Here is a 144179-nt window from a genome sequence, read left to right on the forward strand (position 1 = left end):
AGAAATTAAATTAAGTCCAAATTTATTAAAAACCAAACGTGGATCCCATAGAATTAATTTTGTTACAATTACCCTACCTGGATCAGCAGCATTAGCTCTAAAAATTAATTCATCATCATCTGTCAGCTGCAGTGTTATTTGAATTTGACTTGGAGGTAAAATATTAGTTTCTAAACCCTGAAAAAATGAATAATTATTTAATGGAATTTTAGTATTTACCTCAGCACCACCTTGGATTAATCCTTTTCTAAAAGCAAAACCTGAATTATCAGCAGTAGCAGCAGTAGCAATAGTATCTAAATAGATAAATTCATTTGTTCCAGTTGATTTTGCATAATCCTCAGACAATTCAACCAAACTCTTTACATTTACTACCTTATATAAATTATTACAATCATAAACAATTTTTCCATTTTGTTTAACCACTAATTGATCAATTAATGAAGCTGCATTATTTATTAGAGCAATTTGGTCTCCACCAGCATAATTATTACCATTAGCAAGCTTATTTACTTTAAAACTTACTTCAAAATAAGCATTAAACCAATCAAAATATGAGCTTCTATCATTAATTGTAAAGTGATATCCGTTTTTTGTTGCTTAACATTATTTCCCAAGACAGATATTAAGGCTGTATCTAATTGAATAGGAGTTAGTTCGTATCTTTCACAGTATTGTTTTGTTCTAAACATGTATATATTATTTATTTTTTTTTTTATTAAAGTTAAAACTTTTTATAAATTAATCTGTTAATACGTTTACGCTGAGCTGAAGTTCCAGATCCTGACAATAATCTATTTAGTCTTACATTAATATCCTCCTCCTTCTTACTATTTTACTGTTATTCTTTTCTTGTAATTCCTTAACAATTAAATCACCAACTGCCGGAGCAGGTTTCTTTTTAAGTTTTTCAACAATTTTATTTACAGCTAAATTTCCAACTTCTGTTCCAACCTTTTTTGTTCCACTTTCTAGTGCGGCTTTTCCTGCTGGATCTTACGCTTTTTTTCCAGCTGTGCTAATTGAAGATGCAACTCCGCTTGAAAACAATTTCGTTAAAGTGTCAAAGATACCTGTTCCGTGTATAATTTCTTCTTCGGTTTGAGCATCAACATAAATAAATATTCCTTTATTTTTGTCATAAACTTTTTTGTATATTATATAAAACTAAATTTTAATAAAAGTTTTAAAACTTTAGTTTTAATTAATTTCTTTTAAAATTAGTGTAAAACTTGTTTCAACCCCATTAAAATTAATTATTCTACCAAATACATCTGTAATATATATTCTAATTGAATTTATAATATATTTATTAATTCCAGAATATCCAACTCTTTGTGGTTCTTTTGTAAATGGATAAGCTCTTGTTAAAACTGCAGTACTTAAAGCCTAGATAATATCACTGAAATTACTATCAACAAGTGAATTATCAATAAGATCACAATGAATGTAAATTGTATCCACAGAGTTAGTTATATTTGGTGTTGTAGTTCCCCATTCAGTATTGTCTAATTTTTTTTTCTCAAATCCAAGCAATGTATGAAAATTTGATATTTCCAAATCCAACATAAAATTATCTTTAATTGAAATCAAAATCTTAAAACTACTTAAATCAAATTCCAAACTTATTGGAGCAATGTCTGATTTATCAAATTCATAATCATCATTACTTATTAATGTTTCCCTAATATAATTATTAATATCTATGTAACTGTAAGAACCATTTGTAAATATGATATCTTTCCAATCCTTACCATTATTATAACGAATTCTTTTATTATCATATTCATCACTAATATTATGCCAAGAGTAGGTCATAGTGTTAATACTATCCAAACCAACAGCATAAGTTTTATTTTTATCTAAAATTAAAGAACGACTAAATCTGATTGTAAAATCACTCGGAGTATTTTTGTTATTATCTTTAACTGTTTCAGAACTTAATACTATTTTTTGTTCCATTTATATATAACTAAAATCTAAATTAAAGTTTAAATTCAAGAAAAATATTTTTATATAACATTTCATGTTGTTCTGGTAAGAGTGAATTCATTTTTAATAATTGATCTACTACCCTAATACCTTCATTTTTTAATTCTTCATTATTATTTCCTGCATCAATCGAACCACAAATTAACTCCAACTCATTAACCAATTCTTCTGGATTACATGGACAAACGTCATAACCTTGTCCTCTAATTACTTTTTTAAATTTCATAGATCTTTTATTGATAGGTAATCCTGACTTTTCTGTTAATTCTTTGAATATTTTTCTTGAATGAATTGAATGTTTTTTATTATTGTTATATCTTTTATTAATCAAATCAATCAAATCATTATCTACTTCAGTATTAATTACTTCTTTTCCAGTTCTTTGATCCTTAGCAACCAATTTGTTTTGACCATAAAGTTTATTTAAGTTAATAATTAAATTACCATATTGTCCATTTGGTGAAACTTTATATGGGTTATGATATCTTATTCCTTTTCCCATATACTTTTTTCCTTGTTTTAAAATATCAATGATTACGTCTCTATATTTTTTATAATTTTCCGACTTAGCTATAATTGCTTCCTTTTGCTTCAGATCGAAATTTGTTTTGTTTTTCTTTCTAGTTATTGCACCAGATTCATTACTCAATTTTGTTATATCCTTTGATGCCTTTTCTATGATATTTTCTACTTCTTCTCTAGTCATTTTTTCATCTGGATCTTTAGATTTGTTGTGAAAAAAAAATCAAACACTTCTTGCGGTGTATAATATTGTTTTTCATCTAAAAGATCTAAATCAATATCTTTATTAAAATTAACTGTAAATTCTTTTGGTCTTGCTCCCAATTCTTCTTCTAATTCTTCTGATTCTTCAGGAAATTCTCTAGTGTCTTCAAACTCATCATCTTCATCATCCAAACCCATATGATCTTTCGGCGGTAATAATCGTATTGGTTCTTGGAATAGCTCTTCCAACCCTTTTAGATTTTCTGCTTCTTGTATCTTATCAGCAAACTGTTCTGGAATTAATGCCAGTTGTTCTTTAATTCCAGGTAATGCTTTTAACTGACTTGATAATTGTTCTTTTTGACTTTCTATTCCTTCAGTAATTGGCTTATAAATTTCAGTATACATATCCCGATTTGTAGCTTTTTTAATTTTTTCTCTCATTATTTCTTCTCTAAGAGCTCTCATCTTTTGCCCGACTAATATTTTTCTTATTCTTATTTCATTAAGTTTTGATTGCATTTATATAATAACGTAAGATAATGTAAAATAATGCAAGATAATGTAAGATAATGTATTATTATTATATATAAATGGAAATTCCAAATTATGATACAAAAAGTGATATATCCAATAACTTTACACAATTTTATCCTTTTATGCCAGATTCATGTTTTAGAATGTTAATATGTGGATCGTCCGGATCTGGAAAAACAAATACACTAATGCATATACTTCGAAAACCTCTTATATATTATGATAAATTATACTTATATGCTAAAAACCTAGAACAATCTAAATATCAGGATTTGATTAAACTTTTAAATGGAATTGCAGAAAAAAATAAAATAAATCCAAATGAAATACTTGAATATTCAGCTGATCCCAACCAAATTGAACCTTGTGAGAATCTTGAATCAGAACAACAAAAAGTAGTAATATTTGATGATTTTGTATGTGGAGATAAAAATGTTCAAAATGAAATAACAAAATACTTTATTCAAGGACGTCACAAAAACTGTTGTGTTATTTATTTAAGTCAGTCTTACTATAAAACACCAAAAGATATCCGAATTGACTGTTCACATTATATTTTATTTGAAAGTCCAGGTAAACGAGAAAATGATATGATTTGTAATGAACAAAATATTAACCCTAAATCTTTTGCTAATGCAACAAATCAAAAATATGATTTCTTATATATTGACAAACCAAGGAAGTTTTTTAGAAAAAACTTTACTGGTAATATATAATAATTATATAATGGGAGTTTTTAATGATGTAAAACAAATAAGTGAACCTGGCAGTATAAGTAAAGTTAAATTTGATATTGATTTAAGTGATTATGCTACTAAAAACAATTCAAAAAACTTAAAAAGAAAACGGAATCGTATCTTCACAAAAATAAGAAACTTGATAACACAATGAACAGAGCATTAGATATGGGAGGTAATAACCTTATAAACCTAGAAGATCCAGATAAACCCAACGATGCAGTTTCAAGACGATTTATGTTTAAAAAAGTTCAAAGTCTAATAGATAACTATAATCTTGAAGACATCAAATCTATAAAACAAACACTAGAAGCAGAAGTAAAGAATTTTGAAGAATTAACAAAAGACTTAAAAAACATATCATTATTAATAGTTGAATTACAAGATAAAATTGAAAAAGAAATGAAAGCTATGGTTGATTCTATTAAAGAACTTGAAGAGAAATCTGATTTGACATATGACAACATAAAGAAAGTATTAAGAACCAATTTTGAAAAGTTATACAATCAAGTTCAAGAATTAAAAGATAGTATGATTAAACATGAAGAACTAAAAGACAAGATTATTGAAGCTGAGAAAAAGTTACAAAATATGTATCAGTTAGAAATCAGAACAGAAATAAATAAACTAAATACTGAAACTGAAAATAAGCATAAAGATTTATTAGAATTAATTTCAAATAAACTTGCAGAATATAAATCTGAATTGGAAAAGGCAGCTTCACAAAGGGGTGATGATCATGACACAACATTAGATAACCTTAAAAAAGAAATTAATTCTAAAATAGATGAGTTTAAAAAACAAATTCGAGTTTGGATTGGTACTGTTGACAACCGTCATAATTTAAAGTATGCAGACTTAAGTAATATTACAAAAAAATTACAAGAAGATATTAATGAATTTAATGTTAAAGTTGAAAAACATAAAAATGAACTGGACTTTGTAGTTGAAAAATCAGTTAAACAAGGAGAATCAATCACTGCTAATGCTAAAGCAATTAACACAATTAATGATCAGCTAGAAAATTTTAAGAAACAACTTCGGAACTTGATTAGTACTGTTGACACACGCCACAATTTAAAGTACGCGGAATTAAGTACACTTACAGGTTTATTACAAAAAGATATTAATGAATTTAAAGATAAATTTAATGATAAAATTAAAAAAAATAATAAATGATCTGGACTCTGTAGTTGAAATATCAGCTAAACAAGGAGAATCAATCACTGCTAATACCCAAGTAATTACTGCTAATACTAAAGCAATAACCACCAATGTTGAAGAAATTACCACTAATACCCAAGAAATTACAAAAGTAAAAAATGTTTTTCTAAAACAAGAAACACAATTAGCTAGAACAAAGAATACTGTTAACAATTTATCTGCTTCTGAAGTTGCTACAACAAAACGACTTGATGATTTAGCTGAAATAATTCTTCAACTTAAAAAGAAAGATAAAAAAATAAAAGAAGCATTGGAAAAATTAAAACGGAATGAAGTATTTCTTTATGAATACAACAGTGGTTATAACACAGATCCATGGAAATACAGTACTTATGGATACTTAAAAATGAAAAAGTATTTTAACCGTAATGGTGCCTGGATGTATTCAACATATGAAGGTTTAAGTGGTTTTAATGAGGCCAATCTTCATATGATGAATACACTTAATTTGAAACATAGCGATGTCATAAATTACGGAGATTTTATACACATAAACCAACAACATAAAGTGGCTGTACCAGATGTACTTTTAGAAGGTGTGTTTTCAGTCAAAAAAGCTGGAATTTATATAATAGATATCATGTTTTTATTATCGGAGCTCGGGCCTTTAAATCAACTGAGGAAAAGCTCAATATCATATTTTATATTTAGGTGGTGGGATGATAATGATGATGATCCATTTCAATTATTTCCCATTAACAGTATAAATATAGCAGCCGAGGACTATAACATTGGATCAGACGGAGCATCTATGTATAAGAAAAAATTTAAAATTTATCTAACAAAAGGAACAATGTTTGACATTCATCCTTATGACGATTCATCATCTACAGAAATAAATTTTATACCTTTGACGGATAGTTACATCAAATTCTACATATTGGAGGAGTATACACTAAATTATAAAGAGGGCAAACTTTTGAGTTAATCTTTAGTTTTTATTAAAACTTTTATTAATTACTGTGTTTTTATTTAACTGGAATAATTAATATAATGGGAATATTTCATACTACTCTAAAAAGCGTATGTTTAATCATGCATATGCCTATGGCATACTCAAACGGTTGAGTGATTTTCATAACATAAAAGTATTATGATATTCAATCATGCGTATACCTATAGCATACTCAAATGGTTGAGTGATTTCAGTTGTTTGTACTTAAATCTTGTAATACTTGTTTAATAGTTGTTAAAAAATGCAAAAGCCGTGTTGTGTACATTTATTTTAACCCCGACGCCAGGTAGAATTTATTACGTGCACACCCGGCGCCGGGGTGAACCATTAATCTTTCCTAAGAGACCTCATCTGTAGGCTCACCATACAGCTGGTTTTTCCTAAATCATCAAACCTGCCCGGTTTTGCAGCCAGAATCACCTTCAACCCCATTGTTCGTTGCCTCCCGAAATCTTCGAAACTAGAGACAAGAACGAAGTAAGGCAATTCAGTGCTATTAGAGAGTTTGAGATTTCAACCTTCGCCTTCCCCTTCAACGTCTCTTGCGAAGTAAACGTATGAAGTTGAAGTTCGATTAAAATTTCTTGAGATTTCAAACATTAGAATGAACCTTACTTCTTTTAATCCGCCCATTCAATTTATCCGTAATTATGATCGTTTTTTTCGTGCATTTTGATACCAATTGTCCGAACGGGCAGGAATTTTACAGGAGGTTTCAAAAATGAAAAAATGATAATTAAAAAAAAAAAACATTTCAATTAATATAATCATCGCATGGATATTAGAGCTATTAAAAAAAATAAAATAAATAAATAAATAAATAAATAAAACGATAAAACAATGTGAACATTGTAAAAACTCATTAGTGTTGCTCTAAACATTTAGGTTTTATATAAAATTATGTCAGTATAGTCAGTATACAATGCATGATTGTAAATCATACATGAGAGGAAATAAGAATGATTATTACATACCTAAAATTATATTCCCTTGGGTTTCAATGGACCGCGATCGTGCAATATTTTTCCATATCATGACGTTGAACGCTTTCATATCGGACTAGTTCCAGTCCGTGACTCTAGTTACCTCCCCTGACGGTCCGTCCATTGCGGATCTCGTTTCTTTAGATTTTTGTTGCTATTGTCTGTATGTTTAATTTGTAATTAATGCAACATTTTGTTTACTTTTACACTTTGATTAATCTGACCTATTAGATACTGGCACATAGTAATTTAACAGACTGAAATAAAATGAAAGTTATAATTACGTCATGAGTTGGACTAATATAGGACGTGGAATGTTTTCTTAACGTTGTAATGGAAAGAATCGCGTGACGTCCATGGCGTCCGCGCACGACAACAAGTTGACGTCATTTTCGCGGAAAATATTAATGCGCATCAGATTGATTTGTTTATTGCGTTTTCAGGATTTTTTTTTTCGTATTTTTTCCTGTCTTTCGTGACAGAACGAAAATTTAGATATAGATTAATCATTTGATAGTGGATATGTAATAAAAGGTTATGAACTTTGTATGTGGATATATGCACTCGTTCTTTCGTGGACAATATTGCGCTCCTAAAGTCGCGCAATATTACCGCTGCAGAACTCGTGCATATATCCACATACAAAGTTAATAACCTATAATGATCATATCAACGTGATAATGACACTACTGTGTGACATGACTCTGTATAATGCCAAACTCTCAGACAGCACAATATGATTTTAATATACTTTTTTATAAGTAAAGCATCGCGGATTCAGAATTTGGTTAGAGGGACACCAACATTAAAGAGGGGTCACCCATTTCGGGGGGGGGGGGGGGGGGTAGGGGTAGGGTAGGGTCACACCGAGTATCAAGACCGACTTTCTTTGTAAAATGTAAGAATCAAAGGGGGAATTAACCCACAATGTCCCTCTCCCAGGCTCTGGTTCCGTGCATTTAAAAAAATGGAGTTATCCCATACGGCTAACAGGAAACGTCTCTCATAATGATATCATAGATCTGAAATTGTCTGATACTTCAGAAGAATTTTCCGTCTTACTAGTACCATTTTATGTTTATAATTACAACGCAATTGTCGTATTAAATGTACGACAGAAACAGATTGATTTTATTTGGAAGTGAAAATAAAATGTTCCACCAAATGATAATCGCGCGTAATTATTTATTTTTCAAGTAAAATGACTGTCATGCCATGTGCCTACATCCAGTTTTCAGTCTTTGATGCCGAGTATGTGGACACAGTAGATGTAAAAAGAATGAAGTTTCGACATTCGTGATATCACATCTTCGGACGTTCAAAACTTCACTTCATACGACAAAAAGGCCCATCTGGTATAATCGATACCGCCTGGGGACACAAATATGCCGTAGAAGTTAAAGTTTGGACAAAATCACAAAGTTTCTCAAAATCAGTTGATAACTTCATACTTCCAAGTTCAATTCAATGTATTTAGTTCAAATCATTAGCCATACAACACTTCATTATTCTTATACCTATTGATAGTGTTTCGCATCAGATTTAGTCTAATTATATATATGGATAATTAAATAACTTAATAAGCAGAAATCCTGAAACTAAGCTTTTTATTTCGCATAGTAATAAAGAGAAGTCTTAGGCTTACGTGATATTACATGGAAAACTTTAGTAGTAACGTGTGATATAAATAAAATACACGCATATCGGTGACGTTTTACCCAAAATATATATGAGAGACGTTGAAAGGGAAGGCGAAGTTTGAAATCTCAAACTCTCTATTACAATATTGACGGAAGAATTCTTTATGTGCACAACCAGTCAATGTCATAACAGCAGGCTGTAACCGTTAACAGACAAGGCGACCTAGTACACAAACCATACTGCAAGCTACCTTTAAACAGGACAAGGAAGCGTCAGATCGACTTCCGGAAACTAAGCGTAACACAACTCGGCTCAATGATTAAAAGTTGAAACCGGTTTTATATTAGTGTATATTCTTTATATAATAGTGTTATGGTTTTGAAATTATCATAATTTTATTTTTCATGTGTTATAATTTATTCAATTACATTTTGTTTTAAATAATAACAACTCCTAAAGTAATTGTAATTCTTCCAATATTAATTTAAAATAATTTGTATGAATTTCAGTTATCATAGGGAGATATTATTTGTTTTTTTAATTTCAATTATTAAAAAGGGGGATAGATTTGTAAATAACCTGACCTTGTTATATTTGTTATATTTAGCATTTGGTTTCCCGGTCTGTGTTATTTTTAGTTTGAAATTTTCTTGTTTCATGGATAATTATTAATGTATTTATTGGTATTGTGTACATTTTGTGTCATTTCTTATGTCTTTAACAGTTGTTTTATCTATGTAGAAGGATTACAAAACAAGGAAGTAAAAAGAGTGATTAAACAGAAAAATAAATGTGGTCTAAATTCAACCACATTATATTTTACTTCCTTTATGTTATATTAGGCCAAACTTATTCTACATTTTGTCTCTCGGTGTAGTGTTTAAAGATTATTTAAAAGATTTTAAGTGGAAACTATTTTTAAATAAAGACATATGTTTTCTTCATTTTAAATCATCTTTAGTTAAATCAGAGGTTTTTACTGGATTTAAAACCTGTGGATTTTAAATTGTCCGGCATTGACCAGTCCTGACCAAGGGTCAAAAGGTCAAGTGGGGTCAGATGTTTCAAAACCATCATGTTTCTAACTACTAATCAGTAGTAAGGAAAAAAAGTGGAAATTCCTAAGTTTAAACGCACCTTGCTTGTAATTTATCGGAGCAACGGAAGAACATGTTCTCTAATACAACCACCGCTCCGACTACGTAGTCTCCCTACCGTACAGAAGGGATAACTACCCCGGTAGTAACAGCTTATTCGATTAAATTTTGTAATATTCGATCGCTTTAAAAATCGGGCATAACAAAATAGCAGCCCCCTATATCTTTTTTTTTATATCATGCCGAGATGTCGAACGGCAGGTATTTTCAGCAACAGCTGTTGAGATTTCCCCGAGCTGCAGTTTTACAGAGATGTTAGGGCTGCTGCGCTATACAATAAGCTGAATCTTTTCGCAGATACAGTTGTGAAAAACCCGCCTTGGTTATGTGTGTTTCTCAAAAGCAGGTTTTTGTTTTTGTTGATTGTTCTACAATTCTTTATTTGGTTTGAGTGAATTAAAACTGGTGCATGACAATATATCAGGAATTCTAGACATTTGCTTATATGTCACTCAAAAGTGTCGTGATTTGTTTTTGTTTACTTTGTATAGTAAAACTTTCAAAGTGATGTATTTTCATTTGATTTCTGACAGTAAAACCCAGCCTGCAGACTTTGCACCGAATAGTACCACCTCAGATTAACAGGTTCAATAGAGTGCTGTGTGATCTGCATTTGTAATAGATACATGTTGTTCGGCATTTCAAGGATTAAAAGGTCTAATTCCACAAGCAGAGAAAAGTTAAGTGATATGGGATAAATAAGAAATTTCAGAATAATAAAAGCGCTGATATATTTCTTACAAAATTAGTATGACTTTTCCGGTATACCCCGGTAAAGCAATCACTAACGGTTCAGCTATTTATGTCATAAATGATCGTAACCATATCTTAAATAGCAAATAATACTACAATATCACAAATCAAGGCATATATATATATATAATGCCGTTTAGTCGTCATACGATTCGTTTCATCGCGTTTTCACCATCGTACCATCGTGTTATCATCATCGTACCAACGCATTTTCACCATCGTATCATCGCGTTTTAACCATCGTACCATCGCCTTCCGGTTAGAAATGCGTAGTCCCGTCATCATTTTTGTCATCAATAGATGAATGTATCTCAATGTATTTTGTGAGAAGAAATGTACTATTTAGATTCTGCTGTTTTGCAAAATCTTTTACAAAATGTTCAGTGCTCAGTTCATTAAAACTATAAAATCTTCAAGGCCGATGGTGAAAATGCGATGGTAAGATGGTGATAACGCGATGGTAAGATGGTGAAAATGCGATGGTACGATGGTGAAAACACGATGGTAGGATGATGAAATCGCGATGATGGTGGAAACACGATAGTACGATGATGAACACGCGATATTACATTAGCATTTCACCATCGTATCATCGCAACATTGCGATTTCACCATCGTACCATCGTTGTTTCATCATCGTGCTATCGCGCCACCGCGTTTTCGTCATCGTACCAACGTGCATCGCGGTTTAGTATTAAATAAAAAGGCACGATTGTCCAAACGGAACACCGTAAGGTTTACATAAGTTTTCTTCCAGATTAAATTTATTAGAGTCCAGTTTTAGTTTAGCATGGCTTTTTTCTAAATAAGTTATTAAATCTCAACAAGTAATTTAACTATGACTGTTTCCACTTATTTCATACACAGACTGTATAATTTACTGACGTCAATGTGTACCGTTCATCATAACATTAAAATGTTTACATCATCATATATGGCTTGATTCTTGGAAATGATTATAATACACCTGACACTATACTTACTATTTTTGATTTATACCTTAAAGAAGGCATATTTTTATTAAATAGAAACAAAAGCGATAATAATTCTTTGAACAGCGTTAATTTAGTAATTTTATTATCCTTAAATTCTCTGTGACTGTGTATGGAGCTGGTAGTGAAATTTTCGGTAGATTCTATGCGATGTAGTTGAAATGTGAAAGTTAAAATGTTTGGAAATAAAGTATGTTCTAATTATTTCCAGATGATGTTTTCCTTTTTTACACGGGTGAGAGTCTATCTTATTGTTAGTTTTTATAAGAATATCAGAAAGTCAATAAACATTGTCAAAGTTGAATTTGGGACGGCTGCCATATTATTTCCTTCAGATGTTTCAGGCGCGGATGGATTTTCAAATCCGTAAAATATGGGTTTTTTTATCTTCAGAACTCAATTTCACAAAATAAGAGATAAGGACATATGTTGTTCTAGGCAGGTTGTATGATTTTTATGATAAATAGAGTGTCATTCAGCGTTCGTTTGATATCAATGTTATAAGGCTCGGCAGATATGGGCGGTAGATTCCCTCACCCCTTTTAACCCTTATCAGCCTCTACCTGATAAAATCGATATCAAAAGACAGAAGCCTGCTATTCTTTATATCACACAGTTCCGCAAATAATATACGGATCTTTATTTTCATTTGGCATATATCACATTGTTGAGCAAATATATTTGGGCCGCACTATACTTGTACATCACGTTTATAAGCAGCCAAATAGTTATGGATATAAATGACTAATCTGTTTTTGAGATTTTCCAATCTCAAATTGATACGCCCAACGCAAGATGTACCAAAGACATGTCTAACTTGAAGACAAGTTGTTCATACGATTACATATGCATTGGGGTCTTATATGAAAACATCAATGCTCGAAAATGGTCGAATTGTAAAACATATACAAAATCACGAACACTTTCTAACCATTCTCTCAAATGACGTGACAACTTTAAAAAAAAAGAAGTGTGATACTATATGTTAAAACAAGAACATATACAGTTTTATCGGAAAGTTTATATATGTCTTAAATCTGACAAAACAACTCGTCTTTTTATTGGGTGAAACAGAAACAACTGATCTGATTTTCCTCGCATATATGCTGCTGTCTTTCCAAATCCACTCTTTGTCAGTATCAAAATGTCACAAGCAGAAAGAATATACTGTTCTACAACAGCAAACTTAAGTCCTTCACAAGCCTGCTTCTGAAACATTTTATACTTACCCAAACGATCAATGTGAACAAGAGTTATATTCATTTTGATACTGTTTTCAAACATTTTGATAAATTTTTGGCGGACAGAATCTGAATCAGTTGCTAGATAAAGGACATATTGGCTAGACGCAATGTATTTTTTCAGAAAGTTGAATATTATTGTTTCGTCAGGTTTTGTCCTAAATACGTTATCCTCTGGTATACTTGGATTTTTTCCTGTTCGGATGTGACTACATACAAGTGTCTTTCCTTGTACTTTATGTTTATCAAATTGTTTAAGATAATCAAAACTTGTCTGTGCTGGTTTAAACAGTATTTGAAGTACAGTGTTTACGACTTTCCACTTTGACATGTGCAAAAGCCAGTCTATACGGTCTCTAACGTCCTCGCGTTTCCGGAGTTGATCAAACAGATGAAAATTTATTTTGATGAACACGACCTTCCATCCCCATTTGTCAAAATCCTGAGTAGCGTTAAACAGTTCTGCTCTATTAACAAAGTCAAATATTTTGGAGTCATTGTTTCCTATTGTATTAACGAATGATTTGCATACGGACCAGTCATATAAGTGTGGTTTTAAAACGTTTTCAAGGGCACATGGCTTTTCAAAACTGATAACAAAAGCTCTTGATGTTAGTAAAGCTAGTAAAAACAAAGAAACAATACCTCGTTGTCTATCACCCAGTCCACCACAAGACCTTGAGAAATCGCAACTATAGACAATGAATTTGTGACGCTGGCACTCCTTTTTGCTCTTTACATTGATATTATTAAGATAGAAGTTATGAATCATTTCAACGAGGTATGGGATCGAACTATCTGTAGATTTGCTTAAAAAATGTCTTTTGGGAAAGTATGAAGTATTCAGATGTTGTTTAGTAATAAGATTATTAACATAGGTTGCATTTGTGTTTTTTAACAATTCAGACGTTGTATATTCTGCGTTCATTCTTTGGAGAAAGCCTGGCTCTGTGTAAAAGTACGTTATTCCACAGGTTATCGTAATTGATGCAATGGTTACGACCTGTAAATAGAAAAGTGATATAAACAGAAAATGTACAAGAAACACTTTTTCTTCATTTAACACTTCCTTCAACATTATCTACAAGGATGTAATGTTTCAAGTTTTAAATGTTTACAGCTTGCCTTTTCAACAAATACGTAGAGCTGTTGCAAACATCCTTACGCCGTCGTTTCATTGCTCTATTGCGCTTTATTAACAAAATTAAGTCCCTATTTCTAGTTAGATTTTTGTATGAATGCTAATTTCTCATAACAGATTAATTGGATTGGATTGAAACTCCAGACACATGTTCAAGGTAATGATATGACATCCATTGGACAGGTCTTCTTACAAATTGTAATTTTATAAAGTGTTCATTTTCAACTTTCGATTTTCTAAAAATCAACATTTTAAACTACAAGGCTGTTCAACAATCAAGTTGCTGTTCTCAGACAGCTCTCGTTACAGCTTGTCAGCTTATGATTTATTTAGGTTGTGTGATGGAATGGACGATCCGGGGACAAAAACTACTAGAACAACTTAACACCCATTACAATATTTACAAGTTTATTTACAGAAAATGATTATTTACCATGAATGAATGTAAGGAAAAATATCTTATTATAAGAAAGAACGAACAGAAAAAAATAATCTGAGCTCCGTATCTATTTCCAGCAGATGTACTGTTCTAAAATTTAAAAGTCCATATTTATCCTGAAGTGTCACAGATGTTTCCTTGAACTTCGAACTTAAAGTAGCACACACACAAAAAGGTATCTTCAAGTAAAGTCCCTCTAAACCGAGAAAACGTTGACTTCTTTTTGGCTCCCTATGATGGTAGGTGTTTGTATCCCTGAGCTGTCTCACTGGTCTACAAAACACATCGTCTTTGCGGTTAAGGCACAACCATGGGACAAAAGCTCTGCGCTGGGAAAATCACATCCAGGCGAGTGAAGATAGGTTAACCTCGGGTATTGTACTTCCGGGTCGTGACATCATCACCAGGTAAAAGTCGTCTGGTGGAAGAAGCTAGAATATATAACATATGGTAAGCACCATAGCAAAAACAAATAAGAGCATAAAACTGCTCCTTTGGGTAAACAATACCTTCGTAGGCTCCCATAAATAATACGTGCTACCTATGCAAAATACGAGTGCTAATAAGTTCATATGTCACGTGATTACAATACGTCACTTATTGCTTCCATTATTTCTCAAATTATTTACTTACTAGTCTAATGTTAAAGTATGGAAAATATATGAAAAGATTGTAATGAAAAATTAAGATAAGGAAATGATAAACTGTAGATATTATTTACAAGCACAAATTAACACAATGCAATGTAAATTAAACGTTATAAAATTGATGGTATGAATTCAATATCAACTACCATGCAACAAAACGGACATTGTATAGGTATGCTATAGACTGGTACACAATAATTTCAAATTACAATAACATATCAAATGCACGGTACTATACTTGCCAACTTATTCATTTATACATTACAATGCAATGAAGTATCGGCGATCCATAATTTAAAACGAAATATGTTTGATATATATGTTTATGACAAAGTACTTTACAATTATCATGTTGCACAAATTTCAGTACAAATCTTACAGCTTATACAAACGAAACACTTTAGATTCATCTTTCGAAATGAATTACAAAAGTCTGAAAAATTTAATTAATTAGCCTCACATACCGAAACTAGCTAATCTCTTACCGAAAAGTTAACGTTTTACAAATTTCTGTAGAATGAACAAAAATTTACTAAATAAAAGTCGTAATTCAAAAATCATGCAAAAATCTAACAAATAAATTTCTTACCTCGATCAAGCAAAAATGTCTACCAAGAAAAATCAAAGTGACATAATTTCGTCTAATGTCGAAAATGATGTGCACTAAAGCTGTCTAGTCCAGGCTATTTGTAGGGTTCTGTCACGACAAATCTTGGATTTCACGAGACTCACGGCATAGGCGTGAACTCTGTCTATTTACATTTTCACGGGAATCAAGATATAGCCGTGAAATCCGACTACTTTAGCGCGGATACGAATTGGACAGTTTAAGGCCCGTTATAGCGGTTTTGGGGATAAAGACATAAATTACTGAAGTCTGAAAAATATCAACAAGATGATTTAATATGCAGACAGATTAAGGATTTCGTATTACTCACGATTGTAAATCTTAGAACAGTGGTAAAGTGAACATTCAAAAATTTAATGTGCGGAAATTGTAAGAATAAATCTTATTAAAGGCAACGAAAATCTCCTATGTAAGTGACCCCCGTGCCAGACATCTTAGTCCCCAATAAACAAGATCCTGTCTGGTCCAGTCTGATAAGGGTCCATAACACCCCTGTAGCCTTGAATTGTAGTCTAATAATTGTTAGAGAATCATAAATTTCATTGATATGTACAGAAAAAATGTTTATTTCCTGTATTTTGCATTTTATGGATTAAATGCATTTTTTTTTCAGAATGTACACACAATTATTTTAATTGATAATATACTAATTTTGATTGCTTAGTCATGTTGAGATGTCGAGTGATTTCCTGACCAATTAAATTACAACTCTTGCAACAAAGCAATTCTCACCCCTTTAGAAAACTCACACCTTTCTTCTCATAAAAAAGTAATTATTTAAAACTTAATAAGAGATATTACAAGTTTTTTATTAAATTATTATGGTCTATTTATCTATAGTAACAAAATAAAACCAGAAAAATGTTCATTGCTTGATTTTATTAGAAATTAAAGAAGTGTTCAGTTGCATTTTAATAAATAAAAAGGAAATATGGACAGAAGAATTTTATATATTAAAATGCGTTTAGGCCACACCAAAAAAAAATCTTTGTATAAATTACAATCGGTGAAAACTTACAACCAGTATGCAAAGAGAAACTGCAACCAGTATTCTTCTCGTCTCAAATCTTAAGTTTTAAATATTGTTTCTAACTACCAGAACATCCATGAACAGTGCCCACCAACGTCACGGTGTAAAAAGGACCCAAATTCTACATTCAAAGTCGCCAAAATACTAACAGACCCTATCGCAGTTTCTCTGCTAGAAAATTAGTTGGAAGCAACAGATGTGTATTAGCGTCCAGAAAATTACATCTATGATATGGACACATTCTAACGTAGCAATTCTTCTTTGGAATGAAAATGCTGGATCTAACAGACTTACAAATACTATCAGGAATAATGTATGGGCACGGTGGATGAACAAAATGTTTGGCTGAAACATTTTTAATGACACACTATGAAATGTGAAATGTGTTATGGGTCCCGTGTTATGTGAACTGACTAATAAGAAAACTTCATTAATTGCAGATAATTCTGATTATATGATAAGAACTGAGATTTGGAAATTTATTACTTCCCTTGTGTGGCTTAAATCTAGTTTCTTCTAATTATATTAAAGTACAGCAATAAAGAGATATCATTATTCAAAATAAACAGTATTTATTATTTATAAAATCTAGATGCCTGAATGCATTTTCTTCTATTTTTGATAAAAAAATCCAGCAATGATGAGATATTATTGTAAAAATTTTGATTTATCACAAGTATGATACAAACACTGTTCTATCTTATCACTTTGTTTATATTGCCCTTATTCAGTCAAGCTTTCTAAACTCGTTATAAAGGTGAGAACTGGTTTGCTATAAAGGTGAGAAGTATCACCTGCAATTTATGTACTGCAATATAGCTATACTGTAGCTTATTATGGTAAACAGAAGCCAGTCTATCAATGACCCTATCTTGTATTCTGGCCCTTACCGCCAATACGCAGACCTTATCATTCCCATAGGCCACATACTTGGCATACAAAAATCAGTGTCTTTAAGAATTATAAAGAATGATAAACATAAAAAAGAAAAATATTAGTTTTGAAACTTTCATGATCAAAAATTGACACAGGTACTTTCCTACTAAAATGATAAAATGAGGAATATTGAAGAGAAATTCACAAAATTAAAAAAATAAAAAAAAAATACCATATGAAAGATTTATACAGACAGTTTATATCTGGATAGCAGCAAAGGGAAAAGATCAGTGAAAACCAACACACAGTTTGGTGAATCAAATAGAAGCGATTAGCCTAATAAGTAAATATTAACTTAAACAAAACTTCACTGATTGATTTTCCTTCTTCTGAAATAATTACTATATATATACGGGTGTTTAAATTCAGAAAATTACAAACACATTCAAAATGTTCAGTGCTTTTTCTTGGAAATGAGTCACAAACATTGGTATACATGTATTAAGATTCATGGGCGTGATGTTCACGTTATCGCAAAATAGATAAAGATACCTCTGACTTATATAAACGTAATGGAGATGCACTTTATTTTTGTATAACCTTGTGTTATCCTGTTTTGCATCACAAATTAGCTTGAGATTTATGATATCCGAAATGTCATCTTCCTGAAAGCTCGTCATGTTTACATTTTTTTGTTTTCTTTCGTTTGGAAACATCTGCATTTACATTCGAATAAAACATATGATAATTGTCAAATCATAATATTTTTTACCTCGTTGCAAAGTTTAAGCATTTTCTGATTGGCTAAATATTTTGGGACGCCCATTCTGATTACAATTTTTAACCAAACAAACGTTTTTTAACAAGGGGTTGATATAATTGCGTGTTCGACTTACGCTGTATCGTTATTTTCATGCATAAACAAGAGATCCAACTTGGAGCGCTTATCTGTTGTCACGCATTTTCACGGGATTAGGCCTGAATGAGTTAAGGAGGTAACCAACAGATTTATGGCCAAAAAAAAAAAATCTCAAAAATCCATAACCGGTAGCAACTCGTTTGAATCAATGCATAACATTTAAATTTTCCTTGTATTTTTTACCAATAGATAATTTTCATTTTCATCAACTTAATCATTTTTTTCAGTGATATATATATATATATATGTATAATAATAATAATAAAAACATAAATAAATCAACGGTACGGGTGGAAAATAACTCGAAAATGTAGGAAATAACCAACTATCAAATCTCTATAATACTTAATCGACTACTGGTTTCAAAAATATCATCAGGTCGTCAGTTGAAACAGGGGACGTCACTGTATTAATATGACGTTAATATTAACATTAACATTCGTAAATATTTTACACGACGTCATATTAATAGAGAGACGTCCCCTGTTTCTATTGACGACGTCACATTGTTTAAAATCGAATCGATGATATTTCTGAAACCGGTAGTCTATACACAAGTATGTAGGGATGAATATGTCGAAAAGATTCGCCTAAAGTGCGGGTAAATAGCTTTAATATGAGTTTTTTGTTTTAATATCAAAAGTAAGGGGCAGGATCATCATATTTTTTCATCTTTTCTATTTGTTTATCTGTTAAATATACTGTATATGTAGTATATCTCATATATATTGCATTTCTACTTTTAATACAATACATAATTGATTTTCAATTATATTATTAACTACATTTTCTACTTAAAGCATAAAATGTAATTGTTGTATTGTGTCGACGTAATAAGAGCTAGTTGAGATGAACAGTAAGACGTATGTCAAAGAAGCCTTTAACATGGTAAAATTAGAAACAGTAAAGGAGTTGAATGATTCACAATGATCTTTGACCCTTCCTGAATCAGACCTTTCTCAAATATCAAATTCGAATAAAGTTTATACTTCTTCAGCCAGAATTTAACAAGAGTTTAGAAAAAGCTCTGATTCAGCCGAAGTCAATCATCTGCAAATTCTTCTAGATGAACTTCCCTCGGGCATGTTCATCGATCAACTTCATCTGGATTGTGAAAATCCAAAAACGTAATTGGAGCACACACGTCAGATGCTATTTGAAATAATCAGACAATCTGACGATTATAATCAGGATATTGATCTTGATCCTTAACGGCATATCGAACCAGTAGCTACAAAACTAGACCATGATATGCATACATTTTTATCGGTTTTGGAGGAGATGACTATCAAACTCTTGAAGATATAGTCAGTTCACAGGAAAGCATTCGAACCTAATGTTCTCTATCGATGGAAATGAAATCAGAAGTTTAAACTTCCGTTTCGTGTCTATGCAAGAATGATATCGATCTGTTAAAGGACACTATTTCATTACCACAGGCAGATATTTTGCAAACGAACAAAAAAGTTACCGAGGGGTAATAGATCGTATTTCTAAAATCAAAGGGATACATTTTTTCTATCGACGACCTCAAACATGAACTTATTCGAATGGTTGATGTGTAAACAAGGCAGAGTCTTCAACTTCTGATGGACGCATACGTTGCAAATCTGAACCATTGAAACAAAACATTCATGTCCATTCTTTATAGAATTACATACTAGTTATTAGTACAACTGTGAAATTGTGTTTATGACTGTTACAGCAAAATTTATTCAGGTACACAGTACAAGCACATGGAATGTCTCTGTATTCATTATCTGGAAAGAATCATGTTACTCGAACAAAACTAGATGTTTATTTGAAAATACTCCTTTCAAATAACGCCGTATACGAGTTGTGAACAGACACACGTACCGTAAATGGCAAGGCTATTGAACTATCAATACAATCCTTATACAGACATGACACGTAACGCTCCGTTTCTTCAACTAAGGAAGCAGTGTGAACATTATGTGTAGAAAGAACATTCTATCACTACTATTGTCTCGAGGCTAAACCAAAATATTAAAAGGCTCAAAAATGCTCGCACCACAAAGCACGATGTTAAATTTCAAATAATCAAAGAGTTAGCAGCCTCAAAAGAAAAGTAATTTTGTCAACTTTAGATTTATTATAACTTTGGCAGGCAATATGAAGACACTAGTTATCATGGTTATAGTGACGAATCAAACAAGAAGGTTGAGTTTGAAAATTTGTGCGAAACAGAAATAGCAAATTACATTAGAAAAACGTGCCCTTGAATCATCAAAGTGATCATTTTCAGCACGATTTAGATGTGTGCTAATACGGTTGAATGTAGAAGACGACAAACATGTGGACAATATGATAGAGGACGATATTTGGCCGCATTGTGTAACAATTAGACCTATGCTTTTCGAATAGTATGTACCGTTGTCTTTTCAGTAAAAATGAAACAAAAGGTGCAGTGAGAAACCGACTCCTTTAAGGAACTATAAAAATGGAGGGTTAGTTTCAAGGATGGTTCAACAGTGACAACATATATGAAAGGTTAGATATTAACATTAACGATTAAAGGTGAACTTACTTGCTGCAAACGTATAAACATGAAAAACCTATATGTGCCACTTGGAACTCGTCTGGAATTTCGTCATGTTCAAACTATCGTAGTAATTTTCTTGAGCAGAATTGTATGCATATAAGTGGTTTAGTTGAACATTTGTTTTATCCATATGACCATAAAAGACGGGATATGATAAGAACCAAAAAATGCCCTCACTAAATATGCATGTAAAACAACACCATTCCATCGGTAATTAACTATATTCTTTTTTAAAATCCACCAAGATGAAATGACCAGACGTCGATAGTGATCCACAAATAATTGATAATTACATCTATCTAAGACTTGCACTGAAAAGATATTTGATCATTTAGAATGGGGGTATAGAAAACTAGTTTGCAATATATTTTATTCTATTTTAATGAACCCTATAAATTGTATGTCGTCTAAATAAACAGTGATCTAACTTCTTGAAACGAAGTTTTTTATTTTGTATTCTAAGACAGAATGATCGAACAGAAACAAGGAAAACAAGGGAGATAACTCTTTCATGTAAGGACGGCCGAAATCTCTTTAATGAAATAAGATTTATTTGTATTTTATACATCTACATAGGCTTATTCTGTAACTATTATGTCTCTCTCGTTTTATTTCGTATCAAGAACATTTCTAAAACTAAAATCCAAAAATTTCATTTCATATGCGTTTATGCGTTACCATAGCAACTAGAAACAGTATTGCATTGTTTAGATTTATAGTAATATAGCGATTTATTTCACATACTTGATAAAATATTAACTTTTAAAGAAAGATCTTTGCTTCTATATCTCCTTACATATTTAGTAGTGGTTTTTTTTTTCTGTATTTTTTTTTCTTCTCTGTTTTTTTTTTGTTTCGTATACGGAATGTTCTTCTTGCGTGACATTTGTATAAAACAAAACCTTTGTCGAATAAATCAGGAGACAGGACTTTGTCTTACAAGTTTCCATTTTTTCATATTTTCGGTGATTTTTTATTTAAATATGTAATGAAGTATTTTCAACAAGTAAGTTAAAAAACGACAGTGTTCATTTTACTTGAATAAATAATATACGAGTTGAATATTATTAAATCCCTACCACATAATTAAAAAACATACCCGGAACCGAGTTAGATCGTTACTACAACTTTGGAAGCATATCTATGTAGTTTATTAAACTTAATTTCTTGGATTAAACCAGAAAAGTTTCCTTTGACACGAAACTATAATATCAATATGAGAAGCACGAAATATACATTAGCGTATGTAAGATCATTACGGAAGATGTGACATGAAAGGCACGTGCAGTTTCCTGCCAAAATGCCCTTATATATATATAACGTAAAACGTTTCCAGTTTCCTGCAAAAGATTTTGGATTATAGATGAAAAAAAATTATTTGATTTTACTCCATTATTTTAAATTCCAATTACAATTGTTGCATTTATATTATATATTGCGTTTATATTAAAATCAGTTTACAAGACGACCTGGGATATCCCCAAGTAGTAACATTAGTATGCGCGCATGAAGGCATTTGATTTTATTCTAATGGTATTGAACACTAAATTCATTAGAGAGGTAGGTATAAATTGTTTACAAAATAACAATAGGTCATGGTTGCACAGTGAGAAGCAGATGACCCGACTTTCCTCTGGATGACCTCTTTTCTTTTCCTCGAATAGAAAGACAGACAGTTTCGACACGATACGGCTGCAGCGATAAAGAACTGGCATAGTTGCTCAGTACACACGTGTTAGCCTTAGAAACATCTGCACACGTGCCCACGTATAAGTTAATAAGTGATCTCTATAGTAAGTTTTCCATCATGCCGAGTGATATCTGCGCAGAGGTCTTTTTTATCTAATACGTGCGCAGATGTTTAATACTATTACGTGCGCAAGTAACACGTAGCGTTATTCATATTACTTAATAGATATTACGTGAGCACGAAGTAACATATACGTGTGCACGTTGTAGTATGACAAAAACGTCCATGCCCCCCTCTGTTATACCTTAACTACATGTATATACATTCCTCGTTTTTTAAAAATCATTACTGTTATTCTAGAAAAGAAAGAGAAAAACACAGCACCTGTACAGGTGCCTTCATTTCAAAAGCGTATTTTTTAACAGTGCAGAGAGCCTAGCTAGTCCGGGCCCGCTTTGACTATGGGGGTTGGTGGTATTGGGTTTGATATCCGCCCCCGTCATACCAAAGATGTGAGAAATATTACCAGTAGCTCCCTTGCTTGGATGCTTGTCATTAAAAGGGAAACTGGTTTCTCTGCTCCTACCCAGATGATGGATTCATCAGGAATGAAATGTCGAAATTGATTTATATAAGTTGTAGAACTTGCTTCACAAGCTCAATAAGGACACCGCAGACTTGCGGATCGCAGGATCGCGAGTGCGATCCCCGGGCGAGGCTTTTCTTCTCCGTGACGATTTGATAGGAGATATTGTGACTATAATCATTCGTCCTCCATCTCATTATCATGTGGGGAAGTTGACAACTACTTGCGGAGAACAGGTGTTTACTGATACGTGTCAGAATAATTGTATGTTTGATATATTGATAACGTAACCCATTAAGCACAGATAGTGCTTGACTCCCTTTCCATGCTATCATCGCTATAATTATTGTTTAATTGCTGTTAATAATAGAATTTGGGTCACAAGTAAAATCAGTTCCTAAACAAAAAGTAACCTTCCGTAGTTATAAAAACTTTGACGAAACAGCATTTAAAAATGACCTACTTCAAGCTCCATTTCACATAGCACACATTTTTGATGACGTAGATGATATATATATTGGGCACACAACACCATGTTTGTAGACATCCTTAATGAACACGCACCCATAAAAACAAAATACCCTAAAAAAGATCCACCACCATACATGAACTCACAATACAGAAAGATTATTTACAAGACACGCCAAGCACACAATAGATGTTTAAAAACCAAAAGTACAACAGACTGGGAAAATGACAGAAAATTAGGAAACCGCAAAATATATATAAAGCGAGATTCAATAAAAGTATACTTTGAGGAAAGATGTGGCGGTGGACCAAAGTCTAAGGACTTCTGGCCTACAGTCAAACCTTTCCTGTCAAAGAAATCCATAAATAAAAACAGTAATGACATTATCATAAAAGAAAACGACACACTTATATCAGATCAATCGAAAGTATGTGAATTATTCAATTATTTTTATGTAAATATTGCAAAAAATATTGGTATAAATTCAAACTCTAAAATAGATGACAACCATAGAAGTATCCAGGAAATTCACAATAACATCCCAAACCCGTCCAACTTTAATTTCAGTGAAGTAAAACCTGAGAATATCGAAAAACACTTAAAATCTGTCGACCCAAAAAAGGCTACAGGATATGACGCAATACCACTTAAAATACTCAAATGCTCAGCTAATGCAATTTCAAAACCCATCAATAATATAGTTAACACCATGATAAAAACAAATGATTTTCCAAATAATCTTAAGGCAGCCCAGGTTACACCAATTTTCAAAAAAGACGACCCATTTACTCTTAAAAACTACCGTCCTGTAAGTATACTTCCTACTATGTCCAAAATCTTTGAGAAAATTATTAATGAACAACTAAGTGAACATTTTGAACAAATATTTCATGACTTCCTTAGCGCCTTCCGAAGAAAATATGGTTGTCAGACAACTCTATTACGACTTGTGGAAGACTGGAAGGAGGCACTGGATAGAAACGAGTACGTAGCAGCGGTACCGATGGATCTATCCAAGGCCTTCGACTGTCTCCCACATGACCTCATCATAGCAAAACTGGAAGCATATGGCTTATCAAAAGATGCATGCAGTCTAATAAATAGCTATCTTAAAAACAGAAAACAAAGAGTAAAAATTGGTCCAACCCACAGTTCTTGGCTCGAGACCATTAAAGGTGTTCCCCAAGGTTCGATACTCGGACCGCTAATCTTCAACATTTTTATAAATGATATATTTTATTTTGTGGAAAAATCAAACCTTTATAATTATGCCAATGACAATACCCTTTCTTTCAACTATCCGAATCTAGAATTTTAAAAACTACTTTAGAACAAGACAGTGAACAATTAATAAAATGGTTTGAATTTAACCAAATGCAAGCAATTCCAGAGAAATTCCAAGCCATAGCTATAGGTAAAAACACAAATTCTAAACTATCAATTATTACCATTGAAAGCAACAACATTACATGTGAAGAATCTGTAAAACTTCTAGGTATTGATTCAGATTATAGCCTCAATTTTTATCAGCAGATAAAACAATGTGTCAAAAAGCCGCAAACCAACTAAATGTTATACTAAGACTAAGCAAATTCTTAAATTTGAATACAAATCACTTATATACAAATCCTTTGTAAGATCTACTTTCAACTATTGTCCAGTTATCTGGCACTTCTGCAGTAAAACAAATACAGATAAATTAGAAAAATTACAGCATAGAGCCTTAAGGATCGTCTATAATGATTTTTTTGTGTCATCATACAGTGAACTCCTCAATAGAGTGAATATGCCAACACTACACCTTGGCAGATTAAAAACTTTAGCCATTGAAACTTTTAAATGTTTGTACAACCTCTCACCACCATATCTACATGATTTAGTCACTTTCAAAAACTCTAAATACTCTTGTAGGTACAGCAACACAGTCGAAATTCCAAACGTAAGAACAACTACCTACGGTAAGAGATCTTTCCGGTTTGAGGCGACCCAGGTTTGGAACAGTCTGCCAAACAACATACGCCAAGTAGATAACTACAAGGAGTTTGTTAGGCTGATCCGGACATGGGTCGGCCCAAGATGCAAATGTACAATGTGCCACTAGTTATTTATCCCTGTATTTCCCATCCTCAGTTACATTTCATCTTAATGTCCTATTGCATGCTTCCTTTTTGCTTGCTTTTTAGTCCTCTTGTTGCTATTTATTTTATATCTTTCAATTTTCAGTTCCAGTTTTGGTTATCTAGTCAGCATGCCAATAGATTATGTATTTTTAACCTTTTATTTTAATGACTCAGTCTTTAGCTCCAGCTTTTGTCAGCTAGTTAGCATGCCGCTGGACTATACTGTATTTTGACTCTCTGTGAGATAGTTGCTGATCAGTTCTTCACAAATCTAATTTGGGGGGATATTTGATTTCTTAAGACTATTTTTCGTTCCTGTCGCACTTTTGTGCTGATTTCAGTTTCTTATTTACATGTAGTTTTATAGCAGTTTTTAGGCCATTGGTCAGGATCAGCAGCTTTCCCACAGATTTTAAATTTTAAATGTGCTTAAATGTGCTATATTCCATGTGCTTTTAGATTATATGTACGTATATTATATGTGTGGGCAAGTGCATACATGTATGTATGCTCGTAAATATGTATATGTATGTTATGTAATGTATATATGTGTATGTATGTGTATGGATGTACGTGTAGATATGTATATGTAAATAGTGTCTAATATGATTAATTTTAATAATTAATCTTATTCATGGACCCTTACTTGGCTTGTCATTGTTTTTTTAAACCAAATGCAATGTTTTAAATATATATGTATATGTATTTTGTAATCATAACTTAATCTTTTAGTTACAGGCTGTTTGTTATTTTTAATTGCTTCTTATGTCTTTGTTTAATAGTCGGCAAATAGCTTATTACTAATGCTAATGTTATTTTGTTAAAACATTCGACTCAAAATAAAGATTCTTGTATATTGTATCTTGTGGCTGATTTTGGTTTATTATGTGGATAGCTGGGTCCCAGCATCACATATTATGTCATATACAAAAGTTAAAGGGAACCAGATATTTGATAGAGCAAGTACTCGTTGTAAAACGTTATGTTTAAATTTGGACCAATCAGAAACAAGTTCTAAAAATATCACGTCTGCTGGGGTATAAATAGGTAGATGGATGACAGAGAGCTCACTCGGTATCCAGCGGTTGAAGAAGACACATCAAGGATTCAACTAATAATTTATCCCAGTACCTTGATAAGGAGATTATTGCAGTTACCCTGTCAGGGCGGATAAATTATTAAAAAGAAGACGTCTGAAGTTCATAGACTAAAGAAGAGTTGCAGAATTTCAACAAGGTTTCGAGCTGTAAGGCAAGCGCATAGGAGTTTTACCTAAAGGGTAGTTGAATGCTATAGACGATAGCATATATAGGCTGAGCATCGAGAAGCTGCGACAGAGACCCAGGGTTTGGTAATCTACTGAGATATTTAGAGAGTTCCAGCTTATAGACGGTTCAGCATTACTGGCGAAGTACAGCCAATGCATCGGGGATATACCCATATAGTAGTTGAATGCTACATATGATAGCATATAGGCTCTGAGCATCCAGGAGTCAGGGCAATCATATAGAGTTGAGAGGACAGAGGCCGAGCATCTATGCGATAGGACTCTTATGTTGCTGATTCAAAGACATCGTCTGACGGGAACTCCAACAAAAAGACAAGTCAAGTATAGAGTCTCCAGCCTATAGGAGTTTATTATGTCTTTTGAGCTAATTATTTTTAATTGAAGATTGTTAGTTTGAAACATTTAGTGATTTGCCTGATCCCTGAAATTGTCTAGCTCATAATAGAAATCATTTACGAATCATTGGTACACGAATTATTAGGCAAGGTAGCCAGAGGAAAATTCTATATACGAGACATTTGGTCTCAATAGCTCTACGTTTCAAAGGACATTCTACATCGTTTGTCAGCTAGTCTAAGACATAGTCACCTTAGCGATTGGACCCAAACCATTGTTCAAGATACTAAAGGTGTAGGCACTTCCCTGGGTCATATAACCAGTATCCTGACAGTACGGAATCCAGGAATTCTGGTTAAGTTAATTGTCCGTTACTGTTGAAAAAACGGCGTTAAAACGCAAAACAAAAGAAATCACTATCAACCTACATTAAATTATTAAAATCAATATTCTAATATGCTTGTCTCGGTTTAACAACTCTTATGCTAGAATGACGTCACGTTATCGTGCGGTGAAGTCAAAATTTTTGTTGCGACCAAGAAAGAGCGCTTTTATTTTTTATCTTGTGTTTGGGTTTAAGGGCGTATTAGAATCGAAATAATTTTTAGCACAATCGTGCTTTTACACTATTTATACACTCGGGTGATAATACGTCGTTCAAATAATTTAAAGTTATTACGTCCGACGTATAACCACCCATCGTGCTTAAATAGTGTTAAAGCACTCTTTTGCTATAAATTATTTCTTAAATAAGATGACACGTCTTTCGATATTTTAGATATTCTTTAAACACAAATATGGCTTAGCTATTGTGTTTTAAAAATGGTTATATACGGATTTTATTTTTTATTCATCAAATAAAATGTTTCACACTTGAAATGACAAGAGAGTGACATTAACTGACTCAACATACATTTACTTATGAATCTCTGTACGGCGATAAAACGGAGACTTTTAAAATTGATGAAACAATTCTGAGTTGTTGACTTACTATTTTTCATACGTCATAAAAAAAAGAAGCATAAAAACACATGTTTATAACTTAATCACAGACATACAGTAAAAGAATAATTGACTAATTATAGAAATAACGCGGTTAAATGTTTTAAAATACTTTAACTCGCGGCTAAAAATATAAAATCTAAATATGCTTTGCAACTCACCATTAAAGAATGGTACTTTCTGTCTTTTTTGACCGATTGCGTCACAGAGATTTTTTATATAAACTACGTCATATCTTTTACATAAAAGAACTATCTACATGTGTCTACAAGTTGCGGTGTGTATGAGTTATCTTTCTAGTCTCTATAACATTTATGTAAACAATAACAATTTTCTTTTTAAACAACTTTAATTACAAATTTTTTTCTTTTAAAATACCTCTTAAACAAAATCAACTTGAATATAATCCTGAAATACAGTTCATGTAGATCTAAAACATATAACTGACCATTGAAATGCCTAGATCTACTTTCAGTTTCACTTTTGCATTAAACTCGGCTCTTAACATTTAATTTTATTATAAAAACAATACTGCTTATCAGTTTCGTGATTAGAACAAAACTCCCGCGTATCTGTTTGATGCTCAGTTGCTTAGTGATGAACACGTTATCCTCTTTCCTTCAAAGAAAAGTGAGGCTTAAAATTGCGAACAAAGTGGAAATTCAATATGAGCCGGACCGGGTGTCAACCTGATTTTTTTCTGAAAATGTATATTTTAGTAATCATATTTCCTCAGCTCGACACCAGGTCCGGCTCACAATGAAAATCGAGCATGAAGTGTGTAAATCTCGTGTAAAAACGGTACATGTCACGGACCTAGAGTATTTTCAAGGTCTGAGTCGTACAAATAACATGGGTTTGAAGGTTTTTTTTCAAAGTCACAGTTTTAATGATTATGATCTCCTTCTTGTTTCAGACAGTTAAATTTTCAATTTTGGAGTTTTCATATTTAATTATTTAGGGGGCCATTTCGCATATCTTATCATATCTCATCCTTTAGAATTGTATAAACTGTACTTTTGAGAGTTTTACTAAAGCAGACCTTGACCTTAGTATTGTCAGAAATAATAGGATTGAAAAAGGCAGGATTGCCATACAGTGGAATTATGATCTGATTGATAAAATATATTGTTAAGATATATCAAAGTTATTGAAGTCTTTATTTCTCCTGCTTATTACTTGCATACTTTTCAAATTGATCTGCTATGAAAGACTATTCGGTAGACACCTTTATAAATAGTTTAAATGATGTACAAAATGTTATGGGTAGGTTTATCGATAAAGGTACCATCATAGTAAAAGAGGTTACAATAATTAACTCCCTTGCAGACAACATTATTTTCATTTCGATAAACGATTATTGCTATTAAAGGATCTTTATGCTCTGAGGCGGTGTTTAGTAATCAGACTTACAATATCAGCCGAGAGGCGCTAATTAATCTTGGTTTAATCATATTTTATTGCTTCTAATTTAAATACAAATACACAAATCATACAATGAAAAAGGATTGCTTATTTTAACAAATTTATAACAGTATGATTAGAATTCCACTTACATAAAAACAAAAGGGTTGGGCCACAAGTTTTGCCAACATTAGAGGTTGGCCCGTCCCATTTGTCACATTAAATTTAACAAAATGAGCATTACTTTCTTTGTATGTATGTCATAGTAATGTAAATGATTTAGAGAATTTAAATAAATACAAGAGGTAAAGTGTTTTAAAACAAAAAAGAAAAAAACACAAAAAATGAAAAAAGAAGAAAAATCTAAATTAAGAAAAATATCTAATCCATAAATAAATAATAATCTTATGTTTGTACTCTCATATAAATCGTGTTAGTTTGGTTCATTTACTATTTTTGATGTTGCTTTTTTTTAAAAATTTATCCACACAAAATCCGAAAGTTTGAAATTTGAATTACCCGTTGAAGAGGAACATGCAATATACAAAAAAAAAATAAAATAAAACAATATTTAAGTCCTGATCGTCTGTATATTGTCGTTTTATTATATCAAACAATTGGTAAAGGGTAGCTGAGGGTATCGGAATATGCAATGGCGATTTTTTCTCGTGCACCAATGTACCCTGTATGTGTTTTATGTACAGTGAATAAAAAGATCAAAAATGAAGAAAAATAAACAACTCGCTCTATATTCTACATATGATTTGAGTTCAGATTCGAAAAAGATTTGTAGTTAACCCAGATGTACATATAAAATTGGTGTACTCCGATACGAAAGTCACGTTTAAATATCACGGGTTACGTATATAGATATTAAGGTGCTATATAGCGAAATTTCATATGCTTCGCTCGAACGAAAATGCGATATTACAAAAGAAACGTCCGGCCCCTTGGCTGTTCGTAGGATCGCGATTGTACTGTATGTACTGAAAAATGTAGATCAACTAGACAGGAAATATACCACAGAAGTATGGAAGAACATTCACAATTAGTTTCTCTGCTGAATACCAAAATCAAAACAAAGAATAACAGAGACAATTTTATATTTTGCAAATATTGCTATCTGTGTCGGATAAGTGCATACTAAAACCAAAATTTAAACCTTACATGAAATCATATTTAAATAAGGAACCTCTAGACTTCAAAAATATACGGCTGGTAAAAGAAAAACAGGAAAATGTGATAACTGGGTGTGATTTCATATCGGCGGAAATATTTTACTCTAAGTTATTACAAAATATTACCAGGGCATGTCAGACTTTAAGCGTTATTAATACTAAATTGTGACAGGATGGACGTACCGGGGACAACAACTATCAGAACAAATCAACACCCATTAAAATATTTACAAATTTATTTACAGAAAATGATTAATTACAATGAATAAATGATAAATGAAAACAAAATCTGATTATAAGAAAGAAAGAAAGAAAATCTGAACTCAGTATCTCTGGATATAAAGCTCTAACACTGACAGTTCCGTTTTAACGTGACGTGGCACAGTTGTTTCCGTTAATTTCGAACATTAAGTAGCACAAAAATACAACATATCTTCAAGTAAAGTCCCTTTAAACCGTGAATACGCTGACTCCGTTTTGGCTCCCTATGATGGTAGGTGATTGCATCCCTGAGCTGACTTCAGTGGATCACAAAAGACATCGTCCCTGCGGTTTACGGCACAACCATTGGACGAACGCTCTGCGCTTGGAAAATCACATCCAGGCGAGTGAAGACAAACGAACCTCGGGTATTGTACTTCCGGGTCGTGACATCATCACCAGGTAAAAGTCGTCTGGTGGAAGAAGCTAAAATATATAACATATGGTAAGCACCATAGCAAAACAAGTAAGTCAGGGCTTAAAACTGCTCCTTTGGGTATACCATACCTCCGTAGGCTCCCATACATAATACGTGCTACTTATACAAAATATATGTGTTACTAAGTTCATACGTCTTGTGATTAAAATACGTCACTGTTTACCTCCATTATTACTAAAATTAATTACTTAAAAGTCTAAATAAAGGTAGGGAAAAGATATGAACATTTTATGATGAAAACATATAGATACGGAAATGATAAACTGCAGCTATTATTTACAAGCACAGATTAGCACAATTCAATGCGAAATAAACGTTATTCAAAAGCTAGCATGAATATAATATCAAATGCCATACAACAAAACGGACATTGTTTAGATATGCTTTAGACTAACACACAATAATTTCAAATTACAATAACATATTACATACATGATACTAGACTTGCCACATAGATTTATACATTACAATGCAATGCAGTAATGGCGTTCCATAACAACAAAATATTTGACATATTTTTTTTTGAAAAAGAGTACTTTACAATTATCAGGACACACAAATTTCAGTACAAATCTTACAGCTTATAAAAATATTTTAGACTCCTCTTTCGAAATAATTTACAAAAGTCTGAAAAAATTCATGAATTATCCTGACATACCGAAACTAGCCAAAATCACATGCCGAAAAGTAAACGTGTTACAAAATTCTGAAGAAGGAACAAAAATTTACCAAATAAAAATCATAATTCCAAAAATATACAAAAATCTAACAAATAAACTTCTTACCTCGATCCAGCATAAATTTCTACCAAGAAAAATCAATTTGACGTAGATTCGTCTAATGTCGATAGTGGTGTGCTGTAGGCTTATCTAGCCCAGTCTATTTGTAATGTCTCTGTTTGTAGGGTAATGTCCCGCCAAATACTAAATTCCATGGGACTCACGACTAATGCGTGTACTCTTGACTATTTGTATTTCCACGGAAATCACAATATAGCCGGGAAATCTGACTACTTTGGCGCGGATTTAAATTGACAATTTGAGGCCCTTTATAGTGGTTTTGGGGATAAAAACATGAATTACTGAAGTTTATAAAATAACAACTTTCTTATTACTGAACCGAATTTTATCAAATTTAAATGGAAATACAAGTTTTGAAATACAGAAAAACATGAGAGGTATATTTTGCATAAAATCTGAGATTTACCTCAATAACTGAAAAATTTACCAAAAAATGATGCAATACCTGCATTTAAACTACAGATACAATGAGGCCCGTATGTCAGTTTGTGACAAAATAGAAACAATGAATTTAAAATAAGAATAAACGGAAACATGGACAGTTATCGTGCTATATCATTTACGTTCTACTGCAATCAAAATGTATGAAAAATGTATACTTTATATAAAAAGATGACAATACATTGACAGTTTATGCTATTTGACATTACGGAGTAAGACAAAATTTGATAGCCAAATGAATCTGTCTACTGAAAGTTCTACTAATGAACAATATTTGTATAATGCAAAGAAAACATACATTATCATGTAGATAAATACATTTCTATTTCCGTGAATTAAACTACGCTGTACAGAGAACAACTTACATAACTATTGTCAGGGCTTTCAACCGTTAATATTTAAGATGAAAAAAAAATGTATCCATTTTAAAACTGTTTCTAAATCAACCGATCACTTGAATTTTGTAAATCAACGAGCTGAGATAAGTCGTGACAGATTATTAACTAGAAATGTGTCCATGGGACACAGATGCCCCCAGTATATGACAAAGGACACAATTTTTTTCCTAGGTCAGGGGCAATACCTCCTACAATACTGAATGAATCCGGACGCGAAACCCTAGGTGCACAACTGCACATGCTGACAAACATTCCTGTAAACTTTTGTGACTCTAGGTCAAATAATTTTGGAGCTACGCGCGACACAACATTAAAAGCACCAATTTTTACCTAAGTCAGGGGCCATAGCTCCTACATGACTGAATAAATCCAGACGCGAAATCCCAGGTGCACAACTGCACATGCTGACCAACATTCCTGTAAACTTTGGTGATTCTAGGTCAAATACTTTTGGAGCTACGTGCGACACAACATTATAATGACCAATATTTTACCAAGTCAGGGGCCATAACTCCTACTCGACTGAATGAATCCGGACGCGAAACCCCAGGTGCACAACTACACATGCTGACCAACATTCCTGTAAAGTTTTGTGACTCTACGTCAAATACTTTTGGAGCTAGGCACGACATAACACTAAAGTGACCAATTTTTACAAAGTCAGGGCCTATAACTCATACACGACTGAATGAATCCGGACGCGAAACCCCAGGTGCACAACTACACATGCTGACCAACATTCATGTAAATGTTTCTGACTCTACGTTTGGAGCTAGGCGCGACACAACATTAAAATGACCAATTTTTACAAAGTCAGGGCCCATAACTCATACAGGACTGAATGAATCCGGACGCAAAACCCCAGGTGCACAATTACACATGCTGGCCAACATTCCTGTAAAGTTTTGTGACTCTACGTCAAATACTTTTGGAACTAGGCGCCACACAACATTCTCGGAAGGATGGACGGACGGACGGACGGACGGAGGACGGACGGAAGGACGGAAGTACGGACGGACGGACAAGGGCAAATCTATATGCCCCCAACAAGGGGGCATAAAAACATATATAGTCATGTCTACGCCAAAAAAACTCAGAGATGATGCTGAGAAAGTGAAATATCACGAACCGATATTTAAAAGAAAACTGAAGAATGTGCGAGACACGTATTGTGGAAAAACTTCAAACAATCACCTCCAATGAATTACATAAACACTGTTTTGGATTTCAAGTGAATCATCCCAGTCAATTACAGCATAAACTGTGTTTGTTCACATTTACGGACGATTGGGTGGCGTTGTACATTGAAAAAGCTCTTAATCGACTGAATACCTACAATGTCATGGAAATGTTGTTTTCGAAACAAGACCTCATGGAAGTCCATGGCACAAGCTCTACATATATGTGTAGATATAAGGGAGAAGTTAGTCCGTCATCAAACAGATTCACGGGAAAGCTGGATGAGTATATTGGCAGATCAAGTGACAGACGCCTGGAGTCATGAATACCCATAAACTTCAATACATCTATGATAAATCGTTTATATTGAGAACACTCAAAGGAGAAGTGTGTCCCAATGATTATCTACCAAAGCATGCCATGTGAAAGCTTACATAGAAAGAATGAGGCGTTAAGGATCATTCGATCCTTAAAAGATAGAGAACAGTGGAGACGGACAGAAAAGCAGAGAATGGAGGAGAGATACATGGGTCGACGGCACGTCAGGGTTGTAAAGGTCCCATGTACAAAGAGCCCCTGCTGATAGCAACACCGAGTAGAGATGCTCAAAACAAAAGGGGCCTTTTCAGTGCCACTCTATTTCTTTTACGTAAGAAAGTACCTTTTCTTATTGTCGACTTGTAAAAATAATTATGGTACTCTTGATGGTGATATGGTACCCTTGATATTGATATGGTACCTAGCGACGCATGGGATGACGATATGGTACCTAGCAACGTACGGGGTGCAGTTGTATCTATATTGAACTATTATTAACTGACAACATTTAAATAAAGAAAAACTATTTTGCGGTAAGATATTGCTCCATTTTTCATTATTTTCGTTAGTTTGTTCCTTTCTGAGTGCCTTGGATAACCTGAAGAAGCGCGGCTTTGCACAGTCTGAGATGAAAGTAATACCAGACTGAAATAAGAACTAAAACGATAATTAGGTCACAAATTGGACTTTCAGACTGAAATAAAATTACAAGGATAGTGTCCTCACAAAAGTGACTAATTATTCCCTAACTAGCTGAGAAAGACATTATCCAGTTTAGACATAGACTTACCATATTTTAATGTAATTTTAATTTTCACATTAAAAAGATTAGTGTATGAGCAGGTTTCATTAACGGTAGTCATGAACAAATGATCTAACTGATTAAGTGCTCAGTTTTCCATCCATACGCGTATTGGAAATGGGAAAAGCCAATGGACATTTTGCGAATTTCGCACTATGTTGTAGTCTCGTGTGTTCTGTTAACATTTTTATCATGCTACAACTAAGTCGTATAGAATCTAAACGTTTGTAATTGAATTTCTTCTACTTGAACCTAGATCTAGCTCTGCGTTCTTTTTATAGATCTATATCAGAAAAAAACAATTTCCTTTCATAGTTTAGATATATATAATTATCTTCACCATAAGTACGATGAATATTCTGGTACTCGAATATGTCGTGTCTAAATCTAAAATAGATTATTTTGTGGGATGACAAGCACTCTCCAAGCAATTTAACCATGGTTCATATCGGTCTTACGTCCAACCGAGGCATGTCTGAAAACAGGCGTATTCATTAGTGCATTACATCCGAACAGCAGAGTGTGATGTCTTGTTTGTTTGTTCACCCAATTTTATTCCAGGTGTTCATGGCGGGAAAAACATATGGGAATTGATAAGAAGAGATTTCTCCCTAGATCTATTTGCTTTCAAATGTTTGCTTTATATCAATATCATTTAAATGTATAAATAAAACTGTCCGCGTAAATACACACTAGCCTGACATGTTGTGTTTCCCATTATCTGCTATACCGAACCGGTACTTGCCGGTAGATGAAATGCGCCAACAGTGACGTAATAAAGCTGTGACGACACCAATGACAAAAAAATCTATAATACTGGTAAGTGGATGAATAACTTCGGATACTTGATGACGGAACATATCTTGTCTTACATAAACCTTTTTCACTCATAAATATATACCCTTTGAAGCATTTCGTTTTTTCCAAACCCCGGATTCCAGCCTCATACAGTGAAACTGGACTGATAGTAGACGTATGTATGCCTAATGTTTGATCTAAAGCAATTATTCAGGATTAGTCCAAATCATCAGAAGAAATGAGCTTTCGGTTAGTTTTGTTTTAGTATGCCGCAAAAATCACATTTTTCTTAACATACGGCATGGTTTTTTATTTCTATTTTAACAATTGTTACATTAAAAAAAACATAAAAAATATAGTAAAATTTTTAAAAAAATCAAACCATTCCTTATTACCTCCTAAACCCAAATTTTCACTTCGAAATTTAAAGAAAGCTTTATCTGATATTGCACAAAAGACAAACACAATAATAAATTTGCTCTTCGCAATAACATCATCATTATGCTTGCAATCATGATTGAAAAACTAATGTACATCAATTACGACGATTCCTAATAGACGGACCGTAAGGAGAGGTAACCTTAGTCACGGATTAGGAACAGCTCCATGAATACGACATAATTGCAAAGAAGATATTTCGTTTAAGTTAATTTGATTCACCTTTTAAGGGTTATTGTTTCTGGAATGTGTAACTTTTAATTACAATTCAGATCTTTTATAATTAAGATTGAATTCCTAAACAGAAATGCCAAAATCATAGAGGTCTACAAACACTTTTTACTATCGAATTTTTCTACTTGTATCATATTTATACTAAGGCATACGTAATTTCTCTATTCAAAGTAATTAATAAGGTCAACCAAAACATTAATTATTTTTACTTTATTTCTGTGGAAAATCAGGCTTCGAGCTCCCAGTGGTGAGGGACAATTGACTCGAAATCAGCAAACCACTTCTACAAAACTAAATTTATGATCATTAGGTATCACACACGACGTATTTATTATTCATACTGGATGCGATGATTCATTGAATTGTTTAATATGATTTAAAAGTTACGCCAATGCGATTCAATTTCTTTGATGAAAATGATTGATTATTTTACTGGAGTTACAAATATGGCGTTGCACTCAATCTTAATACACAGAAAAGTCTTCGTTACTTTTTTATCAATGTAAATTCAATGTAAAGAGACTAGTAAAAAAATAGGCAACACTTAAATGATGAAAGACACTAAGCACAGTCCTGACGTTCTGGCACTTAAGGTTAAATGTAATGTTTTATAGTTTAAAAGTACAAGACATGCTTAGGAGAAGAAGGCGGGGTATATGTCTAGGACGGAAAGAAAATCTGACAAATATGTATTGTGTCCACATTTCCTGAAGTAAGTAGGAAGGAAAGAGTTTCATAGAAGTGCCGATTACCTTTAATTAATCGCAGTGTCACCATCGAGGGCGGATGCTATGTGTGCCTGATAACAACGATGGTCCTTCACTTCACTCGTGTTATAGCTTATTTCACATAAATTGATTATAAATCATCTTCCATATTTAGATTTATCAGATTTTCAGTTTGTCGTATTTTGAATAAGTAGAAATGACAATAAACTTTTTCTGTGCTTTTCAGTTTCTAAGCATCTACTTAATTTAAATACATTAAATTTTTTCAGCATATTCAACCAACATAGGACAATTTGTTTGGCTCAAACGATTCTCAGGAAAAAATTGTAGACAATTTAATAGGTATATATCTGATGGGTTATCTATGATAATTGCGTTCGTACGAACCCTCTCGCAATTTCGTAAACTTAATTAAAGTGCGAATCAATGTTTTTGCCATGTCTGTAATAATATTTACAGTGAATCAGATAAGAAGCTGCGTTTCTAAAACCTTAACTCATGACCCAGGTGTATTGCCAAACAAATTCAAAAGGTTTTTAATTTTGAGGCGAAGATCATATGAAGGTCAATGTCATCAAGTCGGTTTGTAGGTCTTGCCGGTGTATGAACTGAATTGTGTCATCTTTTTGAGCTGTAAGACCGAAAATGTTTGTTAAGGTTTTAAATTTGAAAGTGAAGGACATAGAAAAGTCATGGTCATCTTTATATTGGTCATTGTGTAGTAGGTCCTGCCACAAGGCTCGTTGAGTAAAAGTATGATCTAAATCGGTTGTTTTCGATATAATTCCTTGTTTAACACTTGCATTTCATAAAAAGTGAGATATTTCAACTACAAAAGGCAAGTTTTAAAAACAGCCTAAAGCTTCATCTATTTCAATTAATCTTGGCTGCGCGACCATAATAGACAAAGGGAGGTAGTATTAATTTTATAAACGCATTTCTAATCAAAGTTGGCAAAATGTGTACCTGTCAATTCAACTTTCAACTTTCAACTTTTATTTCAATACTTAGGCTCATACATTATGAACAACAACTCATCACAGTAAAGAAAAATAGTTCAAACAATATCAATGGCGGTCACATATATATGTTTAGTGCATCGATATATTAGGAAACGGCAGTCTAATTTATTATACACAGTATAATTATTTGTTACAAGGATCATAAATGTATGTGTTGTTTCTGAAGAAAATTTACATTATTTACCATCGCGATATAAAATTAAAATTTATTTATTTACTATTGCAGCTTTCTAAAGGCTTTACGGTTTCCTTTTAGTTGATTGTTATTAATGAACACTAGTTAATATTAGTGAAACACCAGGTTATCTTCTGTATAATGGTTTCTAAGATTATGATTCATTTAACCAAGAACATTAATTCAAAAGATACATCTATACAAATAGTTTTCGGCACGAAACAAATTCAAATATTAGACATCTTTAGTATAGTTATGCTGATATTCATATTATTCTTAAGCACAATAAGTTTATTTAATTCATACATATGCTAAAATAACGCCATTTTTGTTGAGCAACTCAAATTTTAAAAGAACATCCAGTTATGGATCTAATAAGTACTAAGAACTCTGTGAAGACAAATAAATGTACATGATCGCCTGATTAAATCAATTCAACACGTCCGTTAGTCGCCAAAAATATGATTAAGCACCTTTAAAAAAGCTGATTTAGAGTGCTTACAAAGAAAATTTAAAAAAAAGGTTATTAACAAATATAAACTGTCAATCAATTGTAACATAATGTTAATTGGCGGATTAATAACGGTTTTTCTTATTCAAAAACATGGTATATCAACCGCTACATTTCGGAGATGTACATACGTAGAAGAGAGCGATAAAAAGATATCAGGAGTGCGTTTAGCAAACAATGTTGAATATGACCACCCATACGGCTTTTAAGTCAGTTAACTGGTCTGAAGTCCATACATACCACGTAACAACATTTAATGTAGTTCAACATGCACTTCATTCCTTTACCGCCATGTTACAATCTTTGGTAGCAGTTGGCATTGTAATTTTGCATGATGGCTGCTTCCATAAAAAAAGTAGAAATCGCAATCAAACAGAGATCTGAAAAATAAAGCATCAATCCAACATGTAATAATTAGTTACTTTTATTTCATTTCAGAAGATACTGCAGTCTAAATACAGCTCACTGTGTTCACGTCGAGCAGGTACCAGCAGGTTTCTGTTTCGAATTTGAGCCTCAATGTTTGCATGGAAGTAATCAGTCCATTGCAACTCTTTACAACACTTACCCCGTTTTTTGAAACTTTAGAAATAGGTAAGTACTATCCCTTAAATAGACTGAGTAGAAGCGGATTTGAAAATATTTTAAATAATTACTAATCCTATACTAATTCTTAACCAAAGAAATACTGTTTTGTATAGAATTTAGGTATTGGACTGGTGCAGAATTCCATGCTGTACGCAATAGGATACTTTTATGCAAATCAGAATTAGCAAGCCCGCCCGCTTAGCTCAGTAGGTAGAGCGTTGGTCTGAGAATCGCGGGATCGTGAGTTCGATCCTCGGACGGGGCGTATGTTCTCCGTGAGTAGAGAGGTTGAGATTTCAACCTTCGCCTTCCCCTTCATCGTCTCTTGCAAAGTTAACGTATGAAGCTGAAGTTCGATTAAAATTCCTTGAGATTTAAAACTTTAGAATGAACATTAATTCTTTTAATCCGCCCATTCAATTTATCCGTAATTATGATCGTTTTTTACGTGCATTTTAATACCAATTGTCCGAAAGGGCAGGACTATTACAAGAGGTTTTGAAAAAATATATATATATAAAAACATTTCAATTAATATAATCATCACATTGATATTAGTGCGATTACGATAAAAAAAAAGACGAAACATTGTTAAAAACTCGTTGGTGTTGCTCCGAACATTTAGGTTTTATATAAAATGATGTCAGTATAAAATGCACGATTGTAAATCATACATGAGAGGAAATAAAAATGATAATCTTATCAACGTATTCTATTGTTGAAGGTGTTCTTGAAAGATAATACAGTTAATATTTTTTAAACAAAAACATGAGACAACAACTATTACAAATGCATGTCTCGATATACAATTACTTTGAAATTAAGTTAAATATATGCAATAAGTAAGCACAATTTAAAAGGCATGACTATCAAATATAAAGAACAGATTAATCTGTCATGCTGTTGACTAGTTTTTTCATAGTTTTACTTGGAATTGGTACTTTGTACATCGAATTCCTTAAAAGACGCGTTTTACTCGTAGACTGTCATAAACAATGTACCTGATGAAAATCTAACCTTTTAAAAGATCTGTTGATAACATGAGTTGATATACACAATTTATGAATACAAGCGATTTGAAACAAATGTAAGATACTCTCGTGCTATCATACGTTTTGGCATCATGACACTCTGTATGACTCTGTATAATGCCAAAACTCTCAGACAACACAATTTAATCGTGCCAAGTCACCAATTGTCTATCGAAACAGTCAAGAAATGTTAGGTGGAGACGAAAATTGTCGCACAAAATAACATGTGGGCATACACACGTATTTGTTTGAATATACTATTTAATAAGTAAAGCATGTGCAGATCCAGGAATTTTGGTTAAAGGTACACCAACTTTAAAGAGGGGGTCACACCGAAGGAGGGTGGGGGGGGGGTCAAACCGAGTTTCAAGACCGATTTGCTTTGTAAAATGTAAGAATCAAAGAGGGGATTGGCCCACAATGCCCCTAAGCCAGGCTCTGGATCCGTGCATGTAAAGAACGGAGTTATCCAATACGGCTAGCAGGAAACTTTGATATCATAGATCTGAAATTGTCTGATACTTCAGAAGAATTTTCCGTCCTACTAGTACCATTTTATGTTTATAATTAAAACGCAATTGTCTTATTAAGTGTTCGATAGAAACGGATTTATTTTATTTGGAAGTGAAAATAAAATGTTCCACCAAATGATAATCGCGCGTTATTATTCATTTTTCAAGTAAACTGACTGTCATGCCATGTGCCTCCATCCAGATTTCTGTCTTTGATGCCGAGTAAGTGGACAGAGTAGATGAAAAAAACCACTGAAATTTTGACTTTCGTGATATCACATCTTCGGACTTTTCAAAACTTCACTTCATACGACAAAAAGGCCCATCTGGTATAATCGATACCGCCTGGGGACACAAATATTCCGTAAAAAGTTAAAGTTTGAACAAAATCTCAAAGTTTCTCAAAATCAGTTCATAACTTCATACTTCCAGGTTCAATTCAATGTATTTAGTTAAAATCATTAGCCATACAAAACTTCATTATTCTTATACTTTTTGATAGTGTTTCGCATCAAATTTAGTTCAAATATACATATGGATAATCGAATAACTTTGTAAGCAGAAATCCTGAAACTAAGCTTTTTATTTCACATAGTAATAAAGAGAAGTCTTAGGCTTACTTGATATTACACGGAAAACTTTAATAGCTACGTCTGATATAAATAAAATACACGCATATCGGTGACGTGTTACCCAAAATATATATGAGAGACGTTGAAGGGGAAGGCGGAGGTTGAAATCTCAAACTCACTACTACCGGGGTATTTGATAAACGACATTGTGCCTGAAATCAATAGTCCTCCACCTCTGATTCATGTAGGGAAGTTGACAGTTACTCGTGGAGAACAGGTTTGTACTGGTACAGAATCCAGGAACACTGGTTATGTTAACTGCCCGCCGTTACATGACTGAAATACTGTTGAAAAACGGCGTTAAACTCAAAACAAACAAACAAACAAACAAACAGAATTAGTATTCAACTGGTATTCTACTGCACGTTCATTTTCAGAGTATCAGACTGGAGCCGTATTGAAAGCAGTTCTTTAAGAAAAACTTCATTGTTGCACCAATGGACAATATGTGCAGTAGCATATATTTCTCAAATATTTCCTTTAATATCTGCTTTGTTTATTCATGGGCTTCTGTAACTACTGGATACTGGAATTCATTGAATTAGTGCACGCAGGATTTGGAGTACGGGAAAATCTCCATGTCAAAATCATCCACACTTTTCTAATTTGAACAAGGTGTACATGTTCCCGCCTTTCATTGCTTTTTTAAATTATATGTACAATTTAACTTTATATTCCATTTTCGGATCGGTGGGAAATTAAGATTTTTTTTTCATTTCTATTCATTTTTGTTTGATTTAAAATTTTATTAAGCATATTCAAAGGGACCTGTTGATGCTTTATTCAGTACTACATTATCTTATTTACAATTTTGCATTAATTCTACACCAGTTATACATTACAGAATAAATGCCGAAATTTTGAAAAATATAATTTATTCAATTCATTTTGGCTTTTTTCTCCCCGTACAGTATTCACATTATACCTCAAATCACAATGGAATCGTGAGATAGGGTCCATGCGGGAATTTGCGCAGGTTTTTCATATATTTTATCTGAGGATGGATACAAAGTATCTTAACAGTTTACAAGCATTGCAGGTAAGAGTGAGTGAGTGAGTGGGTGAGTGAGTGAGTGAGTGAGTGAGTTGGGTTTTACGGCGAATCGACACAAAATGGTCATATATCGCCGAGAAGAAATCATATTGCAAACGCCAACTGTAAAGCATAAAAATTGATGTAAAAATGTAAAGCATACCCAAAAATATTCATGTAAAAATGTAAAGAACACTATGAGTAATGCAAAACATATCTAAAAACATCCATGTAAAATTGTAAAGCATATTTAAAAATAGTTACGTAAAAATGTATATAAGCGTGTGTTAAAATATCAGCTGCAAACATAATAATATTGCAAGATGTAAACAAAAATGTGGAATGTTAGATTTTTTTGATATATTCCTATCTGCTTTAAAAACGATAAAATATTTCCAACTGAAACGTTTTCAAATAACTCTTTCAAATATTGAACGTCATCATATGTACCGCGCTGTGTAGCAAAGTCTACACAGTCGATTAGTATATGTTTAATAGTTAACGGTGTTTGACATGGTACACATTCGGGGTTGAACTTCTTTATTCAAAAGGTAAGAATGAGTCAAACGGGTATGACCTGTTCGACAGCGAGAAAGAACAACTTCCTCCCTGCGAACAGATCTGTTCCCTTGGTGCCATTCCCCTAGAGTAGGTTTGATATCATAAAGTTTATTGAATTAAACACTGTTCCATGACGATTGCCATTTAGATAAAATGTATTTCTTTATATTTGGCCTAAAATCGATATGTGGTAATTTCAAATTAGATTGTGATAATAAAAGGCGGTAATGTTTCATAAATTTCGCGAAACAGTTAGGACTTGAAATATTGATCGAGCTATAAAATGTTTTGCAAATCTATCTTTGATACTGTTTTCGTGTTTATACACCAACAATGACAAATGAGCAAAATAGAAAGTACATTTTAAATAAGAGCAAATGTGATAGACTGGCATTTTACTAGGAACTATTCAAATTTCATTTCCCTTTTTCGGTTAATGATTATATACTTTTCGTGTGTAGTAGATGTATGAAAAAGTGATTTGCAAATACAATTTTGATTGTGTCTTTATAGCGTAAAAAGGGACTTTAATCTGAAATCATAACAAAAATCAATGAACATTGTGCAGGCCTTGTAAATTAGTCTCATGTTTCCATGGAGAAGGTCTTAGACTCATATGGACAAATATGGCTATATCAGTAACACAATGGAATGAATTATTTCTAATATATACATACTTTCAAGTCATATTGTTTAAGGAACATTTCATACATATAATTCTAATTGTACAAAACAAAATCTTACATTTACATACAGCACAATAAACATTGTACATGTATGTACAAAATAAAATAGGTCGTGTAATACTCTTATACTTTATGGGCCCTTTATCTTAAGCTACTCGTATTTCTTTTATAATGACGTTTCAAACACGTTTCTTGTTCGGCAATGTGACATTTAATCCCTGTATAAATATTAAAATGCCCACTAAGTTCTAAAACAAAATGCATTAGAGTTGTCATAAAATATGCCATAAAATCATTTCTTCTCACTAGAGCATTAGAAGCAGAAAAACGAAATATGGCTGCTCGGAATACTAGATTTGTTTTTAAATAAAAGTCTAAGGCCTTTGCCAGCTTCGTCATTGGACGCCGCGGGTGAGGTTGGGGGGATTTTGAAGGAGGGGTGGGGTTTTCCCCCGAGAAAATTTTCAGATTTGCGATGCCAGTAAGTGCATTTTTTCTTGCATCTTGAATTTATTTTTTCGTAAGGTTTTCAGTCAATTTCGTCATATTTTTCGAGGACAATTATTTAATCTTTACCGAATTTTATCAGGTTGCTATAACTATTGATGTATTTTATAGTTCAAAATAGTTTATTTGCATTAAGACCTCCGGCCCAAACAAATAACATATATACACAATAATAATTCACATCATATACATCATTATGAAACAGTATGTACATTTAAAGCATATTTTAAAATTAGTCATATTACATGTACAATAAGAATTACAATTTAATTCACAAAACTTTGACGTTAATCTACGTAAAAGTGTCAAAAGTTAAATTTAGCAAGCTTTTCATATACATGTCTAAAAGACTAAAAAAAACTAAATTATAAATTATTTTCATAGTTCAAAGGAATTATTATATAAATAAATGCAGTAAAATTCTTCTTTTATTTTTTTATTTTATTTTTTCATTCTTACATCAACCAAAAAAAAAGTATCAATGATTGGGTTATCATATTATTTTTTTTGCAGAATATATCTTTTACAAATATTATCGTACCATGGTAAATTCAACGTAAAGTGACTCATCTTCTGCAACTATATTACAATGTATACAAAAATATAATTATTTGGCTTAACCAGTTTGTCTGCATGTTTCAATCATTAATTAATGAGAAGATGCTCGTAAGGATACGATACCTTTTCGGAATATTTAGACATTTATGTAACCTATTTAAAGTCAGAATTTAAAATCAGGTTTGAAACGCATGTATAGAGTCAGCTTTCTATTTTCAAAACACTCTGTTTGCCCTAATTGCCCACAATTTGGCTTTTTCATATACAACTGAATGTATTTCTATAGAGATTTAATCAAACATACGTTACCCATTTTTGTAACCTAGATTATCAAAACATTTTAGCATAATATAACATTTTACATACATCACTTGGCATATTCAAGATACTAATCCAAAACTTTTTTACAACATTTGTAAACGTTAATGAAAATTGGATATCTGGAGCAATCACCAACGATTACCGTAATGCATGAAATAAAAGGTGCACACGTAAACCTTTAGCATGCATAAATATGTACCCATTTAATGTATTCCATTTTTTTCAGACCCCCGATTTTAGCCCGATATATTAACATTATACAGATAGAAGAGAGTAGTTGAGAAACACGTAGGCCTTAAATGTGATTTAAAGCGATTATTCAGGATAAGTCTAAGTCAACAGAAGAAAATGAGTTCTCGGTTAGTTTTCTTTTATTATGCCGTGAAAGACACAATTTTATTTTAAATACGACAATTCTTTTGTATTTAAACAATTATTATATTTAAACATCTCAAAAACTAGGGTAAAATTTAATAAATCAAACGCTTCCTCAATATCTCTTAAATCCAAGTTTTCACTTCGAAATTTAAAGAAAGATCTATCTGATTTACAATTTAACTCCTGCAGACAAGGCTTTAAATAATATTATTCTACGACGCATTTATTACACAGAAATATTACAAAAAGAACCAAAAGATACGTAAACTTATCAGTTATCGCTACAGCAAGATGAGAAAAATATTGTAGAGAGTCGTGTAGATCAATGTAAAAATTTAAATGTCGCACTTTACGACAATTAGATGACGCCCCCATTCTTTATTGCGTCCCTAAACTATACAAAACTTAATATAAAGCTAGATTCATTTAACCTTATGCACTACAAACATATCTAATTTCTTTTGACCCCTTGTCTTACTGCAATAAAGGTCCACGTGAAAAAGTTTAATAGAACTCGGGGGATAATCTGTTTTCGTCCATCAAGAACTCTGGAAATGTAATCAAAAAGCAAACAATTAAAATTTTAGACTATAAGTACTTATGACTTTTCTACTCTTTATACTAATTTACAAGATGATGTTATAAAAGAAAAAACTTGTAGCTTTAATTGGTGAATCATTTGCAAGAAAAATCGTTAATTATCTGGCATGTCATGACGTCATGCGACAAGAGCATTATTTTCAAACATTAAATTTAAGAAATACACCCTATGAATTTTTTATCAGTTTTGTGAATCTCTGAGGTAACTGTTAGGTAAAATATTCATCAAATTTGGCCAAAAAATAAATACACAGATAAGTAATTGGTATCCCTATGAAAACTAATTGCGCCCCACTCATTGCTGATTTATTTTTATACTGTTATGAGCAATTTTTCATGCTTAGTTTGCCGACTGAGACACACATCTAAATTATTGTAGCTTTAAATTGAACCTCGAGGTACAATTATGATACTTTATATTATGGACAACCTATATTTTTATGAAATGGTGCAATCCATTTTTCCAAAAGAGTTACAGCTAATCAAGGCTAATAATTCAGATTAAGAAACGTCATGTTTGCCTTAAATATAAAATTTGTGAATAATAATCTAGAAACGAAAATAAATGATAGAAGATATTTTAAGCTTGAATTTTTAAATTGTGAACTTCCCCCACCTTGATGGAGATGTCCCCCAAGCAACATCATGCGTAGTCTATATTTCACAACTTATTCGTTTTGCAAGAGCTTGCTCAAAATTAGAGGATTTTCATAATGGAAATTTTCATATCACCAAAACAATTCGATCAGGGTTACCATTTTCATAAGCTACGGAAAGCTTTCACTAAAGTTTACATTAGATCATCCGAATCGTGAAAGAAAATATTACTAGCCTTAAAATACCTTTAAGAATTGATCTTACACACCCGAAATACTATGGAGATGTAGATTATAAAATTCGGAAAATGCAAAATAGTCCTTATTTAATCAGATATTTGCAAAATGTGTTAAAAAGATTATCAAAAGAGGATATAATCCGAAAATCGTGAAGCACAGTGCATGTCTGGGGATTGACCCTTCTACAATCAATCGCTACGTTTTCCTATTGATGATGCGATGACTAGTAAAGTATGAGACTCCGTGATGCTGTTCTCCTAAATCGTAGAAAAACGGACGGAGGGGTGGAATTTTGTCTTGCAGCTTTATTGGCCGTGCCCTTCAGAGTGAGAAAGTGAGAGTCTTGTTGCTCTGACTTCAGGCAAGTTGTTTAGTACAATTCTGTGATAATACATTAGATCTATCATAATTTTATATTTTACTTAGTATGATCTGGTATTTTTCACTAATGTTAAAGCCCTCCTCAGCAGAAAGTCATTTCATTTACATTGTGTTGTCTAACTTGTTACAATAGGGTTAGTTCAAGGTGGTCATGTCCTAAAAGCGTTTAGACCTTAAGTTTCATCTTGACTATTCCAAGGTGTTGCCTTTTCAACTTGTTTTCTGTCTTTCTTGCATTTTGTGTTGCATATTTGTCTTTTGTGTTGTAAGCGTTTCTTTCCTCATTCTTCTCATTCCCCATAGCGCCTCTCCGATCCTTTGACCTTGCATTTACATCCCCTTTTCTGTTATTATATATTTTGAGTAAGTTATCGTGTCCACCTTAATTTTGGCTGCCACAATCGGGAACCAATTTTTGCTTTTTCACCAGTTCAGTCTAACAATACCATGTTAATCCTGACCTTGAAAATCGTTATCTGCTGAAATTTGAGCCTATGATGTGCAATAAAAATTTGTCCCTCGGTTTACAAGTTCCAGTCATACACATATTTCACGGACAATTAAAATTTTACCAGTGTGTATCCTTCGCAATTTACTGCTGTAACGCCCGACGTATATCCGTCCGTCGTGCAAAAATAAGTGTTAAAAGAACCCATTAACACACATATTCAAACAACTAACCAAATTATAAACTTGCAATTCACAAGAGAACTAACAATTTAAACCGCCAACAACCAAAGTATCAACTGGGGAGTTGTATTCTGAATTTTCTGTTTCTGTGACTCCAGCATCTAACATATTCTTAACTTCGTGTTCAACGTATCTTCTCTTTGCGTAAGGTATAGTGTACTGTCTAACATGTATCGGTGTCTCGTCAGTCAATTCAATCTTATGTTCTTCAAGGCCAGTTTGATGTTATTCTGCCGTCGATTTCAGTTTACGGCTTTGCGGATGACTACACTGCTAATAAACGCTTTAAACCATCATCTCCAACAGTAGAATCCCAGGCAATACGAGAACTTGAACAATGTGCTAAAACAATCAACAACTGGATGAATGAAAATAAGCTGAAAATGAACACTTCCAAGACCGAGTTCATCATGTTTGGTAGTAGGCAACAGCTCTCTAAGTGTTCAACTGACAAAATATGTATTGTAGGTGATGAAGTGAAATCAGTGAGCTTTATTCGATATCTAGGTGCATTCCTGGATGAAAACTTGAATCTAAAATAGCATGTAAAACGAAAGTGTAGAACAGCAATGCTCAACTACTTCAGAATAAAATGTATCCGGAAATATCTTACCAAAGAGGCTACCGAAACCCTTGTACTGTCATTGGTGATATCCCATTTAGATTATTGTAATGTCATTCTATATGGTATTGCTCAAAGCGAAGTAAACAAAATGCAACGAATTCAGAACATGTGTGCAAAACTTGTCCTAAATCGAAGAAAATATGACAGTTCCAAGCAAGCGCTGTATGACCTTCACTGGCTACCAATCAAAGCCAGAATCACATTCAAAATGCTCACCTACAGGTATAATTGTTCAGTTGGAAACTCTCCAGAATATCTTTCTGAACTTCTCGTAAAACAAACACAGACAAGGAACTTGCGTTCTTCAAATTCCGTTACTGGGTGTTTCGTTGTTCCTTTCAACAAGCGCAAAACGTTCAGCGACAGAAGTTTTGGTACTGTTGGACCTAAACTCTGGAATGAATTGCCTCTCAAAATAAGGAACTCAGACACAATAGATGTTTTCAAAAAGAAGTTGAAAACTCATTATTTTGGAAATTACTATGCACCCTTTTAGAAACTGTGACTGTATTTTTTTAAGAGATTGAAGTAACGTGAACTGGATGATTTTATTGTGTAAATACATTCGAATTCTTACTTGATAACAAACAGCTGTCTTACCGTATCTTAATGTTCTAATATTCTATTAATCTTATTTTATGTCTGATCTTTTTTTTTTTTTTTTTTTTTTTTTAATGCTTACTAAATAGTTCATTCACAATGATATTTATGCTCATTTATGTTATATGTCATTAAATATCTTATTTTTTTGTCATATTTTTATGTATTTGTAAAACGCCATTGAATATGTTTTCCGTAAAAATAGGCGTTTAATCAAATAAAACAGTTTCAGTTTCAGTTGTACCGGATACATCAGTGAATATATCTTTAAATCCTTCAAGAAAAGCATATACTTCTGCTTTCTGCTCTTCAGACAACTGCTCATTTACACTGACATGTTTATACGTCTTTGTACCACTAGTAATTACGAAATTCAGAAAACGCTTATTGTTGCACTTTCATTCTCTGCTTCTATAACTGCTACACTTGCACAAACATTATCTTCTGTATGCTTATGTGGTAAGTACCTACTCTTTCGCCTATTTTTACTTTATAATCAAATCTTACCCTTCCACTGCAACCTGAGTTTGTTGTGGGATGTAGGCAAGGGAACTAGAACTTTGTCTCCTCGCTCGAGACTTCGTGCTCTTGCCTTTTTGTCATAATGATGCTTGTGTTCTTCTCATGCATTGCTGAAGTTTCCATGGGTTCATCCTCTGACTGTTTTAAAAAAACGGCGTTAAACCCAAAACAAACAAAAAACTGACTGTGCTTGCTTAAGTAACCGTTATCTCATCTTCTTTAACTACAGGTACCTCAAGTGATTACATAGGCTTCTTCTCCATCTCTGCTTGAGCCCTTGTGACTACAGCAGCTACATTTGTGTCCGTTGTTTCTACTTTACTTGCGTTTCCGGAGGAAGTCGCATATACATGCCCGATGTTTTCTAATTACCTGGTCTACCATCACGCTTATTTTTTGTCGGCCCAATGCGCCAATTATTTTGGATCACGCCTAATTCGGTAGCTACCACCATATTGCCCTCTGTACATCATTGCAGCTGCCCCATATCGCTTCTTGCTTTTATTTCGGCAGTCTTTTGCAATATGGCCCTATCTATTGAAAATGAAACATTTGACTTTCTTACGCATCGTCTTATCATAGGACTGGGGCTTTGGGTTTCGGGTCTGAACTGGTCGTGGTGTGAATTTATCCGGGTTATTGTTAGATTTGGGATTCTTATTTACTTTATCGTACCACCATGAGCTTCTATGTACTGCTCCGCCAGAGTAATGACGTCATTACGTATTTTAAATTTCCTTTCTTTAAGGAAAAGAGCCAAGTAAGGTGAACAGATTCTAGTAAACTGCTCCCTAATGATTAAGTCTTTCAGGTCGTCGTATAAATCTGTGACTTCCGCCATTTAGGTTCATCTACTAAAGTAACTATTAAAACGAGCCATGAATTGAAATACCGTTTCCCCTTGTTCTGGCTTACTTTCTCTAAATAAAGCCCAAATACCTTCTTCCGTAAGCTGGTATCTTTTAAGAAAGACTGCTTTTAATGCCTGGTAGTCCGAAGCTTGTTCCGGAGGCATGCTAGTGTACACTTCAAGACCCTGCCCGGTTAAGAAAGAACTCACAATTAAGGCCCCTGTATCTTCTTTCCACTCTTGGCTACGTGCAAATCTTTCAAACCGTTCAAGATAAGCATCCGTGTCGTCTTTATTCTCTTCAAACTTTGGAAGCTTTCGCCTAAGATCTCTGCTATGTGGTGTCTCAACAGAAGGTTTGATATCAGCTGACGTCCCTTCTTCAATTTTCAGCCGCATAAGTTTAATTTCTTGCTTTTTGGTTTAGAGCTCTAAATGCTTCTGCTTCTCGTCCTCTTCAGCCATGTAATTGCATTTGTCAAGCTCGAATATGAGTTTTTTCTCCATTTCCACATGTATGCGCCGATGTTCAGTGTCGCGCCGTTCCCTACGTTTGTCCCTCTCAAGACATTCAGCTTCTTTTTGAACGCCGTATCAACACTTTTTCAGTACTTAAAAACACCGTGAAATAATGCAATATTTCAACATGCACTCAAACAGTATTTTTCTAGTTACTTGCCCATTTGGTAAAGATCCCGGACGAGCACCCAGTTTGTCAGGATTCAATGGTGGTCTGTGCGAGGCGTTACAAACGGTTAGGGAGGTAGTGTGCACTGCCTGACTATGGCTAATCTTAAAGGAGTTGTGTTAATGCCGTGACTGCAAATGTCTGAAATTATGGATCCGTTTAAGAAAGTTTATGTTCTATTAGATGTATTACAATTATTTGTACTAATAATAGTTCATAATTTCTGAATGCAATATAAGTTATTTATGTCTTAGACTGCATTAATATTACATATTTACATCTTAAAACTCGACAAATATTCTAAACAAAAGAAAGTTTGGTATAGATTTTCATCTGCACCAAGAAAACGTATCAAAGTAGAAAAAGTGTTGAAACTCCACAGGTTGCCCAACACAACAAAAACGAAAATTTTGCAGGCTCGGTTTGACTAAGCCTGTTCATAGACGTTAGTGGAAATGAATGCTACCCTCCACGCCCTTTAGCCCCGGGTTCAGCAGAACTCAACATTTACACATGTTAAAAGTACAAAAGAAAGATTTAGAGACATCCACAGATGTGTACATACGGCGGTGCACATGGAACCTTCAATGCTACACTAGTGTGTAATTCCATGAAAAGCGTAGTATGGCCCCCAGCTAAAATAATGGGTTTCCCCTAAACGAGAAAACAATGGGCAGAACTAAACAGACTGGAATTTAGACAGGGGATCTGAGGTTATGAAGCCTGCATATCCATATCACAGGAACTGCCAAAATACAAAACTAAAAAAGCGTGCAAGGGTCGATTATACAATACACAAAGCTATTAAAGCGGGAGTTTTGGAACCACCCAGGTCGAAATGCTTATGCTCAGAAAATAAACAGTACCAATAATACGACATAAAAGTCGTGCTGAACAATCTGAGAAGATCGAAATATAACAGCACTGATTAAATGAATGTACAGGGAGGCTTTTTTAAAACGTACTTCTTCAACAATTTTACATAAATTATTATCATAGAAACCAGTCACAAATGATAACTGCTTCAAATTGAAAAGCTTGGACTGTGAAACTTTTAAACCTAACAGAATCACATTTAGGCCTATAGCCTAAAAAGTTGTGTCTCTTTTCGCTTCGAAATCAACACTTAATGTAAATAGCTGATGTTCCAATTCCAAAGTTTATATAGCTCAGAATTTACGTAATCATGGGATAATAGACACTGACTATTGTAATTCATTATAATGTCATTCAAGTTGGAGCCATTCCTCTTTCCGAAAAGAAACGTAATTTGACAATCATTTTTAAAAGTTAATGATCAGAATTTTACTCAGACAACAACACTGTTTGCCGAAAGTTTCGAAAACCTCTGTTTAATTTACTGAACTGCTAAGTAAACAGTCTATGGCTTTTTAAAGGTTAATCTTTTACTCTATAGAGCAGGGATGGTAGAAGGAATCTATTTGTCGTTAATAGATAATAATCATTACTTTGATTTTGTCAATAGTTGCTTTCCTAGTGCTATGTTCTGGTCAGTATTTTTTAAGATAATGGGTGAAATATATGTGAAAGGGGGAAATAGCAATATGTTCTTTTCAGATTTCAATGCCTGTTAATTTTGATCCCAAAACATTTTTAAAAGTTGTTTCTACTGTACAGACAGTACATTGGAACCTGACATAAAAAAAACGCTTGTCAAATTTTCACATGAATGAGTTGTTTTACAATATTTTCAAAATTCACGATAAATACAATAAAATGCTAGTGAAATCTTCTTGTCGTTCGCGAGTCATAGCAATATTGCTAGTGAAATAAAAAAAAATAGAAATTAAAGAAAAAAATGTCTGGTTCTATTGAGGATCGGACTCCCGATCTCTTGATTGCAAAGCAAATACGTCAACCATTAGGCCAAAGTAGAATTTTTTTACGGGCCCTACTGAAAGGTGACCCCATTTATTTGCCTCGTCAAATGACTAGTTAGGGTCGAGGCACATCCCCTAGCAGTCTTACAAATTACAAGATATTATAACATTAAAACAATAATAGGTACATGTTATGTGCAAATACATTTTTGTAATAGGGGTTTTATTTCTTGCTTGAAAAGCAATATAGCCCAATTAGCTTTTTACCAATGATGATAGAAAAGAAAATTTAAACATTCAAAAACACTAACTTAATTTCTTTCCCTAAAGATATGCTTTTGTTAAAAAGTAATAGAAAACAACTCTCACACTTGCCTGCTTTAACTCTATTTATATACTAACCCATACCCTGAAAAATTTCTGTTACGAACTAGTCCATTCTCCAGTTCGGACAAACCCATTAACTTTTTGAAGGGGTGATTACCCAAAAAAAAGTACTAACTGAATAGAGAAAAAAAGCAGATCTCGATCAGACTGCAAAGATGTGCAGGTTGATCATGATCCACACTGGTCCCATAGGCAGATATAATCGTGTCTAGCATCATAAGGGTTAATCTGGTTCCCTCACGTTCTTACTTTTACAAGGATACATTTCTTTTTTCATTTACATCAATAAATTGGCTACATGGAACAGAAAAAAAATAAGTAAACACCTCTTATATGAATTATTTTGTTATATTGGAGGTTATTTTATCTTTTCTTTCAGTCTTAATCAGCACAGCTCTGGCAAAAGTTTTTTCATTGATTTCCGAGTGTTTTTATTTATTTCTTTTTTTATTTTTATTGGGTGTTGCCGTTTCTTTTTCAATATTAAAATTGAATAATATGTAATTTTTGGATCCTGTTACTGTAGGTGACGAATTAAGCACTTTGCATTGATAAATGTACATTTTGAAAAAGATCAGTACTAGGTTTTTGACTGCTGACGATTCGTCATTTTTGCTGTATCCAGATACCATTATATTTTCATTCAAGGAAGAAAATGGGTGAGTTGTTGGTTTCATGAGCAGACTTATAAGATTTTTGGTTGTGTCACATTTCCGGAATAGGTGTTCGATTGTTTCGTTTTCCTGTTTGCAAAAAGAGCATAACGGACAATCTTTATATTTCATCTTGCACAACAGATCATTTGTTCCTATAATTCTGTGTAGAATTCGAATCTGAAACCATTGTATCTTTGTGTTTTTTGTGATTTTAAAAGGTAATTCGTAGATATATTTCCATTCGTTTACGTCAAAGTCCAAATTTAACTTTTCTATCCATCTTTTTTTTACTCGTTGGCTTTGATGTGTTTGCATTTAAAATGTTATACATTATTTTTGACCCCTTGTTATGTTTTATTATAAATCTAATGTATGGTGGTAACTTTGGTCCATAGCTAGCAATTACGTTATTTACAGTAAAAAAAAACAAAGAAAAATATCAAACAGGGTATGCCACGCACCAAAAGCGCAGCCTCCTCAAAACGAACCCCCCAGCACGCAAACGCGCGCACCACACACACACACACACACACACACACACACACTCAAAGCTTACACATCAGGACAAAACGAGCAACACACACACACACACTCAAAGCCAACACATAAGGACAAGACGAACAATAAGCATACACACACGTGCGCACACAAAGTCAACACACAAGGACAAAACGAACAAACAAAGGAACACAGTGGGGCACCGCCTTGGAAAGCCATATTTTTTTCAAAGAGTGTTTAATTGTATTTTGCATTCCCTACAATCATACAAACAAAAATCCAACTCATACCAAAAGAAGACACTTACTGTTCCGAAAAAATGAAACAATAAACCATATCCGATGCATCCAGCTTTTCATCTAAAGATTTATTTTCTGAAAGCTCTGCTGACGTCATATTTTCCACAAATTCGTCCAAAGTCTTTTGTTTTTTGCTGTTTGGTTTTGTTTTCGTCTTTTTTTTTCTTTTCTTTACTTAGATGTTACTGTCTCTTTGAAAACTGATGTGTCTAGTGCACAGGTACTTGTGTCTCCCTCATTAGCAGTGGACGAATGTACACGCTTACCAGAGCTCATATTCAATAATTGTTACATAGTTATTTTCCGCTGTATTTCACAATAAAATTTTATGCGTTGCAGTCAAGCGTGACGAAATTTTGCTCAGGTGATTTCCACAGGTAGAAAAATTTTACCTGCGGTATCCCACCCACTCCACGTAATACACGAGAAAGTAGATATTTCATATATTTTTTAAATGTCACAATTTATTTCAGCTCATACTTCTGTTAACAGCCGACAAATTTCTTCTTTTCTAATACATTTATCACTCCGTAGATCCTGATCTAAGTGGTTTATTACGTTTTTTCTTCGCATTTTTATAAAGTTTGTTTACCTCTTCAAACGGAAGCGGAAGTACCCTCACAGTAGAACTATAATGTCATACTTTACAAACATATGTATATATAATAAATTTCAGTTACGTCAGCGTGACGAAAATTATTGTATTGTATTTTATTTACGCAGAAAATACATTTAGCACTATTTTCTTATCATCAAACGCTCATTTACATTTGTATTCAATGTTCAAAGCAGTAAGCGAGACGCATTTGTCATCCGTAAACAGCAAGCGTCTACCGACTCCGATAATTACTATGTGCATAGTGTACTGGAAGAAACCCGAACAAAACCGATTGAAAAAAAAAAATTAACAACAACAAAATAAAAAACAGCAACATATTTTCAACCCGATAGTATACTCGGTATGCATTTTATCACAGGTGTAACCGAAATGCGACGCTTTCGCCCCGGTAGCTCTACTACTACTAATAATAATATATACACTGACGAGATAAAGAAACGCCTCATTCAAACTCGGTATACAATTTTTCGTTAACCGTGATTCAAAATTAGAAAAGAACAATTCCATTCACAAATTTGATGCTTTACAAGAATTTGTGGTCAATAAGAAATCATTTCATTGTCGCATTATGTTTAAATCTTGAATTTTAATAGCCCGGTCGGAGAAATTGCATTAGAAAAATCAGTAGCGCTTGTGGCCACCTCTGCTAGCAACCACAGCAGCAAGGCGACGCCTCATAGAGCCGCACCAGTTGCGTAACAGACACCGTGGGGTTCTGGCCCACTCCTGGTGCTGCGCTGCTACCAGTTCCCGGACGTTTGCTGGCTGGGGTTGACGTTGGCGTAACCGCCGTCCGAGATAATCCCACGCGTGTTCAATCAGATTGCAGTCCGGTGAACACGCCTGCCAAGGTAAAACATTAATGTTTCTAGCCTGTAGAAAGTCCCTGGTGACGCGTGCAACGTGACACGGATACGTCCGTCGGCGTTCAACAAGTTGAAACGCGACTCGTCACTGAACACTACGTTCTGCCAACGCTGGCCGCGATGGTTGCGGGCCCAAATAAGACGTTGGTGACGGTGGCGTAACGTTAGAATTAGACCGCGGTAGGGCCTACGACAGTTAATTCCGCGTTCTCTGAGTCAATTTCTCACTGTATGTCGACTAATTGGACGTCCACGGTTACCTACAACTATACGTGACGTAGATTCCACCGTCACAAATCTGTCACGTAAATGACGCCGGCGTATATAATTATCCTGTCGTATTGACGCTACACGCGGTCTACCTGAACGTGGTCTATCGATAGACGTTCCCATGTCTCTAACACGTCGAATAAGACGCACAATTGTCGAACGAGAGACGTTAAAACGTCTAGAAAGTTGTTCCTGCGTTCGCCCACATTCAAGCATAGCCAAAACCTGAACCCTCTCTTCAGAATAAAGCCTCGGCATTACGAAAACTAATATTTTTTTTCAGAGAATAGCTGAAAATATGGTTGTGTGTCGTATTACAGATGTACCTGTGCAAAAATTGTTCAATCAAACCACATGGTTTACATGCACGGACTGCACGAGGAAATCATGACCAGGTACATGAAGTGAACAATTGGCTGAATGAAATCGCGCGAGTTTTTGTTCACTGTGTTTGTCGGTCAGAGTACATGTAGATTTACTACATTTTACAACAATTAAAAGCGTTAGGAAGAAAATAACGCCAAATTTCAATGAGGCGTTTCTTTATCTCGTCAGTATATAAAAAAAATAATATCAAAAAATAGAAGAAGGTTATCATTATAATTATTATATGCATTTTCAGCTTTTGTGATCACATAGTGCATGTGTCCGTTTCGTCTTGCATAAACACTTGACATTGTTTACACTTTAGCCCTTTCATTTTAAAAGCAATCCTTACCAAATTTGAATATGATGTGTTTTGTGAAAACAACTTGGTCAGCTTTGATTGTCAACCATATTATATTAATACTTCCAGGGTAATTGCCTCTGAAGAGGCAAACAAGTCATATTTGACTTTGTTTAAACTCAAGCGTTTTTTTCTAAAGCATTCCGTATCAAACTTGACGATAGTTTGTATGGGCGTAAGAACCTTGCCAAGTTAGATTCTGACCAAGTTTTGACCAGTACATTGAGAGTTTTCGCCCTTGATAATGCAAAAATTGCCAAATTTGACTTTGTTTACACTCTAGCCAATTCATTCCTGAAGCAATCCTGTCCCAACTTGGATGTACTGTTAATGGTGTCAAATTCGAATGCCGCCGAGATCGGATATAACATCTAATGTTATTGTCTCTTATATAGCAAAAATTATCATATTAAACTTTTCAAAGGAATCCCCATCAAGTGTACATATTATTTGACCATATTTATTGGCCCTCGGAATATCAGTCAAGTTCGATTATGAGCCATGTTTCACAAGTTTTATTGTATTTGATGAAGCAAAATGAATGAAAATATATAAAAAAAAACTTAACCACAGGCCAAATTGAAAGAAAATTGCACAGATTATTATCAAGAGACCAGTATCAAATATTGTGAAAGAATGCTAGTCCATGCAAAATTCTGGTTACAGTGATTACAAGTTGAACAGTACTTTTATTATTCATTATAAAATATAACACGACATATTTCAAAGAAAATCGGCACACAGGATCAGCTGGAGATCTTCTATGAAAAATGCTTATAGAATATTTCCATGCAGAGTACTGGCTGTCATGATGTGTGTGTGTGTGTGTGTGTGTGTGTGTGTGTGTGTGTGTGTGCGCGCGCGCGTGTGTGTGTGTGTCTTTTTCAACAATTTTTCAGTCATATAAACGACGGTGTCTACTTGTAGCAGTGAGCACAATGCCCAACTTTATAGTGCTGCCTCACTGGAATATCACGCCGTAGACACGTGACATGATACCCCACCCAGTCACATTATACTGACACCGGTTTGACCAGTTCTAGCACTATCCCCTTAATGCTGAGCGCCAAGCGAGGAAGCTACTAGTATCACTTTTTACGTTTTTGGTATAACGCGGTCGGGGATCGAACCCACGACCTCCCGCACTCGAAGCGGACGCTCTATTATTAGGCTACCGAGGCGGTTGGTAGTCATGATAACTGATTGGAAAAATTCAATACAGTCAAAAAACTCATCATCATATTTCAAAATTATTTGGTACTTACAACCAGAAAGAGACCTAATGTGAGTATTATTGAAAGAATTCTTGTCAGTGCAGAATTAAAGTTGTCATTGTAAACAAAGAATTGAACTCAGGTGAACAATATAGGGCATATACCCTCTTGTTTCATGATCATAGCAATCTATATCATTAATGAAACTTGCTTTCTATAGATATAAATTAGTGGTAAACATTGTCAAATAAACGCTTATTACTAGAGCTTTATTTAATTAAAACATTGTTCATTTACTATGTTGGTAATAAGAAAATCACAAAAATTATAATACCGCTACGTAGCCCATGTGGTATTCGAACCGTATGGCGACTAATTTTCTAAATATTGCAGAAGAAATAAGTGTTGATAAACAAGAAATCCCCCTGGTAAATGTAATTTACAATATCTACATATAACGATTTACATGCTGAAGTTAAAAAAATCTTACACTTTTTTTTCTGACTGGGGGAAGGCAAGACTAATTAATAAATAAAATATCAAACTAACAAATTGATATTATGTTGTGTAAGTCAGTTACTTATCTCTTAGATCGGTGTTCATGAATTGAAAATTCCCGCGGTCCAGCGTTTACACCTCGAGTGCTACGCGCTCTCGTTGTCTAAATGTGCACGAGCGCGAGTATTTTCAATTCAAGAACACGTCCTACTTGGTTAGTAATTACACGTATCAAACATGTTTCAAGTGCGTTGGGTGTAGGGCTATATCCGAAGTAATTGTAGTTTACAACGGTTTTAATGAAAGGATATTGCTGCGTCTGCACGGGTCTATGTCAAGATGTGGAAAATGTGAGATATCAAGTAAACACATGGGAAACCAAAGCAAAACAATATTTAGGATAACATTCTCATGTAAAACTAAATAACCTAAAACAATTAGATAGTGACGTTACGGGCAGATATATACTGTAGAAAAATTGTCACGAGCATCTGCAACATGAAGCACATTATTTTAATACTTCCAGTACTACAGAACTGTCATGTACTGGCTATATTTTAATAAGCGGTTTTCGTTGTAAATTATCCTTTTTAAAATTTTACAAATAATTAAGCTGTAACACAAAAACGAACGTTTCTATCATTGATATATCAAGTCTAATCATTGATGTTCTCGTATATGTGTAGAGTATGAAATCTTCAAATCTCAGTGTGTTACTGGCATATCAAGAGTTATTTTTACCAGATATATGCTCATTTAAACCCTGCTCCGCATCTATTCAAATTTTATTGTGTGTATGCAACCCATGATTACAATAGGTAACAGTTATTGGCCACGCGCAACACTTTAGCATGCAAAACCACAAGTATATGCATGTATGTAGAATTTTATATAAAATAGACTCCATTTTGACAGGCTTCACGGTTCATAGTCAGGATTGTCATGCTTTTTTCAGTGACAATTTATGGTTCAAAGGTAGAACTAGGGCAGGTCTTTAACAAAAAAAAGGAGATTTTTTTCCAGAAACAATAACAGAAATCTACAGATGAGTTCCTAATGTGTCAGAAAATACAATAGGTAATGAAATGAATGAATCCTGATATATTCATAACTTATTACACATGCACTAACCTTTAATGGAAACTTGAACACAGAGAAATTTTGTTGTCGGGGCTTTGACACAATTGCATAAAATACTCTTTTTCTTGAAAACACAAATATAATTTATCATAATCATGATATACATAGGACATCAAAGTTTGGATTAAAACAACAGTGATATGAAATGTATTTTAAATTCTTAAGACAGATTTAATTTTTACTATTCCATGATCAAAATGATTTTTACACCATCATTCATCTACTACATAAAGATTATTTTGAAATAGTTATATACGTCTGCATTCTATAGAAAATACTATTATCTTTCTTCAGTTTTCATTCTCCTACCTATCTATTGTTATACGCTATATACAACTTCGTGCTTGAAATTCGAGATAATATTTTTTTTGCAATTAAATCATGTTCAGTTTCAAAAAGAAAAAGAAAACGTCATATAACTTGGAAAAAATGAGATTCAAACCCATGACCCTAAAGAATTCTATATATTAACAGTGTAAAGTAAGCAATAGTGAAGCCAATAAGATAGAAACAAAACGTTTTATACGAAAATATATTGGTAACAAATTATATATGACTGATAATGCTGTTTGTTTATTGCTTTGTTGATATTGACTGCGATTTTTTCAAGCACTAATAACGATTTTCAGGGACAGCGTATCATTCACTGCGAAAAAAGGGTCAATATACGGGAGTGTACGGTCCCGTATATTTCGAAAATACGGACGTATACGGGATGTATATTACAAATATACGGACCTAATATACGATCCCGTGTTCGGAACATCTAGTATACGGGAAGTCCGTATATTTGTCATGCATATACGGGATCCCGTATACGCCGAATATACATAAATGCTGAGCAATTACTTATTGTTTGTACATGTATGGTCCTGAAAGTAAATGTTTGTTTTAGATGTATAATATGTAACGATTTTAAATATGTTAGATACCATATTCATATTACTAAATATTACTTTTATTTTGACAATAAATAAAGTATTATATACATATTCGACTTGTTCCGCATTTCACTTTAATATTAATTTAAACTTCATTCAAGTACATCGTTAGTAAACCGTTTGCCTGTAAATGCGTCAGATAAAAAAATATAATGACCAAAGCTAATAGTTATCGATTCACCCCACCCCCACCCCCGTGTTACAACAACAACACTGTACGGAAATCGACAAATTGGATTATTTGTTCTCCCGCTTTATCGGTTTTAAAGATGTTACTAAAAATTGGTAATGCAAAAGATCTATAGTATGTATGTATTTTAGGTCACTATAAAATTCTTATAACTTTCAGATTAATAATCAAATTCTACATAATATTAATTGTTATTATTACCAACCTTTTTTTATATAATACTTTGAAAAAAAAATACGCATGACAACCGCTTACATAGACTTACAAAGTCTGTAGAGATAAAATAATCTGTAATAGTATTAATTTCTTCATACTGACACTGATATTTTCGCAGAGAAAAACATTTTCTCTCTAGACAGAGGCAAGAGATGTTGTAATTTTTTGCAAAAGTGCCATCTAGAAAAAAGCGTTATTTTGTCAGATTACCGGTACCAATTTTCTAAAAATAAAAGATTGTAATTATTTATTAATGCTTTTCCGAAATTCCAGTTTTAAATCGAATGAATGAACGTGCGTGCCGCCTTATTTAATCTTAATGAATGAACGTCGCGTGCCTAGCCTACGAAATAAAACTTCTATCTGGAGTTGTTTTTGTCCTTTCAACTTTAATCTCGTTTAACCCCAATGGTATTCATCAAATGATTTTTGCACGATATTTTTTTTATTTCAAACACTTGCAACATCAACATTTGGTGACTGACAACCTTGTAGACTATCGGATGAAAGAATGAATGAAATAATAGTTAAATGATTAGTTGTGAAGAAATGATCAATCGAATGAATGAATGAATGAACTACTTAACGGCTATTCTGAATTTCTTTTTTATATTAAGATTACAAAATTAAACTGACCTTTTTGACGCTTCTGAATTTGTTAAAGCAATAAAAAGCAACCCGTGTTTCCGATTAATTGAAATATAATTCATGGTCTGGTTTGTCACAAAAAAAATCAGTTTATAAAAAATTAAAACATATAAATCAAATAAGTACTTACTCGTGACTTCCTTTCCCTCTGAAATATGCAATACAGATTATCGCGTGCGGTCACTTGAGCCAGATGTTATCGCTTCGGGATATATGAACGCGCGAAGCTTGACGAAGCGTGTTCTCAACTGATTGGATACCTAATATCTGTATGCATTAAAGATCCCAATTAATTTGCGCTAATTTGTGTTAATTGGCATTCATCGAGTTTCTGATATTGTCAATTTGCAGGTAGAAAAATGTTAGAAATTGTCAGACTGGGTTACCAGGCTTAGGGTACATGGGCTATCTATCTGATTTAGTTAATATGCATACAATTATTATCAATTAATGTTGCAGTAAAACTGTTCGGCAGAAATTATATGTACAGTTTATTTTCGTGGAGATGGGTAAATCAGTGTAAATGCTTATATCATTTGATTTAATGAAAGACACTCATTAATCTTTGCCAATATTTTTCGAGCGTTTTCGTTAATATAAGCAATATTTGTATTTTATACAGTCAATCAGTGTCACGCCATCCACGTTACCACGGTTATCATTGCTTTAAAGTAAAGTAATGTGATGTTATCGCTACCTGTTTTATCTTTATAAATTTTATTTTTTCTCTTAAAGTATTTATTTTTAGTACGCTTGCACAAGCGTTGGAAATGTGCAGAAAAACAGTTAATTTATGCTTGCATTAGAATTTTACAATAGCGATGATCAACGGATGTATTTATCACTACAAATAGGGATGAATTGATTAATCCTTTTCTTTTCTCAATCGGCTATTTAGATTAAATGTTAAAATAAATCGGGAACGCGCTAGATGAAATGATGGATTCATTCATGTTTGATTTTAAATTTATACCTGTTTTGGTCCGTGGATGCTTTTTTTAGTTCATGTCATATTAGTATTAAACATTTCTTTCTTTCAATATTAGCATTCATTCTACATACACGTACAAGTTCGAAAACATGCGAAACGTTTGACCTTTGAAATGGCCGGAGAATATAATTTTCACTACACATATTGATTGCATCCCGTATTTTTGAAATATATAAGTTATATAAACCCCGTATTTCCGGCATATACGGGAAATATACGGAGTTGTATACCAAGCATATACGGACATATACGTCCCGTATTTTCGAAATATACAAATTATTTAAATCCCGTATTTCCGGCATATACGGGAAATATACGGAGTTGTATACGAAGAATATACGGGAAATTTAATCCCTGTATTTTCAAAATATACAAACTATACATACCCCGTATATCAAGAATATACGGGAAATATACGGAGTTGTATACAAAGAATATACGGGAAATATAAGTCCCGTATTTTTAAAATATACAAATTATTCAAATCCCGTATTTCTGGCATATACGGGAAATATATGGAGTTGTACACCAAGCATATACGGGACATATACGTGCCGTATTTTTGAAATATACAAATTATTTAAATACCGTATTTCCGGCATATACGGGAAATATACGGAGTTGTATACGAACAATATACGGGAAATTTAATACCTGTATTTTCGAAATATACAAACTATACATATCCCGTATATCCAGAATATACGGGAAATATACGGGGTTGTATATGAAACATATACGGGAAATATACGTCCCGTATTTTCGTAATATACGGATTAATGTATTCCAGTACACCAGACATATACGGGAATATACGGTGTTGTATACGATCAAAATAGCCCTTTTTAGAGTTTCCCGTATTTCAATAATATACGGGGTATCGTATACTAAGAATTCCGTATTTCATAGTATACGGAAATCCGTATTTTATTAGTATACGGACTTTTAAATATACAAGCCCCGTACACGCCCGTATTTTAGTTTTCCCGTATTTCTTCCCGTATATGGGTAATATACGGGATCCCGTACACTCCCGTATATTAACTCTTTTTTCGCAGTGATTGCAGTGGTTGAATGAAGGATTTCTCGATATTTAATTTTTCTTTCTACACATTAAACCTGAATGTTTACTTTGCAAATACGCGCTATTGTCTTTGTTTTTTAGGAAAATCAAGTTTTCGTTAGCCTTCTTATGGAAAGAAAAGCGCAAATAAAAATAAATGATTTGCCACTGTTATTCTTCCTGATTTAGGGTTATGTATTTGCCTCAGTTCTATATATTTCTAATTAATACCTCTATTGATTTCGTCTAAACGTTAAGACATATTTGACTTCACTCTCAGCGAGGGTCAAGTGTTCATATCCTACACTAAGAACGTCGTTTTTCACCATTTTGTAATACCTTATCGTTTTGAAATTTATCATGATTAAATAGCAAACGTTACTTGAGTTTAAATTATAATAATGTACATAATGTGTTAATACATAATATCAAAGAACACAACACATGTAAAATATGCTGAATATCACCTGGATTGGGAGATAATTCCAGTAAGGTGGCTGTTATTTTATTGGATTTTAGAAGCAAACCGCATACACTATTTTTCCGTAACAACTTTTTGTTGTAGACCTACTTCAAGAATGTCGGGCTCTGTGGCTCTGTTTGTGGTGCTTCAAAGAATTTGAAATCTACCCTTACAGTTTTTTTATAGATTGCAGAATATAATGTACCTTAACATTATCCCTGGAAGTGAAGGGTTTCCGAAAGCATGCTTATACCAGTAATGATTGATGTCAGGTAAGAAGGCAAGCGGACAGTCCCTGTGAAACAAATTTTATATCAACAATGAAGTGCACGGTTCGAAATATGGGGTGAGTTGTAGATAAACGTGTGACAATCTGAAAATATTCTCACGGAATATTGTTGCTTAAATTATTGTTTTGACGACGAAGACACGTAAACTTAATCCAAAATGTTGACTTGTCTTCTTTTTCTTAGAGAAACATGTCAAAGAACAATGACACATTTTCAGAAATTGACAGGATATGAATCTATGAATCCTTGTATGTAGCTAGACCTGAAAGTCTAACATCAAAACGAGGGCATTGTGGAATTTGTCTATTGTATAAGGAATGTTTGAAAAAAACGACATTTATATAAGCAAAACCCGATAAAACATTTCTGAGTTTTGACGACGAAATGTATTTATGTTTTACGTACATTCTCCGAGTAATTCTGTGTGTTATATGTCTCTCGGTTTTTATCAGCCATTGGAACAATACATGTAAAAGTGTCTTGAGTAAACAAACGAGTCAGTAATAAAAGACTTGAACGCTAGATGTGTTGATTGGTCCAATTTATTATAAGAAAATTTTGAAAAATACATTTCAACTGTTGATAAATGTGAATCTGAGGATTTTACAAATGATATTCAATATAGATTTTCTAAAGACAAAACAATTTAAACATTCATGTCATCTGTTGGAAATAGCATGATTGATTATGCACTTATGACTCATGATTTTTTCATGTAATCAGTGATTTTATTGTACATGACTTTTACACATATTCTTTCAGTTACCGATACAGCTTAATTTGCGTATAAATAAAAAATCTACCTTTGTTAAATGAAAGCAAAATAAGTATTGATAAGATTATCTGGAATGATGATAAAAATTATTAAAAGCGAAGTTTTATCGAAAATGAACTTTTCAATTTTGAAACAATTGCTGACAGTATTGATAAGTTTCCATCTATAATGCACGATAAAGCTTACATCGTTTCCAGAAGGGCAATCAAGTGCCACAGTCTAACAACAGCCGGGAATTTAAGAGTCTTGGTATACAAAAGAATGAAGAACGGCTAGAGGTGAGCTCTGTTCCATCAATAAAACTTACAATAAGAGCAAACTGACCATTTACAAACACAATAAATGCATGGCTTCTACACAACCTCAGACATTTTGGAAAAAAAGAAGAACTTGAAATCTAATAAGCCTTAAGGTAGTAGTATTATTGCTGAATAATTTCATAATCAAACTAAAAGTGAACTGTTTCTATTGATGATGATATATTTATAGATAATGATACCGACAATTTATCAAGTAGTTATATAAATGTTAGTGTTGAGCAACTTGATACTATGTTTATATCTGACGAAGTTTTAAAATCCTTTCCATGCTGAAAAGTGGTAAAAGTGGAAGAATTAATTGTTTAATCCCAGAGATGTTGATTGAATGTAACGACGTTATAGTGACAGAATATCGTGCTTGATAGCACTGAAATTGTTCACTTTGTGATAAAAGCAGCACACTTTGCACAGTTGTTGTACATTGCATTCATCAAATTATAGGCTGAAATTTTCAAAATGGCCACCATTTTCAAAATGGCCGCCGACATGTAAAAAAAAATAAGAATTATTAATAGTGAGAGAATATCATGTTTGATAGCACTGAAAATGTTCACTTTGTGATAAAAGCAGCAAACTTGGCACTGCATTCATCAAAATATAGGCTATAGAACCTTCGCGAAATTTTCAAAATGGCCGCCATTTTCAAAATGGCCGCCAACATGTCCAAAAATGTAAGAAATTTTAAGTAGATTATTCTTCATGACGTTATTTTGTAATATAAATAAGTCAATTTAGCATAACTGATACGACTTTGCTGTCATTTGATAATTTTAATCAATAAAACAAACAATTTAAATTACGCCTTTTGGTGAACATGCAAATGTGCTTAGATCACACTTCGTAAAGTTGCAGGTACATTATTTCGAAATTGGGACAAACAAGGGAAATCTTGCTTAGGAAAAATTGTTTATAGTACGTATCTCTTTTTAGATGAAATGTTTTCAACACAATAATAAATGCTGATAAATAAAAGAAAATAGTGAAATTCCTTCCCTTTGCTATATATACCCCATTTGTACGTAGCAAAAAGACACTTCTTGTCCAGATTTTTGCTGTTGTTTTCGTGAAAAAAGTGACCAATTTTAGATTTGCTGATATATTTAGGTAAGTGGTCTTTCATATATACCATTCTTTTGTTTAAGAAATAATATCTCATACAGTGATTTGTCGTTGAATAAATCATCGTTTGGAGTTCAGATGCGAAGGAATTATATCACGAGGGCGCAGCCCGAGTGATATAATGATACGCATCTGAACAACAAACAATGATTTATTCAAGAGCAAATCACTAAATGAGATATATTATTTCGATTCTCACACGTTACCAAGGATTTTTTAAGTACATCCTTGACGACATTCATTAAAAAATTGCCCGTTTACAATCGGTTTCTTTTCCAGCGCGCCGCTATGCCGTTTGACGCCATGACGTAATATTTGTGACGTCATAATAATTCACTGTTTTCTGCCTTCTTTGTTTAATAGGAAAATGAACCAGACTGTGTTAGAATTTAAGATATATTTATCAATGAATATACCATAACGGGGTTATGCTTAATGATTTTTAAAACTGTAAATGTATTTGGATATGCACTAATGTTTGGATAGATGGATGGATTAACAGTAACTGCCCAGATGATAAAGTTATTGGTAGGCTTGTTTGTTTGTTCTGGTTTAGATGAATGCTTCGTATCACACTTTCCAATTTTACAGTGATATTGTGAAACACGATGCAGTACTAAATGTCTTACAAAGTTTCATCAAGAAATGTTCAGTTTAAAGAAAGATATGGACAGTTTACTGAGGTCACCCCCTGTCGATTTATATGCCCAGGCTCAGTCCCTGTCGTCGTCAGATTGTAATTTCTTGTGAAAATTTAAGTTATCTGCATTAAATTTGACTTGGAAGCTGAAATACGATTCATTCCGTTTGTTTGTTTGTTTGTTTGTTTTGGGTTTAACGCCGTTTTTCAACAGTATTTCAGTCATGTAACGGCGGGCAGTTAACCTAACCAGTGTTCCTGGATTCTGTACCAGTACAAACCTGTTCTCCGCAAGTAACTGCCAACTTCCCCACATGAATTATCAGAGGTGGAGGACGAATGATGTCAGACACAATGTCTTATATCAAATCGTCACGGAGAACATACGCCCCGCCCGGGGATCGAACCAGCGACCCTGCCATTCGTAGACCAACGCTCTCCCTACTGAGCTAAGCGGGCTGGCTGATTCATTCCGTAAAAAATAGAAATAAAGTCTAATTATTTTGATCATTCTTTAACATTACAGAGATAAAAATGATCCTTTCTGGCCGAAAAGCTCAGATAAAAATGGACACAACTGTTAAACAAAAGAGGCCAACATTTAATAAAAATTCAAATTTCTCGTATACGCTTCGTACACAACTCCGTATATTTCCCGTATATGCCAGAAATACAGGATTCAGAAATGTGTATATTTCGAAAGTACGGGACTTATATTTCCCGTATATACTTCGTATACAACCCCGTATATATTCCTTATATGCCAGAAATACGGGGTTTGAATTTACACGTCTTCCTGGAAAATACAGGAATTATGTTTCTCGTATATTTATCGAAGACGATATCGTATATTTTGCATATATACATAAAATTGTAACTCTGGTTAAAATAAGTGCGTTTTTTGTTTGTGAAACCATAGTTGAGTTTGAAAGTTTGAAAAAAAAATGATTGAAAGAGAAAGGGACATTTTAGGATATAATCGTATTTGTTGATCATGAAGAATAATCTGGTGACATCTTTGTTGATGTGTTTAGAGTTATTACGTTGGTATAGGTTTCCCATTCGACCAACGCCCTCAGATGAGATCAAATTATCTGGTTTCTGTGTAGTTGTTTTTTGAAATGGTTCATATGAGTTAGGTGACAAACTTTCATGTTACATGATAAATGCTTAAAATATAGCTGTGTCAACAACTTTGAGGTGCTTGAAAGTAAAATTCTACTTTCTTTATTTTACTTGGTGTTAATTATCTTCTTTTATCTTAGTAAATTGTTTAACTCATTGTGTTGATTTTGAAGTAAATAGTTTGATCTTTGTATTTTTTCTGTATGATAAAATAAATCGTTCATTCCTGATAGAGCGATATGAAAATAAGATCACTCCTCGAAAAATGAATACAGCAACGTATAAATGCACATGTATACATTGTCAGCGTTACATTAGATAAGACGTTTTCTTTCAAATGTATGTTGTTTATTCTGTTATCATCAAACTGGTAATATTTTAGAAGCTAAGCTTTTGAAAACTTTTTGTTTAAGCGACGAGCCCATACATCTGTTACAATCCGGTTGTGCGTAAATTTGATAGAGAATTTAACAATTTAATTCTTTCAAAGTAAATGCTAGCAGTAGTTAGTAAATGATCAATTGTGATTGTTTCAGTTATGGCTTCTTCTTTAAGACTTACAAAAGATACTACGAAAGGGTAGAATTATCGGAAGCACAGTGCACGACATACACAGCCTCATGCTGTTGCGTATCTGCAGTCAGGTTGGTGAATGCGTGTCTACAGGATTAAAGTAAAAGACGGATATGGTAGTTTCAGACCAAAATCTTGAATTAAGTTAAGTTTCTTTACTAATGAAAAATCGCTTTTTTTGCTGTAACAAAATTGCTGACAACATTCCTCTGAAATTATGCAGCCGATAAAAACAAGAAAAAAGAGAGAAAAGACAACATTATCAAATGCTGGCTTCATGTTCATGAAAATGTAATAAAACATTTTAGTGGGGCGGAAAATAAGGTATCTGCTGTCAAAATAGTGCAAATGATGATACAAGCATGAAACTTTCAGGAATTGTTAACTAGACGATAGTTACTCCAAAAATGAAGTGGGCCCTCAATTATCTCTGCTCATTCAAGATGGTCGCCATTTTCAAAATGGCCGCCATTAAGTGCTTTCAGTATGTTTTATTATATGTAAAAGGAAAGCAGGAACACTCGATATTATGGACAATTATTATTAAAACCAAGTATTTAAAGACACTGAGTGTCTAGGAAAAGCTTGTTTTAATATAATAAAAGTATAAAAATGGTAATCAGTTAAAACATTTGGTTAGTTTTGAAAGAGAGGTATAGGAAATACAGGTGCGACTTCCTAAATGATAATCTTTTTTTCATTAACATTACAAATGTTAACTTACCATTGTTTTTATGTCACAGTATAGAGGTAATGTCCTGTTATATTTCCAAGCTTTCCTACAAGTTTATGTTGAAATAGCAAATGTATGTATGTATTGACTGTGTTAAATTGAAAACGAAATCCCTCTCTTTCTGAGGTAAGTAAATTTATGCAAGTATCAAAAAAAGTATTTATTACCCTTAAAAGTTTTAAAAGTGGTAGCCCTTTTATAATACTACACACTTTGCAAGTTATTTCAGAAAAGTTACTTCCCTTTATATGCCAAATCCATTTGTAATTTAATTTAGCAGACGAAGTTTCTTTTGTGATTGTGCACAGTAGATTCCTTATTTTCCGCCCCACTGGGGCGGGAATTCCAGAAATAGTGCAAATGACGATAAAAGCATGAAACTTTCAGGAAATAATAACTAGACCATAGGAACTTCAAAAGTGAAGTGGGCCCTTAATTATCTCTGCTCAATCAAGATGGCCGCCATTTTCAAAATGGCCGCCTATTAGTATACAAGAATACATAAGATTGAAATAAAGCTACCAGGGGGCCTTTGTTGCATTTATATTTGCCTAATATGCCTTTCATTCATTGAGAACTCCCAACAGTAAATATTTGAATTATTTCAGATAATATAAACATGATGGTGGCCATTTTCAAAATGGCCGCCAGTGCTATAACTAGAAATATACATACTTATGGTTAATGAACAGATGTCAAAATGTTAAATATCAACGAGCATTGACTGAAATATACGTATGTTGTTAGACTGACAACAATACATATATTTTGTAATTGAATTTATTTGATAATAATGATATTATTTGTAATGATGACAACAGTTTTCAAAATGGCCGACCTAATGAAGTCCAAATCATAAGTAAAATTTTCATCTAATCTTCATTAATCTGTTTATTAAAGGCCTATCAATACTTTTCACATTCATTTATTGGTAATATCAATATCATAAGCAGTTTACACAAATGGATAATATTTATATGCAAATATATACATATATCTGATATCTACATATATCTGATTAATTTTATTTGATGTTATATTATGTAGAGGTGCAATATATTTATATATATCTTAATTAGAAGATACCAGATTTGTGTCCATGTAAATTGTCAAATCTTGAAATTGTTACTAATGAAGAGCTGATCATGTAATTCTGCTATTCTGATACATTTTACCTTTTAATCATTGAATTAACCTAACAGTTAAACGAGCAGAGCATAGCAAAGTTCAAGTTAAATTCACCCTGAAGCAGCTACAGAGTCTAGAGTCGCATGCGTTTTTTCTGACAGCCACACTTCTGAAGTTCTTGACAAGATGCTGAAACTACAGGCATTGAAAACCAGAACGGTTTTATTTGTTTGTTATCTAGACATTCCCAACCCCATTCCACACAACATCTGGCAAAACTTGTATAGCTGACATTTATTGTGCCCATATATGTCCCGCCTGATATGCAGCACGCTTTGAATGTTAATGCAACGCATCTTGAGTTGGTATAATCCTATCATATGGCCTTTATTTCTTAGCACAAAGATCAAACCTAGTCTGATTAACATTAACACATAAACTAGATCTGTCATATAAAATACTACAAACTGCTCAAGAATGTCCATATCTTCAATGGGAATGGCCTTTGGTCTGTTTGATAACCTACAAAATGTGATTGTAGCGTCTTCATACACGCACCACGTGTTCCACGCTGACAATTTTCCTTTACCGCTGAACGAAGAAACCGTATCACATCCCGTGAATGCATGGGATAATGAAAGACCCAACGCTTTTTTATCAGGTTTACACACAATATCATGTATTGGAACCATCGAAAGTGTTTGCCATGCCCAAATGAGATCCAAAGTTCTTTTAAATTGGGTTTACTGAAGTAGGAAATAGCTAGAACAACAATCATAAAAGTACTGACACAGAGATTGTTGTTCTAGCTATTCCCTGCTTTAGTAAACTCAATTTAAAAGAACTTTGGATCTCATTTGGGCATGGTAAACACTTTCGATGGATTCCAATACATGATATTGTGCGTGAACTTGATAAAAAAGCGTTTGGTTTTCCATGCATTGATGTGATACGGTTTCTTCTTTCAGCGGTAAAGGAAAATTGTCAGCGTGGAACACGTGGTGCGTGTATGAAGACGCTACAAATACATTTTGTAGGTTATCCAACAGACCTAAGGCCGTAACCATTGAAGATATGGACATTCTTGACCAGTTTGTAGTATTTTTATATGACAGATCTAGTTCATGTGTTAATGTTAATCAGACTAGATTTGATCTGTTTTTGCCAAGAATCAAAGGTCATATGATAGGATTCCACCAACTCAAGGTGTGTTGCATTAACATTCAAAGCGTTTTGCATATCAGACTGGACAAATATGGGCACAATAAATGTCAGCTATACAAGTTCTGCCAGATGTTGTGGAATGGGGCTGGGAATGTCTAGATAACAAACAAATAAAACCGTTCTGGTTTTCAATGCCTGTAGTTTCAGCATCTTGTCAAGAACTTCAGAAGTGTGGCTGTCAGAAAAAAGCATGCGGCTCTAGACTCTGTAGCTGCTTCAGGGTGAACTTAACTAATGCACTTTGCTATGCTCGTGTAACTGTTAGGTTAATTCAACGTTTAAAGGGTAAAATGTATCAGAATAGCAGAATCACATGCTCAACTCTTCATTAGTAACAATTTCAAGATTTGACAATTTACATGGACACAAATCTGGTATCTTCTAATTAAGATATATATAAATATATTGCACCTCTACATAATATAACATCAAATAAAATTAATCAGATATATGTAGATATCAGATATATGTATATATTTGCATATAAAATATTATCCATTTGTGTAAACTGCTTATGATATTGATATTACCAATAAATTAATGTGAAATGTATTGATAGGCCTTTAATAAACAGATTAACGAAGATTAGATGAAAATTTTACTTATGATTTGGACTTCAGTCGGCCATTTTGAATACTGCCATCATCACTGCAAATAATATATTTATTATCAAATAAATTTAATTACAAAATGTATGTATTGTTGTCAGTCTAACAACATACGTTTATTTCAGCCAATGCTCGATGATTATTAATATTTTGACCTGTTCATTAACCATATGTATACTTCTAGTATTTCTAGTTATAGCACTGGCGGCCATTTTGAAAATGGCCACCATCTTGTTTACATTACCTGAAATAATTTAAATATTTACTGTTGGGAGTTCTCAAAGAATTAAAGGCATATTAGGCAAATATAAATGCAAGAAGGGCCCCCCTGGTAGCTTTATTTCAATCTTATGCATTCTTGTAGATTAAGTTTAGGCGGCCATCTTGAAAATGGCGGCCATCTTGATTGAGCAGAGATATTTAAGGGCCCACTTCACTTTTGAAGTTCCTATGGTCTAGTTATTATTTCCTGAAAGTTTCATGCTTGTATCGTCATTTGCACTATTTTTGGAATTCCCGCCCCACTATTTCGCCTCAACATTTAGCTAACCACACTAAAAACAATCGTTCAGCAAGTAATTTTGTTATACTATAGACAATTTTAATTTGGTTGCCCCTTTGTTTGACAGGATGTTTAATGCTCCTTAAGTGTGCAAAAAGACTTCTCAACAATAAGTAAACAAACATAAAATGAACTAAATTACAAATTTTATAGTAACGATAATTGAGATGTTGATCATTCAATTTATTGTACAAAAATACCTTGATTAAGGTATAAAGACAGACATTTTTCAAACTGTTAGCTATTGAAGTTTTTATTTCGATATACTATGAAAAGTATTTTTTAAGTGTTGACTAACATTTGAAAGGAATTTTAAATTTGTTAATTATGTCCATGAATAAATATTCAATACTTGGTGACGTGGCAGTGGACAATGCGGACAATGGCAACCTCGTGTTCAGTGGAAGTGAAGATATAAGAGAGTGGTCAAAACTGGAAATAGTAAAAAGCGTCAAAGGAAAGTACGGGTGGCACAAGCGGGAATGGAAAAAATATGGATGAATTTAGACACTTGTAACTTGAAAATAAAATGGTTGTGCGGTATGAGTCATTCACCGTGTAATATCCTCTCATTTGATTTCTTAGTAAATCCAACTTATTTGTTTCAGTTTTACAAACAACAAGATCAAAGCCTACTCTATATTATTCTATGTTCTTTGGAAAACTAAAACTGCAGATAGATTTTTTGGAATACTTACAAATGTGTCGATTAACCATTTTACCATAGTATTTCAGCAATCTGACTAAAGTACTTGATCTTCAAAACGAAGATCTGTGTATGACCCTTTCACATTCGTCTTCTGTATATTTTGGATTTCCAATATTGCTATTTTTATTTTCGTAAATCTATTTTTATTTGAACCATTCAGACGACTTCTTCGAATGTCAGAGTAAGAAAAATGTGCAGGCAGTCCAATGCTCGAACCCGGGACCCCTCGCTTACAGAGAAAGTGCCCTACCGACTCAGCTAACCGGCTATCTGACACTTTACGTCACAAGAATTGTAAATATGAAAATCCAGGCTAAATATAGACTTGCAAAATGTTGTAAGTTAAGTTCTCATTCGCTAGCGAAAGGGTCGTCAGAACGAGGCTATCAATAGCTTGTCTTCAGATCCTAAGTGTAGCGCAAAAGGAGATGTACTTTAAATCAGATTGGTATTTCTGTTAAATAACTGTGGAGCATAAACCAAACCAGTGTCCCTAGATTTTGTACCAGTATAATCATGTTCTCCGCAAGTAACAGTCAACTTCCCCACATGAATCAGACATAGAAGACGAATGATTTGTATTCACAATTTCTTTAATCAAATTGTCACTGAGAACGCTCGAACTCGCGGTCCCGAGATCTGCGCCGCTCTCCGTATTGCGCTAAGCAGACGAGCTGGAAGAACATATAGATAGAAAATATAACTTAAGTGTTTGTAGTCTGAATCAACTCTCATTTGTTAAACTTACAATGTTTACAATGTTTGAAACATAATATCATCGAAATGAAACGAAACACACATGTGGTATCAGTTTGAATCCTAAAGGGATAGGTGAGACTTAAATGACTTCAGTTTATGAGACCTCTAAAGAAAATGTACTAACAAACAATAACTGGCGTAGATTTGACTGTATTGCATCGCCGATTTAAACTTATGTTCTTTTTTCCGCAATGTAAATAAAACAAAATAAAATAACATGAAATGAATTTACCTGATATAATTTCAATTCAAAATTGAGTCTGGTATTATTGCATTGTAATTTCTTAAATATGACACCAAATATCGAAAACTCTGAAAGTAAGGTTAACACGAAAACCAGAGATTGTCCAGAAATTATATGGAAACACGTAACCCGACGTAACAGACTTTGATAAATTCATGTTTGATTGTTCATTTTATACTTTCTATATGAAAATGATCCAGAGCGCATACGCTGCACTGATTCCGTTTAAGTCTTAAGGACGGTACATAGATTTTGTTTTCGTTCGTTCAAAGTTATTCTTGTAGTATTTCTTTTCAATGTTTAAATCACTTCAGGGAAAGATGATATAATTAATTAATTAACGTCGCACTAGATTGCGTAACATATTTAGTATGATTGGTACATTTAGATTAAAAACTCAAAAACTTGATCATGTGAATAAGAACGTTCCCATTTTCTTCGCATTGTTTCGTGTTAATGAACTGAATAATATATTACATAAAACAATGTTAGTAACATTGCTTGTTAGAGAAACACATCCCTTACGGCTACAAATACAACTATTTTCATATAAAATGTAGCAGGTATGTATCGATATATAGATTTTGCCCAACCACTAGAAAAAAAAAGAACAGAAAAAACATAGAAATTTAAAGTTATCAATAAAATAGTAATAGCTGAATTTTGTGCCGCTTCTTATATTTGTGTCTGTTTCAACGATGTTTTTATTTTCAGTTAAACTTTATTTGGGCAAGTATTACATCAAAAGTGTCATAGGTCTACTATAGTTTTTCGAGGAGGTCAGGGTCCACACCCTTTAAGTGTTTAAAATGTTACTTACCTGTGTATATGTTCTAATAATCCTTTTTGTGATGACACAGCTCTTCCAAAAGTAACCAAGCGACAATGTATGATACGAATTTTGTATCCGTGTTATTTTTTATGTTAAATCTATTTGTCTCGTTTACAGTAAAAGTAAAACGAACTGTCAACAAGTAAAACGAAAATGTCTCATTTTGGACGTCAAAACAAAGATCGTTGGTGATATATCTATATTTTTCTTTAAAATAATAGCTCACAAAACGAGTTACATATCAGTATTCTGAATAGATAATTCATAGTGTTTTCCTTTCCTTTTGTTTGCCTTTTTTTAGATATTGTTAGTTTAGACTCGACAGTTATGATGACTTTCATCGACTGATTCCCATTGAGAGCTCTATTCCTTTATTGATTTTTTTATTTCGTTACAAAATTGTCTACTTGCATTAAAATAGTGAGATATAGCGCTAAATTTAAGAACAATGAAGCAATTGCTTATATTAAAGCTACAGCACGGAATACGTTAATTGTTTCTAATTCTAAAATCAAGTTTAAATGAATTCAGATTGGTTTTGGTGAATATAATTCCATATACTCCACTTTCTTTCTACATTTAAACTATTATAGAAATGTACTATAAACTGATAACAGTGTATTTTTTAACAGACTATAAGTGGTATATCTTATATAATTCCAGTGATATATAGAACAGAAATGTCACTCCTATAATCCGTAATAATTAACAATAATTCCGTGATAAAACTGTTTTCCTATTGCCTATAGTGCCGATGGCCATATCTAGACTTCAGGCGTTCAGTGTTTTGAACAGCCTGTAAGTGGTATTTCTTATATAATTACACTAATAAAGAGAACAGAAATATCTCCACTATCTTTCGTAATAACTAACAATGATTCCGTGGTAAAACTGCTTTCCTATTGCCTATAGTGTCGAGGGCTTACTGGAAACAAAACCAACTGCTTAGTGTTTACCGTTCAATTTCATGAATAAATATCGTTCTAAGGATATAAGGATATACTAAGTCGTCCTTTACTTACCGCTTCTCCGCATCTGGTAATTTAGATAACTCTGTCGGTGTTAATCAAAGGAGCGAGCATCGCTAATGGAGCATCTGTGATTGCGTGTTGTTAGACGTTCAGGAAGGACTAAGACGTAATGCCTAACCATTTGGTCGAATTCGGCGTTCAAGAATGACTTACTTGCCCGTTTGGGTTAGACATTCAAGATGTTTAATCCGCTTGTCCGAGATAACAACTAACACCTGGTTGGGTTATACGTTCCAGAATGACTAACACGCCTGAAACAAACGTTCTGAAATGACCATCTGTTCGAGTTACAAGTTCTGGAATGACAAAGCTTGGGCGTTCCAGAATGACTAACACGCCTGTTTGAGTTTGATCCTCCACAAGGACTAACCCCGTTTATATGGCGCAATTTTCTTTAACAATATTCACTAGCAGGTATAAAATCATTTTAGAGACTGAAAGTAAACAGACAACTTGCAAAGATGAAATCCACTCACAAAAGAGAATATATTACACTATGTTGCATGTCATTAAAAGAAAAAAGTTTGTTTTTTTTTCAGATTATCCTTCAGTTGATCAACCGCATCTCTGCAATGCCTTTCTGACATGGTCCCGAGCTGAACGTCAGTACAGGTATTCTAAGTAGCTGATATAAGGATAATTATGATTTCGACAGTTATAGCCTATCAATATTAATTATAAAATGTAGATACTAGTAGTTAGTGCTATGATGATGCCAGGACTATTTGACCTCATTTGACCTTTAGCCCTTGGTTCAAAGTGACCAATGCTGACCAATTAAAAAAACCTTTGGTTTGATCAATTCAAAAAACGTCCGGCTTGATCCAAGGTCCACTTACACAATTTAAAAACTCACAGGTTTTGACAAATTACTGTGAAAACCTCTGGTTTGATAAACGTGAGTTCCTGAGAGCTTTACGTCCGGACTGAAAAACAATTTACAAAACAGTTTTAACCTCCAGTCTTAAGTCAATTTATTGACCCAGTCGTTAATAATTTAATAATGTTTACCTTGTATCCATATAGAGTGGCTACTGTTTACTGATCAATATTGGTTTACAATAAACTATTTACATTTCTTGATAGCTTCAATTATTTATTTCTATTAGACATTTTGATTATGTCTTTAATGTAATATTGACGTTTCAGTTATGAAAATAGCATACGGTTCCGACTTCTGACAAAGCGAGCAATTAATCAAACGGGTTGGCATTTTAACCAACATTGTTGTGAAGCAACGTGTAAACAAATATAACGTATTTCGCAACACAAACCTAACTGATTAATAACACTAGAACTTTCTTTGCTAGTTTAAAAAGCCGCATAGAAGCAAAAGACTTTATACTGCTAACTTATAATACATACAACGATAGAACAGAAAGAAGGACAATTTAAACGATTAAGTTATATTTTTTATTTTTTTCACTAACTTCAGAAATATTATTTTGTGTTTTTTAGAAATAAATTTTATTTTTACCTGCTTATACTTATTAAATTGTTTTTCTTTCTATGGATTAAACAACAACAACAGACCTTTTGAGAGATTTGACGCAATTAACAACTCATTACAAAGAAGATCCAGTATGTCAAGAATGGGCTATAACATTTGATTCAAAGAGTTATATAAAATTGGCTAATGCATGTAAACCAACAAAGAGGCAAACAAGGACTACTTTAAAAGAAAAACTTAAAAAAGAAATTACGAAATCATTTGGACAAGGAGAAGTTCTAGAAAATTTTGTAGTGGACAAATCAAATCAGGATAAATGTATTGAAAGCATTAAAAGTTTAGATCAGCAGATATGCAGGAACACACGGCATATAGTTTTTTATACATATAAAATTGGATTCATAATTAAAGAATAAAATTAACTCCCCAAAGGATTGTGATCTATAACTTTATTTTCATATCAAAGGTATACCTTACACAGATTCCTGTCGAAACCTGATTTTAGTTTATGAATTAATTGAGAAACATAAAAATTTATTGAAGTGTACTTTAAATATTGGAACTTTAATTAAAAACAGGAAATTAATTGAAGAAATATGTACAGAGTTGAATTGGTAACAAAATCAGCTTTTAAAGTATGATTCTATGTAAGAATTCCATTTATAATGTTCAAGTTTATTTTTAGTAACGTTTACAGTGTAAACGCACGTCACTTCTGTGTACAATGTTCAAGTTTCTTTTTAACATAAGTGAAATTTCTATGTATTTGTACTTTTATTTATCGTAACGTTTGCAGTGTAAACGCTTATTTTTAGATTACATGTTGCATTGAGATATAAAATAATTCACACTTGTTTGTTCTTTATGTTTTACATTATTAATTTTTAGTATTTTATACAATAAATCATAAATGTTTATACAATCTTGTAACATGTTTATGAAAAGTAAACAATAATAACCACAAAATACTCTTGTTTTGTCTTGATATTGTATGTTGTTATACTTTTCATCCGGAATATAACTAATTACCTCTTTTTGTGGAGGAAGTCCAAATGGGTCAAAGTACAAAGTACTATGAAGAAAACCCTTCGTTTGATCAAAGTATATTTTATTTACATAACAAACCCAGTGTGTTCCGGGTCCGATAGAATTATCTAAATTAATTATTCCGCACTCCTTACTAAAAGCCTTGGTCCGCTTTGTTTTTGATAAATTATTTCTACTAAATACACCCCTAAAGTTTTTAATATTTAATTGTTTTACCCATTGTTCAATTTCATCAAAGAAATAGGTTTGTTTATAAATGTTACTTTTTTTGACAATAGGAATTCGTCTGTAAGGTCTTCTTTAAGAGTCAATTTGCATGCCCTTACCACTTAACAGGGATGTAATCAAAGGTATCCCTAGACTAGCAAGAATCGTACTAATAAAACCGCCGTCTTGTTTTTGTTTTTGTGTTAATTTAATTACACTAGATTCCCTTAATTGTTTTCTTTGATAAGGTGTAAGATATGGTGATATCATATTTCTCTTATCATTAGCTACCGAAATCATACCATGTCCAAGTATTTTACTAACACCAGTACTGGCAAGACCAGAGAGGGCTCCAATGTCTTACGGTCCTAATACTTTTGAAGCTATTTTTGCAGCTGCCCGAAGTACTTTTCGGCTTAAGAGACCAGCCAAAGCTCTTAAAAATCCGCCATTTTGACCTTGACTGGACATTTATTTTTTCGAAATTGTAATTTCTAATCCCTTCTTATTTCTAATAGACTTCTCAGTTTGATTAATCTCTGTTTATATTAAAAGTAAAGTAAAGTTTCCACGTAATTGTTCATGTTTTAATCTAAAAGTATGTGGAATTTTATTATTATAAGCTTGTGCTATTTTTTTTCTGTCCATCTGTTAAATTTACTTTATGTTCCATATTATTTGATGTCATTATATATTTTATATATATTTTATTTACACAATAACATGTTCATTTCCAATTGTATTTATTTCAACTGTTTCTTCAAAAAATACAATTGCGTAAACACGATTATTAGCTGCTGGCGGAATATTTTTTTTTTATAATTTATTTTTCAATCTTCATACATTTACAAAATATGATGACTTGGACAAATATTTCTAACAATAGATATACAAAACAACTATTTTGTGGTCATCTAAATAAACAAACATTTGTAGTATTAGATGTCAAAAGAAGACTTTTTCTATATATATATTTTTAGATGAAAAAAAAATATTAGAGAACAAAAAATGTAAGAGAGAAAAAACGTTAAAAAGAGTAGATGTATGGAAAGTTTAGATCGTCTCCAAACTCATATAATTGTCTAAAAATTGTAATGGTTATTTATGCTACAATCATGTAAAAATCAATTTGTAAGCACACTTTCTAGAAAGTATCATTTTATTATATAGATGAAGAATAAAATATGTAAGATATTTTCTTTTTTTTATTATTATTATAGCCAACAGCATCTACATTCATACCTCAAAACCAGACCATTTGATATTATGTTGGTTTATTTTGTCATTTGATAATGCAATTTCCTTTTCAAGTTTTATCCTGATTTTAAGATATGATATGAAACTGTCAAAACTGAGTGTTTGTTTTCTACTTTTGATTTGAAAAATGTAAGATTTCTTTAGAAATATTATAAAGTTTATCACATTCTTTCGTTTTACGTTCCTTTCAGCGATACCAAAACTGACTACCTCTAAGCTAAATTGTATTTTGAGATTTTTCTTGTCAAGGTAAATATGTAGTTTGTTCCATAGTTGTTGTACACAGTTACACTCCCAAAACATATGTTCTAAAGTTTCAACAAGCATATTGCAGAAATAACATAAATTTGATTCTATTAATTTGTATTTAAATAATGATTTGTTTGTTGGGAGAATTCTCATCAGATGTTTGTATTGAAAACTTCGTATTTTTGTATCTATTGTTGCTTTCTGTGATTGCATGTATATGTTTGACCAACAAGAGGGGTTCTCTGATATAATCGCTGACCATTTCATTTCTGACTTAATTATTGGTTTTGGTCTGTTTCTTATTTGCGTGTCGTAAAGTAGTTTATTTGGCTCATTTCGTGCATAAGATATATTCTCTTGCTTAAGCACCTGTTAAAAAGTTTGTGGAATGCTTGCTATAAGATTGTAGTACTTCAAGAATTGATTGTTTTCTATATTATATAAAAATTTAAATTCGTCAAAAGTATAGAAAGCTTTTGTTCTGTAATCAAATAAATGTTCCAAATGCTTTATTCCCTTTTCGTAACAGTCTTTATAGAAAAATGTTTTATTTTCAAGTTTTATGCTTGTGTTATTCCATATTACCTGTTTACTTATGCTCTTATTGTTGTCCTGTGTATTAATATTTACCCAAGCTGTTAATAAATCTTTCATAAAAATGTTGGATTTACATATAGTTTCAATTTCTTTCTGAGAATAATTGCATTCAAATAGAAGTTCTCCTCCAACATTAGATAATATTGTACTATAAAAGCTGCTGGCGGAATATTTACTTTAGCTGTTAATGTAAAATGCTTAGGATCTTCTGTAATTCCTTCCTTTTTAAATTCTAAGTTAAAATGAACAAATCCAAACAATTCTTTAAAATTTGATAAATTTAAAAGACTTCCAGTGGTTTTATTAATTTGTTTATGAAAATAATTCAGAACATCATCATAAATTCTTGATATACTTGTATATTCCGTTTCTGGATAAAAACACCATTACCAACTTCAAGACGGCAAGATTCCAGCCTACACTTATTATTTGCATTAATTTTAGATGTATCTAATAAATGTGGATTATGTTCTTGTAAATTACTTTTATCAGGTCGTTGTAAATAAACAAACACATGTTCGAGGTTTTTTTACAACAGCTGTTATTCTAAAAGTTATATTATTTTGCTGTGTATCTACAGATTGTGTTATCATTTCACGAAGATATTTCCAATTAGGGTTAGGGTTAGGGTACTAGGTTTGTACGACATTTTATAACGTTCATATTTTAGACGTATTTCAATGTTCAAAGTCATGATGATAAACTGATCGATTGACTGATGCAGTGATAAATAAGTTCTCGTACCTTGAAAATCATTATAAATAAATGATTGATTGACTAATGCAGTGATGACTAACTTTTCCAACATTGAAAGTCATGATGACTAAACTATAGATTGACTGATGCAGTGATGTCTAACTTTTCCAACACTGAAAGTCTTGATGAGTGAATGACTGATTGACTGATGAAGTAATGAATAAGTTTTCTTACCTTGAAAAACATGATGTCTAAATGATTGATTGACTGATGCAGTGATGACTAAATTTTCCAACTTAGAAAGTCATGATTACTAAATGATAGATGGACTGATGCAGTGATGACTTACTTTTCCAACATTGTTAGTCTTTATGAGTGAATGACTGATTGACTGATGAAGTGATGAATACGTTTTTCGTCGTTAAAAGTACTGATGACTAAGTGACTGATTGACTGATGAAGTGATGTCTAAATCGATAACGTTCAAACTACTAATTACTAAGTGACTGATTGACTGAAGAAGTAGTGAATAAGTTTTTCATCGTTAAAAGTACTGATGACTAAGTGACTGATTGACTGATGAAGTGATGAATAAATTGTTAACATTGAAAGTACTGATTACTAAGTGACTGATTGACTGATGAAGTGATGAATAAATTTGTCATCGTTAAAAGTACTGATGACTAAGTGACAGATGAAAAAGTGAATACTTTTCTGAATGATTAAAGTACTGATGATTAAACGATCGATTGATTGATGAAGTTATCAATAACTTTGACCCATTTCAAATATACGATGACTAATTGACTGATCGATTGATGTAGTGATGACTAACCAGGCTGTCCCTGACCTGACACGAGTCTGTCCCTAGTCTGTACCCAGTCTGTCCCTATTATGTCCCTGTCCCGTCCCTGTCCTATCCCCAGTCTGTCCCCAGTCTGTCCCTATACTGTCCCTGTCCTGTCCCCAGTCTGTCCCTAGTCTGTCCCCGGTCTGTCCCTATTCTGTTCCTGTCCCGTCCCTGTCCTGTCCCCAGTCTGTCCCTAGTCTCTCCCAAGTATGTCACTATTATGTCCCTGTCCCGTCCCAGTCCAGTCCCTAACCCTAAACCCTAAACCCTTACCCTAACCCTAACCCTAACCCTCGGTTGGGATTTTGGTACGACTTAGGTTCAAGCAAAATTGTCGGTCAAGGGTAAGAGTCATGGGTTTGGGTTTTCTTTCACTTTTAGGGTTTAAGAATATGGTGTAGTATCACACGTCATGTGACATATGGCAACTATTTATAGCTCCATAACTCACGTGACCTTATGACGTATTCTATATGCAATGAGACTAGTACGAACGCACGAACGCACGGCGAGTTCGTTCAGACAGACCTACAGACGGACAATGGTCCCAACAGTGCCATTTTCGTCCCGAAAACGGATTCGAGCACTGATTTCCTATATAAAAATGATTAAAACGACCAAATCAGCACTGCTACCCGTCATGCATGTTTATTCAATAACACCTGTGAGCAATTTTATGCATGTTTATGATATTTCTTTCGGAAATAAATGCAGCAGACAAACAGAAACATCTTTGCTCGTAAAATTCCAATTAATTATACATTTCTTACCTTTTCGTTAATGCAAAAAAATCAAAAATATTACGCTTCTATATTCCTACTGCATTCACTATGTAACTAAAAATGGCGTCTTCTTTATCAACAACTTTGAATTCAGCCAACTAGAGCACGCCATCGCATGATGACATATTTTACCAATAATGCATTTCTCGCGCATGCGCAAACATACTTCCGTGAACATAGCGCACATAATCTTCCTCTCACTAATACCCTGTCCCTATCCCTAATACCCTAACACTAACCCTAACTATTTTACCAATAATGCATTTCTCGCGCATGCGCAAACATACTTCCGTGAACGCTTTTATGCACGGATTCTTCCTCTAACTAATACCCTATCCCTATCCTGACCCTAAACCTAACCCTAACCCTAACTCTGACCCCTCATTCTCCAAAAAATATGAAACATGTTTATCTTTCTGTGTAAGAAACGTTTGTGTGGCATTTGCGTTTCACATCCTGTTCCACAATTCTACTTCAAAGTGTTATTTTCCCACTTGCAGTAACATAGTTTTTACCAGAGATTTTTTCGACTTTTAATGATATTTTATCCCATGAATTTTCATCATGTTTGCCCTAATGTGATTTTCTAGGTTTAACATTTATTGCTTTTTCATTATGAAAAGAATATGAATTTGCTGGATTGTTTTCAATGTCACTAAATTGTTCTTCAATAAATATTGTAAATGTATTTTCAAATATATTTTCTGCATATAGTACACTTATTACACTAATTATTTAAAAAGAAAAGAATATTTATTTAATTAAATGCAAAAAGTAGGCTGAGTGTAATTAGTCCACATTTTGCATTAACAACTTTCAATAACTATAGCAAGAAATAGAAACAAAAATCTATACTAACTGCACTGAGTACAGTTTTCGCACAAACTATACTAAGTGCACTTATCAAATTGGTATATGTAGTTAGTGATTTTTCTGAGTTTTCAAAAAAGAATACTTTTAGAGGTGAAATTTACAGCAAAACTTACTTAGAATAATGAAATGGGATTTTATTAGCCAGAATTGCCAAAAAGTCATTTTTTATAAAACCGTCAGTTCCAAGCAGACGATATATTCTACATTTTATATAAATTAAAAGTACTCCTTTATGTTGTTTTTATTTACTAAGCTTGTCATTAGTTTAAATCAATCCATAAATGGCGACATTCGAGATAGACGAGGTAGAACAGGATGGTAGAAACTACAAAAACAAAAACACATGTTTTGCAGACGAATGACCCGATTTATTTCCTGATTACATTGATGTAAGACAAATTGTGAGCAATATATATATAATATATAATGTATGTATACCATGTAGTCACATATTATATAAATGGTCAAAATGTCACAAAGTATAACAAACTTTTCATAAATAGCCAGTCTTTACATTCGCTTATGTTCAATTGATGGATTTGTTAAAAGCTTATATGTCATAAACAAATAAGAAATGTTAATACAATCGCCATGATATATGTACTTAGCAAAACGTAATGTAACTCGTGTTACACTTAGTAGTTGTTCATACATGTCGGTAGGAAATAAGATTTATTCTTGTTAAGAATTATTGATGTCTTCTTATATGATAACTTCTTTTGTTCTAATCCAGTTTGAAGACCATATTCGTTTCGTTACGTTTTGTTCAGCAATGTTAGGTCAAAAGTATTTAATATTGCTGAAACTCTGACACATCTCTAAGTGATTCTATATGGTATATATTGCAGGGTCTCTATATTTCTCTTTTATGTTTCGAAATCTGGATGCAATGTGAAATGTGTTACTACGCGACACTGATTTACAAACAAGGTCGACACTAATGAAAACTCAAATGATATTCCAAACATGTCTAAGGATACATAAAATAGTACGATGTTCGAATTTGATTTCTTCAAGTATATTGATAAATCATTGATTTAAAGTGTGAAAAATCATTAAAATGGCATGTGTGGGCATGCATATGCAAAAAGGGAAATGTACACGTATATATTCGTTGCTGCAATAGGATAAAAAGATAAGATAACATTTTTACTTTCGCACACTTTGTGTATGTATTGAGTTTGTGCACTAGTTATATTTCAGTGTCCCATCACAACCTTTTGTCGCCCAAACTTTACACCCGCCTTATATTGTATGGAATAAATATGCATGTCTTTGAAAAGCGGAAAGATGCCTTTAAATAGAGGATATTTGTTTTTTTGAGTGAATATGGAATATATCTCACTGACAAGTGAGAAAAATTCAAATATTTTCATAAGCGCGTAGCGCGAGTGAAAATGTAAAATTGTTCTCATTTTGATCTGAGATATTCTATATTTAAGAAAAACTAACATTTTGTCGTTTTATTTTAAGCTTAGTTATGTTGAGATATGCATTTAGCAACAAATTTTAATCTCAGTGCGGAAAACAGACGCGCGTAAACGAACATGACGTCAGACGGGTTGTGACGTTAGAAAGACGCGCACGACATAAAGTTTCACCTTACTTTATTTCATGCTGCTTAACGTTATGAAATTCTCACTGAGAAAATTAAATTGAATCGAAAAATAAACTATAAAGAACAAAATGCAACTACAATTTTCAGCCTGTTTTAAGGAAATGATTTAAAAGTTATACACAATGTACACGTAGATCGGCAAAAGCTATATAATTTACAGTGAGTGATATGCAGTGAGTGATACAGATTATATCTCACTGAAAGTATACAGTATTCCATCAGTTAGCATAAAATAGATATCTAATTTAGCGCATTGAGGTACGATGTTCAATATAATTTGTGAATGTTTCGGTTCCGCCTTTTTATTATACACAAATTGATTGTCTATTAATATACCTGAAATTTCAGATCATTGTCAACAAAGCAAATGTCCAGTTAACATCTCGACTACAGTATTAACCTTTTCACATCCCATGTATGTATGTATGTATGTATTGTTTGTGCTATATAAACTGTGTAAGTTTAAAGCAATATAAATCATTGTATTGTGTTTGTTTCACTTTTGTTGTTGTGCCGTCGAGCAACATGCTCTGCACAGTGCTTTAATACAACCAAAGCCATTATTCACAACATTAACCAGCTGACATGAGTGTACAACTACACAAAGGGTCAAGAAAATGTTACATTCTTAAATAGGAATAATAATATTTTATAGACATTCTATGATGATATGGTATATCCCTGACGCTCACAAAATATTTCTGGAATTTTCGTATATTCAGCTTAAAGATAATCAGTGGTATTATCAAACATTTATGAAATGTTTGTGTTATAAAAAGTAGTTTGATTAAACTGAGTTCATTAACAATAAAAATTGTGCGACATTTAACATTCTATTTCAGTAGTTACAGTATAAGTAAAAATGTTTCGGCGGAAAATATGTAAAATCTTCAAGTGTTTGATAAAATAAACCAAGGAACAATTCATCTCGAAGCTCCTCTGCGCACTTACTGCTAAGCAAGATTTAATATTAAAATATATTTGATACCAGTTGGCAAAATAATATGAAAATACCATTTTTTCTGACATATTCTTTTCTTTGCAAGTTTTCTGTATTTGTTCTGCTCATTCATTATCTTTGTTCGTAGTTTAATGTAGTCAAATCGGCTGTTATTTTTCTCAAGATATTCATCAAACATTTGTTTGCCTAAAAATAAAATTGTGACTAATAAAATAATCGTTCATCTGTTGCAGTTTTGTTGATACCATGCCTCTTTCACACTAATACACAGCCATTAATGTAACAGTTTTGCACATCAGAGCTTTATTATTTTCCGGATGAAAAAAAATTAGCACACAAATAGCAAACATGTAGCGCGAAACAATTGAAGAGAACAGAAGCTGAGCAAATTTTATGTCACAAGACCGTCGGCTACTTTGACATTATTGTTAACGTTGTGAATGTTTTTAATGACATGGTGATGTTACACACACTAGATAACTGGCTATCCTGACTCCCGCTGGAAATGTAACCTAGCTGTAAATCGGTAGGTAAAGTTTTTTTTTATTTATTTCTAATTGAATGAAGCCAGTTCTTGCAAATCAACTTGACAATTTTGTCAAGGAATGACCATGGCTTACATTTACAATTTCTGGGCCAAAAACGGTCCTTATGTTTTGAGATATTTGCTAACAATTTCTTCAGTTTGAAAAATCGAGCAAAAATCCAAAGTTTGGCGCAAATTGTTTTGTTTATGAACAACCTGTGAAAATTTTTATCATCTGGTTTAACAGATGTGTCCTTTCGAAACACCTGTGTGAAGTTTCTGGATTCTACGTTATTCCTGAAAAAGTATAATAGTCGTTAAATAGGCATTGTCGATGAAAGAAGACAGTCAAAAACGGCCGCTCTATTTGAAATAGGCAGTCGTTGAAGTCAGCTGTCGGCTATCGAGAATACAGCTGTATAAAAGAAATTAAAAAACTGTTTTGTAGACATGTTATATGCCCCGTACTGCCTCTTCCTTGTGTATATTTTGTATCTGTTTAGACTGTCTGTGTTTTTGCGATTTCTTTCGTCTTTCATTTGTGTAAGATGTGTATACTTGCAGTCAGTAAACAGTTCGTATACACTTATGCATGGTCCTTATCAAAAATCATGACCACAAATGCCTGAAGTACAAAGAGAAAAAAATGAAATCTAAAACTTTAAAATTCGGGTATAGAAGTAAAGTTTTGAGGGTATTATTCCAAAAGAGTGCAAAATAAGTGTAACAAGCGATAATGTTATATCCCTATCAAAGGACAGCGTGGACAGACGTTGTACAACAGATGACAGTTTTCTAACATCTGCAAGGCTTTACGAGGATCAGTCACAACCAGAAATAAAAGAAGAAAAGGGTCATGATGACCCTGGATCGCTCACCTGAGTAATATGAGCTACATGTTTCAAATGTCAAACTGATGATAAAATATTAAGAAAGTCAGTACGTCACATTCATGGTCAATGAAATTCAGTTTTACGATTTGTGTGCAAAACTGTTTATGTCATCAAAAATTCAAGGCTGTATCAAAAAAAAAAGTAGGTCAGTAGGTCAAGGTCACAGTCAAGTGACATCATATTACTTGGGGTCATCAGGTAATTATGACTAAATAGTCTTAGAAATAGGATCAGATGATTTTTAAATAGTGTTCCTATATAACTTACATAATAAATAAGTGACCCCAGGGTGGGGCCACTTTTAACCCCAGGGGCATAATTTAAACAATTTTGGCAGAGGACTACTAGACAATGCATCATACCAAATATCAAAAGCCTAGGCCGTATGGTTTCTGACAAGAAGATTTTTAAATCTTTTTCCTATATAAGTCTGTATAAAACTTGGGACCCCCAGGGCATGGCCTCTTTTCACCCAAGGTGTACAATTTAAACAATTTTGGTAGAGAACAATAAGACAATGCTACAAACCAAATATCAAGGGTCTAAATGTTGTGGTTTCAGACAAGAAGAATTTTAAACATTTGTTTCCTATATAAGTCTATTTAAAACTTGTGAACTCCGGGCCGGGCCATATTTGACCCTAGGGCAATCATTTGAACAATCTTGGTAGAGGACCACTAGATGATGCTACATACCAAATATCAAAGGCTAGGCCATGCGGTTTTGTACAAGAAGTTTTTCAAAATTTTCCCTATATGTCTATATAAACCGTGTGCCACCCGGGGCGGGGCCATATTTGACCCTAGGGGGATAATTTGAACAATCTTGGTAGAAGTCCACTAGATGATGCTACATACCAAATATCAAAGGCCTAGGTCATGTGGTTTTGTACAAGAAGATTTTCAAAGTTTTCCATATATAAGTCTATATAAAACATGTGATCCCCGGGGCGGGGCCATATTTAACCCTAGGGAGATAATTTGAATAATTTTGAAAGGGGACCACCCAAGGATTATTCCTGTGAAGTTTGGTGTAATTCTGCCGTGTGCTTTTCAAGAAGAATATATTTTTAGAAAATGTTGACGGACGGACGACGGATGACGCACGACGTACGCCGGACATTGAGCGGTCACAAAAGCTTACCATGAGCCTTTGGCTCAAGTGAGCTAAAAATATAAGGAACTGTACCATTGTTGTCATTGCATTTTAGGATTGAAATTATACATGTGGCTGTCATGTTAAGAAATAACTAATTAACAGTCATGTGAGATTTTGCAAAGTTCTGCTTATTTAGATTTGAAATAATCGTTTTCAATCGTTTGCCTCTATACATCAACAACTTGCAGTTTTAGACCATGAATAAACTGGTATTTGTTGAAAAGGTATTTATGAATGAAACAAAATGGCAGATTTACATTGGGAGCAATTAAATGATTATGTATGAGCAAATAAGATTATACATCTATCAAGCATCGCACTAAGAACACTTTTCAAAACAATAACGAGCATTTAAGATTCGTTAAAGATACTGAATTCTTCAAACTAAATTCAAAGGACTGACGACCAGAAGCAATGATTTGCACTTGCAAAACCCGAGGTGAAATTACTTTCTGTAGTAGCCCGGAGGCACCTGTAGTGGTTTTCCTCCAAAATCAAAAGCTGGCAAAAGGCAATATGTACTATATTGCTTCGGTGTAACTGCAAAAAGATATATGGTTGGCTTTCGCATGGCAGGAAAAATTGGCAAGAACGCCTGAAATAGGTTAAAATTCAACCAGGGTGTAAAGGAATATACAGTCAAACTTGTGTTAAAGACCACCTCTGAACAGAGACCATCTGGCTCTAAAGACCACATATTTTGTTTCCCATTTTAACATTTATAGTGTAATTTAACCTGTGAATAAAGACCACCTCTCAATAAAGTCCTTTTTTTGGCTCTCCAAATGGTGGTCTTTATAGACAGGTTTAACTGTAGTCCTAAAGCCTCTTGAAATGAAAGTGCCATTTTTAAAAGTAATTACGTTTCCGTCAAATCGCTGCCAGTAATACTTTTTACATACAAAATTATTCAAAATCATCGGAGTTAATGGATAGTCTATAAATGTTAACATCTGAGTTCAATGACAGCACTAGCGGCCGTTTTCGACAGTCTTTCTTTTTCGACCATGCCTATTTATCGGCTAATATACCTTTTCAGGAATAACGGAATAACGTAGAACCCGTAAACTTCACACGGGTATTCCGAAAGGACACATCTGTTAAACCAGATGATAAAAGTTTTCACAGGTTGTTCATAAACAAAACAGTTTGCGCAGAACTTTGGATTTCTGCTCGATTTTTCAAACTGAAGAAGTTGTTAGCGAATATCTCAAAACATAAGGATCATCTCTGGCCCAGAAATTGTAAATGTAACCCATGGTCATTCCTTGACAAAACTGTCAAGTTGATTTGCGAGAAATAGCTTCGTATTACTAGAAACAAATGAAACATTTTACCTACCGATTTACAGCTGGGTTACATTTCCAGCTGGGTTACATTTCCAGCGGGCGTCAGGATAGCCGGTTATCCAGTGTGTTACATGTCTACGAAATATTTCTGTATATTTATTGCCTTCATGTCAAAGTTGCGAAGACAATCGCCAAAACGACTAGCACCGCCTTTGGAGCCAAACTCCATTACAGGTTGTGTATGCGGAATGTATTTCATTTCTTTCAAAGTGGCAACGGACAAGTCTCTATAATCGGGTATATGAATAATAGATTTGGCTTCAGTTGAACGATTTTGTTGACGGCAGCCAATATTTAGCGAAGGGATACCCAAAATGGGAGTTTCACGAACACCGACGCTGGAATTTCCAATGAGACCATTCGAGTGTTTTATTAGTGATATGAAATGTTCAAATCTCAAAGATGATAAACATCTGAAATGTTGATTGTGTTCAAATCGCTCGTATTCCTTTAAAATCGTTTCGAAATTTGTATCGTTATTGCATTTTATGACAACGAAGTTAAGTTCTGACATAATGCAGCAATCGACTACGTGTTTGATTTCACGTTCATCAAAATTTATAGTGACCGGATGGAAAAGTAGGACCAAGTAATCTTGTTCTTCATAAAGGATTTCATAGCGTGATTTAACATCTGAAAATGTGACATTGTTTTTCAACCATGCATCAACTTCAGGAGATCCAATGACATGTATGCGTGCATCATTTTCTCCCAACTGTAAAAGTCGAAGACGTGAAGATTCGTTCGATACGAAGTGTATGTGTGACAACTTTGTAATTGCATGACGGAGAGATTCATCGACCGTACCGCTTATCTCGCCCCCTTCAATGTGACATACTTTTATGTTTTGAAGCACCGCAACTGTAGCACAAGCGAGACTTTCAATTCGGTCTCCATGTACAAAAACCATATCGGTCGAATGATGTAGCCAACGATTAAAAGCGTCCGCTGTGTTAATAAATGTTTGACTCATCGATTTCGAGTGGTTTGGTCTGAACACAATTTTTGCACGCGTAGATGAAAATCTTTTGACAATTTCCATATAGGTAGAACCAAAGTCTACTTGTAAATGCATCCCAGAAACCCATATTGTTACAGGAAAGTCCGTTGTAAGTGCTTCGAACAACAACGGAGTCATTTTTGAAAAATCTGCACGCGTACATGTCACAAATACCAAACCATGATGGGAATTGCCGGTTTTTAACTCTCTACTACTAACTGATGTCTCATGTTCATGTTTTGCTTTTCTTTGCTTATTCTGAACCACATTCGTATGTAATTCTTGAAATTCTGTGTTTACTAACGGTGCATCGTCAATAAATTTGCAATCTTCAATGTCATACGTAGACAATTTCAAATCGTCTATATGATCGCTGTATGCTTTCCAATTAGAAGTTTTTGATACATGTGGTCTTTTCAATGACTCTTGCGAAAAACAACAGATTGGACCTAAATCTTGTACTTGATGTCCACTTTCAGCAGTACTTGCTGTTCTGGTGTTGTCACCTTCAGTTTGCATTCTTACGATTTTCCCACCTACGAACTTCGGAAAGATGAGGAATTATTTCAGATACATCCGATACAATCTTCGGTGATAATTCCACCAGTAGTTAAACATATTTCGTTTTCATCTATTTGCTTGATCTCATCTTAAATGAATGATATTAGTTTGTTGGCTGGAGCACATAGTTTGTCTTTTCTTCATATTGGTATGCGATTTAACCATTTCAAATGAACGTTTGAGTTTGGTAATGCAGATTCAGTTCATTTACGATATCTTGTGCTGAACCTCCTGCGTTGGAATTGCTCTTAAAATTTTAGTAATCAAATCCTTATATCGTTTTACACATTTCTTCATTTGTCAAATCCAGTATTTAAACACAGCAGTTTAAAATATGTGTAAGAAGACAGGCGTTGATATTAACAATACAAAATCAAAAATACTTCTGCAAAAATGTAGAACCAATTTAAAGTAAAGAAAAGTATATGTACTGTTTCAAACAGAAATATAATTTAATAGAAAGAGGAATGTAGTCTTCTTTTAGAATTATATAAGTCGATTACGATGCAGGCGATGGTCTGGAACATTGATTTTGATTGGTACAACAATTTTGAAGCTGTTTATGTAAACACCAAGGCAGTTGTGCTTATAACGAACATTTTAGAACCGATTTTATTTAAACTTGCAAACACCTGTATTGGCATAATATCTCGGTTCCTTGCGAAAATTGGCCACATCATGGGTTCCAGAGTTGTTCGAACCCTCTGTGGTTAACAGGAAAAGAATTACCCATAAAAAGTCTCTTGTCTACGACATACGACTATTTAAAAATGTGCCCTATAAATCTACGTAACGGAGCATAGGTGAGGGCATAGCTTTATTATATTGGGGTACATGATTTATATTAGCGGTCAAACATGCTTTCAAAGGAAGAGATGCAGACCGCGATAAGATGTAAACATATTACTTCAGACAGATTATTTTTCTTGTGACATGTACAAGAAACAAAGCAACATTTAGGCCAAACAGTTTCATACGAGGATGTGATATATGATTAATGTTTATGCAAAGGCTACACTCACAAGAGTTAAGGCCTCGATTGACCCCTGAAAGAGCCAAAATTTGTAAATTATTAATTTGTGAACACGATAGAAGTAACATTTTACATTTCGTTCTGACCATACTTAACGCACGACTTAAATCACATTAAGATATCGGCTACTTTTGAAAACCAGCTAGATTCCACTATGGTTTCTAGAGTTACTGCTTCTGAACAGGCAATTGTTTTTATTCATATAAAGATTTCATTTATTCTTTGATTTGATACAAACTTGCACAGACTGACTATTTTGATAATCTATAGGCCAAGTTCGAAACTGGGTCACCAGACGAAATTGTAGGAAAAGCTTGTTAACACTCTAGAGGCCATTTTTATGACCCTATCTTCATGAAACATGGTAAGAATGTTTATTTTGATGACTCCTAGGCTAAATTCGAAGCTGGGTTATGCGGGGTCAAAAACTAGGTCACCACACTATTGAAAGGAAAAGCTTAACACTGTAGAGGCCACATTTGTGACCTTATCTTCATAATATTTGGTCCGAATGTTTATCGTTATGACTACAAGGCCAAGTTTAAGAGGTGAGCGATGTAGGTTCATCATGATCCTCTTGTTACATTTGTTGACAATACTACACTCCACTATAAATATCAACTCCTTGAAATTGAAGTGTGACAGGAAAGGCCGTACCGGCGACAGTAACCATCAGAACAAATCAACACCCTTTACAATATTTACAAATTTATTTACAAAAGATGATTATTAACAATGAATAGATATGAAAAGAAAAAAAAAACTGATTATCAGAAAGAAAAAAAAAAATTTCAGTATCTCTAGATACAAAAGTTCTTATAGTCCATTCTAATCTGACGTGACACAGGTCTTTAATGTAATTGTGAACTTTAAGTAGCACAAACAAAACAGATCTCTAAATTCAGTCCCTTTAAACCGTGAATACGTTGATTCCGTGTTGGCTCCCTATGGTGGTAGGTGATTGCATCCCTGAGCTGACTTCAGAGGATAACAAAAATCATCGTCTTTGCGGTTTACGGCACAACCATGGGACGAAAGCTCTGCGCTGGGAATATCACATCCAGGCGAGTGAAGACAAGTGAACCTCGGGCATTGTACTTCCGGGTTATGACATCACCAGGAAAAATCGTCTGGCGGAAGAAGCTAAAATATATAACATATGGTAAGCACCATAGCAAAACAAATAAGTCAGGGCATAAAACTGCTCCTTTGGGTACACCATACCTCCGTAGGCTCCCATAAATAATACGTGCTACTTATACAAAATATATGTGCTACTAAGTTCAGACGTCACATGATTAAAATACGTCACTTATTACTTCCATTATTACAAAGATTACTTACTTAAAAGACTAAAGTTAAAGTATGAAAAAGATATGAAAAGTATATGATGAAACATTATAGACACGGACATGATAAACTGCAGCCATTATTTACAACTACAAATTAACAAAATTCAATGTAAATCAAACGTTATATGAGAGTTGGCATCCATATAATATCTAATGCCATACACTACAACGGACATTAATTAGATGTGCTATAGACTGGCACACAATTACAAATTACAATAATATATTACAAACATGGCACTAGACTTGCCAGATAGATTTATACATAACAATACAATGCAGTAATGGCGTTCCATAATAACGAAATGTTTGACATAAGTTTTTGAAACAAAGTACTTTATAAATATCATGTTACAAATTTCAGTCCAAATTTTACATCTTATATAAATGAAACATTTTAGATTCCTCTTTCGAAATAATTTACAAAAGTCTGAAAAATTTAATAAATCATCCTGACATACCGAAACTAGCCAAAATCATATGCCGAAAAGTAAATGTTACAGAATTCTGTAGAATGAACAAAAATTTACCAAATAAAAATCGTAATGCAAAAATCATACAAAAATCTAACAAATAAATTTCTTACCTCGATCGAGCATAAATTTCTAGCAAGAAAATAATTCAGACATAGATTCGTCTATAATGTCGTAAGGTGGTGTGCGCAAGGCATATCTAGTCCAGTCTATTTAAAGGATAATGTCCCGCCAAATACTAAATTTCATGGGATTCACGGCTAAGCCGTGAGCTATGACTATTGTCATTTTCACGGGATTCACGATATAGCCGGGAAATCTAACTAATTTGGCGCGAATTGAAATTGACAATTTGAGGCCCATTATAGTGGTTTTGGGGATAAAAACATAAATTACTGAAGTTTATAAAATATCAACTTTCTTATTACTGAACAGAATTTAATGGAATTTACATGGAAATTTAAGTTATGAAATACAGAAAAACATGAGAGGTATTTCATGCGTGAAATCTGACATTTACCTCAATAACTCAAAAATTTACAAAAAGATGATGCAATACCTGCATTTACAATACATATAAAATAAGGCCCGTATGTCAATTTGTGACATGAAGCTATCCAGTGTTCCAGCTAAATCAGCTGTTCTAGCCTGGCCCAATCCTTTGATGTAGTAATGTTTTCGTATTCAGTAAAAATATAAATTTCCAGACAGTCATAAATGTATATATTCCTAACAACCTAACAATACACATAATGTACAAATACTGAATTGATACTTTTCAGTTTGTGATGATCTTGTTCCACATGTAATCCAGATTGATGCGGCGGGACTACACCCTTGAGCATCATTTAGCTTATGTTTTTTTTAAAATGCCTATAACTGAAACTCGACAATTGACATGGATTGTTAAATATGGTTGAACAAGCAAGACTTTAAAAGGAATCCCTATTGTCCTGCTAACAATCAAAGCAGCACCGCTGAATTTCTTTACTTGGTTAAAGAAATTTAAAAATGTATTTTGGTTGCACACAATGGCTGGATGTTTGACCTTCCAGTGCTGGACACTACTTTGGCGAACACTTGTCAATTAACAACTTACTATACCTTCGGTTACAGTTTTCCTTCAACAGCTGTTCATAATACGATACTCTTCAACAAGGAGAGTTTCTGGTTATTACAGAGTTTTATATCTGAACCATTCTGTCACATTGTAACCATTTGACTTGGGTGTGACTGTCATTCTAAAACAATTATTCATATCACTTTGTACAATTTAATTTGTGCCTAAGGAAACTTATTTGTTTTTGAGTAAACAAAAATTATAAGACATCCATGTCCAACTATGATAAAGTTCTATTTTTCAAAATGTAGGAATTTGATTTGCAGACCAAGACAGCCAGCACATTTTTCACATACATTTTTGTTTTCAATTTATTTGAAAATTAGGTGCAATAAGCAAACCGAAAATGAAAATAAAAAATAGATATTTTAACAGTCCTATATGTCTTTATTTATACTGCACAGTATTTTCAAGAAATAAGCATGTAACAAACATTTGTGACAAAAACTGTTGTTTTTATTATACATTTTCATTTCACAGATTTGACAAGAGAGTAGTATGCAAGTTTATGCTGGTAAAATGTTCTATTTTGTATAGGCTGTCAAGTAAAGGTTTTAAATATATCATTTTGAGGCATGTATGTAGTCTTATTGATAATATTGATTAAAAGTCACATTATTTTATGGTCTGATGGCTCAGTTAAAATAAAGGTTAAAGGCTTGATAAAATATAACAATGTTTTCAACACGAAAAAAGTCAAATAAGACTGTAATTTCAGTGACGGTATCCTGTAAAGTATTGTTTACTGCATTTATTAGTATTGTTTTAAGATTAATATGATGAAAATGAAGAGTGCAATGACAAAACAAAATTCGAACATGACAGCTGTCGGTTTTGAGATGAGTTATAAAACGTGATGCAGTGGTTTTTTTTCAACTAGACTATAATCTGTTTGAAGGTTGAACTAAGTACCTGCATTAGTTTTGGAGACAATAATTTCCATGCAATATCATTGTTATTCGAAGCTGTCGGTTTTGAAATGACGCAATGGTGAAATATGCCCATAAAAATAATAAACAAGATGTTTATCAATTTGTGAATATCTCGGTTGAATCAACTAATAGCTTCAAAAACGTCTTACAGCAAGTTCACAATAATTCGGATTTTTCTTTATTTTATTGGGTATTATTAATATACTTTATAATAATTATTTCAGTATATTTCCATCAAATGTTTTGTCTTTTATATATAATAAGCATACTGTATTCCCAAGGGGGTGATATGAAAAATATTCACCCCTTGATATATCAATAAAAGCCTCAGCTACCGCCTCGGTCGCAATTCATTTATCTTGAAGTGAACATTTTTCATATCATTTCTCAGAATGCAGTATTGTATATATAAAACCATCATAATGCAGAGATGTAATATAGCATTACTGAACTAATTACAGAGAGGGAATATATCTCCATATAAATCATTAAAAGGCAGACATGTGCATTACTGGACCACTGATAAAGAGGGAATGAATTTATATTTGTTTTATGACTCATAAATTCTACTTATCTCAAAATATGGGTCAAAAGAAAGTGATATTCACGGCAGAAAGTGATATTCTTGTACATAAACCTGAATGAACAACAAACTAAATATACTTAATACTGACCTGTAAAACACAAGCTAACTTTACCTTGCGCCAATATACACGTAATCCAATAAGCAGCCTTAAACTGTATTTACTGTATGCATCTTTTCTTATGAAAAATCTATGGAGTGTATTTATATGAGAGACAAACACTGCATTGTTTATAGTCTTTAATATATATAACTTATAAACTTAATAAGATACAATCGTGAACTACTCACTCTATGGTTAACATTGTTACAATATACCTACTGTAGCACTTCAGCTACGCCTTAAAGGTGTGGTTCCATGTGTCTATTATACATGATATATAATATATTATCCCCTTCTTTTTAATTTGAAAGTCACAACATTCAAATATCAGTAAAAACATTATATAAGCATAATGTTGAAATCAACAAAAGAAAAAACATGAATGAAATATTTCCAACAATGATTCACTTCTGTAAAATTTCCCACGTACGTATTTGTAGTAAAATGAGATAAGTCCTCGGTTTCAGCCTAATGTTCCAACTACGTTAAAGATTAGCGTATCAAGTAATTGTTTTTATTTTGGGGAGTTACCTGTCATACTGTTTCTACATAATCACACTTTAATCAAAACCGTATCTGTCTGGAGGTTTTCTATCCCGCAATGGGTATCTCCTTTCAGTACCACTGTCCTGTTTATTGCTAATTATAGCAGGTGACCTATCAGTTTTCTACGCACTATCTTGTTTCTCATAATTGGTACTTATATCACGCGGCGTTTTCGGAATTTCTGGAATGTAAGTAGGATAAGTTTGCGGTAATGATTTTGATAATTCCGTGCCAATTTCATGCGGCTGATCTATCGACCACAGTTCAATCATTTCTGTTTTTCTTAACCGATTCGCATTGTGTCCGCCATAGTATCTTATAACCAACATCTATCTTATACATTAGCTGACCACGAAAAATGACTAAACCACCTATCCATTTTCTTTTACCGCGGTAATCATGCTCTAGCACATTTTCGCCGATTTCAAATTCACGGTATTTTCTGTCATAAGAGAATGAAGATTTCATTTGTATCAGACACATATTGTTTTGTTTCAGGTCTGACAAGGTCTAGCCTACATCTCAAATTTCTACCCATGACAAATTTCACGGGTGACTCATTTGTTGTACTGTTTGGATTGTTACGATACCGTTTAAGAAAACAACTTAATTTTTTATTGAAATCCTCCGTTTCGAAATGCATAGCTCGCTTACTTGCCTTGAAAGTACCTTCAAATCTTTCTGCAAGTCCGCTTGTACTTGGATTGTATGGCGCAGATTCAAGATGCAAAATAACATTATCTTTCATGAATTTTGCAAAAATATCTGAACATAACTGAGGTCCATTGTCACTTACAATTTGTGTAGGTAACCCATTTCTAGCAAATACTGTACGCAAAACATGAACTTTTTGTTCGGATATAATACTTTTCATTTCAATAACGTCTGGCCATTTCGAAATCGCATCTACAATTATTAAAAAAAAAAACATTCTACCTAAAATGGTCCGGCGAAATCTATATGTACGCGTTCCCAAGGAGAAATCGGCCATTCCCAAGACTGAAGGTTAACAGCTAAAGGTGCCTTTTGCTGTTTCTGACATCCAACGGAACTTTTCGCTAGCAATTCTAGATCTTTATCAATACTAGCCCACTATACATAGCTTCTTGCTAAACTTTTCATTTTCACTATGCCTGGATAGCTAGCATGCAAGAAATCTAAAATTTGCTCCCTTAAATTAGTAAGTATGACCACTCGAATTCCCTACATGAGACATCCACGGTGGATAATTCACTTTTCCGATTCGAATAAGCTTTCAAGAGTGAATCATTTTCATCTGACTTCCAACCGTTTTATACATTTTCAAATACACGCGACAACATTTTATCTCGACGTGTCTGACGTGCTATTTGAGCGCTAGTGGCCGGTAACTGTTCGATTTGTGTATTTTTCTTTTTTTTTTTTGTAAAACACATCCTCTCCACCAGTGCAGTCATTTTGATCTGTACGCACGGGTAAACGCGACAATCCATCAACATTCGAATTTTTCTTTGTACTCCTGTACTCTTTATCATAATCAAAACCTGACAGATATAAACCGTATCTCTGTACGCGTGCCGCTCTCGTTACAAGTATGTTTTTCTTCGGACTGAAGATGTATAAGAGAACTTGGCAATCAGTTATCAGGGTAAATTTTCTACCGTAAAGATATATATAGAATTTCTTTACAAGGATATATACTGCCAAAGATTCTCTAACATCCTGTAACGCAAACGCCAGCGGCATTTCCGATCCATCTGCCATTACAAGTGAGAGTATACCACTGATACCAACTGGTGAGGCATCCGTTGCCAGTCGCACTGGGAAATCAGGATTATAATGCGTGAGCACGGGTTTTTTTGTCAACAGATTATTTGAATTTTGAAATGCTCGATCTTGTTCGTCATTCCACTCGAATTTTCTATTTTTCTCAAGTAACTCGTTCAACGGTTTGTTGACCGTAGATATATCTGGCAAAAACCTGTGATAATACATGAGAAATCAAAGATATGCACGTAGAGAACTAACATTTGTAGGTCTAGGAGTAGCTAATATAGCTCCAAGTTTCACTTTGGATTTCCATAATCCTTCACTATCAATTTCATGCCCACAATAATGAATCCTATCTTGAAAGAATGCACATATAGTTTTATTAACATGTAATTCGTACTCTTGCAATCTTTTCAGAAGTAATTTTTAAGTTTTCAAGTGTTGTCCATCTGTCCGTCCCGTTATAACCATGTCATCCAGGATGCATTAAACGCCGTCTATACCTTGCAAGATTTTATCCATGGTAAGTTGCCAGATCAGAGGTGCTGACGATACCCCGTAAACTGACCTGTTCATCGAATACAACCCTTTGTGAGTATTAATTGTTAGTATGTTCCATCTCTGTTCGTCAACTTCTAGGTGTAAATAAGCCTGTTTTAGATCCTGTTTTGTGAATTTCTGACCATTCGATAAATTCGCAAAAGTGTCCTGTATATTTGGAAATGGGTATTTGTCAACAGATATCTAATAGCCCATTGTACTTGACATTTACCGATTTCGTATCTGCCTGCTGAATTTGCTATCAAGAATACGTTTTTAACACTGACGTAGGTTTGCCCAATTTCGCGTTGCAAAAATATTTTCGGAATTCGTGTATGGACATAAGGGATACAGCTGAGCCTGTGTCAAGTTCCATTCTGACTGTTTTGCCTTCAATTTCCGGTGTAATCCATATTTTATTATCCGACCTTCCGTACACTAAATTCATATAGAATATGTCTATTTCATCATCACCATCCAAATTTGCTGGTTATAACCAACCTTCTATCAACTTTCTTGTTCCTAGGCTTAAACGTTCTTAAGTTACCGGATTCATGACCTCCCGCACTGAAAGCGGACGCTGTACTACTAGGCTACCGTGGCGGTTATCTTTCAAATAATGGCCGATTTGAAAGTTGCCATGTTTGTACAGTAATTAGTGTCCAGTAAAGCTTGAACATGCACCAGTGACCACACACTTCAATTCACAACTGAAACACGTTTTCAAAATGCCACGTTTGTCAGAGTCTGAGAGAAACAGAGAAATCGGGATGTTGCAAGTAGTTGTATCTGCTGTTGACGTCAGTAGGACGTTTAAAGCATCATAATGTCTCTGTTTAAACTGTGGCTGCCACATCATTTTCCATTATGGATATAAAATATATTACTTTCTTTTTTTAATCCAATCTAATAATTGTCAAAGATTTGAATATATTTGAACATAGTAGAGAATTTCATTGAACCTATAGCTTTTTATTACCTCCCTTGATGGCTCTTAATGTAAAAGTTCGTGTGCAGTATAAAAGTAGCACTTTTTTACCATGTAAGTATGCATTCCATCAATTTGGACAGCTGTTTTATCATTCTGTTTTTGACATAATATTTAAAGCCATATGGACAGTTAATTGCAGCCAAAACACACCTCACGAATTTATTTCACGCCGATGTGCATGATCATCCTAAGCTAGAAAGAACAAGAACAATTAGCCAAGGGACGATCGTGTCATCGTCTTGACGTACTGCCTTTAAATGATAGCCATATGAACTGCAACCAAAACTTTAACCAAAGTCTGAAGCCGGAGCCGACGCCAGTGTGAGTAGAATAGCTAGACTATTTGAGCTAAAAAGTGTTTTATTTTATGACTACTCTTAAGAAAGAGCAGTATTGTTGATTGCTCAGTTAGATTGTTATATATCATGCATAATAGACACATGAAACCACACCTTTAGGGCGTAGCTAAAGTGCTACAGTAGGTAATAATGTTAACCATATATTGAGTAGTTCACGTTTGTATCTTATTGGGTATATACGTTATATATATTAAAGACTATAAGTAAACAATGGAGTGTTTGTCCCTCATATAAATACAGAACATACTGGCGACGAGAATATCTGTGCTTTTTTACATTTCATGGATTTAACCCATTACTAGCATGTAAACTATGCGTTAATTCTTAGTGTAAAATGACTGGATATATTGGTAAAATCGAACCATATGATGAAAATATAGACTCATGGGTTTCGTATGAAAAGAGGCTTTTACAGTACTTTAATGTCAGTGACATTGAAGATGAGAAAAGAGTATCTGCATTATCAACTCTTATAGGAAGGGAAAACATAGAGTTTGTTGCGCAACCTTTGTGCACCAGAGAAACCATAGTACAAAAATTACGATGACTTGTGTAAACTTTTAAAAGATCACTTGGCAACTTGCTGTTTTGCCGGACTTATTTTTTGATTTTTTTTTCAAAAGGACGCCATCTTATTTTTGAGAATAACTGCTGTTTAAAGATATATTTACGCAATTATTTTAATAAACGCACTTTTATTAGGTACGTGAGACCATGTCATTAATGTATAGCGTATGCCTACCGTATTTGCAATTACTATATAAAGATTTTTATAGAGGAAACGCTCGTAGAAAACGGAAAATGACTCATGTTTAACGTTTGTTCAGGATTTTAGCTCTCTGCACTCACATCAAGGAGTATTGCATCTGGATTTGAATGTTATTGAATAAAATCATCGAGGAAACGGTAATGCCTATATTTTCTGTCAAACAGCGTTATGGCGTATGTATTTAATCACGTCTAACGTTTGCTTGGTCAGAATGGGTATCCGTCTTGCAACTGAACTTCGGAAAATTTCACAGCAAATTAAAATTATTCATTCATGTTAAGCAGAACAGATTGACGGGTACAAAACACAAGGTTAGCCTTTGTTTTTCCGCTTTTTATCTCATTTGAGCACAAAGTGCTTATGACGAGGTTTTGTGATAACGTTGTGTCCGTGGTCCGTCCGTCCGTCCGTGCGTGCGTCAATTCTTCCGTCGTCAACATTTGCGTTTAAACGAGATCTCCTCCTCCAAAACCACTGAATGGAATATTATGAAACTTGGCCATAATATTCCTTGAATGGTCTTCTACTAAATTTGTTCAAAACGGTTCCGCTTGGTTGCACATAGGGGCTGCCAGAGCTAAAAATAGAAAAAAAACATCGAACGACATCTCTTCCTGAACTGATGGTCCGATTTTAAAATAGTTTCACACAAATGGTCCTTATGCTAACCTCTACCAAGATTGTTCAAATTACACCGATTCGTCAAAAAACATGGCCGCCAGAGGGCATGGTCACTTTCCCTATATGTATATAGAGGAAACTTTAAAAATCTTCTTGTATGAAACTGCTTGTCGGATTTTAGAATAATTTTACAAAAATGGTCCTTGTGTGATCCTCTACCAAGATTGCTTAATCATATTGATTCGTCAAAAAACATGGCCGCCAGAGGGCGTGGTCACTTTTCCCTATATAGTGGAAACTTTAAAAAATCTTCTTGTGTGAAACTGCTGGCCCGATGTTAGAAAATATGTACATAGAAGAAATTTCGAAAATCTACTTGTATGAAACTGCTTGTCCGATTTAAGAATAAATTTACACAAATGGTCCTTGTGTGACCCTCTACCAAAATTGTTCAAATTATATTGATTCGCCAAACAAGCATGGGCGCTAGAGGGCGTGGTCAATTTACCCTATATGGTGGAAACTTTAAAAAAATTTCTTGTGTGAAATTGCTGGCCCGATGTTAAAAAAATACATAAATGGTCCTTATGTGACCCTCTAACAAGATTGTTTAAATTATACCGATTCGTCAAAAAAAACAACATGGCCGCCAGAGGGCGTAGTCATTTTTCCCTATATGTATATAGAGGAAACTTTGAAAATCTTCTTTTGAACTTAGGGCAATAATTATGGTAGACATTACAAATCTGAAATCACACGCCAAATATCAAGGCTCTAGCTATTATTGATTCAGAGAAGAAAAGTGACCACACCTCCTGGTAGCCATTTTTTTTTTTTTTTTTTTTTTTGACGAATCGAAATGAACAATCTTGGTAGAGGGTCACACAAGAACCATTTGTGCAAAATTATTTTAAAATCGGGCCGGCAGTTTCACACATTTTTTTTTCAAATTTCCACTCTATACATATAGGGAAAAGTGACCACGCCCTCTGGCGACCATGTTTTTTGACAAATCAAAATAATTTGAATAATCTTGGTAGAGGGTCACACAAGGACCGGTTTTGTAAATTTATTCTTAAATCGTACAAGCAGTTTCATACAAAAACGCTGATTTTCTCAGACAGACTTTATCAGGCAGTTGTTATAGTAATGGCATGATAAAGTATTTGCTAGTAAAATTTATGATAGGTTGTCGTAGAATTGTCGCCATTACAAGTTGTCTTTGTAAATATTTTATTTATAATTAGCTCCCACTCAGGTTTGAGGTATACATGAATATGTAGTTTAAACCACGCGATTTCCGGTCGTCACCGTTGTTTATTTACTCAAGCAGTAAAACAAATTCAACAATTCATGACCACAATCCATGTATTAAGTACTAAAGAAAACGTTCATTGTTTTAATTCATCAGTTCCATAAAGACAAAAAAGAAATGATAAAAACTTTCGAATACGGCATACAAATTGCTATCTGTTATTTATTGGATTTGTGATATTTTTTCCTGGGATTACTTCTGTTTCCTGTCACTTACAATTGTATTTTTAAACAACAAGAATAATACAATAGCAAATTTTGAAATCATCTCCCATATTTGAATATAAAATATAGTCTCCTCTTTGTAAATATCGTTCTAGGTATTCATATTGATTACCAGACCTCTAGATAGCCCTTTGTGGGTTGTCTAGAGGTCTATTACCATAACCGAACTTCTAGACTCTGGATCTGGAGGTCCGGTCCGCTGCCTATATCTTTTAAAACATCTCAGTAGAGGAACCACTTCCGTACCCACCCAATCATTCATCACAATTTCTCAAAAATATTAAAGTTCATATTACGCAGTTGTAAATGTTGCACAGCGTGATGTCACTGTGCAGAGTTTAGTACATTTTCGTGAAAAGGCATGTGCATGTGATTCAAAATTACACACTCAAACAAGCCCACACGGACCACTATTATTATCTGGTTATTTATATTGGTGCCATTGAATAAGCATAATAGATCTGAAAAATTATCAGGTGACATAAACAAATCAACAATTAGTCATTTGCAGGTTATGAAAAAATGTGCAATTACTTTATCTTACAATAAAAAAGTTACATAAAAGGTTTTAATCTACTCATACCAAAACATTCTATAAAAGATCAAGTGTTTCGCACACAGTATGTATTAATTCGGAGTTACTTTATGAATAGTACTGAGTCTGATATATTATTTGGTAGCCTTATGTGAGGGTAGAAAGGCTGATTATTATAAAAGTTAGACTGCAGCTTCAAAATCATAAAGTGATTAGGATACAAACAGAAAACAGAAAACATAAAAACAGATTAATTACAAGCCATAAAAATATTTGCAATTATTTTCAACAAAATTAAGACTTTGAAGCCCTTCCTATGATCAATTCTATTTGATTTGATTTAATTTTAATTGTAAAGAATAAAACCCTAACCTTAACAACAACAAAAGATTCATTTAGAAACTAAAATGTCATTAATCCAACGGTCAATTGATAACTGACTAGCAGAATAGTTTGTGTCTTCCTGTCATTCTTTGGTACTTGTCTTTATATTTAATATACACAAAGTACAAATATGTATTGTTATTTTAGATATCTGAACTAGAATCAAGAACCATTTTAACATGATTTCAGTGCTCTTACCAGCCAAGCAAACCTGAATGGTATGGTATTGTAACCTTAATGCTACAGCAGTAAAACTTACAAATGATTTCTGTCATGGTCATGAATCTTAACTGGTGTAAAGTACATGTACTCAGTCACCTCTGTGTGAGATTCAGACCCATGACCACTTAGTAGGAGCTCAACAGTCTTTAAGGCTTTTCAGCAGAGTTTCTGTATATAAATGTGTGTGTATTTAAGCTTATTTGTAGTCACAACTGGTTAATCATACGGGCAGCTCCCCCATAAGACTTCGTAAATTTAATGGGAGGATAGTGCAAGATACAGAGGCTTCCTTGGTTATATAGTGTGACAGATGTAAAACAAATATACAAAGGACTTTAATCATAATTGAGCCCTGGTTTGGAATCAGACAGTTTTACTAGACCAATATGTCAGCTTTATCGTTTACAGAGCAGTCAAGGAATAACCCATTTGGAAATACTTAAAACTTTCTTACTGTTTGATACATCTATATAAGGACCTACATGACTGAATGGTTAAGGCCACTGACTCCATAACTTTTGCCCCCAACTGCTGCTGGAAGCTGTCTTCTTAACTGATGGAATGTATGTAGTTCTTCCCAATCCAGTCAATTCTATTTTGAGTAAATGATATTTCATCTGGGTAGAAATGCCAGCATTGTTTGGGTTTCAGCATGGTTTGTCTTCAATTAGCGGTGAAATAGGCATTTGAACACTTTTAGGTATACCTGTATAACTAATAACTACATTATCAAATCTGAAGCATAGTCTATTGAATAAAGATGTAAGTCTTCTCAAAAGGAATGAAACATTTCTGTTTAAAAGCCTTTCTTGATTACAGACTGATAGATAAATTCTATAACTCAGTGTAACTACCATATGTTGTCATACAGAAGATTTGGTTTGATAGAATTTTCTTTTTTTTTTTTTTTTGGTAGATGTGTGTGGGATTCAACATCTGAGCACTATATGGTCTGGCAGCAAAATAAAGAGAATTATTCAAATGGATCTTGTGCTGTGTCTCACATCTGACATCATACAAGAAAAGGGTATAAATTTATATTATATCTTTAACATTTCTTTACAATGTAAATTGCAGAACAGAACTGAACAGAACAGAACAGAACTTTTTGCAATAACATGTGCACGAGACATATATACAAGAAATTTACAAATATTGTTAGTTATTTTAAGACATTGATATATTGAAAGATTTAAGACATTTCAGCCCAACTGTACGAAGTAAATGGAGGACTTTCCTACTTGCCCAGGCGTCGGCGTCTTTCCGCGTCGCCACCTTGGTTAATGTTTTTTTTTACACTTTCTCTTTTTTTCTGCTTATCTCTGTAATTACTTGACGGATTTGTTTCAAACTTCAAACCAATTTGTTATGAATTATGCCCCCTTCTTACTTAGAATTTAAAGTAAATTTTGATGCGTTTTTATTGTATCTCAGTTACTACTAAATGGATTTGATTCAAATTTAAAGTAGTTCTTCCACAGCATCACCCAACTCATTCGACACAAGTTGCATCACTCTTGCACCGATATTTCATGAATTCTGTCCCCTTTTGCATAGAATCACTTTATACTTTAAACAAAGACTCAAGCTATTGTCCAATACCTTCATTCACATTGGAGTCATTAAACACTACAGTGACAGCGCCAGCCTCCTCAGATGTGCTCAGTTTCACTATTCAGCATCGGAATAGGCGAGCGCGCTGTCTCTTGTGACAGCTCTTGTTTTTGATACATTTGCAGTACACTTTGAGCACATTTTAGAACTGGAAACTATATAATTGCAAATGAGTAAAATACTTTCAAGTGTACTATTAAAATTGAATTTTTTTCATTAATGATATTGGAATATTTTTAAAATGGTAAATACACATAACAACTACTTATAAATGTCCATTTGTTTAATGCTCATATAGCTTGACAGTCAACAGCCAAAACTGTTGCCTAAGGTCCAAATGATACGGGCAGGGAATTTTACTGTTGACTGGCAAGTTATTAAAAATGTCTCTTATGATAGACATCAGAAATAAATTAGAAACTCTTAGAGCTAGCCCGCATTTTTTTTTACTTTAGCCCACCAAATTTTATGGCGACTGACTATAGACCTGTCAATAGTTCAAGCTTTGGAACAGTTATTTCTATATGGAGTCGTGTTAATCTGTAATAATTCATGTATGTTTCTCTTTCTGTTTACTCATACATGTATGCTGTGTTAGTATTTTAGTGATGTTTTCTTCTTTACTGTTATCAAAAGTCTATATGAATTATGTAGATAGAGTGATTTTTCACAGATGATGGAGTGATTTTTTCACAGATAATTATCACTGCAAAAATATCCAAGTTTCCAAAGTATCAAGCAAATATATTTAATATAATAGGATAATAGTATGCAAGTAATGAATGACTGGTCAAAATCATTACATGACTCCTTAAGTAAATTGCTGCCAATCAATTGTTTGTCCTTTTGACTAGTCTATAGGTCAACACTGTAGTTTGCTTGCCTGAAGTCAAATATTGAAGAACATGCGAACATTTTTTTTTCTGAAGTCATTTTATAAAACTCTCACTGAATGACTTCAGTCAACAATATAAACTGTAATCTTTCAGTGCAGACCTCGGGCAATACTTTTGACTATATATCGGCAAGTCATGCAATAAGTTTATACTATTAGGAATCTATGGTGGTATATTTCTGCATACGATAACTAGAAAAGATTCGCGAAAATATATCGAGTTTTCACAAAAAACAGTAAAGTGTTTGCATTTTATTTTTGAGAAAATAGCTCAGTACTTACTACTAGGAATGGATTGAAGCTTTACACACTTGTCCATTGTCATGAGCAGATATGCATTGTACAGGTTCCATAACCCTGTTTTGCAATTTACAAAATTACGCCCATTCTTCGACTTTTATATTCATTCAAATGACAAGGCTATTGAATAGTGGAGCTTTGCTGTCCTCCGGCAGCTCTTGTTCAATATCGTCATAAGTAACTCATGGGAGTAAAATATTATCACCTGGCAACGAGATGCTTTCTCGTGATTCCAAGATATAATCCCCTTCCAATGAATTAAAATAAGTACATGTACAAGAGATAGAATCAAGTTTCCACAAGATACTAGAGCGTTTGAGATTTCAACCTTCGCCTTCCCCTTCAACGTCTCTTGCGAAGTTAACGTATGAAGATGAAGTTCGATCAAAATTCCTTGAGATTTTAAACATTAGAATGAACCTTACTTCTTTTAATCCGCCCATTCAATTTATCCGTAATTATGATCGTTTTTTTTCATGCATTTTGATACCAATTTTCCGAAAGGGCAGGAATTTTACAAGAGGTTTTAAAAATGAAAAAATGACAATTAAATAAAAAACAAAAAAACATTTCAATTAATATAATCATCGCATGGATATAAGAGCGATTACCAACAAAAAAAAAAAAAAAAAAAAAAAAAAAAAAAAGAAAAAAAAAAAAAAAAAAAAAACACGATAAAACAATGTGAACAATGTAAAATCTCGTTAGTGTTGCTCCAAACATTTAGATTTTATATAAAATTGTGTCAGTATAGTCAGTATACAATGAACGATTGTAAATCATACATGAGAGGAAATAAAAATGATTATTACAAACCAAAAATTACTTTCTATTGGGTTTCAATGGACCGCGATCATGCAATATTTTTCCATATCATGACGTTGAACGCTTTCATATCATATCATATCCCAATCCGTGACTCTCATTACCTCCCCTGATGGTCCGTCTATTGCGGATCTCGTTTCTTTAGATTTTTGCTGCTATTGTGTGTTAGTTTAATTTGTAATTTATGCAACATTTTGTTTACTTTTACACTTTGATTAATCTGACTTATTAAATACTGGCACGTAGTAATTTATCAGACTGAAATGAAATGAAAGTTATAATTACGTCATGAGTTGGACTAATATAGGAAGTGGAATGTTTTCTTAACGTTGTAATGGAAAGAATCGCGTGACGTCCATGGCGTCCACGCGCACGTTGCGACAACAAGTTGACGTCATTTTCGCGGAAAATATTAATGCGCGTCAGTTTGATTTGGTTAGTACGTTTTCGGAGAATTTTTTCCGTATTTTTTCCTGTCTTTTGGGACAGAACGATAATTTAGATATTAATTAATCATTTGATAGTGGATATGTAATAGAAAGGTTATCAACTTTGTGTGTGGATATATGCACTCGTTCTTTCGCGGACAATATTGCGCTCCTAAAGTCGCGCAATATTACCGCTGCAGAACTCGTGCATATATCCACATACAAAGTTAATTACCTATAATTATCATATCAACGTGATAATGACACTCTGTATGACAGTGTATAATGCCAAACTCTCAGACAGCACAATATGATTTTAATATACTATTTCATAAGTAAAGCATCTGCGGATCAAGAAATTTTGGTTAGAGGGACACTAACATTTAAGAGGGCGTCACCCATTTCAGTAGGGTAGGGTCACACCGAGTTTCAAGACCGACTATCTTTGTAAAATGTAAGAATCAAAGGGGGAATTAACCCACAATTTCCCTCTGCCAGGCTCTGGTTCCGTGCATTTAAAGAATGGAGTTATCCCATACGGCTAACAGGAAACGTCTCTCATCATGATTTCCTAGATCTGAAATTATCTGATACTTCAGAAGAATTTTCCGACTTACTAGTACCATTTTATGTTTATAATTAAAACGCAATTGTCGTATTAAGTGTCCGACAGAAACATATTGTTTTTATTTGGATGTAAAAATAAAATGTTCCACCAAATGATAATCGCGCGTAATTATTTATTGTTCAAGTAAAATGACTGTCATGCCATGTGTCTCCATCCAGATTTCAGTCTTTGATGCCGCGTATGTAGACAGAGTAAATGTAAAAAGAATGAAGTTTCGACTTTCATGATATCACATCTTCGGACGTTCAAAACTTCACTTCATACTACAAAAAGACCCATCTAATAATCGATACCGCCTGGGGACACAAATATGCTGTAGAAGTTAAAGTTTGAACAAAATCTCAAAAGTTTCTCAAAATCGGTTGATAACTTCATACTTCCAGGTTCAATTTAATGTATTTAGTTAGAATCATTAGCCATACAAAACTTCATTATTCTTATACCTATTGATAGTGTTTCGCATCAAATTTAGTCTAATTATATATATGGATAATCAAATAACTTAGTAAGCAGAAATCCCGAAACTAAGCTTTTTATTTCGCATAGTAATAAAGAGAAGTCTTACGTGATATTACATGGAAAACTTTAGTAGCAACGTGTGATATAAATAAAATCCACGCATATCGGTTACGTTTTACCCAAAATATATATGAGAGACGTTGAAGGGGAAGGCGAAGTTTGAAATCTCAAACTCTCTACTATCCCGTTCCCACGTCAGTTGTCACTCGAGGGGACAAATGTACGTTTTATTTATCTTGTGGCCATGAGATGCGAACTTGTGCGAACGAGATACTATCAATTGATAAAAAAACGCACACTGGACACATCGAAGCTTCCGAAGCTGGCCGCGAGATACAAACTAGTAAGAACGAGATACTACAAGTTTATATCTAGTCGCTGCGAGATGAAAAAATACACTTATCACCTCGGAGTATCTGTAACATGGTGTACCGACACTGAAAAGTAAATTAACTGAAAACGTCCTTTTTAATTCTGTCAATCAAAACATTTCCATGTGAGGTAAATTATGTATTGCATTTATTTGGATGTCTAGTTATAACTGTTTCTCGTAGCATACTTGACGAGTGATCACGGTAACTTGCTTCTCACCGCTATGGGTTCAAAACTGCGGTTGGGGTGTAGAATGCTCAAGATCATTTCAGGAAGCTATCCAGTTTGTAGCAGCGGAATGTGTATTAATATATACATTTACACACTAAAGAAGTACTTTTGAAAAAAAAAAGACGTTAACCCCAACAAAAAATATTGTTTGAGACATTTATGTCTGATTATGATTTCTTCAGTTATGCCCATTTTTGTGTAAAACGATGTTGCAATAATACTTACTATACCTGATTCTTTTTTCTCGTGTAAGTTTGTATTCTACTTTATTTATTTTTCTGTTACTCATTTACAGGGCGTATGTCATACAATGTTTACAACATTATTGTTCTTTTTACAGGTCAAGTAAACGTAAGACAAAGTCGTGCGAATGGGCATCAAAATGTTGACACAGATCGATATTTGATACGTAAATCTTCAGAATATGACTTCATAAACTGTTAGATAAATCGAACTGCGAAGTCTTTTGGAATGGCGAGTAAAACAATTGTGTCTCTTTATAGAAACGATGATACAATATTTACATCAATTCAATTTTATTTTACTTGTTACTGTGTTTTGTACCCATGTGATATATTTTATAGTACCAATAAAGTTGATTTTATTTCATGTTGACATTTTAAAGATTTCTTTATAGCTTTGTCTGTCTCTCTATTTGACCTTCAGTCTCATTTTCTATGCCTAAGGTGAAATTCTAATGGTACAGCCGGCATTTCATTGAAGCTTGAAATGCAAATAGATATCGCTGAGATAAAGTGCATCGAACAAGAACCTGAAGTCTGTGTTAAATAGTATTCAGATTATTTCCATTTATGTAGCTAATGTTTTCTTGCGGAAGCATATTGTTTTTGCGTTGCCTGTCCGGCTGTCCGTCTGGGTGCTTATAATGCGAAATATAATTAAACTAGAATCGCTACATTTGACATTAAATTTGGCTCACATATTATCATGTATTATAACCCATTAACTCGGTAAATCTGGAGTTTTTGGACTTGATTTGTTTAATAAAAATGAAAATGCTTGAAATGCAAACAGTATTTCTGTTAAAATCACCAGATGTCATATAATGATAATTTAGCATAGTGAAACTACGCGTTGGTGGATCCATGATGTGTGTGTTGGGGGGGGGGGGGGAGGAGGAGGGGGGCTCTGACCGAGTAATTAATTTCGTTGACGTCGAATCAATTGCCCATCCCCAATGTGGGTTCGAGCCTCACTCGAGGCGTTGATTATGATACCTCATGACAGGAAGCCATGCGGAGAGGAAGGTCTGTGTGTTCTACCAGGTACCTGCACGTGATAAAATAATACACAAAGATAAAACTGGGGTCTTCCTCAACCATCAAAGCTGAAAAGTCGCCGTATGACCTAAAATTGTGTCGGTGTGGCATTAAACCCAACAAATTATAATGCGTGTACGTATGTTGGGAGTCATAATTTCTAGGCTGCTCCTTGGGTACGCACCTCGGAAAGAGATAAATATACCTCAGGTGGTGCAAAATCAAAGTATAAAAAGATACAACGCAACATGTCAGTAATATTTTACCAAGCAGTTGCAAGTTAGTTTTAAAGCAATACCTTTGATAGTTTAGGAGAAAAGCTGACCTAAACATTAAACTTAACCAGGCAATGCCGACGCTGAAGACGATCAAATGATGACAATAACTCATCTTTTTCTTTTCTCAATAAATCAGAGCTAGAAATGCAAGCAATAAAGCTGACGCGATAGACAATAACATTGGAAATTAGTGCATGTGACAATGAAATAACACCAGAAAGTCCAAGCAATAATGAAGATGCAGTGCAAAGTAGCATAGTAATGGACACTAATTTTGAAGACGGTCAAAATAGTGTGTGTTACCAGATGATGTGTTGAACACATCACCTATGCCTGATGGTCAAAGGTCAAGGTCACAATTCCAGGTCAAAGGTTTGATATTTTGTTTTTTGCTCCATAACTTCTATGTGCCTGGAAGGGTTTTATTACTAAATGGATTTGATTCAGACTTAAAATACAGTTGTAGTTGGTTATCATCATCACCCATATCATATGACACAACCGCCATAACTCTTGCACCAATATTTCATAAAGTATGCCCCCCTTTTTACATAGAATTTCAGGTTAAAGTTATGATACACTTTCACTTTATTTCAGTTATTACTAAATGGATTTGATTCAAACTTAAAATAGATGTTCTACCTTATCATCCTCATCATGTGACACAAGGTGCATTACTCTTGACACCAATTTTTCATGAATTGTGCCCCATTTTACTTAGAATTTAAGGTTAATTTTGATGCATTTTTACTATATCTCAGTTATTATGAAATGTCTTTAATTCAAACTTGAAGTAGTTGTTCCACATCATCACCCACCCCCTTTGGTTTTGATATACTTTTTCTGTACTTCTCTTATTATTTGATATGTTAACACAGACTCAAGCTATTGTGCAAAATTCATCCACCACTGGAATCATTAAATACTCTAGTGAAAGTTCGACTTTGGCTACAAACCACTAAATTTTATGAAGTTATGGCCCATTTCCAACTTAAAATTTGCCAAACTCATGGTTGCCGGACAACAACGCACAAAAGGCTTGACAGAATTAGATAAATTTTGGTACACATGTGTAGCATCATAAAATACAGCTCAAGTTCAATTTAAATTGCACCTTCTCGAGGCCATGTCTTTCTTGTGGTTTCCATTCTTCTGTGACAAGACCGTAATATGGGTGTATTAGTCACTCCTGTGACAGTTCTAGTTATCGACAGTAACTTTTCAAAATGGTCAAAATATACAGATGTATATCTAATGAAGAGTTTTATCTCTCGTTCCATGTTCCTAAAAGAATGTTCATTGCAATTTGTGTGCAAAGTACCACGTAACTAAAAAAGGATAGAAGAGAAAGAAGAGTTCCAAAAGCACAAACAATGTAAAATAACAGCTCGGGATGAAAAACGATGACAAAAACCTAGCCAATGAAGACAGTAAGGTACGCATCGTTGTTGTACAATCAGTCCTGTACACACCTTGTAATTTAGTCAGTGTAATGTACTGTATGAGGAAGTTGTGTTGTTTAATCAGTTTACAGATTTGGAAACAGTTCATGTTATGTGTGGTCAGACGAGGGGTTCCTGTGAGATTTCTACGAGTACAATCTTCCACAATCAGCTGAAACTGTAGAATAATAGTCGGATGCATGTAAGGGACAGAACAGAAATTAAATTATTTCACGCAGTAAACAAAATCAAGAATACAAACAAATGTATTTCGAATTTCTTGAATCTGGCAACACACAATGGAGTGTGACAGCACGCATGCTGCAATGAGTTTACCAAAAATACTAGGTCAAAGCAAGTGGGACATTTTGATAACCGCGGCCAGATGTGGCAAGCCGTACACAGTTGCCTTAGAAGTATGAATATTTGTCTAATTTTACACAACTTAAAGAACATCCAGATCACACCTTAAGACAATGGAGTGGAAGTAAACTGGATGAAAATGAAGGGGATCAGGTTAACTAAAGATAATCCAAATGCTTGTTCTTCAAATATTGTATTACTGATAAGTATATTGAGTGGATACAACTAACAAAAGATAGTCCACTACCAGCCAAAGACCAACAACCAAACCTGTATAAGAGCAAGCTTCCACATAATTGCCCAAAAGGAAAAACTCCTTTACAATTTGCACAAAAAGAATTATTCCCAGAGAGATTCATGAATTTATTACAAGTCTCTATCTTCTGACAAGTAAATTGTCAAAAGAAGTGTTTGCAGAACCAGACTTTGAGGGAAGCAATGTAAACATAGATCCTGATTAAATAAAGTGAACTATCATTGAAGGGAGCAGTACAAGAAGTTATCCACTGACTATTTTTGAATGCCAGGAATAAAGAACGGATCGGAATTATACTAACTCGCAAAATATTAATTCTGTCCTTCCATAATTATCTTTTTATTAAAGTAATGTACTTTAGATACTGTTACTTTTCTTCAATAGCATAAATCATGGACCAACGACTGAAAACAGGTGACATGTTATTAATTTTATCCTTACACGAGAATGAAAAGGGTCCCTGAACAGTGAAGATATATTTGGTTCGTTTTAAATGACTTATCGTAAACTTTTTCATTCGTTTCATATATTACATTCCTTTTCTCAAATATAGGACAGGATGCACTCGCATGAACAGTACGAGTTCAGTTATTAAAAAGATTTACTATAATTGATACATAGTGCGTTTAATTCATCAGAATAATTAGATTTAAACTGCATGAAAATAGTTTTAAACAACTGAACGTATCTGAAAAGTTTTCTGCAATATAGAGAAGCTATTTGAGTCAATAATGTACTAACTGTGGGACGCTCATTCTGATTAGGTAGATCACAAACAACGTAACTTTCCGCCAAAGGCGGTATCGCACTTTGATCTTCTGATTGACAGGATGGGGTATCGTGTCATCCTGTTTCCATTAATTGTTTGGCGCGAGTAGCATTTTGCGCATGTTTAAATATTCATAATCTTTAGTAACTATGATAGTGTATGTTCAATTTTGTGAAAAGAACTTGTTTATTTTTTATTACGATATTTTAGATATATTTTATATTTTTTGTTAAATACGATGGTTGAATAATAAATTGCATATAATATGAAGTTACGCATTTCTACTTTTCTTTTTTTTTTGATTTATTTTTAGACAAATGAGATATTATAGTATATAGGAAGAAAAATGCATCTACATGTATTCTAAAATGCGCCAGTTCCCGTATTAAAGCTGAATTATTGGCCCTTATGTGAATAATTTAACGATATGAAATAAAAGGAAAATTTTCTTTTTATGTTTGTTCTTACAGACCAAGCTTTAATCTGCATTTAATCAAGACGAATTAGTTAATATGTTTTGATACAATTTAAACTTTTGAAATGAAAGCAACGGCATCATGCAGACGACGCAAGCTGCGCATGCGCTTTACCATTTCCAATCTATATGCTGCGCATGCGTATAATGCAACAATCTCGTCTCCCGGTTTCGTACGCTTACACGGTTTTAAACTAATTTGATTGGTTGCACAATTAACCAAACGTGTAACGTGAAGCGTGTACGAATGGTGCCACGCAAGTGTTTAATCGTGTACACAGGGAACAATCACACAGGCGCCACTGTACACTGGGTAGAACAGTCTTACCAGTTTATTTAATAGTTGCTTCAAAAGTATTAGCTCCGTTTAGTGTTGTTATGGCTTTGAGTGGCCTATCAAGCACTGGGGGTCAACAAACTGCTATGCAACCGGATTGTACCAATATCAAAATGACAAAAAAAAAAAACACACACACAAAAATACAACTTGTAGCACCATAACACCTAATCAGCAAAAAAACAACATATTAATGTCTGGCAATTAAACGGCAAACGTAGGTCTGACAATAAAAAAAGAAAAATAATTTTATTTTTATTTTTTGGTGGGGGGATGCTGGCTGCTAGTCTTGGAATACTTTTGATCACGTCACTGTTAACTGGTAAGGGTCAGGGACAGGGTATACAGATCTTCAGCAAATACCATATAGACGAATTCCTTTTGTACCAGTAAAAATGTAAAATATCGCACTACAAAGAGTATAATTCAAAACCAATATATTTTTAGAATAAAGCATTTTCTAACTTTGAAATAGTTTGTTTGTTTGTTTTGGGTTTAACGCCGTTTTTCAACAGTATTTCAGTCATGTAACGGCAAGCATTTAACCTAACCAGTGTTCCTGGATTCTGTACCAGTACAAACTTGTTCTCCGCAAGTAAATGCCAACTTCCCCACATGAATCAGAGGTGGAGGACTAATGATTTCAGACACAATGTCGTTTATCAAATGGTCACGGAAAACATACGCCCCGCCCGAGGTTCGAACTCTCGACCCCGCGATCCGTAGACAAACGCTCTTACCTACTGAGATAAGCGGGCGGGCTAAAACTTTGAAATTGAACAATAGATGAACTAATTAAAAAGTAAAACCTTTAGAGGTTTATTTCGCAGAAATGATTTAACAAAAATATTAGATATAAATAGTAAATGCGGATTAATCAATTTAAATGACTCTGTAGGACCCGGGACTTATTGGGTGTGTTACTTTGACCCATTCGGGATTCCTCCTCGAAAAGAATTAATCAAATATATCCTCCGTCGGTCATCATCTGGAGTGAAGTATAACAACATACAATAGAGAGTTTGAGATTTCAAACTTCGCCTTCCCCTTCAACGTCTCTCATATATATTTTGGGTAAAACGTCACCGATATGCGTGTATTTTATTTATATCACACGATGCTACTAAAGTTTTCCATGTAATATCACGTAAGCCTAAGACTTCTCTTTATCACTATGCGAAATAAAAAGCTTAGTTTCAGGATTTCTGCTTTTTAAGTTATTTGATTATCCATATATATAATTAGACTAAATTTGATGCGAAACACTATCAATAGGTATAAGAATAATGAAGTTTTGTATGGCTAATGAGTTTAACTAAATACATTGAATTGAACCTGGAAGTATGAAGTTATCAACCGATTTTGAGAACCTTTGAGATTTTGTTCAAACTTTAACTTCTACGACATATTTGTGTCCCCAGGTGGTATCGATTATACCAGATGGGCCTTTTTGTCGTATGAAGTGAAGTTTTGAACGTCCGAAGATGTGATATCACGGAAGTCGAAACTTCATTCTTTTTACATCTACTCTGTCCATATACTCGGCCTCAAAGACTGAAATCTGGATGGAGGCACATGGCATGACAGTCAGTTTACTTGAACAATAAATAATTACGTGCGATTATCATTTGGTGAAACATTTTATTTTCACATCCAAATAAAAAAATCTGTTTCTGTCGGACACTTAATACGACAATTGCGTTTTAATTATAAACATAAAATGGTTCTAGTAAGACGGAAAATTCTTCTGAAGTATCAGACAATTTTAGATCTATGATATCATGATGAGAGACGTTTCCTATTAGCCGTATGGGATAACTCCATTCTTTAAATGCACGGAACCAGAGCCTGGCAGAGGGACATTGTTGGTTAATTACCCCTTTGATTCTTACGGTCTTGAAACTCGGTGTGACCCTACCCTACTCCTAGCCCCCCCCCCCCCCCACACACACACACACACACCCTGAAATGGGTGAACCCCTCTTTAATGTTTGTGTCCCTCTAACCAAAATTCCTGGATCCGCAGATGCTTTACTTATAATTTAAAAATAGTATATTAAAATCATATTCTAATATGGCTAACAATCTTTAATCATCACAACGATATTATGTTGACGTCACGTCAATGTGGTATTTAGCGCCATGTACGCATCAAGAAATAGCGCTTTAAAATTTTATAAAAATATTTTACTTAATAACATGTTTTAAACAAAATGTCACATTGCACAAAAATGTGATTAATTTATGATCATGCTGAATTAGTTATTCGCTTTGCAGAATAATTTTGGCTCGAACTGAATTCTGCCGCAAGACGTATTACCGATTCCGGCTATGGCGTGTCAAAGTTTAACAAATACCTAATATTGGCGCCATGCTTGCGCGAAGAAACAGTTCCATCATATTTGATATCAATTTTACCATAAAGAACATATTAGAATCGAAATAATTTATAGCAAACAGTGCTTTATTACTATTTATACACCCGGGCGGTTATACGTTGTCCGAAATAATTTCACGAGGGCGCACCCATCGTGTATAAATAGTGATAAAGCATTGTTTTGCTATAAATTATTTCTTAATTGTGTTGTCTGCGAGTTTGGCATTATACAGAGTCATACAGGTTGCCATTATCACGTTGATATGCTCATTATAGGTTATTAACTTTGTATGTGGATATATGCATGAGTTCTGCAGCGGCAATATAGTCCGCGAAAGAACGAGTGTATATATCCACATACAAAGTTGAGAACCTTTTTATTACATATCCACATCAAATGATTGATTTATATCTAAATAATCGTTCTGTCACGAAAGACAGGAAAAAATACGGAAAAAAAACTCCCCGAAAACAATAAACAAATCAAACTGACGCGCATTAATATTAGAGAGTTTGAGATTTCAACCTTCGCCTTCCCCTTCAACGTCTCTTGCGAAGTTAACGTATGAAGTTGAAGTTCGATTAAAATTCCTTGAGATTTCAAACATTAGAATGAACCTTACTTCTTTTAATCCGCCCATTCAATTTATCCGTAATTATGATCGTGTTTTTCGTGCATTTTGATACCAATTTTCCGAAAGGGCAGGAATTTTACAAGAGGTTTTAAAAATGAAAAAATGAAAATTAAATAAAAAAAATTCAATTAATATAATCATCGCATGGATATTAGAGCGATTACCAAAGAAAAAAAAACAACAACAACAACACAAACAAAAACAAAAACAACAACAAACACAAAAATAAATAAAATGATAAAACAATGTGAACAATGTAAAAACTCGTTAGTGTTTCTCCAGACATTTATGTTTTATATAAAATTATGTCAGCATAGTCAGTATACAATGCACCATTGTAAATCATACATGAGAGGAAATAAAAATGATTATTACATACCTAAAATTATTTTCCATTTGGTTTCAATGGACCGCGATCGTGCAATATTTTTCCATATAATACGTTGAACGCTTTCATATCGGACTAGTCCCAATCCGTGACTCTAGTTACCTCCCCTGACGGTCCGTCCATTGCGGATCTCGTTTCTTTAGATTTTTGTTGCTAGTGTGTTTGTTTAATTTGTGATTTATGCAACATTTTGTTTACTTTTACACTTTGATTAATCTGACCTATTTCATACTGACATGTAGTAATTTATCAGACTGAAATGAGTTGGACTAATATAGGACGTGGAATGTTTTCTTAACGTTGTAATGGAAAGAATCGCGTGACGTCCGTGGCGTCCGAGCGCACGTTGCGACAACATGTTGACGTCATTTTCGCGGAAAATATTTATGCGCGTCAGTTTGATTTGTTAATTGCGTTTTCGGAGAATTTTTTTCCGTATTTTTTCCTGTCTTTCGATAATTTAGCTATAAATTAATAATTTGATAGTGGATATGTAATAAAAAGGTGATCATCGTTCTTTCGCGGACAATATTGCGCTCCTAAAGTTGCGCAATATTACCGCTGCAGAACTCGTGCATATATCCACATACAAAGTTAATAACCTATAATGATCATATCGACGTGGTAATGACACTCTGTATGACTCTGTATAATGCGAAACTCTCAGACAGCACAATATGATTTTAATATACTATTTTATAAGTAAAGCATCTGCGGATCCAGGAATTTTGGTTAGAGGGACACCAACATTAAAAAGGGGGTCACCCATTTCAGGGGGGTGGAGGGGGGTGGGGTGGGGGGAAGGGGGAGGGGGTAGGGGTAGGGGTAGGGTAGGGTCACACCGAGTTTCAAGACCGACTTTCTTTGTAAAATGTAAGAATCAAAGGGGGAATTAACCCACAATTTCCCTCTGCCAGGCTCTGGTTCCGTGCATTTAAAGAATGGAGTTATCCCATACGGCTAACAGGAAACGTCTCTCATCATGATATCATACATCTGAAATTGTCTGATACTTCAGAAGAATTTTCCGTCTTACTAGTACCATTTTATGTTTATAATTAAAACGCAATTGTAGTATCAAGTGTCCGACAGAAACAGATTGATTTTATTTGAATGTGAAAACAAAATATTCGCGCGTAATTATTTATTTTTCAAGTAAAATGACTGTCATGCCATGTGTCTCCATCCAGATTTCAGTCTTTGATACCGAGTATGTGGACAGAGTAGATGTAAAAAGAATGAAGTTTCGACTTTCGTGATATCACATCTTCGGACGTTCAAAACTTCACTTCATACGGCAAAAAGGCCCATCTGGTATAATCGATATCGCCTGGGGACACAAATATGTCGTAGAAGTTAAAGTTTGAACAAAATCTCAAAGTTTCTCAAAATCAGTTGATAACTTCATACTTCCAGGTTCAATTTAATGTATTTAATTAGAATCATTAGCCATACAAAACTTCATTATTCTTATACCTATTGATAGTGTTTCGCATCAAATTTAGTCTAATTATATATATGGATAATCAAATAACTTAATAAGCAGAAATCCTGAAACTAAGCTTTTTATTTCGCATAGTAATAAAGAGAAGTATGAGTCTTACGTGATATTACATGGAAAACTTTAGTAGCAACGTGTGAAATAAATAAACCACACGCATATCGGTGACGTTTTACCCAAAATATATATGAGAGACGTTGAAGGGGAAGCCGAAGTTTGAAATCTCAAACTCTCTATTTTCCGCGAAAATGACGTCAACATGTTGTCGCAACGTGCGCGTTGACGCCATGGAGGTCACGCGATTCTTTCCATTCCAACGTTAAGAAAACATCCCACGTCCTATATTAGTCAAACTCACGACGTAATTACAAATTTCATTTCATTTCAGTCTGATAAATTACTACGTGCCAGTATCTAATAGGTCAGATTAATCAAAGTGTAAAAGTAAACAAAATGTTGCATAAATTACAAATTAAACAAACACACAATAGCAACTAAAGTCTAAAGAAACGAGATCCGCAATAGACGGACCGTCCGGGGAGGTAACTAGAGTCACGGATTGGGACTAGTCCGGTATGAAAGCGTTCAACGTATTATATGGAAAAATATTGCACGATCGCGGTCCATTGAAACCCAATGGAAAATAATTTAGATATGTCATAATCAATCATTTTTATTTCCTCTCATGTATGATTTACAATCGTGCATTGTATACTGACTATACTGACATAATTTTATATAAAGCCTAAATGTTTGGAGCAACACTAACGAGCTTTTACATTGTTCACATAGATTTATGTTTTTTTTTTTTGTTTTTTTTTTGGTAATCGCTCTAATATCCATGCGATGATATATTTATTGAAATGTTTTTGTTTTTTTATTTAATTTTCATTTTTTCATTTTTAAAACCTCTTGTAAAATGCCTGCCCTTTTGGAAAATTGGTATCAAAATGCACGAAGAAAACGATCATAATTATGTATAAATTGAATGGGCGGATTAAAAGAAGTAAGGTTCATTCTAATGTTTGAAATCTCAAGAAATTTTAATCGAACTTCAAACTTATACGTTAACTTTCGCAAGAGACGTGAAGGTGGAAGGCGAGGTTGAAATCTCATCCAATCTAATATCAAGACAATGGTAGTGTATTGTTGTAGGGTATTATTGTTTCATGTTCATAAAGATGTTATATGATGGTATATTAGTATATGCTTTATTGTACAAAATGATATAAACTAACCATATAAAACAAAATAAAAAGAACATCATTTCCTATTTCATATTCGAAAAGTTTCAAAAAATACATTGAAGTCGTGATGCTCAAGTTAGGATTCGCCGGTAGTTTCATAGCGGTGGATCTTTCTTGAAATGTCTTTGTTGTTTTTCAAAATGTTTTTTATTTCTACGGTTTGCATCGTCGTTGCATAGTTTCATGTCTTATATCTACGCTGTTTTGGAACATCCTTGTATTTCTTAAATGTACATATAGTATTAGATTCTGAAGAAGGATCTCTTCAAAAGCAATGAGAACAAAGCAATGAATGAAAATTGCGAGCACGGGTTCAATGAGTCTAATCAGGAGCAGATTTTGCCCACCACCAAGCCACGGGCTAAAGCGATAAGTCTACAATCAAAAACAAATTTGTTGAAAGCATTGACCGAAACAGTATAACTGCTTTGAGGACGAAGTACGAGGAGATTACACGGTTGTCACATGGTAGTTGCTGTGTGTGTATTCGAATTCAAATAACGTTATCCTCCGGAATTCAATGAGAACAAAAACATTGAATTTGAGGAGATTGGTTTATGTTTGTTCGTGCGGCTCGCTGTGGTATTATGTTGGAAATGTACTGAGAAAACAACTTGAAACACAGTTTAGAACTCGAACGTTCCAAAAATTGGGACCAACCTGGATTCCAGCTTCATCAATGTCATAGAAAAAATACATAGGGGAAAAAATGAAACGGAGATCAACTGTTACGTTTTACAAAGAAACTATTGAAATCGGGCTTATTAAGCTTAAATTTACCAATGTTTGGGCTTTGAACGAAACGAGACGTCTTAGGTCAAAGCACTGAATGTGCTGATAGGAGAACGGTAAGTACATACTGCATTTGAGCTCGGAACTGAGTCAAACAGCGACAGTACATTTTCGTATTGAGGGCTTAAGTGATTAACTTTACTACATACAATATTCAGGTACCATTTCTGCACAACACGATTTGCGCTTATGGCTTGTGTATTTGTAACATCTTACCTGAATCAGAGAAAGACCGGGTCGCTCTCTTGCTTTCCTGTTGTAGTTACGCTGTTTTCAGCCAGTAGTACAAACGCTATATACCTGCGGTAGTTAAACCTATCAGTTTTTTAAGGTTTCCTGATGTTCATAGGATGCAAAAAGAATTTATTTCATGAAACTGTCTCTAGTTCCATTATTTTACCTATTTTATAACTTTTCTGAACCTTTTGTTTTAGAATCTATTTGTTGTCACTAGTTAGCGTCAGTAGAGTCATTAGTCAATTCGTAAGCCGTAACATTACTTGTCGTAGGTCATATCACTTACACTAATCCAGGAGTTATACTATTTATCTCCCTTGGCCCTTCCCATGAACCCTTTGTTATGTTCATCCGCCATCATTGTTGTTGTTGAACAATTAAACATCATTATCTAAATATTTTATTATTTATATTTACTGGTATGTTCTGATGTCCTAATATGTATTGTTAATTAAATAAATATGTGCTCTAAATAATTAAGGCTTTTAAATGTAACTGACATATTGTTTTAAAGTACATTTTGATGAATTTTTATTGATCACCGTTGACATATGTGTAATGAACCTTTGTTATGTCATCCGCCCACTCATTGTTGTTGTTTGAAAACAATATAAACTTACATTGTTAAAATTATTATTATATAGATTTACAGCCCCCATTCTCATATGTACAATAACCCGCAATAAACAAAAAAACCCCGGGACACTAACCAGTAATAACCACTTTCTCCGCAAGTAAACTGACAACTTCTCAACATAATCAGAGATGGTCAGTTTAGTTTTTACTAATTTTTTTTAGCTTGATTGTGAAGATGCTTGTAGCTTATCGAGGGCTCTTCGAGTCTGCCTCTTTGAAAAACAGTACTAGTGTCTTTGAAGGATGCGGGGCGGCACCTTCCGCATGAGCGGCCGACACCCTATCCCCCACATCAATGCTGCATTCTTATCCTTTTACACAATTGTTCCCCTTCAGAGGTAGTTTGACGCAATTCCGAGATCAGATCGTGACAGAGGAGAGAGAGAGAAGATGAGAGAGAGGGAGGAGAGTGGTGGGGGGGGGATCGAAGCTCACGAGCTATCTTATTTACAAATTTTATTATCCTCTCGCTACCGCGCCTAGCCAGCCCCCCCCCTACGTTTTATGAGCTGTAAAGGAAAATTGCAAAACTGTTAATCCACAAGGGACCGACTTAAGGGCATGCACTGTTCGAACTTATTTGTATTGAAATCAATGATCTGAAGGACGAGACGTTACTAACGCTGAGATTAAGTAAGGAGAATGGCTTACAGGATTGCTACAAACTTCACTGACATCTTCTGAGCAAAGTTTTAACTTTTAAAAATAGTTATTCTTTGAAGTCAAAGAGAACAAGCAAACTGTGAAATTACATATTCTGTTCTATTTTTTATGTTTTGATTAGTAATAGAAAAAGCATGATGCTCTACGACCCGAAGAACCGAACTTCGGGGTATTCAATTTTCAGAATAAATGTGTTGTGATTCAGGAAGTTTATAACACTACGGTTTCAGTATAATGGTGGTGTGGCATTATAATTCAGACAACATTGCCTCTCACTTATGTGTCACATGTTTTACATAACCCGTCCCGTAAGTGCGAGATGCAGCTATCTCCTCTTTAGTTTACTCACACAATCCATCGAAATCATTCATATTCTCATTGAACGTCTAATAGTTATTCTGTATTCTTAAATAAATATACGTATTTGTAAAAATGGTTAGATGGTTTTGGGTCCATCCTTAACGAATTTTAAGTTACCTCAACTTAAAAAACGTAACGGTTTAGTGAGTACCCTTGTGGCCTTCCCATAAAAGTTGTAGAACGTTCAATTGGAGGGCCGGTCCATTTTCAAATATGGTGTTATTTACTTGTGGAGGTAAATGTCCTGTGTCAGTGTGTGTCAATCGATTACGTTAGTGGGTCGTGTCTTCAGCTGGAAGTACGAGTCCTTGTCGGTAGTGTTTCATCAAAGTACGTTAGTGTGTTGTGTCTTCAGTTGGAGGTACCAACCCTGTGTCGGTGGTATTTCATCGGAGTACGTAAGTGTGGCGGTTCTTCAGTTGGAGATACGAGTCCTGTGTCGATGGTGGTTTCTTCGAGTACGTTAGTTCGTCGTGTTCTTCCAGTGAGGAACGAGGTCCTGTGTCGGTTTGGTGTTTCATCAAAGTACGCATGTGCGGTGTGTCTCAGTTTGGAGGGTTCGAGTCCTGATGTGGTGATGTTACATCAAAGTCCATAAGTTCGCGTGTCTTCATGTTGGGAGTTCCCTGTGTCGGTGGTGCGTTTTCTAAAGTGCTTACGAAGCTGGATAATTAAGGGAAGGGAAAAAAATATCAGCCCTTTAATGGTTAAGAACGACATAATATCTCGGGAATTCGGACAAATATTTAGTCGTAGAGACATGTGTCCTCACTTCGAAGTGTCCCCATTTGGACGTGTATCATGTCGGTGTGACAAGGTCCTTACTTGGAGGTGTTTTGAATAGTTTTCTGAAATGATTTTTTTTAAATAAATGCATATCGAAAAAAGCATAAATTAATATAGATATCCAACTCCGTTGTTTTTATATGAAATTTTTGTATAAAAATGTCCCCATTTGGGGGAGTGAAAAATGGGGTGTGCTCATTTGGCACGGCTTAACCGTACCGTGTGTGCGTAATGTGTGTGGGTGTGTGTGTGAGTTTGTAGACGCTGCCAACTGGGTATTTTCGATGGAATTACACACCAAGTATCTTGGGATACGCCTCGAACCGGGGAATTCCTCGGTTCCATTTTAACAATACCACGTTATTTCCTGACCTTCAAATTTGTCATATCTCGAAATTTGAGCTGATTCTGAGCGATAGAAATTTATTTCCCGTACGCCCGTTCTGTCATACACATATCTCACACACAATCAGAAATTTACAACGGGTGTGTATCTTTCGCTGTTTATGCAATTCCCCTGTTTACTGTATACAATCGTAGTACTTACACAGCTAAGGTGTAAATTATTTTCACTAATTACATATGACTTTCGTCATTTATAAGCGCTTATGAGTGAAAAGATTATGTTGGATTTTTTCATCAATTACCATTTAAATATCTTTTTATGTTCACAAGACAGTATTATATATTTATGTAACGATATCTTTTCGGCTATTGTGTTATGCGCTTTTATTTCTAGGTTAATGACTTGAATTGACTAATACTTAAGTTAAACTGAGACTATTATAATACACAGAAAACACTAGTCAAAATTATACATTCTATTTATATCTCGCCATTTAAACAAACTTTCAACTTCAGACGCGTGCTGAAATATACTAGGAATGTTTATCTTGATGATTCTTAGGCTCAATTCGAAGCTGGGTTATGCGGGGTCAAAAACTAGGTCACCACTCAATTCAAAGGAAAAGCTTAACACTGTATAGGCCACATTTGTGACCCTATCTTCATAAAATTTGTTCGGAATGTTTATCTTTATGACTCCAAGGCCAAGTTTAAGAGGTGAGCGATGTAGGTTCATCATGATCGTCTTGTTACATTATTTGATAATACTACACTCCACTATAAATATCAACTCCCTGAAATTGAAGTGTTCCAGCCAAATCAGTTGTTCTAGCCTGGCCCAATCCTTTGATGTAGTATTGTTTTAGTATTCAGTAAAAATATGAATTTCCAGACAGTCATAAATGTATATATTCCTAACAACTTAACAATATACATAATGTACTAATACTGAATTGATATTTTCTTCAGTTTGTGGTGGTCTTGTTCCACATGTAATCCAGATTGATGCAGCTGGGCTACACCCTGGAGCATCATTTAGCACTTATGTTTTTCTAAAATGCCTATAACTGAAACTCAACAATTGACGAGGATTGTTAAATCTGGTTCAACAAGCATGACTTTAAACGGAAACCCTATTGTCCTGCTAACAATCAAAGCAGCACTGCTGAATTTCTTTACTTGGTTAAAGAAATTTAAAAATGTATTTTGGTTGCACACGATGGCTGGATGTTTGACCTTCCAGTGCTGGACACTACTTTGGCGAATACTTGTCAATTAACAACTTACTACACATTCGGTTAAAGTTTTCCTTCAGTAGCTGTTCATAATACGATACTCTTCAACAAGGGGAGTTTCTGGTTATTACAGAGTTTTATATCTGAACCATTCTATCACATTGTAACCATTTGACTTGGGCGTAACTGTCATTCTAAAATAATTATTCATATCACTGTGTACAATATAATTTGTGCCTAAGGATATTTATTTGTTTTTGAGTACGTGGACGTACCTGCGACAATAACTATCAGAACAAATCAACACCCTTTACAATATTTACAAATTTATTTACATGAAATGATTATTTACAATGAATAAATGATTAATAGCAAACAACTGATTATAAGAAAGAAAAAAAAAAAGAAAATCAGAGTTCAGTATCTCTAGATACAAAGTTCTATCACTGACAGTTTCGTTGTAACGTGACGTGGCACAGATGTTTCAGTTAATTTCGAACTTTAAGTAGCACAAAAAATATAACATATCTTCAAGTCAAGTCCCTTTAAACCGTGAATACGTTGACTCCGTTTTGGCTCCCTATGATGGTAGGTGATTGCATCCCTGAGCTGACTTCAAAGGATAACAAAAATCATCGTCTTTGCGGTTTACGGCACAACCATGGGACGAAAGTTCTGCGCTGGGAAAATCCCATCCAGGCGAGTGAAGACAAATGAACCTCGGGTATTGTACTTCCGGGTTGTGACATCATCACCAGGTAAAATCGTCTGGCGGAAGAAGCTGAAATATATAACATATGGTAAGCACCATAGCAAAACAAATAAGTCAGGGCATAAAACTGCTCCTTTGGGTACACCATACCTCCGTATGCTCCCATAAATAATACGTGCTACTTATACAAAATATATGTGCTACTAAGTTCAGACGTCACGTGATTAAAATACGTCACTTATTACTTCCATTATTACAAAAAAATAATTAATTAAAAGTCTAAAATTGAAGTATGAAAAAATATGAAGAGTTTATGATGAAACATTATAGATACGGAAATGATAAACTGCAGCTATTATTTGCAACTACAAATTAACAAAATTCAATGCAAATCTAACGTTATACAATAGTTGGTATCGATATAGCATCAAATGCCATACAACAAAACGGATATTGTATGTATATGCTATAGACTGGCACACAATTAAAATTACAATAATATATTACATACATGGTACTAGACTTGCCACATAGATTTAAAATTACAATGCAATGCAGTAATGTCGTTCCATAATTAACAACGAAATGTTTGACATATGTTTTTTAAAAAAGAGTACTTGACAATTATCATGTTACACAAATTTCAGTACAAATCTTATAGCTTATAGAAACGAAACATTTTAGACTCCTCTTTCGAAATAATTTACAAAAATCTGAAAAATTTAATAAATTATCCTGACATACCGAAACTAGCCAAAATCACATGCCGAAAAGAAAATGTTACAGAATTCTGTAGAATGAACAAAAATTTACCAAATAAAAATCGTAATTAAAAATCATACACAAATCTAACAAATAAATTTCTTACCTCGATCGAGCATAAATTTCTAGCAAGACAAATAAATCTGACATAGATTCGTCTAATGTCGAAAGGTGGTGTGCGCTAGGCATATCTAGTCCAGTCTATTTTTAGGGTACTGTCCCGCCAAATACTAAATTTCATGGGACTCACGGCTAATCCGTGGACTCCGACTATTTGCTTTTCCACGGGAATCATGATATAGCCGGGAAATCTGACTACTTTGGCGCGGATTGAAATTGACAATTTGAGGCCCGTTATAGTGATTTTAGGGAGAAAAACATGAATTACTGAAGTTTATGAAATACCAACTTCCTCATTACTGAACCGAATTTAATAAAATTTACATGAGAGGTATTTTATGCGTGAAATCTGACATTTACCTCAATAACTCAAAAATTTACAAAAAGATGATGCAATACCTGCATTTTCACTACAGATACAATAAGGCCCGTATGTCAGTTTGTGACACACGTTCCCCCTTTAAAAGAAAATTTATAATTTTCTAAAATGAAAACAAAATGACATACTGAAAATAGCAAGTTTTTGCTAACTGTTGCTGAGCTATCTTACACGTATCCTCCAACTTTTCTTGCAAATCCATATCATACTGGTAAGTGAATTTAACCTCATCATTATCCGTCTTACCAGCCAATAACTCTCTTAGCACAGTTATCGGTCCACGGATTGTAAGCAAACAACATAGCATTCAAGTACCTATCCCAATCTCTAGGTCTCTCACTACACATACGCTTCAACATTTGCTTCAAACTACCATTAAACTTCTCTACTAAACCGTTACACATAGGGTGATACGGTGTTGTAGTTAACTGCCTTAATGACAATAATCTACTAACTTCTGCCATAAGGTCTGACGTAAACTGCGATCCACAATCGGTAAGCATTTCCTCTGGCACTCCTAATCTCCTAATGCTTCTGCTACTCTCTCATTTTCAATACTAGGTAGTGTTATAGCTTCCGGATATCTAGTAGCATAATCTACCATAGTCAAAATATATCTGTTTGTCCTATCAGTCATGGGTTCGATCGGACCAACAATGTCGGCAGCAACTCTCTTAAACGGAGTATTAATCAAGGGCCTTTTTCCTAACGGAATTTTACTTACTCTACCCTTAGCTATAGTACGTTGACAAATACTACATGACTGACAGTACATCCTAACCTCTGCCATTACTCCTGGCCAGTAAAATTCGCCTAATACCCTATTACTAGTTTTCCTTACACCTAAATGGCCTGACAGTAACGAATCATGTGCAACTTTCATCACAGTTTTTCTAAGGCATTTAGGTACAATCAGCTGTCTACTTTTGTCTAAATTCTGGGCGGTATACTCTCTATATAACAATTTATTCCTAATCTCAAACCTAACTGAAATCATACCTCTACACTGCTTAATCGTACCTTCCTCAGCCTACTTTCTACAAAAATCTAAAGTGCTATCTTTCTGTTGCTTTTCTAAGAATTCCTCTCTAGATACATCTAAAATCTGAGACGGAACTCTAAGCTTTACTTGCTTCTTAACTTTGGCTTGCGCCCTAGTTTCTACTGCTGACGCAAGCTACTAAACTGAGGTTCTACAGCTCACTCTACATTACCAATTATAACATCATTGGTAGGATTATCTACGACCAACGCCTCTACTGTACCCTTGAAATACGGACAATTAATATTTATTCTAGCTACATCTAGCCTATGTTCACTCCCATCTATGTACTTACATCTACGGGTTTTCTCTACAAACTGACTTGCTTCTACTAAGTCCCGTTTCACTATCACACATGTACAACCTGTATCTCGCATAGCGATTACATCCCTACCATTACAAGTACCGGGTTTTGTAGGACATGTACTTACACTAAGCATACCTAACTCCTCAACATCACTGAGTTCTATAATACTATTTCCACTCTCTGACCTACTTGACTTACTCCTATCTCTATCTCTATTTCTTCCTCTACCTCTACTTCTAGATCGGTCACGGCCTCTACCTCTATTTCTATTTTCCTTACTATTTCTATTATCCCCTTTACTACTTTCCTGTTCCTGCTCTACCTCTATATCTGCTGCATTAGCACTGTTACCGTACTTTCCGCTCCTGCAGTAATATGAGCTATGCCCTATTCGACCACAATTAGTACACTTCAGTACACCAAAGGGTTGATAACCTCTACCTCTATTTGCAACATTGCTACTACCTCTATTACTAGTGCCTACATTACGACTACTAGGATACTGTCTCTGAGGTATTTCATATGGTTTATGGCTTCGGTCCTTATTGGTTCGATTCACGACATACTTGGGACCTCCACGAGTCTTTGCAAACAAATCTGCATCTTCTGCTACATCCCTAGCTTTAACTAACCTCTTACTACTCAAATTCTGACACAGTTCTCTATTACATACGTCTAAGAATTGATCCCTAAGTATAAAATCTAACAATCCTTCGTAAGTTTTCTCTACCTTACTCAATCTAAGCCAACCATCTAAATATCTACTTTTTCTGGCGAAAAACATCACAAAGGTCTCATTATCACGAGGCTTTTCAGTTCTAAACTTTTTCTTATAGCCATCATCAGTGACTTCGAACTGACGTAACAAAGCGGCTTTCAATTTATCATAGTCCTTCCTATCTTCTAACGGAAGACTATCAAAAACCTCTCTTGCCGTACCTTTCAGAAGGAACGGTAAGTTAAGTGACCATATTTCTTTGTCCCAATCCTGCGCAACAACATACGTTTCGTACACATTCAAATACGCATCCATGGAATCAATTTTCTCATCAAAGGGAGACATCTTAACCTTTACCTTTTTCTGACTGATCGTTTCTACGTCTCTCTTAAACTTATGCTCTGTTTCTAATTTCCTACTTTCTGCTTCCTCCTTCTCTATTTCTAACTTCCTAGCTAACATTAACTTCTCCTTTTCCATTTTTAACTTATCTAATTCTAACTTACGTTCGTGTTCTAACTTATCTAATTCTAACTTACGTTCATACTCTATCTTTTCCTTCTGTAGCCTAGCTTCTGACTCATACTTCTAACTAATCTTTCCTTCTCTGCCTCTAAACTACTTTGTCGTTCATATTCTATCTTTTCCTTCTGCAAACTAACTTCTAACTCTAATCTTTCCCTATCTGCTTCTAAGCTTTCCTTCTCTCTTTCTCTCTCTGCTTCTAACCTATCTTTCTCTGCCTCTAATCTACTATGTCATTCCTCACTTTCCCTAGCCTGCTGTTCCTTAACAAAGTTACGTAACTCCTCTCCTTCATAACCTTACTCCTGTCCTACCTTCGTTAATTCTACTACAGTAGTCATGTTTAAATGATTACACTATGTTAACACTATACAACACTACACACTACAGTTACTATAACAACCTGAGACACTAAATAAACAATCGTGAGGGAATACTAGACTACACTAGTTTACACTACGGCTCTACAGTTACCACTGAAGCCAAAACAAAATACTATACTCTACGTATATACTACACAAAACGTCCTCACTAAAATAATAATACACTAAGTTGCGCAACAGTACTATGTGTCAATATAGGTTGCATAGGCAACAATCAACAATGTACAGTGACAGTAGGCTGTAACAATACCCTAGCCTTATCAAATAACAATCAACTGTAACTGGTGTTAACAATTTAGTGTAACAAATCAAACAAAAATAAACCAAAGTGCTTTATCCTAAGATAAAGTATAGGTATAACACAACTGTGTAGCACTAAAACTTAAAAGTAGGGAAATGTATATGCAAGTAAACAAGCTTGCTAACATACATAAACAAAAGAAATAATGTTTCTAGTATGTATACAGTACACTAATACATAACAGGATCACTTGGAGAAGTAGGGCAACGCACAAGTAAGAATGAGTAGGATAACTCTCCTTGTCAAGGGCGGTCAATCTCAGCACAGATATAAGGTGGCTTAATTATAGAGTGACACAAAATAAACCCAAAAAGAAAAAGAAAAGGAACGAACTCACCGCAGAATCCAAGTGTCGTATGCAACTGTCTATAAGTCTGTGACCACTAAAGCTGGTTAGCTGAAGCTATGGATCTGTCATATCTTGTCTGAGGTAAGACGTCAATCTGAAAAATGAATAAAACTATTATATGTGTAACAATAGAACAAAACAAGAGGAATCTTTACAAATCATTGCTGCAGTTAAATGTGTGTTAATAATGTTCGAATAGCTACTGTGTCTGGTCGACCAATCCCACTTCTGACACCATTTGTGACAAGGATGGACGTACCGGCGGCAATAACTATGAGAACAAATCAACACCCTTTACAATATTTACAAATTTATTTACATAAAATGATTATTAACAATGAATAAATGATTAATAGAAAAAAACTGATTATAAGAAAGAAAAAAAAAGAAAACCAGAGTTCAGTATCTCTAGATACAAAGTTCTATCACTGACAGTTTCGTTGTAACGTGACGTGGCACAGATGTTTCAGTTAATTTCGAACTTTAAGTAGCACAAAAAAATATAACATATCTTCAAGTAAAGTCCCTTTAAACCGTGAACACGTTGACTCCGTTTTGGCTCCCATTAACCTCAATAACTCAAAAATTTACAAAAAGATGATGAAATACCTGCATTTACACTACAGATACAATAAGGCCCGTATGTCAGTTTGTGACAAAGACATCCATGTCCAACTATGATAAAGTTGTATTTTTCAAAATATAGGATTTTGATTTGCAGACCAAGACAGCCAGCACAATTTTCACATACATTTTTGTTTTCAATTATTTAAAAATTAGGTGCAATAAGCAAAACAAAAATGAAAATAAAAAAATAGATATTTTAGCATTCCTATATGTCTTTATTTATACTGCACAATATTTTCAAGAAATAAGCATGAAACAAACATTTGTGACAAAAATTGTTGTTTTTATTATGCATTTTCATTTCACAGATTTGACAAGGGAGTAGTTTGCAAGTTTATGCTGGTAAAATGTTCAATTTTGTATAGGTTGTCAAGTAAAGGTTCTAAATAAATTATTTTGAGGCATGTATGTAGTCTTATTGATAATATTGATTAAAATCACATTTTATTTTTTGGTCTGATGGCTCAGTTAAAAAAAAGGTTAAAGGCTTGATAAAATATAACAATGTTTTAAACACGAAAAAGTCAAATAAGATTGTAATTTCAGTGACGGTATCCTGTAAAGTATTGTTTACTGCATTTATTAGTATTGTTTTAAGATTGATATGATGAAAATGAAGAATGCAATATGAAAACAAAATTCGAATATGACAGCTGTCGGTTTTGAAATGAGTTATAAAACGTGATGCAGTGGTCTTTTTCAACTAGACTATAATCTGTTTGAAGGTTCAGCTAAGTACCTGCATTAGTTTTGGAGACAATAATTTCCATGTAATATCATTGTTATTCGAAAATATGACAGTTGTCGGTTTTGAAATGACGCAATGGTGAAATATGCGCATAAAAATAATAAACAAGATGTTTATCAATTTGTGAATATCTCGGTTGAATCAACAAATAGCTTCAAAAACGTCTTACAGCAAGTTCACAATAATTCGGATTTTTCTTTATTTTATTGGGTATTATTAATATACTTTATAATAATTATTTCAGTATATTTCCATCAATTGTTTTGTCTTTTATATATAATAAGCATACTGTATACCCAAGGGGGTGATATGAAAAATCTCCACCCCTGATATATCAACAAAGACCTCAGCTACAGCCTCGGTCGCCATTCATTTATCTTGAAGTGAACATTTTTCATATCATTTCTCAGGAATGCAATATTGTACAATATAAAACCATCATAATACAGACAGGTAATATAGCATTACTTGACCAATTACAGAGAGGGAATACATCTCCATATATAAAATCATTAAAAGGCAGACATGTGCATTACTGGACCACTGATGAAGAGGGAATGAATTTATATCTGTTTTATGACTCATAAATTCTACTTATCTCATTGGTCAATAACTGGTAATACTGGGTCAATAGAAGGTGATATTCTCCGCAGAAAGTAATATTCTTGTACATAAACCTGAATGAACAACAAACTAAATATACTTAATACTGACCTGTCAAACACAAGCTAACCTTACCTTGCGCCCATAAACACGTAATCCAATAAGCAGCCTTAAACTCTATTGACTGTATACATCTTTTCTTATGAACAATCTATGGTGTGTATTTATATGAGAGACAAACACTGCATTGTTTACTTATAGTCTTTAATATATATAACTTATAAACTTAATAAGATACAATCGTGAACTACTCACTATAGGGTTAACATTGTTACAATATACCTACTGTAACACTTAAGCTACGCCCTAAAGGTGTGGTTCCATGTGTCTATTATACATGATATGTAATATATTCTCCTTTTTTTTAATTTGAAAGTCACAACATTCAAATATCAGTAAAAACATTACATAAACATAATAGTGAATTCAACAAAAGAAAAACATGAATGAAATATTTCCAACAATGATTCACTTCTGTAAAATTTCCCACGTACTTATTTGTAGTAAAATGAGATAAGTCCTCGTTTTCAGCCTAATATTTAAATTACGTTAAAGATTTGAGTATCAAGTAATTGTTTTTATCTTGGGGAATTACCTGTCATACAGTTTCTACATAATCACACTTTAATCAAAACCCTATCTGTCTGGAGGTTTTCTATCTCCTTTCAGTACCACTGTCCTGTTTATTGCTAATTATAGCAGGTGACTTATCAGTTTTCTCCACACTATCTTGTTTCTTATAATTGGTACTTATATCACGCGGCGTTTTCGGAATTTCTGGAATGTAAGTAGGATAATTTTGCGGTAATGATTTTGGTAATTCCGTGTCAATTTCATGCGGCTGATCTATCGACCGCAGTTAAATCATTTCAGTTTTTCTTAACTGATTCGCATGTCTCCGCCATAGTATCTACTAACCAACATCTACCTTGTACATTAGCTGACCATCACGAAATATGACTAAACCACCTATCCATTTTCTTTTACCGCGGTAATCACGCGCTAGCACATTTTCGACGATTTCAAATTCACGGTATTTTCTATCATAAGAGAATGAAGATTTCATTTGCTAATCAGACACATATCGTTTTGTTTCAGGTCTAACAAGATCTAGCCTTCATCTCAAATTTCTACCCATGAAAAATTTCGCGGGTGACTCATTTGTTGTACTGTGTGGATTTTTACGAAACCGTTAAAGAAAACAACTTAAGTTTGGATTGAAATCCTCCGTTTCGAAATGCATAGCTCGCTTACTTGCCTTGAAAGTACCTTCAAATCTTTCTGCAAGTCCGCTTGTTGGCGTAGATTTAAGATGCAAATTATTATTATCTTTCATGAATTTTGCAAAAGTATCTGAACATAACTGAGGTCCATTGTCACTAACAATTTGTGTAGGTAACCCATTTCTAGCAAATACTGTACGCAAAGCATGAACTGTTCATTCGGATATAATATTTTTCATTTCAATAACCTCTGGCCATTTCGTAAGCGCGTCTATAATTATTAAAAAAAAAGACATTCTACCTAAAAATGGTCCAGCGAAATCTATATGTACGCGCTCCCGAGGATAACTCGGCCATTCCCAAGAGTTAAGGTTAACAGCTAAAGGTGCCTTCTGCTGTTTCTGACATCCAACGCAACCTTTTGCTAGCAATTCTAGATCTTTATCAATACCAGCCCACCATACATAGCTTGTTGCTAGACGTTTCATTTTCACTATGCCTGGATGGCTAGCATGCAAGAAATCTAAAATTTGCTCCCTTAAATTAGTAGGTATGACCATTCGAATTCCCTACATGAGATATTCTTTTTTCCGATTCGAATAAGCTTTCAAGAGTGAATCATTTTCATCTGACTTCCAACCGTTTTATACATTTTCAAATACACGCGACAATATTTTATCTCGACGTGTCTCACGTGCTTTTTGAGCGCTAGTGGCCGGTAACTGTTCGATTTGAGAAGTGTAAAACATATCCTCTCTATCAATGCAATCATTTTGGTCTGTACGCACGGGTAAACGCGACAATCCATAGACATTCGAATTTTTCTTTCTTCTCTTGTACTCTTTATCATAATCAAAACCTGACAGATATAAACCATATTCTCTGTACGCGTGCCGCTCTCGTTACAGGTATGTTTTTCTTCGGACTGAAGATAGATAAGAGAGCTTGGCATTTAGTTATCAGGGTAAATTTTCTACCATAAAGATATATATAGAATTTCTTTACAAGGAAACATGCTGCCAAGATTCTTTATCATCCTGTAACGCAAACGCAAGAGGCATTTCCGATCCATCTGTCATTACATGCGAGAGTATGGAACTGATACCAACTGGTGGGCATCCATTGCCAATCGGACTGGCAAATCACGGTTATAATGCGTAAGCACGGGCTCTTTTGTCAACAGACATTTTTGAATTTGAAAATGCTCGATCTTGTTCGTCATTCCACTCGAATTTTCTGTTTTTCTCGAGTAACTCGTTCAACGGTTTGATGACCGTAGATATATCTGGCAAAAACCTGTGATAATTCATGAGAAGTCCAAGATATGCACGTAGAGAACTAACATTTGTAGGTCTAGGAGTAGCTAATATAGCTCCAAGTTTCACTTTGGATTTCCATAATCCTTCACAATCAATTTCATGCCAACAATATTTAATCCTATCTTGAAATAATGCACATTCAGTTTTACTAACATGTAATTCGTACTCTTGCAATCTTTCCAGAACTAATTCCAAAGTTTTCAAGTGTTGCCCATCTGTCCGTCCCATTATAACTTTGTCATCCAGGATGCATTGAACGCCGTCTATACCTTGCAAGCTTTTGTCCATGGTACGTTGCCAGATCGCAGGTGCTGACGATACCCCGTAAACTGACCTATTCATCGAATACAACCCTTTATGAGTATTAATTGTTAGTATTTTCCTGCTGTTCGTCAACTTCTAGGTAAATAAGCCTGTTTTAGATCCTGTTTTGTGAAATCTGACCATTCGATAAATTTGCAAAAGTGTCCTGTATATTTGAAAGTGGGTATTTGTCAACAGATATCTCTTGATTGACAGACACTTTAAAGTCTTTTCCAATGTTCTCAGAAAACACTGAGACGTAACGCTTCAATGTGTCGTTTAAACGATTCTGTATTGTTTGATTGTCAATAGCATTTACCTGCAAAATATTTTTCCAAGCAAGCGTGATATGATGTAACCAGTCTCTGCCAAACAAAGCTGGTCCGTTACCTTTAACAAGACAAATCTTCAATATCTTTGATTGCCCATTGTACTTGACATTTACCGATTTCGTATCTGCCTGCTGAATTTGCTCTAAAGAATACGTTTTCAACACTGACGTAGGTTTGTCCAATTTCGCGTTGCCAAAATATTTTTGAAATTCATGTATGGACATAAGAGGTACAGCTGAGCCTGTGTCAAGTTCCATTCTGACTGTTTTGTCTTCAATTTCCGGTGTAATCCATATTTTATTATCCGACCTTCCGTACACTAAATTCACATAGAATATGTCATTTTCATCATCACCAACCAAATTTGCTGGTTATGACCAACCTTCTATCAACTTTCTTGTTCCTAGCTTCAACGTTTTTTAGTTACCGAACTCATGACCTCCCGCACTGGAAGCGGACGCTGTACCACTAGGCTACAGAGGCGGTAATCTTTCAAATAATGGCCGATCTAAAAGTTGTCATGTTTGTACAGTAATTGGTGTCCAAAAAAGCTTGAACATGCACCAGTGACCACACACTTCAATTCACAACTGACACACGTTTGTCAGAGGCTGAGAGAAACAGAGAAATCGGCATGTTGCAAGTAGTTGTATCTGCTGTTGACGTCAGTAGGACGTTTAAAGCAACATGTCTTTGTTTAAAATGTGGCTGCCACATCATTTTCCATTATGGATATAAAATATATTACTTTCTTTTTTTGAATCCAATCTCAAGTAATTGTTTCTCTAATAATTGTCAAAGATTTGAATATATATGACCATAGTAGATAATTTCATTGAACCTATAGCTTTTTATTACCTCCCTTGGTGGCTCTTAATGTAAAAGTTCGTGTGCAGTATAAAAGTAGCACTTTTTTACCATGTAAGTATGCATTCCATCAATTTGGACAGCTGTTTTATCATTCTGTTTTTTGACATAATATTTAAAGCTATATGGACAGTTAATTGCAGTCAAAACACAGCTCACGAATTTATTTGACGCCGATGTGCATGATCATCCTAGGCTAGGAAGAACAAGAGCAATTAGCCAAGGGACGAGCGTGTCTTCGACTTGATGTACTGCCTTTAAATGATAGCCATATGTACTTGCAACCAAAACTTTAACCAAAGTCTGACGCCGGAGCCGACGCCAGTGTGAGTAGAATAGCTAGACTATTTGAGGTAAAAAGTGTTTTATTTTATGACTACTCTTAAGAAAGAGCAGTATTGTTGATTGCTTAATTAGATTGTTATATATCATGCATAATAGACACATGAAACCACACCTTTAGGGCGTAGCTAAAGTGCTACAGTAGGTAATAATGTTAAACATATGTTGAGTAGTTCACGTTTGTATCTTATTGAGTTTATACTTTATATATATTAAAGACTATAAGTAAACAAAGGAGTGTTTGTCTCTCATATATATACAAAACATATTGGCGACGAGAAGTTCTGTGCTTATTTACATTTCATGGATTTAACCCATTACTAACATGTAAACTATGCGTTAATTCTTAGTGTAAAATGACTGGATATATTGGTAAAATCGAACCATATGATGAAATTGTGGACTCATGGATTTCGTATGAAAAGAGGCTAGTACAGTACTTTAATGTCAATGACATTGAAGCTGAGAGAAAAGTATCTACATTATTAACCCTTATAGGAAGAAAAAAATTGTAGTTTGTTGCGCAACTTGTGTGCACCAGAGAAACCATCGGACAAAAATTACGATAACTTGTGTAAACTTTTAAAAGATCAGTTGGCAACTGGCTGTTTTGCCGGACTTTTTTTTTCAAAACGACGCCATCTTATCTTTGAGAATAACTGCTATTTAAAGATATATTTACGCATTTTTTTATAAACGCGCTTTTATTAGGTACGTGAGACCATGTCATTAATGTATAGCGTATGCCTACCGTATTTGCAATTACCATTTAAAGTTTTTATAGCGGAAACGCTCGTAGAAAACGGAAAATGACTCATGTAAAACGTTTGTTCAGGATTTTAGCACTCTGCACTCACATCAAGGAATATTGCATCTGGAATGGAATGTTATTGAATAAAATCATCGAGGAAACGGTAATGCCTATTTGTTTTCTGTTAAATATCGTTATTGCGTGTGTATTTAAATCACGTCTAACGTTTGCTTAGTCAGAATGGGTATCCGTCTTGCAACAGAACTTCCGATAAAATTTCTCAGCAAATGAAAATTATTCATTCATGTTAAGCAGAACAGAGATGACGGATACAACACACAAGATTAGCCTTTGTTTTTCCGCTTTAAATCTCACCTGAGCACAAGGTGCTCATGATGAGGTATTGTGATAACGTTGTGTCCGTCGTCTGTCCGTCCGTCAGTGCGTCGTCAACATTTGTGTTTAAACGAAATCTCCTCCAAAACCACTAAATGGATTTTGATGAAACTTGGCCATAATGTTTCTTGGATGGTCCTCTACTAAAGTTGTTCAAACGGTTCCGCCTGGTTGCACATGTGGGCTGCCAGAGCTAAATATAGAAAAAAGTCAAACGACATCTCCTCCTGAACTGATGGTCCGATTTTAAAATACTTTCACTCAAATGGTCCTTA

General features: G+C 33.8%; 2 protein-coding genes and 1 long non-coding RNA gene across 3 annotated transcripts; all 3 read right to left on the reverse strand.

The window, feature by feature from the left end:
* Positions 1-11406: 11406 nt before the first annotated feature.
* On the reverse strand, positions 11407-78572 carry LOC123529365 (uncharacterized). The gene is made up of 3 exons (XM_053550305.1): positions 77554-78572; positions 40039-40178; positions 11407-13941 (listed from the first exon to the last, which is right to left on the reverse strand). Exons 2-3 carry the CDS (start codon positions 40075-40077, stop codon positions 12718-12720), a joined length of 1263 nt encoding a protein of 420 aa, XP_053406280.1. The 5' UTR covers positions 40078-40178; positions 77554-78572; the 3' UTR covers positions 11407-12717.
* Positions 78573-93176: 14604 nt separating this feature from the next.
* On the reverse strand, positions 93177-94628 carry LOC123543248 (UDP-N-acetylglucosamine 2-epimerase-like). Its single transcript, XM_045329326.2, has one exon. It carries the CDS (start codon positions 94626-94628, stop codon positions 93177-93179), a length of 1452 nt encoding a protein of 483 aa, XP_045185261.2.
* Positions 94629-96403: 1775 nt separating this feature from the next.
* On the reverse strand, positions 96404-98131 carry LOC128559135 (uncharacterized). Its single transcript, XR_008372218.1, has 2 exons — positions 97642-98131; positions 96404-96846 (listed from the first exon to the last, which is right to left on the reverse strand). It is a non-coding gene; the product is annotated as an uncharacterized LOC128559135 (long non-coding RNA).
* Positions 98132-144179: the final 46048 nt, after the last annotated feature.

The sequence above is a fragment of the Mercenaria mercenaria genome, chromosome 8 (genome assembly GCF_021730395.1).
Source record: "Mercenaria mercenaria strain notata chromosome 8, MADL_Memer_1, whole genome shotgun sequence".
Classification (NCBI taxonomy): domain Eukaryota; kingdom Metazoa; phylum Mollusca; class Bivalvia; order Venerida; family Veneridae; genus Mercenaria; species Mercenaria mercenaria.

Excerpts from the sequence above, each read along its gene's own strand:
- LOC123529365 (XM_053550305.1), bottom strand. The coding sequence starts at position 40,077 with ATGAAGTGCATGTTGAACTACATTAAATGTTGTTACGTG. Across the intron at positions 13,942-40,038 it reads ACATTAAATGTTGTTACGTG|GTCGTAACCATTGCATCAAT; the intron begins GTATGTATGGAC and ends TTCTATTTACAG.
- LOC123543248 (XM_045329326.2), bottom strand. The coding sequence starts at position 94,628 with ATGCAAACTGAAGGTGACAACACCAGAACAGCAAGTACTGCTGAAAGT.